The 123,984-nt window shown below is 49.1% G+C and overlaps 6 protein-coding genes across 10 annotated transcripts; 3 read left to right on the top strand and 3 right to left on the bottom strand.

The window, feature by feature from the left end:
• The first annotated feature begins 39,404 nt into the window (after window positions 1-39,404).
• Window positions 39,405-46,872, top strand: NOTO (notochord homeobox). The gene is made up of 3 exons (XM_043470429.1): window positions 39,405-40,000; window positions 43,231-43,445; window positions 45,426-46,872. The coding sequence occupies exons 1-3, from the start codon at window positions 39,583-39,585 to the stop codon at window positions 45,582-45,584; spliced, it is 792 nt and encodes a 263-aa protein (XP_043326364.1). The 5' UTR covers window positions 39,405-39,582; the 3' UTR covers window positions 45,585-46,872.
• Window positions 46,873-47,603: 731 nt separating this feature from the next.
• SMYD5 (SMYD family member 5) lies at window positions 47,604-59,343 on the top strand. Its single transcript, XM_043468181.1, has 13 exons — window positions 47,604-47,725; window positions 51,612-51,720; window positions 52,461-52,600; window positions 53,023-53,144; window positions 53,527-53,596; window positions 54,204-54,308; window positions 55,056-55,118; window positions 55,337-55,407; window positions 55,735-55,841; window positions 56,222-56,278; window positions 57,034-57,128; window positions 57,784-57,854; window positions 57,952-59,343. Exons 1-13 carry the CDS (start codon window positions 47,630-47,632, stop codon window positions 58,103-58,105), a joined length of 1,260 nt encoding a protein of 419 aa, XP_043324116.1. The 5' UTR covers window positions 47,604-47,629; the 3' UTR covers window positions 58,106-59,343.
• Window positions 59,344-59,787: 444 nt separating this feature from the next.
• Window positions 59,788-63,832, bottom strand: PRADC1 (protease associated domain containing 1). Its single transcript, XM_043468182.1, has 5 exons — window positions 63,650-63,832; window positions 61,683-61,783; window positions 61,006-61,115; window positions 60,565-60,732; window positions 59,788-60,339 (listed from the first exon to the last, which is right to left on the bottom strand). Exons 1-5 carry the CDS (start codon window positions 63,714-63,716, stop codon window positions 60,219-60,221), a joined length of 567 nt encoding a protein of 188 aa, XP_043324117.1. The 5' UTR covers window positions 63,717-63,832; the 3' UTR covers window positions 59,788-60,218.
• A 179-nt stretch (window positions 63,833-64,011) lies between these two features.
• On the top strand, window positions 64,012-81,046 carry CCT7 (chaperonin containing TCP1 subunit 7). The gene is made up of 12 exons (XM_043468180.1): window positions 64,012-64,911; window positions 70,503-70,656; window positions 71,280-71,386; window positions 72,500-72,625; window positions 73,415-73,467; window positions 73,820-73,991; window positions 76,522-76,686; window positions 77,423-77,611; window positions 78,338-78,435; window positions 78,993-79,125; window positions 79,601-79,807; window positions 80,688-81,046. Exons 1-12 carry the CDS (start codon window positions 64,906-64,908, stop codon window positions 80,907-80,909), a joined length of 1,632 nt encoding a protein of 543 aa, XP_043324115.1. The 5' UTR covers window positions 64,012-64,905; the 3' UTR covers window positions 80,910-81,046.
• Window positions 81,047-82,377: 1,331 nt separating this feature from the next.
• Window positions 82,378-108,356, bottom strand: FBXO41 (F-box protein 41). 4 transcript variants are annotated; one of them, XM_043468177.1, is made up of 14 exons: window positions 108,088-108,356; window positions 97,532-97,604; window positions 94,622-95,631; window positions 92,977-93,202; window positions 92,421-92,494; window positions 91,802-92,160; window positions 90,862-91,103; window positions 90,512-90,627; window positions 90,237-90,389; window positions 89,962-90,057; window positions 88,324-88,442; window positions 88,009-88,167; window positions 86,638-86,753; window positions 82,378-86,512 (listed from the first exon to the last, which is right to left on the bottom strand). In XM_043468177.1, exons 3-14 carry the CDS (start codon window positions 95,491-95,493, stop codon window positions 86,453-86,455), a joined length of 2,592 nt encoding a protein of 863 aa, XP_043324112.1. In that variant the 5' UTR covers window positions 95,494-95,631; window positions 97,532-97,604; window positions 108,088-108,356; the 3' UTR covers window positions 82,378-86,452. The 4 variants fall into 4 exon arrangements, with proteins under 4 accessions (XP_043324112.1, XP_043324113.1, XP_043324110.1 ...); XM_043468178.1 differs by lacking the exon at window positions 108,088-108,356 and adding an exon at window positions 98,001-98,088; XM_043468175.1 differs by lacking the exon at window positions 97,532-97,604.
• Window positions 108,357-114,981: 6,625 nt separating this feature from the next.
• EGR4 (early growth response 4) lies at window positions 114,982-118,355 on the bottom strand. 2 transcript variants are annotated; one of them, XM_043470428.1, is made up of 2 exons: window positions 117,584-118,355; window positions 114,982-117,183 (listed from the first exon to the last, which is right to left on the bottom strand). In XM_043470428.1, the coding sequence occupies exons 1-2, from the start codon at window positions 117,717-117,719 to the stop codon at window positions 115,868-115,870; spliced, it is 1,452 nt and encodes a 483-aa protein (XP_043326363.1). In that variant the 5' UTR covers window positions 117,720-118,355; the 3' UTR covers window positions 114,982-115,867. The 2 variants fall into 2 exon arrangements, with proteins under 2 accessions (XP_043326363.1, XP_043326362.1); XM_043470427.1 differs by having other exon boundaries at window positions 114,982-117,180.
• Window positions 118,356-123,984: the final 5,629 nt, after the last annotated feature.

Here is a 123,984-nt window from a genome sequence, read left to right as displayed (position 1 = left end):
AGACAAGTAAGGGACCCGAGAAAGACTGGAAACCCCACAAGGAATGTTTCAAACAGAAGGGTGGAGTCAGCAACATGGCTGGCGTCTGAGACATCAAGGAGGGTGAGAGTGAGGGGTCGGTGGTGGCCTTGGAGACGGCCCTTTCACTGGTGTGCTGGGGCCACAGGCCAAACTGCTGCGGGCCAGGCAGGAGCGGAGAAGGGCAGCTCTTTTAAGAGGTCCACCTCTGAGTTATCCTGTAGTCCTGCTCAAACCAGGGCCCAGGAAGCAGGTATAGATGTGCTCCACTTTTTGAAAGCTCACCTCACGCCACTTCAATTTTACAAAAGACTGGCATTAGTAACTGCTTTCAGTAACCCCAAGAAATTAGAAGAGGAGTTTCCCTTTTACGTGAAAATAGCCTTCAGCGTTTATTTTGCAGTGAGCTGTTACGGGGGCAGCTCGCATCTCCAGCAGCAAGAGGGGCGCACCAAGCTCCTTCCGTGGAACTACTCAGCATCAGCCACCACAGCTCTGAACCGTGTCTGTGAGCATCTGTGCTTTATCTCCATTTAATCTGTGCCTCTGTTAGCAAGATGTGTCCTAAGGTATATGCTTCTTCGCTTTACACCACTTCAGCTTATGAAAGGTTTCACAAGAACATTTTACTTTCAAAAAGCGGGGGAAACCTGTACAGGATATGTATTATGATATTGCAATTCAAAAAAAAAATCAGAAATCACCAATACAGAGTTGTTAAGGGAAGTATGGTATATCCAATACTCATAGGAAAAAATGAGATAGAGCTGTATGAATTAAGAGGGTACAATCTTTAAGATCCACTGGGTGAAAAAGGCAACAAAAACAAAATACATATTATCAGATCACTTCTATTTTAAGAAATTATGTTTTCTCTTTTATACACATACACGTGCACACACACACACTCATGTCTTTGGAAGAATACAACAGAGAAAAAGGTAATGGAGGCTTCCTGGGGTGCGAGAGGCCTGGAGGAGATTTGTTCTCTTTATTTTTAAATAACTTACTTGTAACCCAGCAACCCCACTCTGAGGTATTTACTCAAGAGAAATGAAAACTTATGTTCTTATAGAAACCTGTATACCAAAAGAGATATAGCAGCTTTATTCATTCTAGCCCCAAACTAGAAACTCCTCACATGTCTCTTACCTGTCATGAGTAAGCAAACCGTTGCACATCTATACAATGGAATACCACTCAGCCATAAAAGGGAACAAACTGCTAGCACATACAATAACATGACTGATTCTTAAAAGTGCTATGCTGAGTGATGAAGTCAGATATAAAAGGCTACATAGTCTAGCATTCCATTTATGTGACATTTTTGGAAAAGGTAAACTACCAGGAAGAACAAATGAGAGGTTGTAAGGGGCTGGGTGGAGGAGCGGCCGAGGAAAATAAGAGGTAGGAGGAAATTTGGGATAGACTGTTGTGTATCCTGATTTTGGTGGCGGTTACAGGATTCTCTGTAGTGGTCAAAACCCATAAAACTACATGCCAGCAAGAGAAAAGTTAAATGTATTCCAATTTAAATGCTGGGGCTAGTTCTCTGGTCCTTCTTTGTTCCACCCTGTGGTGTTTGTCTCAGGTGAGACAGTTAAAACGAACAAACATGGCCCTTTTAAAGGTGACTTCCAATACTTTTGGATGCTTTCTGAAGATGAAGAAGTTGAAGCCGCTGGCCTCCGGGCCAGTGATGGCTGAGATGGGCCTGGCTTAACCCAGGTTAAGATGGACCTGGTGTGCTGCAAGTCCACGGGGTCGCAAAGAGTCTGACACGACTGAGCGACTGAACTGAACTAACCCAGGTCAGGAAACGGGCTTTAGGGAGCCCAGGGCATTCAGGATGCTTTTTAGCAGGATCAGAGGATTGAGGAGGGGGGTTGACCTGAGGACCAGAGCCCTGGGAGGAGGTGAGCTTGTGCAGGAGTGCTGCACCTGGCGGAGGGGAGGAGCAGAGCGAGGTGGGGGGGGAGGAGGACGGAGGGGAGGAGCAGAGAGCGGTGGGGGGGAGGGGGACGGAGGGGAGGAGCAAGAGCGGTGGGGGGGGAGGGGGAACGGAGGGGGGAGCAGAGAGCGGTGGGGGGGGAGGGGGACGGAGGGGAGGAGCAGAGAGCGGTGGGGGGGAGGGGGACGGAGGGGAGGAGCAGAGAGCGGTGGGGGGGAGGGGGACGGAGGGGAGGAGCAGAGAGCGGTGGGGGGTAGGAGGACGGAGGGGAGCAGCAGAGCGCGGTGGGGAGGGGGAGGACGGAAGGGAGGAGCAGAACGCGGGGTGGGGGGAGGGGGACGGAGGGGAGCAGCAGAGCGCGGTGGGGGGGAGGGGGACGGAAGGGAGCAGCAGAGCGCGGTTTGGGGCTGGGTGGGGGGGGGCGGAGGGGGACGGAGGGGGCACCTTCCCAGGCAACTTGAGGTTGGCTTCCAGGTCTGCGGGGCGTGTCTGCCTCCCGCCCCACTGACTAGGGAAAGGGGCCTGCAGTGATGGCCAAGATAGGCCTGGCTGGGGGAGCGGAGGAGTCAGGGGTCGGCGGCCAGGCCCCCAGGCTGGGTCACAAGGGAGCTGGACTCGTGACTTATCAGCCTCATCAGCGGCTGCCACACTCCACCTCCCCTAACCCCGACCAACCGCTCCGGCCCATTGCCCCGCCCTAGGGAAAGGGTGGAAATAGACTCTGCTTGATTCATTCATGTCTGCGTTTAATTGCCCACGAAAGCACTGCCCGCCCGCGGGCGCATCTCCAGAGCGAGCAATCAGGAGGAAAAGAAGGGTGATAATAGCCCACGCTTGCTGACCGCAGGCACTGTTCTTAGGGCTTATGCCTGTGCCTGCGTGCTTAGTCGCTCAGTGGTCCGACTCTTTGCGACTTCATGGACTGCAGCCTGCCAGGCTCCTCTGTGCATGGAATTTTCCAGGCAACACTACTGGGGTGCGTTGCCCGTTCCTTCTCCAGGGAGCCTTCGGGGACCCAGGGATTGAACCCGCCTCTCCTGCATTGACAGACGGATTCTTTTATCACTGAGCCACCTGCGAAGACCTCTTAGAGCTCACTGTGTAGTAACTCATTTGACCTTTAAAACCCCTTAACCTAACCTATGCCCATTTTACAGATAAGGAAACTGAGACACAAATCGGTTAAGGAATTTGTCCAAGGCCACTTTGGAGCTTGGGGGGGATTTGGTTCCATTCTTAAGACACTCCACAGTGTTTTGAGTTTTTTCGTTTGTTTTCTATGTAGAGGCCTGTCTCTAACGTCTTTGAATACAGGGACTTCTTGGAGGTGGGGGTGAGCGTTCAGTTTAAAGATAAACCTCTGGGCTGGCGCTTAGGTTGGTAGTGAATGCAGCCAGCGCTGCCACCTTGTGGTCATGCCAGCAAAGAACATCCTCCCCCTGTTCCCACCCGGACTTGTTCCTTCCCTCCTGGCTTCCTCTCCTGACTAGCAGGACCCCTTACCACCAAGGCTTTCTTAAGAGGGCCCCGCAGCCCCAACAGTTTAGACAGTGTTTTCCAAAACTGCATTTTGGAACCCATTAATCCTTGAAACCTATTTAGAGGATGACAATCTGTATTTTTAAAGGGAAAAAATTTTTTTAAATAGAAAAATGGTACATGACATGTACTAAGGGCAAACATCTTTTTGTGGAATTTCTGTTTCAGATATAGATAGATAGATAGATAGATATAGATATAGATATATACATGTGTGTACTTGGATCTCCTGGGAACCTATTTCTCACTATGACATCAGGCCAAAATGATTGAAAAATACTGATTTGAGAATCTAGACTTCCTGGGGTTAAGTATCTATTTTCTGGCATGGGGGACCCTCCAGGACTGGAAGATGCTTTGCTGGGGATGCTTAGCAACACTCTGAGTTAATTATTTAATTGGGCGAAACATCCATTAAGGAGGATTCTCACTTTCCAGACAGCCTGTGAGTAAACATGTCGAGAAGAGAAGAGTGAGGTGTTGACGAAAGCTGCCATTCACCCTGGCTCCTCCCCTGGCCCCCACTCCCAGCTGGGGAAAGGGACCCTGCAGCACTCTGCCCAGATGTGTCTGCAGTCTGGACCAGGACAGGCTGATCGGGCAGGTCTCAAAGGCAGACTGTGTCCCTGAGGAGGGAAGATGTGACTTGGAGCCCTCAGCCCCTCTACCAACACGTATGGGGAATAACGTTGAGTCAGGAAAAGTCATTCACACCAAGTAACTCACTACAGAGGAGATTTAATTTGAGAATCCAGCTACAGGAGCACTGGAAGAGATAAAAACGGGGGAAGGTGAGGCAACTCAAAGATTAACTGTTGCAGGAAGCTGCTAGAACCCCGGAGCTGGCCTGTCAGGGGAGGAGGTACTGTTGACTGGAACCTGAGCTGGAGCTGCCAGGGCGGAACTACAACTCCAAGGGGCCAACACCTGGGAGCTGCAGCCATCAGGGGAGGGTGCTGGCGGAAGCTGACCGCACAGAATAGAAGCCAGTGGGAGCAGAGCGGGGATAAGAAAGACTCTGTGCTTTTTCCTCCTCCCACCCTCCAGTCACCCACCAGTGCGTCACGTTAGTTTAACCCAGCAGTAGACCAGTGGACAGAGCAGCTTGGGAAACAGAATTTGCAGGGGTCAGCTCCCTGCGTATGGGGGAGAGCAGAGAAAGGACAGGAGGTGAACGGAAGTGCAAACGGACAGTGACCAACACATGAAGCCCATGCAATGCTGGGTCTGCAGGTGTGAAGGGTGAGATTTTCTTTGAGAGGCAGAGGCCTGTGTAGTGTGCGCTGTGGGTGTGCAGGACAAAGAGAAGGTCTGGTTTGCGCCTGTGCCTGTCAAGCTTCTATATAGAAACAGAATCTCAAGGAGAGATTTAGTGCAGAGAATTAGATGCGTTCCAAATTATTGGAAGAGCCAGAATAGTGAATGCAAGACTTAACACCCAGGAATGATTTCCAGGAGAATTCTAAACTGACCCAAGTAGCACTACAGCCTCTGAGACCATCTCTTGGGCTCATCTTTTGAATGCGTTCAAAACCACTGTAGGTGCAATACAGAGATCAAGAAACCAGAATGAAGCCACCACTGACACTGTCACCACTGTCTTTGCCTCTTGAAATCCAGAAGCTAGAAAACAGACCATGAGAAGCTGCCATAGAAAACAAGCAAAAAAACCCAGAAACAACCAGAGATGGGAAACAGCCTTCCCCTCACATCCACCTTCCAGATGTCATGGATGTAGCTGATTGCTGGAATCCTATTCATTTCTAGAGAACTTTAGCTGCAAGGGAGTCTGGGAGATGCAGGTTTTCGTTTTCCAGCCTCTTCATCAGAAAGGAAGGGGACGTGGGACACTGAGGAAGCCTGTTCTCATTGCCCACCATCTCACTTGGAGTGGGAAACTCAGATGGAGGAAACAGTGCAAGACTGCAGGCTGCATGGTGTGATGGGGACTCCAAATGGTACAGACATTCTGAGAGGGCAGCTCGCCTTATAGCCTCCCAGAGTGGGATATGTATATTCACATATACACAAGGGCCAGCCCCTGCACAGCTCATTCCATCCTCCCACCTACCTCATGCTGCTGCTGCTGCTGCTAAGTCACTTCAGTCGTGTCCAACTCTGTGCGACCGCATAGACGGCAGCCCGCCAGGCTCCCCTGTCCCTGGGATTCTCCAGGCAGGAACACTGGAGTGGGTTGCCATTTCCTTCTCCAATGCATGAAAGTGAAAAGTGAAAGTGAAGTTGCTCAGTCGTGTCCGACTCCTAGCGACCCCATGGACAGCAGCCCACCAGGCTTCTCCATCCATGGGATTTTCCAGGCAAGAGTACTGGAGTGGGGTGCCATTGCCTACCTCATAAGACAGGGCTTAATACTTCCCCATTTACTCACGGGAACTGGATGCTCAGAGAGGTTCAACAGCCTGCCCAAGAGCACACACAGGAAAAGGGCAGAATAGGGCACAGAACTAGGGCTGCTTGACACCAAAGCTCTGGCTAGGTGTGAAGAGGGAGACGGAAATAAAGTAGATAGGGGGGAGATGGAGGGTGCTGAAGGAAGATCCCCCAGGTGAGGAAGCCACGTGAGCAGAGGCGCTGCAGGGTCTGAGCGCGCTGGATGTGGGCAGCAGTGAGCAGTGAGCGGGAGGTCTTGGGGGAAGTGAGCATGCTGAGGGGAAGGGCGGAGAAGGGGTGGGTCCAGGCTCAGGAGGAGACTGCACTCGCAGAGCAGGGAGGGAAGGGGAGCTGCAGGCTCAGCGCTGCTTGGAGAAGGGGCAGGAACTGGGAGGCGGGCACTGGTGAGGAAGGAGTGGGACCAGGCTCACAGGAGGAAGCTCAGTGATCCCTGGAGCATTAAGGCGGCCTTGCCCAGGTGTGAGTGAGCATTCTTTCTGGGCTGGAGAACAGGCACTGCCGAGGGGAAACAGAGCCACGCTGACAGCTGTTCAGTGGCTGGGGGCTCCTACCTTGTCACCTCCACAGCCCGCCCAGGGGTAGTCCTGGCCAACTGGGACCTCCCCAGGGTCTCAGGAACAGCACTCATCTCTTTAACAATGGCCTCATCCATTCCTCCTCCAGAAAGCCTTCTTGTATTACCTCCACCAGGAGCTCCTGGAGCCAGGGCCAGCTCCATGGGCATATGGCCTGTGCAACTGCTCAAGCCCCATGCTCTGAAGAAGAAGGCTCCATGCTTGATTTAGTGCTTCACCATCACCATCTTGAAATTCTCAATAATATTTTAACAAGGGACTCTGCATTCTTTTTTTTTTTTTTTTTGCTTTATTGACTACACCAAAGCCTTTGACTATATGGATCACAAGAAACTGTGGAAAATTCTTCAAGAGATGGGAATACCAGGCCACCTGATCTGCCTCCTGAGAAATCTGTACGCAGGTCAAGAAGCAACAGTCAGAACTGGACATGGAACAACAGACTGGTTCCAAGTCAGGAAAGGAGTATGTCAAGGCTGCATATTGTCACCCTAATTATTTAACTTATATGCAGAGTACATCATGAGAAATGCTGGGTTGGATGAAGTACAAGCTGGAATCAAGATTGCCAGGAGAAATATCAATAACCTCAGATATGCAGATGACACCACCCTCATGGCAGAAAGCAAGGAAGAACTAAAGAGCCTATTGATGAAGCTGAAAGAGGAGAGTGAAAAAGCTGGCTTAAAACTCAACATTCAGAAAACTAAGATCATGGCATCTGGTCCAATCACTTCATGGCAAATAGATGGGAAAACAATGGAAACAGTGAGAGACTTAATTTTGGGGGGCTCCAAAATCACTGCAGATGGTGACTGCAGCCATGAAATTAAAAGACACTTGCTCCTTGGAAGAAAAGCTATGATCAACCTAGTTAGCATATTAAAAAGCAGAGACATTACTTTGCCAACAAAGGTCCACCTAGTCAAAGCTATGGTTTTTCAGTAGTCATGTATGGATGTGAGAGTTGGACTATAAAGAAAGCTGAGCACCAAAGAATTGATGCTTTTGAACTGTGGTGTTGGAGAAGACTCTTGAGAGTCCCTTGGACTCCAAGGAGATCTAACCAGTCTATCCTAAAGGAAATCAGTCCTGGGTGATCATTGGAAGGACTGATGTTGAAGCTGAAACTCCACCTGATGCAAAAAACTGACTCACTAGAAAAGTCCCTGATGCTGGGAAATATTGAAGGCAGGGGGAGAAGGGGATGACAGAGGATGAGATGGTTGGATGGCATCACTGACTCTATGGACATGAGTTTGAGTAAGCTCCGGGAGTTGGTGATGGATAGGGAAGCATGGCATGCTGCAGTCCATGGGGTCACAAAGAGTCAGACATGACTGAGCAACTGAACTGAACTACATCTTTCACTTTGCACTGGGCCCACAAATCATGAAGCTAGTGCTGCCTGGAATGATGAATAATTGACGAAAGGTTTTCCATGATTCCTGGGCATCAGGGTGGGGGCTCCCCATGGATCTTTCAGGAAGGGTGGCTGAAGGCCTTGGAAGGCATTCCTCCTGTTGTTTTGGCTTCCTCCCCCTCACATGCACCCCATATATTTCTTGTAAATGTGTGTGACTCTCCCATATCCTGTATCCAGCCCAGCCCTAAGCTCCGAGAAGCAGGGCCTGTATCAACTGTTCAGTGCACTTGGGCCTTCCTACCCCTACCAGCTCCACAAAGAGCCACGCACACAGTGGGTGCTCCATGGGGCTTGCTGAGCCAGCGTGAAGGCCAGGCCAGGAGGACCGTCTCCAACCGTCCTCTTCTGCCGCCTGGGCAGGCGTGGAGCGGGGAGAGAAGGGAGGGAGACCAAGGGTGTCTCTGTGTGTGTGTGTGCGTGTGTGTGAGACAGAGACAGACGGAGGGAGGGGGCACATAAAACAGAAACAAATAAAGAGTTCAAATGTGAAACGATTAAAAAAATAAATCGAAGAGAGTGAGATAAGGCAGTGGAGCCTCTGCTCCCTAGTTAACATTCATTGGATTGAATAATCAGGCTTCATTATCTCAAATTGTCTGCATATTTGCCCTCAAAATGCTAATTTACAGTTGGCTGGGAGCAGTCTCGACCTATTTTGACTAAAATATTATTTCACTTTATTGAGCATTGTTCTTAGCTGTCGGGCATCTTGGTTCGCAGGGAAAGGAGGGGAAGAAATAGGAGAGAGGAAAACATTTTCTATCAAAGCTCTGCCCCGCTCAAGTCTGATTATGGGTTCCCTGTTTTGCGTAGAAATGGCATTTCTAAGCCTCCAAGTAAAATTAGAGTCTTTATCATTTTCTTTTAGGGGATAGACAGTTTATCATTAATCTCAGCGAAGGAAATAGGAGAAATAATTTTTTTTGTTTTATTGAAGGGGTGAAAAGTCTTGCTCACCACTGCCCCCCCTCCCTCCTCAGTGCTGAGGCAGCCAGCTCCCTCCTCCATACTCCTGACATCCAAAGGTCTGGAATTCTCTGTCTCTTGCCCTTCGCTGTCCTAAAGGCCCCAGTGACCAAAGAAATGGTCGCAAGTTACTCACAAAAGCTCTGGAGTTTGGCTGGGCTTCCCCAGAATCTCAGCCTTGGAAGTCTTTCTTAGAGGCAAATTTGGTTCTATGATTAGAATTAGAAAGACAAAGCCCTCCCTGGAGCTAAAAGTTTGTAACCATCCTTTCAAGCCTTTGTTCACTTGTGAGAACAGTGTTCCAGACAGCGGGCTGTGGGCCCTGGGCTGGGTTTCCACTCCACTAAGCCTCCCTGCGACTGAGGGCAGGAGCTAGTGTGAACTGTCCCTGGGTCAGGCTGTCACCAGGCCAGTTCTGCCTGTGGTCAAAGTCACAGGGAAATGAATCTTAAAGTTGTTTTAGTTCAGTTCCCAGAATCAAACGACAGAAATGAGGACAGAAGTTGGTAGATGGGGGTGGTGAATCCAGTTAGTGGGTCATCTTGGTGATATTACTGTTTGGGAGGCTCCTCTCCTCTAGCAAGCTCCTTTCTGAATGCCTTTTTTTGGTCAGCCCTCCTTCTACCTTTTTATCATCTCTTTCCTGTCATAGCTCTTCCCTAGGAAATGAGTGGCCATTCTGGCCCTCTGGATTGCTGGTGCCTTCTGCCTTGCCTTCCTGTGAAGGTCAGCCCAGGACCTAGGAGACTGTACATCCAGCCAACAGGCCTCCAGCTATCCTGCCCCAAAGCCATCCTCCCCCAGCCAGCCAGGCCTTCCTGCTCCTCCAGAGCCTAAGGAAGCTGTTTTCTTCTCTACGCCAGAGCAAGCGGAAGCCGCAGGTTCCCAGTGTCCAGAGTCATGGCGTGCCTGTGGGCAGGTTGTACACTGCACAAAGGCACTGGCCCGGTGGGCAAGGGCTGAAATACAGCCCCTGCTGCTTTCACTGAGTGTGGAGCTGCCTCTGCCCAGAAGGGTCCCAAGTGGACTAGTGCTCAGAGCTGACTCACTTCTTTGCCCCATCTGCCCTAACCCTCTGAGCTCATCCTTCTCCCAGGGCTCCTCTCCTTCTGAATTGTCCTAAGCATGAATGTGTTGACTGGATCGAGACCCAGACTTGACGTGTCTACTCCTCTCCCCCATCCTGGGTCTGTGTGGAGCTTGGAGCCTTGCCATCTGTACTCATCAGGAGCCAAAGCCCCCAGGCACTGGCTTCTGTCCACTCACTGCAGCCAGCCCCTGTCCCTGCCTGGGTCTCCATGCCTCTGGTCACAGTAAGTGGTTACTGCTGTCCCTCAGCTTCCTGACCTCCTGAGACACCAGACTTCCCAGACCCTCCTTGCATGACTCCCTAGCCAGCCTAGGGACAGCATCCTCTGGCCACGCACAGGGTCACTGGTTGGGGACATCGGACGGCAGTATCACCAAACAACCCATAGACACTCCAGCCATTGTGCACACAGAGCAGACGTCACGCACACACATCCCAGTCAACACCGCAGACGCTCCACCGACACATCCCTCCCCACAGACACCGCTTACCCTCACCCTCGGCAAACACTACACACACACAGACACAAGGCAAGAGGTACTGCAAACACACCCACACCCAGCAGAAACACACACCCAGCTAGCACTGCCCCCTCCAACCTATGCTCATAACCGACAAGAGCCGCGTATACCCTCTGCTAATAGAATACACATACACCCTCACACTTCCCCAGGCACCCACACATTCATACGCAGCAGACACCACACCCGCACACCCCCAACACATACTATATACACACCCACCTGCTCACATGTGTCCTCACATTCGATGGAGTTGGTGGACATACGCCTGGTGTATGAGAAAGCTGAGAAGCCCCCACCAGGCCGCACCTAAATGCGTGAGGTGGAGAGCACTGTGCCTTCATAATTTGCCTGATGAAACTACTAAGCAGGAGGAGGAAATCCCGCTGCGTCTGGGATGCAGGACTCAGGCTTTAGCTCCGTTCTGTCACTGTAGACATGTGACTTGGATCACCCTGTCCACAACCAGAAATAAAGCAATAGGAAGGACTGTCCAAAGTCTTCAGACAGGCATTAGGGCCCTGGGTAATGACCCTACGGCATATACTGAGGGCCACCCTGGCCTGGGTGCTACAGGGCAGATAAGGAATTCCAGGCCAGGCTTGGTCTCTGCCCTCAAGGAGTCAGCAACAAGCTGGAGAGAGAAGCAGGGCTTCGTATCAGAGGATGTAAGAACAAACACACACCAATTGTGCAAATTCACTCTCAGGTGGAGAGCCTGAGGATCAAATGGGGTTCGAGGTAAATCGAGCAACCCCGGGGTGGCCACAGCAACTGGCCATGTCTACAGGGAAGAATTCAGACTTGGGAGTGAGGAAGGAGGGAGAAACAGTCATTTATTCATTTATCAGCTATTTATTTACTCAGCATCTACAGCCTACCTAGTGCTCTGAGGAAGGAGACCCCTGCCTCTGCCACTTCTATCCCAGCCGGGAGGAAGTCAGCACCGACCTAGTGCACAGTGAGGGTGATGTCGGGGGTGTCAGGCTACGAGGGCAGTGCCCGGGCCTACCCTAGGACAGGGGAGGGCTCCTAGGGCGAGAGCGCAGGCCTGGGACTAGGGCAATGCAAGGAGACCCTCCCTCTCAGGAGCAGGCCCGCACCCTAAACCTCCAGGGGGAGTGCCTCCTTAAATCTGTGCCCTCCGTGGTGCCGCCCTTGCCTCGCCCTCATCCCAGTTGTGTTCAAGAACACTAAGGGGACGAGCCTAGGCAGGAGGCTCCAATTTGCCATCAAGTCCTCCGAGCCTGATTTCTCCTCTGTCTGTCTCGGTTTTTATCCTCCGTTTCCCCCACCCCCGCCTGCAATGGCTCTTCTGGGAGGGGGAGGGGTGCACTCTGGGGACCTGAATGGTAGACCGGGAAGAAAGAAAGCTCACCCTAGCTAGGAGCAGAGGCTGGTCCCGGTGAAGCCACCATTTGGGCCTCAGTGGGTTTGTCCCCAAAGGCCCTCAGGGGCTCTTTCTCTTTTCCTGCTCTGATCTCTCTCATTAAGGACCTGCATGATACAAGTAAAGTGAAGTCGCTCAGTCGTGTCCGACTCTTTGTGACCCCATGGACGGTAGCCTACCAGGCTCCTCCGTCCATAGGATTTCCCAGGCAAGAGTACTGGAGTGGGTTGCCACTTCCTTCGCCAGGGGATCTTCCCGACCCAGGGATCGAACCTGGGTCTTCCGCGTTGCAGGCAGACACTTTACCATCTGAGCTGCCAGGGAATCCCGTATAATACAAGAGATCATGTCTATTTCCCAGCTTGGAGCACTTGTAACTCTGCACTCCACATTCAGTGGAGAAAGACTGAATGCGGGTGCAGTGACGCCCAGGCCCCTCTGGCAGACTTCAGGAAGTGGGCCCTTCAAAAAACTGCAGAACCTCTGGGACCTGGAGGGTGGTTTGGGGCACACAGGGGCCTCTCAACGCCCCCCAGCTCCATAGCTGACTCTCACAGTGTCAAGCTGAGTCAGACCCCATCCCTCACCTAAGGCCAGCGCGATATGGGGGTCTCAGCCTGGCAGGCCCTACCAAGGGTGGGGGTGTTCTCTTCCTCCCCCCACGCTCATTTCCCCCTGGCAACCTCGATGCCCTTTCAAGGACGTTCTCCGCCTTCAAGGCCGGATTGACCTCAGCAGGAGCTCTAAGAACAAGAGGTGGGGGACGGGTAGATGGGTCCCGACTGCCTCCTAGGCCCCGGGGAGGAGGTGGGGCGCCCCTCCTGGAGTCCTCGACTGCAGCGCTGATCAATGAGCCGCAGCCGGCGGGCGGGGCCGGACCAAAGGATTAGGGCGGAGAAGGGCAATTACAGCCGAGGGGCCGGCTCCGGCTTTCCTCCACTGCCGGGCTCAAATGCCGCATTTCGGATGCAGCGCCGCGCCGCCCTGTTTGCTCGGGGAGTGGGGGCTCCGGGGCAGGAAGCCAACTCGCAAGAGTATCGGAGATTAGGACCCGCGGCGGCGGGGGCGGGCGCTGGACAAACACGCGGCGGCCGCCTCAATCCGCCGTCGTCTATTCCGCCCGCGGCGACGCAGGGCCGGGACTCGGGGAGGCGCCCACGCGGGCAGCGGAGGCCGCGGCCCCTACCCCGCCCCGGGCTCCGCGCTCCCCGGGGGACGCTCCGCCTGCACGCGCGAGCTGCGGGGGCGGGGCGCAGAGCCGAGCTGCGCCTGGCGGGGAAGCGATGGATTTTTTTTTTTCTTCCTTCAAATATTTATCAGTTTTGCTCCTTAATAAGCTTACACGTGGAAAACCAACTCCCGTAAAAATTGGGTTGGTACCATAGATCATGGTGGAAGAATGAGAAAAAGAAGGAGGGCATGGGTGGCAGAGCAGGCCCTGGGTGGAGTCGGGAGGACTAAGGGAAGAGGGAGGACGAATGGAGGAGAGCCAGGCGCTAGTCCCTCCGACCCTCCTCTCTCCCCGCACCCCTGCCTCCCCATCTGCCTGGTGGGGTGAGGGCAAAGAGCTCCTGGTTGGGGGTGGGAAAGGAAAAAGAGGCAAAGGTTGAAGACCGGGGAGCGGTGGGCCCCTTGCCGGGCGAGCACAGGGAGCGAGCGGCGCTGCGGAAACGCCCGCAGACGCGGGCCCTGCGGCAGAGGACGGCGCCTCCTGTGTCCAGGGGCCCGCGCTGCCCGGCGCCGCCCGCCGCCCTCGGTCTGAGTTCTCCGCTGCTCTAGGAAGCGAGCCTTTGATAAGCCTCCAGGAGCGCCGGAGGACATGTCCAGACTCTTAACCCAGAGCTTCCAGGGACCCAAAGGCCAGAAGAACAGTCTGGGACCCCAGAACAAATTCTAGGAGCTGAAGGATTCACTCCCACACTGGCTTCTGCCACAGCCCCAGCTACAGCTTTTCCTGCCCTTTCACAACTCTCAGGCCGTGCCCCTTCCGGTTCCCTGAGCAGACTGGCCATTCCTACAAACACGCCTTTGCTCAGGTTTCTGGGAGGGTCCAAATCCTGACCACCCACCAAGGCACAGCAAGCATCCAGTCTCTTCCTCCTGGAAGCCTTCTAGGGCTTCTCCAGCTCAGAGCCCCGTCCAATTTAGCATCTGATTCCATCCCAAGACCCCTCTGTGGTGGACCCTGACCTTCTCTCTTCTCTTTCAAAGTCGGGCTGTATGTTCTCTTAGAACTCAGCAGTTTGGCCGTGAATACGATCTGCCCACACCCACCCCCACCTCCAGACAGCTGGAGCTTAAAAAGTTAGTGGGCTGGTCCGGGAGGTACTTGTACCCATGAGGGCCCTTGTCCCTTAGGAGTGACACAGGTTCTCTCCCAGGGAACCCCACCCAGTTCCTCTGACTGGCTCCTCTGCTCCTTCCCCCACCCCACCGAGATCCCTTGGGAGGTTAAGGCCACTTTGTAATCTCCCCTGTTCTTGGAAAACTTATGAAGTCCCTTCTCTGGCTGTTGACACCTCTGAACTAGACAAGCTTCCTTTTCACCCTCTCCTGAAGTCCTTAGTGAGCTGCTGGAACCTCCAGAAATGATAAGTTCAGGCAACTACCAGTTCCAAGATTTGGGAGGTTAAGCCCTCATCTCAAGAGAGGTTGTGGCTAAAACCACCAGGAAGCTGCCCTCACCATGGGTGGACATACTGCGCAGACAGTGCAGCCTGTGGAAGGCAATGCAGCAACATCAGCCATTTCAAATGAACCTCTCTCTCATCCCAGGAGTTACACAAGAATCTCTCCTAAAAAGTGCTTGCAGGGAGCACAGCACCTAGGAGGATGCTTGTGTGAGGGGAAAGAGAAGACCATCTTAAAGCCCATCAGTGGTGGGCTGGCTCAACCGTTTGCATGCTCTGCAACCATTTGTTAAAAATTTGGTGGAGGTATATATACCTACACAGCGACGTGTCCAATAGATATTAAACAAGGAATAAAGCAAGTTTAAAATACTTTGATTCAATGATTTTTTGTAAAAAATTTTCTAATAAATGTTAGTATATGTATGGAACAGAAGTAAACCTGAAAAAATGGTGGTTATTTTGTTAGGAGATTATAGAGAAGCTTTCATTTTCTTAATAATAATTTTGGTATTGTTTAACTTTTATGCAAAATGTATATATTAGCTTCGGAATTCGAAAAGAAAAATAAGTCTATGGATCATCTTGTCAGGACAGAAGGGTCTTGACTGGAAGCACATTTGAGGCTGGCAAGGGTTATGCTCTAGCAGGAAGACGGGTGCCACAACACACCGACATCTCCTAGTGTGGCTGCGTAGGAGGAGGGGGGCTTTCCTCGAAACCTCCCCGCCTGCTCCCGCTCATTGACATTTGGGAATATCCTGCAATTGGCTGTTTTCTTCCAGCCAGTTGTACCAGCGGGTCATGCTTGTCTCTCCCCCGCCGTTAGGAAGCGTTGACTTCACCAGCCGGAAAGCCGTGATCTTAGACGCCGGACACAACGTCCCTCCTGGCCCCTGTAGTGGCCTCGGGGCACAGCGCTGCGTACCACCTCCCGACTCGGGCGTCATTTCCCGGAGTTTCTGAGGGGTCTGTAGACCAAGTTGATCCTAACCCCTAACTAAGCTCCCGGGTAAAAGGCCGCTCCTTCCTTGCTCAGCCTCCTCGCGCGCTCTCGCCAGAGCTGCCGAGACCCGGCGGATGCGAACGCAGCCTGCAGCCCGCGGAGGCGGTGCCCACATCCCACGGTCTGCGCGCGCCCCCTGCTGCCCGCTGCGAGAAATGACACTCTCCATCGGCCTGGCCCTTTGGCCCTTCAGTCGGAGACTGAACCTTCTCCCTGAACCTTTCCTGTGGCGGTGCGTTCCCCAGGCCTTGTTAGGACAGCGCCCAGGCACTTAAAAAGCAAAATGGTGCCTCCGTGAAAGGGCACAGCACCCCCGAGGCTATAATCCCACTTCGGAAAAGGCCTAAGTGACTTTCTGCATCACGTCACGCAGGTAAGATGTAGGAGCAAACCACAACCTATGTTTCCTGACAGCAAGTCCAGACCTCTACGAAGCACTGAGGGAATGGAGGGCGTCAGTTCTCCAGGGCACTGTATGAGGAGCTCTGCGGAGACTGAGAAGACGGGGTCCTGTCTCCCGAAAACCTAGAGCCCCAGAGCAGGAGCAGGCCGGATTCTGTGTCCTCTCAGCTGCCCTCGCGGGCCAGGGGCCAGCTCCGTGAGTGTGTCTGTTCTGTCCTGGGCTGGACCTACCCAGGCGGTGAGCATTGACAGGGGCCTCCCCAGTATCAACCCCAGGTGTGCTCCCAGCAACCAGAAAAGCTCCAGCTCAGGAAAGCTCCAGAAGCACCCTCCCCCGGGGCTGAAGCTGTGAGTTCCCTGGGGAAGAAGAGACAGTGCAAGGTCAGGGCCAGAGAATCCTGAAGGGAAGAGAGGGTGTCCTTCTGCTAGGTACTGGCTGTGTCGCCTGGATCAGTGGCTTGCCCTTTCTGAGCCTTATGTGCCTTATCTGTAAAATAGCATTCATAATTTATCACAGGTTGAGAAGTGGATTCACTGCTACAACTTTGCCATGTCTGGCACACAGAACATGACCCGAAAATGTCTGCTAACGGTGTAATGGAAAAACAAATTGTAGTCTATTTGTTTTTTTTAATACTCTGAAGAAAGTGAAAGTTGCTCAGTCGTGTCCAGGTCTTTGCAACCCCATAGACTGTAGCCTGCCAGGCTCCTTGGAATTCTCCAGGCCATAATACTGGAGTGGGTAGCCGTTTCCTTCTCCAAGGGATCTTCCCAACCCAGGGGTCGAACCCAGGTCTCCTGCATTGCAGGAGGATTCTTTACTGTCTGAGCCACCAGGGCAGCCCGAATACTCTAAACCTGTGAAAATTAATAAACCATAGCTACATATATAAAGCTCACATAGTGCTGAGTGAAAGAGGCAAGCTGAATGACAAGTGTAATGTGATACCACCTATATAAAGTTTAGAAGCATGCAAAACATTTCATTCTATATGCTGCTTATGGGTAAGTAACTATGGAGGAATTGTAAGAGCATGAATGGAAATGACAGCACCAGGTTAGAATAGTAATTAACTCCAGTGAGTGGAACTGGTGAGAAGTATAAAGGGGCTACATATGTGTCCATGGTACACTTTTTTAAAAAGATTTAATTATTTATTTTATTTTTTTGACTGTGGTGGGTCTTCGTTGCTGCATGCAGGCTTTCTCTAGTTGCAGGAAGCAGGGGCTACTCTTCATTTTGGTGCTCAAGCTTCTCATTGCAGTGGCTTCTCTTGTGGAGCACAGGCTATATGCTCGTGGGCTTCAGTAGTTGCAGCCTGTGGCCTGCAGGCTTTAGGGTATGGACTCAGTAGTTGGTTGCTCCACAGCATGTGGGATCTTCCCGAACCAGGAATCAAACTGATGTCCCTTGCATTACAAGGCGGATTCTTAGCCAGTGGACCACCAGGGAAGCCCCACCATGACTTTTACTTTAAAAAAGAAGAAGAAGAAAAAAAAAACTGAAGTAAACAAAGCCAAAGTTGACAACATTGGATGGTGAGTTCTTGGGTATTTATCATATTTTTATCTATAACTTTCTTAGTGTTTGAAACACTTTATTATAATAAAAAAAAAGCAGAAGATAACATTGCTCACCTTTGATAACCTTTTGAGACCCTTTGATAACCCCTGCTTTCAGCAGCCATGTACCGCCACTTGACCAGTTCTCCTCCATCTTTAATCTTATGCAGCCATGTTTTTCTTGTCAAACTGGAACCCAAATGCAGACGACTCCCAACTCCAGCCCAGACACCTTCTCTTACCCAACTTCTTGTCAGATGTCCCACAGCAATGTTTCTCAGACCCTAACCCTCAATATAGCCAGAAGTACCCCCAAAAGGACATGTTGAAAGAAGATACTCGGATATCTTGTGGAAACTTTTGAATGCTGATGATAAATAAAAAGGTCTTCCAAGCTTTTTGACAGCAGAAGGGTTTTCTACAAATGAAAGTCAACCTGACAGCAGACTTTTCATCTGCAATGTGAAATACTAGAAAACAGCTGTCAGAAGCCACGAAACTTCTATCCATAGGGCACTAAAGAGAGAACTTTAAAATAGTTTTGAGTAAAAAGGAACAAGGAAAAAAAACTTTTTTATGTAAAATAAAAACACACATGCAAAACAGCCCTGCATATTTTACACAATAAATATTGACTATAATTGACTATAGTCAATAAATGTTGACTATGTATGGAAATAGTCAATAACAGATAACAAATATATAAGAGAAAAGTTTATTAGGGGAGCAGGAGAACTGGCAAGAGGATGAGGACAAAGAGGAAAAGACAGACAAAAAGAAGAGTAGTCTGGTGTAGACCTCTGATGGGAATGGCCATGAAGAGGCAGGAAACATTACCTCAATCCTCTGCTCTTGAGGTCCAAAATGCAAAAAAATCATTAAAAAAGAAAAGCGTTCCCAAATTCAGCCAATGGATTAAATAATGAGCTCTGTGTGTGTGTGTGTGTGTGTGTGCTCAGTTGTATCCGGCTCTTTGTGACCTCCTGGACTGTAGCCCACCAGGCTCCTCTGTCCATGAGATTTTCCAGGCAAGAATACTGGAGTGGGTTGCCATGCCCTCCTCCAACTCCCCAACACTCACAACGTGTGTGTGCGTGAGCCTCTGCTCCACCCCAGGAACTGTTTCTGTATTACTTGTTTTAGATTTTACTAAATCCAACAAACTGGATGGACTGTATTTGGTGAAGCTAAACCATCAGTTACACTCATTCATGGATTTATTCATGTAGCAAATATTTGTGGGCTGACCATTCTATACCAGGCTCAGTTCTAGACACCAAAGGAAAAATCAGTAAGCAAAGCAAATATGAAAAAATCTCTGCTCTTTAGGGAGCTTACATTATTGTTGAGAGACATAACAAAAATAAATAAATAAGGAAAATATATATTTATTGGAGAGTAATAAGCACTAATGGTTTCCCAGGTTGGTCAGTGGTAAACTGCCAATGCAGGAGATGCAAGAGAAGGCTTGATCCCTGGATCAGGAAGATCCCCTGGAGTAGGAAATGGCAACCCACTCCAGTACTCTTGCCTGGAAAATTCCATGAACAGAGGAGCCTGGTGGGCTACAGTCCATGGGGTTGCAGAGTCAGACACAAATGAGTGACTGAGCAAACACACACACATAAGCACTATGGAGAAAAATTAAGCAGTACGGGGAAATAAGGACCATAGGACAAGGCCAAGAAGGGCAGGCCAGGGAAGGCCTCATTAAGAAGGTAACATTGCAGCAAGGACTAAAAGAAGGTGAGGGATTGAGGCATGCACACGGCTGCAGGACAAACAGGAGGAGGGAATAGCAAGTGCAAAGGCCCTGAGGTAGGAGTGTGTTTGGTCAAGGGAAAGACAGAAGGCCAGTGTGTCTGGAGCAGAGTGAGATGGGGGACAGTAGCAGATGAGGCTAGAGAAATAAGAGGAGTGGAGGACCTTGTCAGCCGGGGAGTCAATGGAGTTGATAGATTCTTTACCGCTAAGCTACCTGGGCTCTGCAAACTATGTAGCTTGTCTGGCTTGTGATCAGATAGTGGCTGGGACTGGACCAATCAGGATAGCGTTACTCACAAATCTAGCATCTTGGCTGGGAGGCTGGGACTCTCATTCTCTCTGCATGATTAGCTTGGGCCTCCTCACATGGAAGCTGGATCCCAAGAGCGGGCACCCAAATGGCAAAGGGGAAACTTCAGAGTCCTGCCTCAGAAGTTACAGTGTCACTTTCTTCATATTCTGCTGACTAAAGCAAGTCACAGGGCTAACCCAGATCAGGAAGAGGGGATGAGGAAACGGGAAGGCCTCTTTGCAACAGAGCATGTGGGGAAGAAGCCATCTTTGAGCACATACCCTACCATTCCACGTTTGCGGCCTCTGGGCCCACAGGATGTGCCTGCTGCCCTGTCCCTACCTCTGCCAAAGCTCCCAGCTGAAGCCAGTTGAATTGGTTTGTCTCAAGTAGGGTGGGGGTCTATTTTGTCCACGTAAACTTCGAGAATGACTAGAGGACTGGCCTTGGCTAGACAGGCTGTGAAGTACATTGATTGCGTAACCAAGTAAGGTGGTAAGAAAAGGGCAGGCCGAGTAAGCTGGGGACATGGCCCTACCCCTTTCCCCTGACAATTGGAATGAGGAGTTCAAAGCATGTGTAGAGTCTCGCCATTCAAGGAATGGTCCCCAGACTAGCCCCACCACGTAGGAGTGCATTAGAAATGCAGAATCTAAGAATGCAGCCCAGACTCACTTTGAGCTGGATCTGCAATTTAACTAGATTCCTGGGTGATGTGTCTGCACACTAAGGTTTGAGAATCTGGTAGACTCTGGAACAGTTTCTCACCTTGGCCCCACAGTGGAATCACTCAGCAAAGTTTTACAAGTGTCAGTGCCCTGGGCACACCCCAGGCCAAGCAGATCAGCATCTTAAGGTGGGAGCCTGGCCTTAGAATACTTTGTTCCTCACTAGGCCCTTCCCCTGCTGAGTGAGGAGGCCAGGCTCCACACCCTTCCTGGCTTAGGACTTCTCACTGGGTGAGCCCCGCATGGCTTCCATCGGGAAAGCCGGGAGCCAGGGCAGTTTCCAGAGGGGTCCAACCCTCCCTCTCCTCATTGGGAGCTTGTAGACACTGGTTTTCCCAGAGCACTCTCTGGACCCTGGGGGAAGTACTCCCACATCCCACGCCTACCCCTACGTTTGAAGTCAGGACCCCAAGGGGCAGCTCTCCATGCAAGTGTGAACAGCAAACAAGTCAGTCTGAACACAAATAAGGTTACTTCCTAACAGGAACCTCAGTTCAGTGCTGAACAAACAGGCAGCCAGAGCCCCCCCACCCCGACCCCTAGACCCCCAGCTGGTGGCAAGACCCAGCCTCTGCTCCTGGCCTGGATGTGAGGTTTCCCGGGACTCCAGTGCTCCTTCCCACCCATTTCTCTCCCCAGTCCTGGACTTGGCCTCCCAGGCCTTAGTAGGCGATGGCAAAGGCTTGGGGACAACCCCAGAAGCCCATGGTGGAAGAGCCTTAAAAAGGTTACAAGGGCACAAGGGAAGGTCTGGGCGTGTGTGAGGGCCTGTGACAAGTCTGCCCTCCTTTCCCTCCCCAACACCCCTCACGTCTGCCTGTGACTCACACACACACCACCACCGCCAAAATGATGACCTCTGTTTCCCTTTCTTCTGGACACAGAAACTGCTTTCTATGTGGTTCTTTCATCTTCTCCCCCTCCAACTCTATCTGCTTACAAGACACTTGGAGAGGTCACACACATAATAACCCAACTCCTCTTGGGTTTTTCCATTTCAACAGCATCCCTGAGTTTCTGGACCTTCAGACCAGGTTTGAACATGATGATGCAGAGACAGGCTCAACTTTTTTAAAAGCCCCAATCCCTTTGTTCGTCTCTTCTAGTGGTGTTGAAAGTTTACTCAGTTATGGGCAGTTGAAACAAGCTGGTCTTTTATTTTATTTTATTTTATTTTATTTATTTATTTTTCAAGCTGGTCTTTTAAAGGCTTTACTCTGTCTCACACACACTCTTCTACTATAACTTCATCCCCCACTCACCCCGAAAGGGAAAAAAATAATCCTTCTGCTTTGAAGGACTGTGAAGCAGAGAGGAGAAATTAATTCAATTAAATTCAGTTTCAGGACTTCTGGTGGTCCAGATGTTAAGAATCTGCCCGTGCAGGGGACACAGGTTAGATCCCTGGTCTGGGAAGATTCCACATACTGTGGAGCAGCTAAGCCTGTGCTCCACAACTACTAAGCCCGCGCTCTGCAGCTCCTGAAGCTCATGAGCCTAGAGCCTGTGCTCCAAGACAGGAGAAACCACCGCAATGAAGACTAGCCCCCGCTCATCGCAACTAGAGAAAGTCTGCACACAGCAACAAAGATCTAGCACAGCCATAAATAAAGTTCAAGAAAAATTAATTTCAGCCATTTAAGTTGACACTTCATTGTGGAATTTAGAGTCAGGTGGACCTGTGTTTGAATTTTTATAGTTCACTAACTGAAACAAATCTTAGCTCTTCAAGATCCAGTTTCCCCATCTGTAAAATGGAAATGACAGAAAAACCATGGAGATGAATAAGATACACACCTTACACAGAGACTCTGGTATACATAGGGGTTTGGTAGAGGGCCATCCCTCTTCCTTATTCCTTTCTTTAGAAGCTGGAGGGATAAAGGAGAAATAGAATTCAATTCAGCAAATATATGTGTACCCATTGTGGTAGGCGTGGCTGGTGGGTAAAATGACAAAGAAGCTGCTGACCGGGTGTGGGTTGTCATGAGGGCATGGTGTACAGTGAGCTGGAAACTGAATTCTGGACCGAGTTTTGCCTTTTGTGCAAATCTCTCCCCAGTTAGCGGGCTGGACTCAATGTCCTTCCTTACAGTACAACAGAGGCCTTTGACTAGCTGGTTGTGAAGATCTCAACAGCTCCGTGGGTAGAAAATATACCAGTTCCCTGAATTAGGGCTGTTTGCCCTGGTACTTACACTTCCTCTCTGATCACTGCTTCTTCCCTCTTCCCTTGCCCATCCCTAAATCTGGGGAGTCCAGATGGGTCCATACTAGCTAGCCCTTCTCTCTTCTCTCAAAGCACTTTCTTTCTGCATAATCTCCCCCTCTTCTTGCCTTGGCAGGCTTTCCTTTCTTTGGAAGTATCCACAGAAGAAAGCCTCCTCCGAGGAGACTTCCCAAATCTTTGAAGCTATAACTAATCTCTGTCCTTCATACTCACATAGAATCTGTGCTTTTAGTTTGACAGTTGCATTACTTAGCTGTGACTCTCCCCTACCATGAGACTGTGAGTTCCCAGTGGGAACAAAGGGTAGTCCTCATTTCTTTGTAGCCCTCATAAACCCAGCACATAAAATAGGTCTCAAGCAAATAGATGTTTGTTGACTTCGGCCTAATTAAAGAGCATAGGATTTCAGAGAAAGTCTTAAAAGCAGCATGCATAAGAAAAAGCTAGGAAACAGTAGGTAACTGCAAAGTGCAATGTGTGTTAGCAATGTGTGCCTCCTCTGTGTGGCTGTGCATTCCTGGGAGAGAGGAACAAACAGTTTGTTTGCTGTTGGCCTGTCAGATGCAAGGGGGTGCAGGAGGGGCAGAGGAGGGGAGAAGCAGGTGTTGGAGGGAGCTGAGGCAGCCGGGCAGGAGCTGTGGGGCTTCCCTCCAGGTAGCCCTCAGACCCTCTCTTCCTGTAGGCTGGGCTGGATTTGAGCCCTTATATGTGTGGACCCTGCATCTCAGCTGCAATGACCTTCATATTCCCTAGTTAGCTCCCTTCTTCTGGGTGGAAAAAGTCCCCATTTGAGAAGATGAAAGAGAAAAAGAGATGGAGAAAGAATCTGCAATACAGAAGGTGGAAAAAGAGAAAAGGGACAAAGATTCTCAAGGGTGCTGGAGAAAAGGGCAGCTAAGGGGCCTCCCAACATAACCTTTTCCAACTTCCTCGGTCCCCAGGGCCCTGGGGTCCTGACTAGGGCTCAGAATATTGGTGTGTACTGCTGGTTTTCTACCTCAATCCAGAGAAAGACTAGTTCTCTACTGCGGTGGTGTGTTCTGCTGCTGTTGCTGTTAGTCACTTCAGTCATGTCCAACTCTTTGCAACCCTGTGGGCTGTAGCCCACCAGGCTCCTCTGTCCATGGGATTCTCCAGGCAAGAATACTAGAGTGGGTTGCCATGCCCTCCTCCAGGGGGATCTTCCCAATCCAGGTGTTGAACCTGAATCTCACATCTCCTACATCAGCAGACAGGTTCTTTGCCAAATAATGGACATTAGCATAACATTTTGTTAAATTTGAATGAACTCTGTACTTTAGTTAGTAATATTGTATCACAGGTTCATTTGCTGTTTCTTTTACAGCATAGTATTTCTTTATATTCTCAGAATTGGATTAGAAGTTTCAAGCTTCATTCAAAAAATTTTTTGAAATCATTAAGATAAAATTTTTAGATTTTAGCAATAATACTAGATGCCAAAATACATGCAATTATATTAAAGTTTTGAATGAATATAAATTAGAAATCTAGCATTCTATTCATACTAAGTCAAACAAGTGGAATCAAAATGTACATTTTTTAGCTAGGCAAAAATTAATGTTTTCTAAAATATATATTATGTTATATAATTATATATATTATACATGTTTTCAAAAATATATATATTATATTATACAGGAGGCAGTGATCAAGACCATTCCCAAGAAAAAGAAATGTAAAAAGGCAAAATGGTTGTCTGAGGAGGATTTAGAAATAGCTGAGAAAATAACAGAAGCTAAAGGCAAAGGAGAAAAGGAAAGATATACCCATTTGAATGCAAAGTTCCAAAAATTGCAAGGAGAGGTAAGAAAGCCTTCCTCAGTGATCAGTGCAAAAAAAATAGAGGAAAACAATAGACTGAGAAAAACTAGAGATCTCTTCAAGAAAATTAGAGACACCAAGGGAACATTTCATGCAAAGATGGGCACAATAAAGGACAGAAATGGTATGGACCTAACAGAAGCAGAAGATATTAAGAAAAGGAGGCAAGAATACACAGAAGAACTATACAAAAAAGATCTTCATGATCCAGATAATCACAATGGTGTGATCACTCACCTAGAAACAAACATCCTGGAATGCAAAGTCAAGTGGGCCTTATGACAGCATCACTATGAACAAAGTTAGTGGAGGTGATAGAATTCCAGCTGAGCTATTTCAAGTCCTAAAAGATGATGTTGTTAAAGTACTGCACTCAGTATGCCAGCAAATTTGGAAAACTCAGCAGAGGCCACAGGACTGGAAAAGGTCAGTTTTCATTCCAATCCCAAAGAAAGGCAAAGCCAAAGAATGTTCAAACTACCACACAATTGCACTCATCTCACATGCTAGCAAAGTAATGCCCAAAATTCTCCAAGCGAGTTTTCAACAATACGTGAACCAAGGACTTCCAGATTTCAAGCTGGATTTAGAAAAGGCAGAGGAACCAGAGATCAAATTGCCAACATCCGTCAGATCATCAAAAAAGCAAGAGAGTTCCAGAAAAACATCTACTTCTGCTTTATTGACTATGCCAAAGCCTTTGACTGTGTGGATCAAAACAAATTGTGGAAAATTCTTCAAAAGATGGGAATACCAGACCACCTGACCTGCCTCCTGAGAAATCTGCATGCAGGTCAAGAAGCAACAGTTGAAACAATAGACTGTCTCCAAATTAGGAAAGGAGTACATCAAGGTTGTATATTGTCACCCTGTTTATTTAACTTATATGCAGAGTACATCATGAGAAATGCTGGGCTAGATGAAGCACAAGCTGGAATCAAGATTGCCAGGAGAAATATCAATAACCTCAGATATGCAAATGATACCACCCTTATGGCAGAAAGTGAAGAATAACCAAAGAGCCTCTTGATGAAAGTGAAATAGGAGAGTGAAAAAGTTGGCTTAAAGCTCAACATTCAGAAAACTAAGATCATGGTATCCAGTCCCATCACTTCATGCCAAATAGATGGGGAAACATTGGAAACAGTGACAGACCTTATTTTCTTGGGCTCCAAAATCACTTCAGGTGGTGACTGCAGCCATGAAATTAAAAGACAGTTGCTCCTTGGAAGAAAAGTTATGACAAACCTAGACAGCATATTAAAAAGCAGAGACATTACTTTGCCGGCAAAGGTCTGTCTACTCAAAACCATGTTTTTTCCAATAGTCATGTATGGATGCGAGAGTTGTGTCTTAAAGAAAGCTGAGTATTGATACTTTTGAACTGTGGTGTTGGAGAAGACTCTTGAGAGTCCCTTGGACTGCAAGGAGATCCAACCAGTCCATCCTAAAGGAGATCAGTCCTGAGTGTTCATCAGAAGGACTGATGCTGAAGCTGAAGCTTCAATACTTTGGCCACCTGATGCGAAAAACTGACTCCTTGGTTAAGACCTTGATGCTGGGAAAGATTGAAGGCAAGAGGAGAAGGGGACGACAGAGGATGAGATGGTTGGATGGCATTATGGACTCGATGGACATGAGTTTGAATAAGCTCTGGGAGTTGGTGATGGACAGGGAAGCCTGGCGTGCTGCAGTCCATGGAATCGCAAAGAGTTGGACATGGCTGAGCGACTGAACTGATCTGATATTATGCACACTATTTTTATATATATGTATACAAAAGTTTTTCTACTATGCTTGATAAAGGCTTGAGAAAGAACAACAACAAAAAAGAGATAGAGAAATTGGAAAACATAAACTAAGTGAAATAGGAGCACTGAATATGAAATAGGAAAAGTGAAACAACCTAGATAAAAGTAGAAGATCGTCTTATAGTCCACTTATTTTTAAACATGGTTGCTCATTAAAAACACATCTGCAGCTTTGGAAAAAGAAAGCAATATCTGGACATTTGTATGTTTCAAAAAAAAAAAAAATTCTTAGATAATTCTGATATGTATCTGAATTTTAAAAAGTGATTATTGGTTCTTCTATTAAATGATAGTTTTAGTGATATAGAATTCTATTATTTTCTATTGACCAATCAAGATAGAATGGTATTAAGTGAATAATAGTTACATAATCACAATAGTAGAAGACATTTATCAGTTTTCACAATCAACAGCCAGACAAAAAATAAAAGATAATTACAATTGCAAGCCATAATGGAAACATGATTAGCCTAACAACATAAAATAATAACATACAATCTAGGGGGTTAAGTAGGGTGATATGGTAAGTGGAAGTGCATACATGTACATGTTTTCATCCACCTAGCCAGTTTATGTCTTTTGGTTGGTGCATTTAATCCATTTACATTTAAGGTAATTATCAATATGTATGATCCTATTATCATTTTAATTGTTTTGGGTTTATTTTGTGTAGGTCTTTTCCTTCTCTTGTTTCCTGCCTAGAGAAGTTCCTTTAGCATTTGTTGTAAAGCTGATTTGGTGGTGCTGAATTCTCTTAACTTTTGCTTGTCTGGAAAACCTTTGATTTCTCTCTGTGAATGAGAGTCTTGGTGGGTAGAGTATTTGCAATTAAGTTCTTCCCTTTCATCACTTTAAACATATCATGCCATTCCCTTCTGGCTTGTAGAGTTTCCGTTGAGAAATGAACTGATAACCTTATAGGAATTCCCTTGTATATTATTTGTCATTTTTTCCTTGTTGTTTTTATTTATTTTTTATTTTTTAAAGTGAGCAGATATTTTTATTTGCTACTAGTCTCCTTGTTGTTTTTAATATTTTATCTTTGTCTTTAATTTTCATCAGTGCGATTGCTCTGTGTCTTGGTGTGCTCCTCCTTGGGTTTATCCTGCCTGGGACTCTACACTTCCTGGACATGGTTGACTATATCTTTTCCATGTTAGGGAAGTTTTCAGCTATTACCTCTTCAAATATTCTCTTAGGTCCTTTCTCGCTCTCTTCTCCTTTTATGATCCCTACGATGCAAATGTTTGTGCATTTAATGTTGTCCTAGAGGTTTCTTAGGCTGTCTTCATTTCTTTTCATTCTTTTTTTCTATATTCTGCTCTGCAACAGTGATTTCCACCATTCTGTCCTCCAGGTCACTTATCTGTTCTTCTGCCTTAGTTATTCTGCTATTGATTCCTTCTAGTGTATTATTCATCTCTGCTTGTTTGTCCTTTAGTTCTTGTATGTCTTTGGTAAACATTTCTTGCTTCTTCTCAATCTTTGCCTCCATTCTTTTTCTGAGACCCTGAATTATCTTCACTGTCATTATCCTGAATCATTTTTCTGGAAGGTTGCCTATCTCTACTTCATTTAGTTGTTTTTCTGGGGTTTTATCTTGTCCCTTCATCTGGGACATAACTTTGCGCTTTTTCATGCTGATTAACTTTCTGTAATGTGGTTTTTGTTTTAGTCACTACAGGACTTGGGGTTTTTTTTGCTTCTTCTGTCTACCCTCTGATGGAGGAGGCTAAGAGGCTTGTATAAGCCTCATAAGCCTCTTCTGTTAAAATTAGGAAGTTGATTGTGAAGGAGTGGGACCATGAAAGTTAGGATGGAGACATGTATTGACAGATTCCAGTGAACCTGGGGACCTTGAGTGCCTAAGTTCTGCTGAACCTCTTTTTTCAGTGGCAATGACCCTTCCACCCCAGTAAGGAATCTTCCTTGCCTGTGGGGCCTGTAATGGCCTTCCCTGAAGTAGTGGTCTTGATTTTTCTCAGGATCTACCTCCACTGCTTAACAGGCTCAATTCCAAACAGACTTTAAAGGGTGAAATACAAAGCATGATCCATGAGAAGGTGTGATAAACACCAAAATAATTGCCTGACTTTGCCGATTTACATCAACAGAAACCTAGGGAAATGTATAGATATGGATCCTTAAGGTGCAGAATCAGGATAGAAGGAATATAAAGTCAGATTAGGCTATATTTATTTACTAATGTAGAGATTTCTGATTCAACATGAGAACTTGAGTGTTTCCAAACATTTGCTCAGTTGGTTGATTGAAATCTGGAAGTTAGAAGGTCAACACTTCTTTGGTATACAGTAGAAGAAAATATTCAAAGATTAAGGAAGATTGGAATGCTACAGTAGATTTATCATATAAGACCTATTTACCTATCACCTAAAAACATGCTCCAGAAAGTCCAGAAAACACTCCTTTCATCAAATCTGTGAAAAACACATTCATAGGAGAGCTCTGATATCCTTGAAGAGCTCTATGGTGGCTATTCTCTGTTGGCCAAAAATGATGGAGGAATTTACAACATTGATCTGGCTCCCCAAATTCAGTAGAGATGATGGAATCTCACATTATCAGGGACCAAGTGATGGTACTTAATTACCAAAGACAAAGCAGGTATAGTTACTGTAGTGGACTCATGAAAAAATGTGGCCATAGTGGGAGGGATGGAGGTCATGTATGGGCTTAGTAATGGATTCTCATTCACCAACACCAGTCTGGCTACAGCCACTGTTGCGTGCCCAACCTGCCGAGAGTAGAAGCCAACACCGAGTTCCCAGTTTGGAAATCAATCAGCCACCTGGTGGCCGGTTGTTTACATAGGAAGGAACAGGGCTTTGTTCTCACTGGAATATTCAGTAACTGTGACATGGATATTCCCTTTCCTGCCCACAATGCTTCTGCCAAAACCACCATCTATGAACATAAAAGATGCCTTACCCACATGTCATGGCATTCCACATAATATTACTTCTGGCCAAAGAATTTCTTTTATAGCAAATGAAGACCAGCAATGGGCTCAGGCTCATGGAATCCACTAGTCTTGTCATGTTCCCCATCAGTCTAAAGTGACTTGGTCTGAGAGTACAGTAGAATAGTTTTTTGAAGACTCAGTTATGGTGCCAGCTGGGTGGCAACACCTTGAGGGCTTGGGTAATGCCCTTCAGGATGCAGGGTATGCTCTAAATGAGCAACTGATATATGGTGTTCTTTCTCCAAAAGCAAGGATTCATGGGTCAGGAAGCTGAACATAGAGATGAGATAACACACAGAATTTCTCTAGTAGAATTATTGTTTTCTGTCTCTGAAACTTTGGGCTCTGCTATTTAGAGTATTAGTTCCCGAAAGAGAAATATTTTCTCAGGAGACACAGAAGTGGTTCTACTGAACTGTAAATTGAGACTGGCCCTGGCTACTTTGGGCTCCTCTTGCCAGTGAATCAACAGGCAAAGAAGGTTATTGTATTGCCTGGGGTGGTTGATCCTGACAATTAAGGGTGGGGGATGGGGAGCATCTTAAAATCCATAGCAAAACTTAAAACCCATAGCAAAACTACTACAAACTAATACAAGAAGGAGTGCTATTGACACATACCGGAAACAAAGGTCACCCCATCAGGCAGGGAATATTAAATGGGGAGTAGAAGAGTATTTATAAATACCAGCTAAAACAACACAACCTGTTGCAGGAATAAGGACAAAATTTTTCTTCTTATTTCAATGTAAATATTTTTGTGTTTTAACCAAAATTTTCCTTCCCTTCCAATTCCTCTACTGTATAAATAAATTTTTAACATTTATTGTTACAGGATGTAATGGGTAGTGTGACTTAGCTAGAAGAGAAGTTAATATCACCAAACTACGAAAACTATGAACCTGTAGACTTTACATCCTCTTTTGTCAGGGGAGAGTTAGAAATGAACATTTTCCATATGGATACCCAATTGATATGACATATTTTCATTGTACAGAAATAGGTATATCAAGTTAAGCAGAAACACAGTTTTGCTGTCATTTGCTTTCAACCTTTATTTGAAAGTTAAGTCTGGTGAAAACAAGTATTTATGGATGCCAAGTTGACAAAGGCTGGACAATGATGGCTTTGTACTTGGTCACCTTAGCTAAGCTGGAATCATACTTCCCAGAATTTCCTTTCCTCTATGGTTCTAAGCTAGGATTGGCCACAGGAGAAATTTCCACGAAAGGTAGAAGTGAAGTAGCTAAGTTTATACTTGGAAGGTAGCAGTATGGTCAGGTGTTATTACAACTCAGGTATAGTGCTGTGGACCTGTTGGTTCGCTTTACTGGTGTAAGGCAGGCGCTGAGCCTGCAGGTTTTAGGTCTCATTGGATCTCCTTCTTCAGCCTCTTCAACTCCTGGGCTAAGTACAATTTTAGCTCTGAGATGAAAGACACCAGATTCAGCTATCGATCTCTTACATCACGAAGTTGGAGGCTTCAAGGTAGTGAAAGAAGTGAGTTTCAGTTTCTTTTTGTGAGTTTCAGATCTTCCTCGAAGGTTCCAGTTATTCCATTCCTCTCCACTTCATGTCCACTTTTCATTCCTCACTGCCTACCCTATTGAAGTCTCAGTACCAGATGCAGAAGCAATATCTGTCCGTGAACTGTTTAACTAGTTCCTATAGTTATATACAATCAAATTTTCATAATAAATGCTTTATTCCACATCATCCTTAGTGGATTAGATTTTCTAATCAAATCCTGTTAGCTCTGTGGGTTGTAAATATCTTCTCTCATTTTGTGATTTGTCTTTTTATCTTTGTTTATGGTGTCTTTTATTGTACAGAGTTCTACATTTGAATGTTTTAAAAATTTATTGTCTTTCTTGTATTTAAGGAATTACTCCTTATCCTGAGGTCATAAAACGATGCCTTTTTAAAAAATGAAATCTCCCTTTTTCTTTTTCCATAACAAAGGTCCATATTATCAAAGCTATGTTTTTTCCAGTAGTCATGTATGGATGTGAGAGTTGGACTATAAAGAAGGCTGAGCACCGAAGAATAGATGCTTTTGAACTGTGGTGTTGGAGAAGACTGTTGAGAGTCCCTTGGACTGCAAGGAGATCAAACCAGTCAATCCTAAAATAAATCAATCCTGAATATTCATTGGAAGGACTGATGTTGAAGCTGAAGCTCCAATACTTTGGCCACTTGATGCAAAAAAATGACTCATTAGAAAAGACCTTGATGCTGGGAAAGATTGAAGGCAGGAGGAGAAGGGGACAACAGAGGATGAGATGGTTGGATGGCATCACCGACTCAACAGACATGAGTTTGAGCAAGCTCTGGGAGATGTTGAAGGACAGGGAAACCTAGCATGCTGCCATCCATGGGGTTGCAAGGAGTAGGACATGACTGAGCAACTGAACAACAACAAAAATGATGAACAGACACTACAACATTGGATATACATGTCTTATTCTTGACTTTAATTAGGGCTGCTTTTGAAGTCTCATTTTTAAATATAATTCTTGCTGTAGGTTTTTAATGACCATCCTTTACCTTTAGTTCAGTAAAGTGTATAATTTTTAAATGAATGAGTGTTGAATTTTATAAAATTTTTTTCTGTGTCTATTAAGATCATTATATTTTTTTCAATCTAGTTTTGTAGAATACTACTTTGGTATCTACCTTTTCACCCTGAAGTTTACTAAAAATGTCATTTTTTAAATGATTGTAGAATGTTTTTAAATATTCTTCTGTATCTATTTAAAGTATCACATTTTTTTTCTTTATTTTATAAATATGGTGTATACCTTAATAGACTTTATGATGTTTTCTTACACTCCCAGGACAAACCTTACTTGATCATGATTATTATTTTATATAAACTGCCAAATTTGATTTGCCAACATTTTATTTAACAATTCAGCACCTTAGGATCATAAGAATAATTGGTTTAAAATTTTTTGTTTCACAGTATATTATTTTCTGGTTTGGACATCAAGGTTATGCTAGCCTCAAAAATGATTTGGGTAGTTTGCCCTTTTTTCAACTGTGAAACAGTATAAAACCAGGATTTCTTAAACTATTGGGACTGGATTTGGGAGGTTGAAAGGAAAAATGATTTGTAAAATTTTGATTACCAATTGAACAGTTAGTGGCATATTGTTTTCTATTTTTTCCAAAGTCAATTTTAACAATTTATGTATTTCTGGAAAATGATCTGTTTTATATAAGGTTTCAAATGTATTGACAATTCATGATAATCCCTAACAATAAGATGATCTCTGTTTCTAGCTTTGTTCTGCCATCATTTCCAATAATTCTCATTTTGTCTTTTCTCTTTTTACTCTTGATCAATTTTGATAGTGTTTTGTTTATTCTATTTTCTTTTTCAAAGAACCCTTTTGGATTTTATTGGTTTTCTCAACTGTACCATTGTTTTATATGCTGCTGCTGCTAAGTCCGACTCTGTGCGACCCCACAGACGGCAGCCTACCAGGCTCCCCTGTCCCTGGGATTCTCCAGGCAAGAACACTGGACTGGGTTGCCATTTCCTTCTCCAGTGCATGACAGTGAAGTTGCTCAGTCGTGTCAGACTCTTAGAGACCCCATGGACTGCAGCCTACCAGGCTCCTCCATCCATTGGATTTTCCAGGCAAGAGTACTGGAGTGGGGTGTCATTGCCTACTCTATCTGGTCACTACATGTTCTGTGAATTGGCATTTAGATCTAAAGACTTGATCAGATTCATGTTTGATGTTTTTTTGACAAGAAAACTTCATACATAAAGTTGCATACCTTCACCAGTAGGCACATAATTTCTAGTTGTTTTTCTGATTGTGATGTTAGAGGCCACTGATGATTCTTGCCATTATGATTAATGCTAATTTCTGTCCCACCACTTTAGTTGTCTAAAAAAATTTTTTTTTCTAGTAAATTCTTCAGACAGATTCTGGTAACAATATTCTCTCTCTTTCTCTTTTTAGCTCTTCACAAAAACATCTTAAGAAGTTAGGAAAGCTATCCTGGCCTTTTCTCCTGTTCTGGAATAAACACTCATCTCACTTAAACATAGGCTAAGGGTTCTGTCTTTTTGTTGCAATGTGACTGCTTCTCTATTTGGACTTTTTTCTGCTATCTTTTTTTTGTATCTTCTGTTTATCATTCTTTTTAAAATTTCTGTTTCCTACCTTCTAGAGAACTGATAAAATTTTTCATATACATCCTGCCCCCTTTTAAAAAACCCTTTACTGGTTTGGAAGATATGCATTGCATTTCTATTCTTTTAGTCTTTCCCTTAAGTAGTTAATATACATTCTTAACTATTATTTTTGTCTACTAATATGTAAAATTAGTCAGTATCTTACATTTTTCTCCTGAACATGACAATGACATTAAGAGGCCCATTGCATAATGCATTCAATCTTATTTTGCTGTGTGAAGCTTTAGCTTTTTTAATTAAAACAGATTCTTTTTAACAATAAACAGTTGCTAATTAATCAACTTCTATATTTTTCTTATACCTGCACCTCTTGGGTTTTTTTCATTGCTAAACTACTCTTTTAATAGGTTTCGTAAGGAATGGCCTTTGGGTTGCAAACTTTCTTGGCTTCTGTGTGTCTGAAATGTTTTCATTTTTGCCTCTCTCTTGAATGATAGTTTCAATGGATATAAATTTTATGTAGACAGTTAACATCTCTCAGTACTTTAAAGAGACTACTTCATTGTTTTTTTCCCATTTCTTAAAAAATTGTGATAAAATGTGCAAAGAATTAACCATCTTAACCAACTGGAAGCGTGCATTTAGTAGTATTAAGCACATTTACATTGTTCTATAACCATCACAACCATCCATCCCCATAATTCTTTTCATCTTGTATACTGAAACTCTATACCCACTAAATAGTAATTTCCTGTAGTCCCCTCCACCTAGTCCCTAGCAACCACCATTGTATTATCTGTCTTTATGATTTTGACTACTCTACCTTATGTAAGTGGAATCATACAGTATCTGTTTTATTGTGATAGGCTTACTTCACTTAGCACGATGTCCTCAAATTTCATCCATATTGCCCAATTTCCTTTCACTGAAGAGATATGGCCACAATGGTGGAGTAGGAAGACCCTGAGCTCACTTCCTGTCACCAGCACACAAAATTTACAACTACTTACAGAGCAACTATCTATGAGGACAACCTGAAGACCAGCAGAAAAGATTTTTCTACAACTAAAGATATAAAATCTGGAGAAGGAAATGGCAACCCATTCCAGTATTCTTGCCTGGAGAATCCCATGGACAGAGGAGCCTGGCAGGCTACAGTCCATGGGGTCGCAAGAGTCGGACACGACTTAGAGACTAAACCACCACCACCAAAGATATAAAGGAGGACCCACAAGACAGGTAGGAGGGGCAGAGACCTGGTATGGTCAAGACCCCCATCCCTGGATAGGAAATGCCAAAACAGAAGGACAATCACAATTGTAGAGGTTCTTCCCAAGAAGTGAGGGGTCTGAGCCCAACATTGAGGCCTCCAGGCTGGGGGTTCTGTACAAGAAGATGAGCCCCAGAACATCTGGCTTTGAAGGCTTGCATATGAGAGAGCCAGGAACAGTAGAAAACAGAGACTCTGTTCTTGGAGGGCACACCAAAATATTATGTAGTCTGAGATCCAACACAGTGGCAATAATTTGTATGAGCTTGGGTCAGACCTACTTTCTGATCCTGGGAAAACCTCCCAGAGAAGCAGGAAGCAACTGGTAGTCCCTTAGGGGCAGCCATTTGGGGGAGTTCATTCTACCAGGACACTGGGGCTACAAAGCACAATTTTGGAATCTCCCTCTAGTTTATAATGCTAGGAGCTTATCCACCCACCAGCAGGTCAGAACCAGTCCCAAGACCCCCAGGGCTGAGCAGCCAGACATTCGCGGACCCAGCCCTGCCTGACAAATGGCTCAGCACCAGCCTTCCCAGCCCCCACAGCCAGGCACCCCAGGACCTGGTTCCACCTACCAGTGGGCAGCAGCCACCACACAAGGTAGGACCTGAGGCCGTGAAGCCTGCTTAGGAGGCACCCTGACAGAGGGGAGAGTATTGCTGGGCCCCATAGGATGTCACCTGCATAAGATCACTTCTCCAAGATCAGGAAATGTAACCAACCTATCTAACACATGAAATAAACATGGAGAAGTAGTAAAATGAGGAGATAGAAGAATATGTTGCAAACAAAGAAGCCACACAAAACTCCAGAAGAACAACTAAGTGAAGTCTACTTATCTCCAGATAAGCAATCTACCCAATAAAGAGTTCAAGATACTGATCATAAAAGATGCTCAAAAAACTGAGGAAAAGAGTAGATGAACCTTGGGAAGCTTAATAAGGCATCAGAAATTTATAAAGAAGGATGGAAGAGATTTGAAGATAATTACTGAAGTGAAATTGTTATAGGTCATCAAGCTAAGAATTTTGAGTTGGGGGGATAATTCTGAATTATCTGGATGGATCCAGTGTAATCACAAGGGTCCTTATAAGAAGAAAGCAAGGGCTTCCCTAGTAAAGAATCCACCTGCCAATGCAGGAGTCACAGGTTCCATTCCTGGTCCAGGAAGGTCCTACATGCGGTGGGGCAACTAAGGCCACATGCCACAACTAATGAGCCTGTGCTCTAGAGCCCACAAGCCGCAACTACTGAAGGCCGCGTGCCCTAGAGCCCATAATCTGCAATGAGAGAAGCCACTGCAATGAGAAGTCTGTGCACCGCAACTAGAGGGTAACTGCCACTCTCCACAACTAGAGAAAAGCCCGCGCAGCAACGAAGATCCAGCACAGCCAGAAAAAAAAAGAAAGCAAGCAAGAATGTCAGAAAAAGGGAAGAAGATGTAAAGATGTTATGCTCCTGCACTTGAAGGAGAAAGAGGCTAGCTAAGAACAAAGACATACTACCAGCCTCTAGAAGCTTGAGAAAAGCAAGAGAACAGATTAAATAAGAAATAGATTCTTCCCTTGGAGATTCCAGAGGGGAGACAACCCTGTCAACATCTTGAATTAGTCCTAAGAGATCCAGTTTTTACTTTTGACCACTAGAACTATAATATAATAAATCTATGCTGCTTTATACCAAAAAAAAAAAAAAAAGAAGAAGAAGAAGAAGGAATCAACAGTAGATTAAATGATACAGAGAAACACTGAATTAGAAGACAGAGTAATGGAAATCACCCAAGTTGAACAGAAAACAATTTTTTTAATGAGGACAGTTTAAGAGACTTCTGGAACAATATCAAACATGCTAACATTCACATTCCAGATGCCCAGAAAGAGAAGAGAGAGAAAACAGGGGCAAAGAACTTACTCAAAGAATTGATAAGTGAAAACTTCTCTAACCTGGGAAAGAAACACATGCAGGTCCAAAAATCACAGAGTTCCAAATAAGATGAACCCGAAGAAGTCCACACCAAGACATGCTGAAATTAAAATAGCAAAAATGAAGGATACTTAATTATATTTAGACATAAATATAATTTAGACATAAATATAATTAGCTATAAATATAAAGATATTTAAAAGCAGCAAGAGAAAAGCATTAGTTACATACAAGGGAACTCACTTATGACTCACACAAAAGGAAAGAAATTCAAATATAACACTAAAGATAGTCATCAAATCAAAAGGCATGAGAGCAAAAGAAAAAGGAACAACAACAAAAAAAAACTACAAAACAACCAGAAAACACTTAAAATGTCAATAAGGGCATACCCATCAGTAATCACAAAAGAATATCTTCATGGCTTCATATAGGCAAAAAGGTTTCTCTTGAAGGACACAAAAGCAGATTGTTAAGCTTTATTACAATTAGTTATCTTGTTCATCAAAAGAAAATATTAAAAGAATGAGAAGGCAGGCCACAGAGTGGAAGAAGATATTAATATTTGCATCTATATATATTGTAATAAAAGTCTTGATCTCAAAATATCTATATCTATAACTACTCTTACAAATTAATAAGAAAAAGATAGTAGCCCAGTGGAAACATACGGAAACCACTGGGACCGGGGCTTCACACAAAAGGGGATATCCAAATGGGTGATATCCAAAAGCTCAGCCTAAAGAGTTTTCAGGGAAATAAATGTAAATTAAAATACATTTTTCTAAAGGTCACATAGATAGGGGATTTGAACCTAGGCAGTCTGTTAACCTCTCTTGCTCTATTTACTCATATGTTAACTAGGGATATTAATATCTATATACTCATGAACTTACAGTTTGAAGAGAAATAAATCAAACAATAGAAAACAGATAACAATGTACTGAAATACAGTGAATTTTGTATGGAAAACCCAGACCTAAAGACATAGTAACCACACTTTTTACCTAAAAATCAGTACAGACTTAACAAAGATTTCATACATCTTCTATTTTACAAGTTTTTTCTTGTTCTTTGTCAACTCCGCCTGATTCCAGGGTGCATGCTGTTTTTGTAAATAGCTTCTCTCCTCCCCACAATAGCTATCATGTAGCTAAAAACTCAAACTCATTCAACTCTTGTAAGAAGCTCATTAGGTAAGTATTATTTTCTCACTTAAGAGATCATTCCCATTTTATAAGAAAATGAGGCTTAGAGTGAATAGACCACTTATCTGAAGTTACAGTTTGGTGACGAAGTTGGGATTTGAGGCCAGGTTTGTCCAACTCCAAAATCCACATTTTCCATCATCTTGCTCCACTGTTCCCCAGCCACCTAAGTCGCTATCATTGTAGGCCCAAAAAAAGCAGTGTCTATATCCCTCCTCATAAGGCCCACTTTTGGTACTTTAGCACTGCAGTCTGGGTGGTCCTGGGGGTAGACATTGTCAACTCAGACTCTACCTCTTGGAGGAAAAGCTCCTCAAAAAGAAACACATTGAGGGGGACTTCCCTGAAGGTCCAGTGGCTCAGACTGGAGCTCGAATGCCGGAAACAGGAGTTCCATCCCTTGTCAGGTAACTAGACCCAGTGCAGCGAAATTTTTTTTTTTTTTTTTTAAAAAGAAAGAAACACGTTGAGAAATGAAATAGTATATGTAAGATTTGAAAGTTATGGGGTCCAGAACTTTCCCACTCCTGGTGGATCTGACCTCACCGGAAGAGAGAGTCCTTCCCACCCAGGCCCCTTCCCTGGGGCTCTGATTGCTGTACCCTCATTTCTGACCCTGCCTTCTCTGGCCACAACACAGTAGACCTAGACCTGGGGTCAGATGGGACACCTGTTCTTCGTTTTTCCCCACAATCTCATGTTGCAGACTGCCTGGGGTGGGGGTGGGCTGGGGGTGTTGTTCAGGAGGCAGGGCCAGTATTTGCTGAAGTGGGAAGTGGGGAGGGACAGGAACCCAGCAAGGTTTCCTCCAGCCCTTATTTAGCAGAGCAGACGGTATTTTGGTGTCCCCAAAGAGCTGACGCCTATGGACAATGCCACTGAACTGCACCTCGACCCGCTAGAGTGGTTTCGATGTTACGCATTGATTTGAGGAGGCATAATACTACAGGAGCCTAGAAGGCAGGAATTCCTTCCAGTGCCGCAATCACTGCATAGTGCTCACTAGCCAATCCTAAATGGGTTATGTGCATTAACTCTTATGTGACTATGAGGTACCTACTATTACCATCTATTTTACAGACGAAGACATTGAAACAGTAACTTGCAACTTGCCCAAGGACATCAGTAAATACCGATTATCCAACTCTGAAAGGGAGATGCAAATACCTGCCTTACACCTTATATAAGGCAGGTTTTGTAGGACACCAACTCCCATGCATTTGCAATAAATTTGTATTTATTACCCTTCCGTTTTTTTGGATACCGGAAAGATTTTTCCAGTGGGGCTTAAGTAATGCCTGAGTGCAGAAAGTCCCTGGAAATACACAAAAGAAATTGACAATTACAGCGGTGTCTCCAGGCAGGAAAAGGTGGGAAATTTATTTTTCAGTGTTTAAACAAGATATTTCCATTTTTAATTTTTTAAATTTTTTTATTTAAGGGCTTGCACAGTCATAGGTGAATGTGGCCAGGGCTTTCGAAGACAGTGAACGGATGAGCCAAAACCTAAAGTCGCGGCACTGCAGGGTGGCTCGCCTGGGATCACCAGCAAGCTACAGGGAGTTCAGGGTCCTTTTCCCGACTGCACAGGATGGGGATATTTTTTAGGAGGAAGGAGGAAGGGCGCTAAGGTGCCCGGGGCTTTGGAACGTCGGGGGTCCTGCCCGCGGGAGGCGGCGCTCACCGGGGCGATGGGAAGGGAAGGCCCGGCCAGCCCGGCTCCGCCCTGTCCAATTTAAGAGCCGCGGGAGACAGCTGTGACCGTTCCTGGCCGACAAGGCTCGCTCCCTTATTTAAAGCAGGTGTCCTCCCGCGCCTCCCGCGCTGCCCACACAGCCCAGAGGCCCCAGCTCCCCTCCTTGGGCCCTTCCGAGCAAAGGCCGCGCCATGCCCAGCCCCGGGCCGCGGGGCTGCCGGCCGCTCCCTCTTTCGGGCTCCGGGGTCCAGCCCCTGCGCACCAGCCGCTCTCCCGGGCCCGCGTCCCCAGCGCTGCCGCGCGGCTCTGCAAATCCAAGCCCACCCCGCGCGCCCGGACGCCTCGAGTCCTCCTTTTCCGTTGAGGCCATCCTGGCCAGACCTGACCCCTGCGCGCCCACCGCCTCCCCGCTGCCAGTCTCCGCTGGCGCCCACGGGGACCTCTGGAACGTGCCCGCCAGGCCTCCCGCCCAGGCTCTGCCCGGCGCGTGCCCACCGACGTGGCTGCCCGCCGGCCTGAGCGCGGGGCTGCACCAGCTGTGCCCCCAGCCCTCTGCGCTGCGGCCCCTCGCCTCCCACTTCTGCGGCCTCCAGGGTCTCAGCGTCACAGGTAGGAGGGAGCGGACGGCCGCCACGGTGGGCACAGGATAGAGGAGAAGTCCCCGAGTTTGAGAGCCACCCGTGGTTGGAGTGGATGTCAAGTGTATGACCCTTGCCCCTGCAGGTGATACCGGGCGGAGAGAGGGACCCAGACCGGGTGGGAGACCATCTGGCCCGCCGCTGAGGTGGGAAAAGGTGTGTGTGGGGGGCGGGGGTACGTGTGCAGAGAGGAAGGTGAGGGCAGGCCCGAGAGGGGCTCGGACAACCAGGATCAGCGCAGGGCTGCAGGCAGCCCGGCCCCCCCTGGACTAGGGAGTGGGGGAGGCCCTTGCTCCCGGCCGCACCTGCTTTGCACAGCGCTTGGTGGAGCAGGCATTTCCCCAGCGCGGCCAACTCGGCGGAGAAGCAGCTGCTACTGGTACCCTTCAGCGAGAGCGAGGAGCTGTTGGGTGTTAGCCGACCGGGTTACAGCCTCCACTGCTCACCTCTGTGTGAGCTTAGCTTCCGCACTTTACTCCTCTGAGCCGGGTTCCTTCAGCTCTTAGAATGGTTCCTTGGGGCTCTGGGCCCTGGAGCCCAGTCACTTAAATCCGCATGAGACTTTAACCATTGGGGTAATTTTCTCCTCTAGCATGAACATCCACCTACATGAGGTTTTGCCATTTTTGGCTATCTGGTTCATGCATCCCCATGGCTCCCATGAGGGAAAGCAGGAGCAAATTTAGTGCAAGCCTTACCAACCCAAACCAAGATCCTGGTAAGACAGTCTTTCTTGGGTTCCCCCCACCCTGTGTCTCCTCACCTCCCTCCAGCTGGACATTCCTCCCACCCAAGTGGGAGAGAAACTCTGGTCTCCCAAGCACTATCCAAATTCTTGCCACATAATGAGAGCCACCTCTGGTGGCTCAGATGGCAAAGAATCTGATTGTGAGATGCCAGTTTGATCCCTGAATTGGGAAAATTCCCTGGAGAAGGGCATGGCAACACACTGCAGTATTCTTGCCTGGAGAATTCCATGGACAGAGGAGCCTGGTGGGTTACAGACCATAGGGTTGCAAAGAGCTGGACATGACTGAGGGATTAACACTTTCACTTTCATGAGAGCCATAGCCCTCACTCAAAGCTATCTTTTTCTAATGTCCCCAAACACCTGAGGTCTGAATTGTAACTTTCTACTCTGTATTACTGTAATCAATATATATATATATATATATTGATTTGGCTGTGCTGGGTCTTAGTTGAGGCATGTGGGATATTTTAGTTTCAGCATGGAATCTAGTTCCTTGACCAGAGATTGAACCCAGGCCCCCTGCACTGGGAACACCAAGTCTTAGCTACTGGACCACCAGGGAAGTACCTCTCTGGTTTTTGCATGGGTATTACATCTACACAGATCAAACTTCAAAATGTTAACTACAAAGTTATCGTATGGAGAAGAGTTTACCATTCCTTTCCCCTAGCCACCTGGTTCTCCCCACCCCACAGGCAGCCAGATACCAGTTTCTTTATTCTTCCAGTGTATTTTATACAGTTTGACACTTAGACACGTGTGTGTGTGTGTGTGTGTTTTAGACACTTAGTCGTGTCTGACTCTTTGTGACCCCATGGACTGTAGCCTGCCAGGCTCCTCTGTCCATGGAATTCTCCAGGCAAGAATACTGGAGTGGGTTGTCATGCCCTCCTCCAGGGGATCTTCCCTACCCAGGGATTGAACCTGAGTCTCTGCATTGCAGGCAGATTCTTTACTGGCTGGGCTCACACACATATGTAGTTGTGAAAATACATGCATATATACACACACACACACACATATGTATTCTTCTAACTCCCGCCCCCATACTAGACACACTGTTCTGCACCTTACTCTTTTTACTTGACCATGTATCAGAGATTTTTCCTTATAAGTCCACACAGAGCTTCTGTAGGCCACAGAATGGTCCATTGCAAGAATATACCATATTTTAAATCTGGCTCCATTGATGATTTCTTATATTTTGCTATTAATGCTTATGTAAGCCAGTTGGGCCCAGTGGCAGGGGCCTTAGGCAGCCAGACCTCACTCCCTTCACTGGGGCAGTTTTGTTTGCTAGCCCTGGAGCCCCTCCCCAAGGTTAGTGGGAGCTGAGGAGTCTTAGCACTGCATTGCCAGAACTCTGTCTGGAACACTTCCCTCCAAGCTAGCCCAGTGGCTTACTTCCTCACTCCTCTGGAGTTATGAGTCAGGTACTGCCCCTGGTAGACCAATCTGCATGTCCGCTGGCCCACAGCTCTATGAGCTGAATAGTACCCTTACGTGCGTTAGAAAAGGGCACCTCCTAACTTCATGCAAACACAACACCTTGTCAGGGAGGGAGAACAGGCTTGCAAAGAGCAGGCAGAATTCCAGACTCCACTTACCCTCTCAGCTGGGTACCTGTGTGCAGGATACAAGCTGTACATAGAGGCCCTATTCAAGCGTCACCTTAGTGAGGTGGCTATCCTTTCTAAAGATATTAATACAAACTCTTCCACCTATCCCCCCCCCCAACACACACACTTACCCTGTCCCTCCCTGCTTTATTCTTCTTACTAGCGCTAATCATTTTCTGACATACTCAATATTTTACTTATTTGCCTTCTTTTTTTTTTTTTTGCTGTTAGGGATTCTCTGTTTTGTCCTGGAACCATGCCTGAATCATAGCACACATTCAAAAAGTTGAATGAACAGAAAAGATGAACCTTCACTTTTTGTTCAAAAGGGGGTCCCTTCTCTGCTCATCTCATAGGGTTTTCCTGAAGTAGCCAAGGAAAGGAGAGATGGAGGTTTGGCAGCTCCTTTTAGGGCCAGAGAATATGCCCCTAACTTGAATAATGGAGGCCAAAGTGACCTCACAACACTGTCCCGTCTTTTAAAAAAAAAATTTTTTTTTAATTTTGTATTGGGGTACAGCCAGTTAACAGTGTTGTGATAGTTTCAGGCGAACAGCGAAGGGATTCAGCTGTACATAAACATGTATATCCATTCTCCCCCAAACTCCCCTCCCATCCAGGCTGCCACATAACATTCAGCAGAGTTCCATGTCCTTCTTTTTCATTTGTTTTATTTCTGCGCAGTCTCCTCCCACCCTGCCTTCTTGCTGTGTTGTTACCTGGCCAAGGGTAAGACAGGCCAGTGAAGCTGTGAGTTTGTTCTCTCTCCTGATGAGAGATGAGAGGGTAGGGGGTTACAGCTAACCTTTCCTCCTGCTAATTGCTCTGCAGGCTTGGAGCTAGTTCACTGCCTAGGCCTCTGGGATCCCCAAGACTGGGCCCATGCTCAGGACCTTCAGGACACTGAGAGATCCCAAAAGAGGATTCGAACCATGTTTAACTTGGAGCAGCTGGAAGAACTGGAGAAAGTGTTTGCAAAACAGCACAATATAGTGGGGAAGAAGAGAGCCCAGCTGGCAGCCCAGCTCAACCTCACAGAGAACCAGGTGAGAGCAGGGACTCCTGTGGGGCTCGGGCTGCACCCAGGGACAGGTCTACTCTCTCAGAAAACCCTGAGTCAGGGCTGGGAGGAATTTATGGGCCTCTTTCTCTGTGCCAGGCTGATAGGGCATACGGGCCCTAACCACTGGCACACTCCCTTCTCTATATGATGAGAAAAATAGTCCTATTTGAACTCATATTATGGAAACAACACTTGGTGTTAATCTAGAACTTTATAATATAATGTTTCCATGCTAAACAGGAAACTGACAGTGAAATTAAGTTGGTATTCAAGAGACTAAATATTAAAAATAATAAACATTCTCTTGACTCTATGTTCCCCTCTGGCTACTGAATTATCTCTGCTCTTTGCACAGGCAAATTTCTCAAGAACTGGCTATGTTCTCTCCATGTCCTCACCTCCCATCTACTCCTTAATTCACTGCAGTGTGAATTCTTTCATTCTGCCATTTCACTGAAACTTCTCATCAAGGTCTCTAATGACCTCCATGCTGCCAAAGGCACCATATGCTTTCTTCCCTCATCTTACCCCACCACTCAGTACAATCAACCACTCCTTCTGTTTTGAAACCCACAGTTCTCTTGGCTTCCAGACACCACATTCTCTTGGTTTTTCTCCCAGCTCTCTAGTCCCTTCTTCTCGGTTCCCTTTGTAGGGAACTCTTCTCTTTGTGGCCTCAAATTTTCCTCCCTAGATGATTTAATCTATCCCCATGGGTTTTAAATACCATTTTTAAGCCAGTGTCTCCCTAATTTGTATCTTCAGCCCACCCCTCTTTTCTGACTTGTGCATCTAACCACCTTCCTGGGGCCTCCACTTGGGTGTCTTGCGGGTAGCCATTTCAGACTTAACAAGTCAAAACCTCAATTCTTGATTCCACCCCCCCCCCCCAATCTCTCCCTTTCCCCACACATGGCATCATTGTCCTCCCAGCTGCTCAAATACTCAGTCATCTTAGATTCCTTTTTCTCTCCCAGTTCCAGTCCATCAGCCAGGCTTTTCACCTCTACCTCCGAAATACAACTGGAATCACTTCATTTTTCTCCACTGCCCCCAGTTTCAAATGGGACTGTTCTTCTCATGATACAGGGAAGGGAGTATCCAGCCCCAGCTATTGCTGGATCACTGCAATAGTCTCCCCAGCTATCTCCTCAAATCTGCTTATATCCATTCTTCACCCGCTGCCAGATGTGCAGTGTACTTGATGTAAATAGGACTATGTCACATCCCACTAAAAAACTTGAAAGTAACACTTCTAATCCATGGCCTTCACAGTTTTGGGTGATCTGGTCCCCACTGACCTCTTCCACTTCCTCCTCCTTTGCTTTCCCCTTTCTCAGATGTGTCTGCCATGCTTTCCTCCTTTCTGATCCTCAGACACTCCAAAGTTGATTCCCCTGCCCTGGCTTGCTTTTCTCTGTCCCCAGCAGGCAAGCCTCTCATCCTCTGAGCCTCAGCTTAAGTGCAGGTTCTTCAGGGAGGCTCAAACTCCTATTTGTACCCTCATTTGTGTTTATATATTTGTTTCCATGTTTGTTTTTAGTCTCCCTCCACTAGACTGTGAGCTCCATGAGGGCGGAGCTAGTACTTCACCATTATCACCATCACCTGGGAAGGGCCAGCACTGCCTCAGACATGGATGTTTAAAGTGAAGCCAGTACACAAGTGCTCAATCGTGTCCGACTCGTTGCAATCCCATGGACTGTAGCCTGCCAGGCTCCTCTGTTCATGGGATTTTTTTCGGGCAAGAATACTAGAGTGGGTTGCCATTTCCTTCTCCAGAGTTCAGATCAGGAGCTCAGTAAATACTTGGGTGAATGAGTGGTACTGGAATTAGAGGGAAGGGTATGCTTCCCTTAGAATGAAAAGTAAATTTTCAGAGAGGAGTGGGCACTGTGGGAATGGGGGATGCGGTGGGAACTGTTAGTCACATTCTGATCTCTTCTCACTGCCTCAATTATAGGTGAGAGTCTGGTTCCAAAACCGAAGGGTCAAATATCAGAAGCAGCAAAGGCTGAAACTGCCAGCTGCATCTGCCATGGCTGCCTCCTCAGACGAGCCCTCCAGCAGCTCGGACACCAGCATCCAGAGAGAAGACGCCGAGTCAGGAGTGGACAGCTGAGGACTGCAACAAAGGCTCAGTCCAGGCTGGGCTAGTTCTTCCTGGAAGCACCCATTGAACCTCGTTGTTTCATTTCTTAATGAAGAGCTTCTCAGGTCAAAGGGCACCAGGAAAATCTGAACTGTAAAGCAGGAGCCCTTTTTTCTGTATCGACCCCTGGGGGTTGTAATAATGCAAATGGTCACAGGTACAGACTTTGGCCTTCAGCTAGGTCCTTGGCCAAGTTACTGAATTTCTGAGGTTTTTTCCCCCCACCTGTAGAATGGGTTATGTAGAAAACTTTGACCTCCCAGGGCTGAGATGATGTCTGTAAAACACTTAAGAGTGTGCCAGGCTCAGCACTAAGAATGCAGTAACTGCTAAGGCTTATGGGTCCCCTTCACCTGTGGGAGTAACACCTCAGCCCCGGCCTCTCCAGAGATTAATCTTTGCCTGACCTGGCTATAGAGGAGAGGGCCTCCTTGAATCAGTATCTGGGCATTGAAGACTCTTCCCCATTGGAAATGGTGGGATTGAGAGCAAAGAAGGACAGGTAGACCATTTAGCCCACTTACTCTCACAGAATTTCCTGAAGTTTTTTAGTTTTGTCTGAACTGTTAACCACTTACAGAAGGAACTCAGGCCCAGCTGCCTCCTTGGAGCAGACATGCTACCCTGAACACCATCTTTTCCCCTCTAGCTACTCGACTTGACCCTCTAGCCATCTTTATATTGAGTAGAGAGATTTAACTGTGCCTTTGCCAAAACTGGCATTTTGTCATAAACTCTGCTGTATTACTTCCCCAAACCCTTCACAGCCAGTTCTCATGGCTTCCATTCCTTCCCGGGAACCACTCAGTTTCTCTCCAATAAGTGTATGTTATAGCCTCCCCTTGTGAAGTCTGCCACCAACATTTCCAAAGCTAATTTCTCTAGCACTTCACATTTCCTGGCTGGCCTCTGTTGAGGGTATCCCCTTAGAATACAGGATGACTTCTGGGTGTCAAGATGAGCTGGTGGAAGGAGGTGTGCCCTGACACCTGGTGGTGAGAGGGGGCAAGGTCTACGCTGCTCTTCAGAGTTCTTAAGGGAGGGAGGAAAGTTAGGGAGCAGGAGTCCTCAGAAAACCATCTGTCCCTGAGGCAGTGGACCATCGTTTCGAGGATACCAGGCTGCAGCTGGAGGGAGGGGGGAGGCCAGGGTCCAGCTTCAAGAACCTTCTGTTCCTGTCCTCCAGGAAATCCTTCCTAATGCTGAATCCAGTCAACTCTATTAAAGGAACCGAGCTGCATGTGCCTCTTCCAGGAAACGTTGGCTCCCGTTTTTAAAAAATCACCAGTCAGCAGATGCCTATTCAGCAGATACCCAGCTCTATCCAATTGCTAAATGTCACCATGAGACCACAGCAGATATAGACATAGGTCTTATGTCAAGTAGCACAGGATCCACTGGAGGAGGAGGGAACAAAATGAGAGACGGGGGTCAGTCCTGAGCAAGAGACTAGATCCCTCTCCTATAGTCAGGAGAATCTGCATATGCAGACTCACTTCTGTATACAGCTTCATGGTCCTGAGACCCTCCAGCACCCTCCAGGCGACAAGACCCCTATGCCTCTGAAGCGTCTGAGGAAGACACACTTCCAGCTTGATCTTTCGTAGGACTGTCTGCCCCATGCCAGAGTGCCTGGGGAAATAGGAAATCTTGCGCTGGACTTTGTAGGATGGCTAAGAGTGGTCAGCTAGCTCTTCCCTTTAGGCTGAGTCCAAAGAGCGACAGATAAGACAGGCCACTGGGAGGTAGAGACAACAGACACAAACTCGAATTCAGACACAGATACACACATCAAAACGACACACGCACACTCTGGTACTGGCCACGAAAATAGAGGCAAAACTGCACAGATGTAAAAGCACAAAGGCAGGCCCAGCCACACCCAGTCAACTAACCATTCGACCTACACAAAAGCTCGTGCGCAAACCCGCTTGGCCTCACGGACACGCACGCTGGGGGCGGGGCCTCCCGGGTCGAGGCTGGGTCAAGGGTCAGAAGGCGGAGGTACGCCCAAGATGGCGGCCTCCATGGGCGACGTGTTCTCTTTCTGCGTGGGTGTGGCGGGCCCGGCCCGGGTCGCAGTGGAAGTCCGCTTCGTGAGCAGCGCCAAGGTGAGGCCGCGGCGAACCGTGCCGAGGTCCCCCACCCTGCCCGGCCTTGGAGACAGCCCCGCGGGACCCCATGCCTGCAGCTTAGAGGCTCCTCTGCCGCTCGGACACTGCTGTCCGGCCCCGGCTGGCGCGGCCCGGGGTCTCCGTGTTGGTCCCCGCGTGCAGGCTTTCAGGGCGATCACGCGGTGGGCTGGGGCCCACGGAGTCTTCGTGCGCACCCCCTCCTCCCATGGAACCGGGCCTTTCTACCAGCTGGGCTGGGGAGCGCCAGGCCGGGGGATATTGCTGCTGGATCCTGGGAGCTGTTGGGCGGGACGTGAAGGGAGCTGCGGTACTAAAAAGCGTGGGCCATCAAGAAACTTTCTGAGTGAGATTTGGGTGGGGGGGTTGAGGAGAGAGGCCAGGACACTTCACAAAGGGTCTTGGAGTGCTAAGGAATTTGAACCGAAGCCCGTGGTAACACTGAAGGGTTTAAATCAAAAGGATGACATTTTGTGTTTTACTGTCGTGTTTTAAAGTTCAGTGTAGAAAAAATTCGAAAGTGCATGTAAGGAAAGGAAAAGTAAAACACTCATAATCTTGTATTTGTGCAAACATGTGCATATTAAAGTTACATTTTTAGGCTGCTTTCTGATGCAGCAGTATATATTTCAATATCAGTAATCCTACTTTTAGGTATTTATTTTTAAGAGTTGAGTAATAGTCTTTCATGGGAGGACCACTGTTCACTCAACAACCGTTCATTTCTGGATCCTTACATTGTATCTTGTTTTCCATCCCTGAGGTCAAAGATGGTGAATCTCAGTGTCTGTGCACATATCCTTTTATTCTCACCAGCACCAAGTATTTTCTTTCTTGGTTATCTTTATTAGTTGATATGTGCAAAATGATACTGCTTTGTTCTCATTTGTGTTTCTTTACTAATGAGGTTGAATAATTTATCATTTGTAGTAGTAGTGTGTATCCTTGCTCCTTGCCCTGGATGTCAGCCTTCTAGTCATCTGGCTCCTGCTCTCAGCAGCATGATATTCACACAGTTCCCCAACCTAACCTTCCATTGTCCTCTTTCCACTCCAGAGGCATCTGGAGCATTCCTCTCTTAAGGTGGTAAATCAGCTCCGCTGTGTCCTTGGGCTCCTCACTGCCCACAACTCCATCTCCACCCCAAGGCCTGCAGTGCTCTCATTGGCTCACAGTTCGATGGTGTTTCAGTTCCATCACTCCTAGCAAGCAGAGATATTCACCTTTACTTTCACTTTGCTCGCGTCTCTGAACCCCTCCTTTTTTTTTTCTTTTTTTAAGTTCTTCCCTCTTACATCACTTCAGCCACTCTCCTTGCCCAGTTGTCCAGTTCTAGCCTTCCATCCAAACCCCAGCTCTGGAAGAAGGAGCTGGCTTCCCTCTCTATGCCCGCAGCTTATGTGCTGCTGCAGAAAAATCATGTACCCAGACTTGGTGAGAAGATGGCTTATCCTTTTTGCATCTGTATTCATCAAGTGGGATTGGTTTGTGATCTTTCTTTTTCCTTTATGGTATCTTCCTCAGGTTACCACATCAGAGTTATACTTGGCTTTTTGTTTTGTAAAATAGAGAAACTTCCCATTATAGCATAAGAGTTACTTACTTGGTTCGAGAGAGCTGATTTATGAAACCACATAGACTGGGGGCCTCGTGTGGGGTTGGTTTTTGACCACTTTGCCTCTATGGATATTGGCAAGAATGATTTTCAAACTTTTGTCAATTGCTATGCCAGGGTTATGACCAGTCAGAACAGAAAACTAATCAAATATGGTAAATGTCAGCCAAGATGCTGTCCTGGTGCACATGAGGAAGGTGCTGGTGTTGCTTGTTAGTCTGTCTTGGCTTCCTTCCTGTTGAATTCACTTTTGGCAATTGATATTTTTCTAGAAACTAATAAAGAATTTATTTACTAGAGTCTTAAATTTTTATTGTACAATCTTTAAAAAAAAAAAAAGCTTACTTTTCAAATTGCAAATAACTTTGCATAGTTTGTACCCTTTACATTCAGGTTCAGGTTCATTTCTCTCCAGACTTATTGGTAACATGAATTAGAGCTATTTTTTTTCTTGAAACACTTCATATGTTTTGGGGATGAGTAGTTTCATAGAGGAACAGCTCTGATTCTTCCCTTTGCATTGATTACTAAATATTTCCTCCATTTGGTCCTCCAGAAAGAGGGAGAAAGAGATCAGTGCTTATCCAATATCAAGATTGATGACTGTCAGAAGTAATGTGGGTCCCTGTTCATAATATCTTTGCGTCCCACAGAGGAAGGCCAGGTTTTCATTTTGCGAGGTTGGGTTCCCGGGGGTTACTCAGCATGGAGGTGGGCTGCTAGAAAGACACCCAGGCTGCATCCATGGCTTTGTCAACGGTTTTGTTCCAGCTGTCCCAGGTAGAGCTCCCAGAGTTATTCCCAGGGTTGAGATTTGTGGCTCATGGGCCTGTCCAGGTCTACACATCCTGCTGCTCTCATTCGGGGAGGTGCTCCTGCCTAGCCAAAGCGCCAGTGTTCGAAGGAAACGGGGAGCTACCCAGGAGGCCACGTGACAGGACATGTCACTGCTGGCTCAGTTATTTTCTTTCTCTCCCTTTTTGTGACAGTTCACTGGCACTACTGGGGCAGTTGGCAGGGGCACCAGTCCTCTAAGTGTGGAGTGGGCAAAAATGCCCAGCTGGGCCCCTGGGTTCTAAAACTGTCTCCTGAGTCCTTTTGCACATTTGAAGTGAAGTCAGGTCACTCAGTCGTGTCCAACTCTTTGCGACTCCATGGACTGTGGCCTGCCATGCTCCTCCGTCCATGGGATTTTCCAGGCAAGAGTGCTGGAGTGGGTTGCCATTTCCTTCTCCAGAGGATCTTCCCAACCCAAGGATCAAACCCGGGTCTCCCACATTGTAAGCAGACACTTCACTGTCTGAGCCACCGGGGAAGCACATTTGAGAGATGACAATTCAACAGTTGTTTTCTCATCTTTCATCCCATACGTGGTGTCTGCAGTGCCTTAGACCAGGACTTCTCATTAACGTGCATGTGAATCACCTGGGCATCTTGTTAAAGTGCAGGTTCTGATGTGGCAGGTCTGGGGTGGGGCCTGAGATTGTGTGTTTCTGCCATCTCCCAGGCGATCCCCATGCTGCCAATCCATCACCTCATTTTGAGTAGTATGGCGTGCATGGGGTTCCTTCACCTGTGCTATATCATTACATCCTGGAAACTACCTGGTAGCTATTAATACTCGCTTTTCACATGGTAAACAGATGGAAAAAGGCAGTTGGCTCAACGTTTCACAGCAAGCTAGGCTTAGGACTGGTGCTAGGATTAGTCATTCCTTTCAGTATACCGCCTGAGAACTTGTTGGGCACCAGGTACTGTGCTAGGTACTGTGAGTACCGAGCTGACCAGGGAAGTAGGACACATTCTCCTGCAAACTAGGCCTCCCCCTCCCACAGTGTAGGATTTCTCTGCAACCCTGAGGAGCAGCATCATGACCAGGATCCTGGAGGGGCATGTGGGTGACTCAGAAGGCAGCCCTGTACCACTTCCTAGTACTGGAAGCTCCAGCCTGCTATGAACCTCTGGCCATGCTAAAAATGCTCCTCTGTGTAGTCCAACATGGTTGACATGGTGGCTGTCTTCCCATCCCAGGCCCTCTGCCCTGGACAGGCTGGAAGAAGTGCTACTGAATGTAGGGCAGAACTGCATTTCCGGAGGAGGTGATTATGAAGGGGGCTGACAGCGCTCCATGACTGACCCTCCTGAGGCAGAGGCCTCTGCCGAGAGGGAAGCACGTGGAGGTGAGGAGCCCTTGAAGCTCTGTCCTCTGTCTCTTCTTATGGCCATCCTATTCCTTCTCTGCCCTTTTAGGGAAAGGGGCTATTTGCCACACAGCTGATCCGGAAGGGGGAGACCATATTCGTAGAACGGCCCTTGGTAGCTGCGCAGTTTCTCTGGAATGCACTTTATCGCTACCGAGGTGAGCTCATCTCGCCCACTCTGAGGGCTGCTGGGCCCAGCAGCCTTGGGGCCTGGAGGAGAACATGTGTATCCCTGACAGTCTCTGGGACTCCCGGTGTCGGGAGGGAAAGCGCATCTTCTCTTGGAGAACTGTGCCTGAGAACCATGCCTCTGTCTAATCTCAGGCTGTCTGGGTCTGTGATCCTGTAGCAAAGAAGCTCTTCCAAAGGGTACCCTGGAGGAGGCCTGTCACTCAGGTCGAACTCAGCGTCATCATGAAGGGCTCTGTGCCAAAGTGGAGCCCCCTACCAAGAAGAGACCACATGCCCCCTGTTCAAAAAAGGCTGCATTAGGGGTCAGAAACAAACAGGATGCTCTTAGCTTTGCCAGCCACTTGCTTTTTTCACCCTTTCCTTGGGCTAGAGAAAAATCTGTGAAAGGAGGGTCAGTCAGCTCCAGAATGTGGGGAAAGCCCAGTCTGGGGGGAGGGGTGGAGAGCCCCATAGACTAAGTCCCATGGAGAAGCAGAGAGAGTCTGCTAGGAGGGGTGGGGACTCCAGAGAGGGAAGAAGGTATCTATATTTGAATGCATGTGAAATTGATTCATTCATTCCATTCTTTAACATAGTCATTCATTTACTCACCCCTTAAAACATCTGCTGTGAGCCAGGTGCTGTCCTAGCCCTGTGGCTGTTGCTGTGAAAGGACAAATGCAGCCCCTGCTCTGAGACACATGTCATGTCTGGCTCTCTCCCCCAGCCTGTGACCACTGTCTTCGGGCACTGGAGAAGGCAGAGGAAAACGCGCAGAGACTGACTGGGAAGCCAGGCCAGGTTCTGCCGCACCCCGAGCTGTGCACTGTGCGCAAAGACCTGCACCAGAACTGCCCCCACTGCCGGGTAAGCAGCCCTGGGCGGAGCTGAAGTCCCCTCTGGGGAGACAGGCCCTTCAGAGCCCCAGTGGCGGGAAAGACATTGAAAAGGCTGGGTCACTATTCCAGTTTCGTCCACCCTGTTCCAGTCCCACTGTCCAGAAAGCAGGCTTGTTGGGAGCTTGCCCTCTTCCTCGGAGCCTGGCAGGGCCCCTCCCTGTCCCTGAGAAGCAGTCTCTTCTTCCCAGGTTTTAAAGCCTGGGGCAGGGGCCCCCTCACATGCCCGCGGAGCACTGAGTGCCTCCTCGTCTCATGATACCGTAACACCGCTGACTGCTGCTCGGGGGCCGTTTGTGGGAGGAGTGAAGTTAGAGGTGGTGAGGCCACGCAGGTGCCTGTGCCTCACCCCAGGCCGAATCCTCGGGTGCTGACCTCCACCTCCCCCGCCAGGTGACGTACTGCAGTGCAGAATGTCGACTGGCCGCAGCTGAGCAATACCATCAGATCCTGTGCCCAGGCCCCTCCCAGGATGACCCCGCGCATCCTCTCAATAAGCTGCAGGAGGCCTGGAGGTAGGTGGCATTTCCTCTCTTCTCTCCTTTATCCTTCCCTCCTTGCCTGTCTTCCCCACACTCAGCAGATGTAGCCATCTTTCTTAAGTTACCACTCTCTGGATTTTTCCTCCATTCTTAGGGCTAAACAGAGGTCATTTCACCTCTGCCTTAAATCTGAGCTGCCAGTCCCACCATCCTCAGCATTTTACACACTCCCAGAAAGAGCCCCATTAAGCCCATAGAGATATAAAGTCCTGCCTATGTCCTTGCCAATAGCTTTCCTTCTTCAGTTATGAATGGGATTGGTAGGAAGGATTCTCTGTAGCAGTCAGACCAGGCTTCCCTGAATTCAGCTACTGGGAAGGGAATTTCTAGGCCAAACCTTTTTCTTTCTCCCTAGGAGTGTTCACTACCCCCCTGAGACTGCAAGCATCATGTTGATGGCCCGGATGGTGGCCACAGTGAAACAGGTGAGCCCACCTGATCTTCAGAAGGAAGCCAACTCTGGCCTCATTCAACCTTTGGTCTCAGTTTCCTTCTCACTTTAAGACTCTGGCTTGGATACAGAGTTCCTTCTGGGCCTCTCAAAGAAGAGCTGCTTGTTGTATAAACCTTAGGAGTAGCTAACCATAAATCTGGCGGGGGGAGGGAGGCTTATCTTGCCTGTGGTCTTTGATCTATGAGATGACTTCCTGTGCAGCAGCAGTTCATGCATTAGATTTATAAGCATCACCTTTTCAGGATTTTATCTCTTTAGGCAAAGCAAGAGAAGCTACTCTGACCCCTTTTTTAATATTGTCGCTCCTCAGCCTCATTCTCTTTTCCCAAGTGTCATGAATTGGCTAGCTTGGCAGCAGGTGGGGAGATGGTTGGGTGTGGGCAGGGTTGGGAGGAAAAGTCTACCTAGAAGCTAATGTGTGATGGTGTTTCTCTGAGGGCCGGGGCTTTGGAATGACAGCCTACTCTTCCCACAAGGGCGGGAGTGACAGTAAAGAAGAGTGTGTCCATGAGTCCATCTGTGCACCTGTATGCATGGGCATTATGAACCTGACTTTGAAGTATATTTGTTCACTACAGGCTAAGGATAAAGATCGTTGGATCAGGCTCTTCTCCCAGTTCTGTAATAAAACTGCTAATGAGGAGGAGGAAATTGTCCATAAACTCCTAGGGGACAAATTCAAGGTTGGTCTCCCCCCATGACCCTCCCACCCCTGCCAATAGCCTGGGCTGTCTATGGCTACCTGGAGGAAGCTTCACACTTGCTCCCTTCCCAGTCACAGGAAGAAGTTCGCACCTGGGTCCAAAACTCTATTCAGAGACTTGTATTTGTCTGCTGTTTAATTTCATAGCCTAATGTGGACTTAAAATTGGAAAGGGGGATGATGACCAAGGATGGAGGGGCTGGATGCCCTGATATGGGAGGCAGGACCCCATGATCAGATAGCAATGGGCAAATCAAGTGTAATGAAAAATGGAGGGTTGGGGGCAGTCTGCAGGTTAGGAAGCGGGGTGAAACAGACTTCTGTTGCCCATGTACTGAGCACTCGCTCCAGATCAAAGAGTTACACATTCTCCCCGAGGAGAGCAGACTTCTGTGCAGGAGCTGCCTGAAGGTGGCGGCAGGTGTGGGGCAGGCCTTCCTGCACTGAATCGGGGAAAGGAGGGGAGCGTCAAGCTGCTCTGGAGGGTGGTGCTGGTATAAGTGCTAGAAAATAGGAATTTGGGGTTTGCTATCCTTGGGTTGGAAGAGGCCAGCAGACTGCCAAGGCTCTTTGGAGATCAGGACTCCATGGCTTCCCTTTGCCCCCAGGGAAAGCCCAGTCTTTAGAGCTCACCCTTTTCCTTCCCTTACATGGTCTTCTGGGCCCTGCCTGGGTGCTAAGGGGAAACCCCAGGGCTGCAAGTCTCTCCCTGCCTTCCCTAAACCAGGGTCAGCTGGAGCTACTGCGGAGACTCTTCACAGAGGCGCTTTATGAAGAAGCACTCAGCCAGGTGAGTGCGGGAAGGCAGGAGCAGTGGCCTCCCAGTCACTCCAGCTCTCCGGGAGCAACCAGGGCAGCGTCTCCGCCTGGGACAGCTAAGTGAGAGCAGACCTGGTCTTGCAGAGTTGGGATGGGACTGACTTGCAGCAAACCTCCTCAACAGAGAGTTGTATCAGGAAGAAGAGCAGGTGGCTGCCCACTGAGTGCCCTTCTTCTTTCTCCCCACAGTGGTTCACTCCAGATGGATTCCGGTCTCTCTTTGCTCTTGTTGGGACCAATGGCCAAGGAATTGGGACCAGGTTAGGAGAGAATGTTCCAGAGCTCTTGGACTTGTCCCTCAGGGCTGGGGTGGGAGATTGAGAAAAGGAGCCGAGCTCCTTTCAAGACTAGGGCGGGGCAGGGTGTGACTCTGGCCAGAATGCTGGACTAAACTCAGGGGTGAGGGTCAGACAGACCGAGTCTTTCTTGGGAACACTTAGTCTGTTGGGATAGGACACACCTACCCACCCCGACCCCCACCCCCACCCCGTCTTGGGAGAAGGAAATGGACTTAACTTGCTTGGAGGTGGAGAGCCCTGTGACCTGGGTCTTTCTCCTCTCCAACCACGGCTGCCTGGGACCCCCAGCTCCCTGAGCCAGTGGGTCCATGCCTGTGATGCTCTGGAGCTGAAGCCTCAGGACCGTGAGCAGCTGGATGCCTTCATTGACCAGCTGTACAAGGACATCGAGGCAGGTTGGTGAGATGGAGCCTTGGCCTCACCCGACTTTGGAAGCCCCCATCAGTCGGTCGATGGACACAGTCTTCCCCCAGGGAGCTCTGGGTTCACAGTTGGGGAAGGTAATCCCTGTGTGAAGCTTCATGCCTGTCTGCAGGGCATACCTGAGAAATGGCCCTGCGGTCCATGCAGAGGCCTCACGCGGGGGTGGGGAGGGCCGGATCGTAAGTTGGTATCACGTATAGAAAAGCAAGCTTGTGCTCCAGAGAAGCATTGTCAAGCAAATGGCAGTGACTGGGTGGCAAGACAGTGGAGCCATGCCTGTCCTTAGAAGCCTAGTTTCCCTGTCTTACCTATGAAATGGATGTAATACCATCTGCACACTACTGTCTTACAGCAACCGGCGAGTTTCTTAACTGTGAAGGATCTGGCCTCTTTATGCTGCAGAGCTGCTGTGAGTCCCGGCATTGAGAAGGCGCAGCCTCACGCTGCAGTTCACCTCTCTTGATCCCTTCTGGGCTGGTAGAGTTGAGTCTGGGAGTGGGATTAGGGCTGAGCTTGAGGGTTTCCCCTTTGTCTTCCATATCACTTTTTCATTCATTTATTGGACTGCTCCTGCTTTCCAATGCGCTAGGCCCGGTGCTCAGGCAGGGCACAGAGCTCTGATTCTTCCAGAGGGAACCCTGGGTGTCCTAAGAACCCAGGAGGAGCTCAGGCTGGAAGGCAGTCTCATCAGCACCTGATGGAGGGACAGAGCCAATTCGGGCTGTTGTCTTCCAGATCCTGGCCTCCCACCCCCTGCTCTCCTCACCGCAAACCTTTCCTCCCAGGCTCTGGGGACACTACCTTTTCCAAACTAGGCTCCCAGCTGTTACCAGTAACAGATAGGCCTGGGTTAAGTTTCAGGCACGGGCATCCCTTTCATGGCCCTGTCCCTCCCTTGGTGAGACACTGGGAACAGCTGAGGATCAGGGGGACCAGTGAGGAGACGAGCAGGGCCAGGCATGGCAGGTGGCGCAGGGCAGTGATGTGGGAGTGCATCTGGGCCTGTGGTCTTCAGGAGCGCTGGACACGGAGACAGGACACCGGGGCCCCAGTACCTGCACAGCCCTAGCAGGGATCAGAGAACAAGGAAAGACAGGGCCTGCACAGTTAAGGCTGTTATTTTTCTTAGTCAACAATCCTCATTATCTGCCTCTCATGACCCAGGCAACCACAGCTGTGTCCCCAATGCAGAGACCTCGTTCCCAGAAAACAACTTCCTTTTGCATGTCACCGCCCTGGAGGATATTAAGCCAGGAGAGGTGAGGGGGCAAGTAGCTGTGGGGGTGGGTGGGCAGGAGGCCTGGCAAGTTCTCCCCAGGAATCAGGAGCAGCAGTGGCTCCAGCCCCAGGTTGAGGCTGTTGGTTTGAATCCCCACACGCTGCAGGACCTTAGGCTTGCCTGTGAGTGTGCTCTGACCCCACCTCACTTGAAAAAATAACTCCAGAAAGCCTCAGCAGTGTTTAAGAGAGCACTGTGTGCCTGAGTTCTTGTCTCCAGCTACTTTTTGATCAAGGAATCTGCAGCTTCTAAGGAAACAGGAAATGGCCCTTTGTGGCTCGGACTGTGGGTTGCTAGTGTGATTTGGGGTCCTGGCTCTTAGAGCAGTACACAGAGTCTGCTTGAAACTTCTTTCAGGGCAAGTAGCTTCACAGCAAGATAACCTCTGCCCCAGCCACAGACAGACCTTGGCCATGGCCTGAGGCCCAGCCATAGCCCCCAGTTCAGACTGTTAAAGCCTCATAGTGCCCTCCCTGCTCTGAGCACAAGGGGGTGGATTGGGGCGGCCTGCCCTTTTGCTGAAGGGCAGCTCAGGCTCCTGAGGACGAGGCGATGGTTGGACACAGGGCAGAGGCTGGGGAGGCCCGAATCCCACCCGTTAGGAAGACCATCAGCCCGCCTCTCGTGCCCCTTAGGAGATCTGCATCAGCTACTTAGACTGCTGTCAGCGGGAGCGGAGCCGCCACAGCCGCCACAAGATCCTCAGGTGCCAGGGGGCTGCGGTGGGCAGCGGGGCCCTGGGTCCTCCATTCCGGTGGCTGCCTGACTATGCCCTCACCGTCATCCCCCCTTGCCCTCTGCAGGGAGAACTATCTGTTCGTCTGTTCCTGCCCTAAATGTCTGGCAGAGGCCGATGAGCCCAACATGACCTCTGAGGAGGAGGAGGAGGAGGAGGAAGAGGAGGAGGAAGGCGAGCCGGAAGATGCTGAGCTGGGGGATGAGATGACTGATGTGTGATGTCACCCTGCTCGGAAGCGCTCCTACCCCAGACCCTGCAGAAGAGGGGGCCTTGCCCCAGAGCAGAGACTTGGAAGGAACACCCCACTCCTGTTGCCTGCTTCCCCCCCATTTCAGCACTCTTTCTGCCAGAGGGTAAGACAGGCTGGACCCTAGGCCCTCTCCCCACTGCCGGACCTCACGCCCTGGACGCTGCTGCTGAGTGGCTCCGGCTCTGCGCTGTCACTGAGCCTCTCAGAACTGGCTTCCCCCTGAGGTTCGGATGTAAGTGGCTGGAACCAAGGTCAGGACCCAACAGTGTTTCTTCCCCATGGCCCCACTTATTCATCTGCTTGAGGCTTCAGCCCTCTCAACTCAATATGGGGGGAGGGGGACAGTAACAGTGGCAACCCGAGAACAGCCTGGCTCCATTGAAGAAGAGAGGGGCCAAGATGCCCTTACCGTCTTCCCTGCCTCCCACTGTTGTAGCCTGACCACTGGCATAGCTGGGAAGCCCGGAGTGGGGCCCACTGCACCTTCTCTTAGGCTCTCTGTGGGGAACAGTGAACCATGGGGATTCCCCCCTCCCCACCCCACTGTTAGACATCAGGGAAGTAGAGATTAACCCCTCCCCCAGAATCTCTGTACTTGTGCCTTGCCTCTAGGCCCTGGTACAGTGGCTAGCCTCACAGGGTATGGAAGAGGTCTCTGCCTCCCTTGCGAAGGGTATGGGGGGATCACCACCCCTCCTCTTACCCACCTCCATTTAGGACTCCAGCAGCATGGCTGAGACCTGGGGGGTGAAAGGCCTCTGCTCCCTAATTGGGGATGTTCTAGAGTCTTCTAGAACTTTCATCAGTGAGGGGCTCTCCTGGTCGTAATCTCCATCTTTAGGATCTCCACAGAGGAACACAAGTCTTCCAGAAACCTAGAAGAGCTGGGCTGGATACTCAAGATTAGCCCTGACTGTCCTCCTCCTCCCCAGATTAGCACTACCCCTTGCTCTTGGGTTGGAAGCTGTGGAAATTGTAACCTGTCACCCGCAATTCTTTTCTGCCCACCTTCCCTGAGGGGCCTGCCGCATGCCCCTGCTGAGGGATCCCAGGGAGGCCAGGTGCCGCCCCACGGGCCCTTTCCTGGATCGTGAGCAGGTGGAATCTGTCTGACTAGCCTGTTGGGTTCTTAATCCTTCAGAGCAGCCAGCACCCCCTCCTCCCCACCTGCCCAGTGTTCTCAATAAAACATGAATGGTGACAGGCCTTTACAGGAATGCTTTGTGGAGGATGGCTTGATAAGCTGCCTCAAGCAGGCAACAGTCACGTGGATGGTGCCAGCATGCACAGAATAGAGCAGGTGACGGCAGGAGACGGGAGCTCCAGCTCCCTAGTTTGGATTCATCCCTCGTCTCGTCTGTATCTGCTGTGCAAATGTTTCTCAGGTCTAAGAGCAGGGCTCCTCTGAGGTCCAGTGTGGATCCCCAGGACCAGGCTTCAGAATGAGGAGGCTTTTCCTCGGGGGCTGAACCACCACTTCCTCAGTTCTTGAGCAGGAGGCTGTTGGGATCCAGGATTAGCAGTCTGAGCACTGGTCCTGAAGGACTCTGGGCAAGCCTTGTACCCTCTCTCGGCCTCAGTTTCCTCCCTTCAGAACAAGAGCCTGGGACCAAGTGCCCCCACCCCAGTGAGCTTTACTCTAGGACACAGTTGCAACCCTGATGAGAGGCTTTATTGCTAAAAAGTCACTGAGGGTTTATTAAGTCCTCAAACACCAGCTCCTTATACCATTCCAGCAATTGCCGTGAAAGACTGGGTGGGGAGGCTGGAGCCAGGTGGGGTGTGACAGGTCTCAGATGGCTCTCAAACCACCTGCTGTTGGTCCCTTTAGTTTCAGACCCTAGCCCACCAGCCCCGGGGCCTGGCTCTTGCCTCTTCCCATAGCATGAGATACCTTAGGAGCCCAGGGGAGGAAAGGCCAGTGGTGTGGCTTCCTTTAGCTGAGCCAAGGCCCAAGCCCTTTTCCTCTACCTAGCTCCACCAGTTCCCAAATGCTATCCCCAAATTCTGAACAGCAGAATTCCTGGATTTTCCCTTCCCAGCCCAGAGTTGCTTATGGCTGCAATGTGGGACCAACTCTTCTACCAGAAGGTCCAGGGCGGTTGCAGCAGCTCAAAGGTGGGGATGCTGGTGACATTGACTGGGATGGAAATGATGGCCCAAGGCAGCCCATGCTGTTCCAGGGAGCGGCGGATCATGTAGCTGGGAGGGCATGAAGAGAGGTGGTGATGGTCACTTTCTTGGCACCCCATCATGCCCCACTGTCCCCATTACTCTGGGAGTTCCAGAGCCTGAGGACTTTTTTGGCCCTCCAACCAGGGCACCCCAAGATGAGGCTTATGGGTAGGGACTAGTAATTGCCCTTGACCTCCCCGAGTTGTGGTACCCAGCTTGATGCTAATACAGCCAGAGACAAGGACCCCTCACCCATCTCGGCCGAGCAGGAAGAGGGCGGGGATGTCAGCTGTGCGCTGGGTACTGTCCTGGATCATCTCCACGTAGAAGCTGTCATTGTCAACCGCGTTGTCAGAGATAATCACTGCCCGCCCGCCGTGCTCCTGCACCACCCGGGTCTTGGAGAGGAAGGAGCAGCCCCTGGAAGAGGTGATGATGAGACCAAAGAAAAGGCAGGGTCCTAGCTATCCCCGCCCCAGACCACCAACCCGGGAGGGTGAAAGAGGGACTGACCGTGGAGGACTGTGTTTTTAACAGAGGCTCACAAGTAAATGGCCAAAGGCTTGGATAATTTTAAGACATTTCTTAAAGACTCTTAAAAAGATGAATTATTTAAAAACAGTTATTTCAAAGTATCACCACCAACACTGATCTCAGACCCTCCCCTGGCGCCTGTGCCTGTCTGCGCCTTACCCCCTCTCCACCAGCGCGATCTGGTCCTGGATGAAGAAACCGTTGCTGAGTTCCCCGCAGGCCTCTGAAGGTTCCGCAGGGACAAGGTGAATCTGCTCATACCTTGTGTGCTGAAAGATTTAAATAGGTGAAAGTGTGGGGAGGGGTTAGGACCGAGCTGATCATTCCATCATGTCAGCTCCTCAAAAATTTGAAGGAAATGTGTGATTTCTGTGTGCTGGATGCTTGAGCACTTTGACTCAATTCTCACAGTTGTCTGGTTGTCCTATCCCACCCTCCCTTTTTGTCTTTTTTTTTTTTTTTTTTATCAAATCCTTATTTTATTTATTTATGTTTTCCACCCTCCCTGTCACAGACACAGGGAAGTTGCTATGGACCCAGAGTCACACATTAATAGTTCAGTAGTGGAGCTAGCAGAGCCATTGGCTTTTTTTTTTAACTACTTCATGTCCCTAAGAAGACAGTTTTTCCCTCTGTGATGCCCAGGTCTGTATTATACCGAGGAACAGCCAGAAGCCCTTCCTTCCTGGCTCTGTAGCCCCTGAAAGACAGAGCTGGATTCTGTCCCCTTCTCTGTCCCAGCACTCAGGTATTGATTGAATTGATGAAGGTCACCTCAACTTAGTAGGGGGAATGTGGAGACAGCATCAGAGATGAGGGGGCCTCCCTGAACTTACAAAGATACCACCAAAGTCCTTGGCAGGCGTGGCTGTAAAGATGTATCGAATGTCCCCAGGACTCAGCACTTGAAAGTACAAATAATCATGGATGCGTAAGCCTGAAAGGTAAAAGGTACAGGTGAGAAGCCTCCAGGGGAAAAGCTGGTTCAGGTTCAGATCATGGACCGTATGCCTTCAACTAGGCTGGCTGTGGTCTGGGCCCAGAGACCCAGCTTCCGCCAACTGTGTCCTTGAAGTAGGTAGGATAGATGGTCTTTGCCCTGGGGAGGATAGAACTGATGCAGACAGAGTTAGTGACCCCAGAGATTTACAGCTGTTGCTGCTTACACAGGTGAGCCAGGGAGACAGAGTTCCAGTGTTACCTCTCTGAGGGTTAATTCATCTTTGCTCTGAGGCAGACTTGAGAGTTTCAAGGTGGTAGATGTGGTAGCTGTTGTAAAAAAAAAAAAAAATCTGGTTCCACTGCCATTTCCCCCTCGTCCAGTCACTACCATTTCTTGTCCTAGCTGATGCAGCTTTTTAACTGGTCTATCTTAGCCTCCATTCTTGCTCCCTAAGGTCCATTCCCCTTAAAACTGCCAGGAATTTCCTTAAAATGTCTTAAAGCAGATATGATCATGTCACCACTGCCAGAGCTTCAATACCCTTCAAGGACTTTCTTTTGCACTTAAAACCTAAACTCTAGTCTGCAAGGCCCTGCTTGATCTGGCCATTGGCTACCCCAACCTCGTCTCTTCCCTTCCTATGTTCTAACTATACTGGCCTCCAGTTTCTTCACATCTCCAGGTCTTCTCGCAAGTTCCCTCACCATACCACACCTCTGTCTCTTTATAGGGCTCACTCCTATTCATCCATCAGATTACTTTCTCAGAGAAACCTGCCTTGTGACTGCCCTCCCTTTATGCCCCTTCAAAAATGTACTTTGTCTCCAATGACACTTTTAACATAATTTGGAATTATTTTTGTTTGTTGTCTATCTCCTGCACTAGAACAAGGACTTAAGTTTGTAATTTCATTCAATACTGTATCCACATTATCTAACATAGTGGCTAGACTATAATTGGTGCTCTAAAAGGTTGTTGAGTGAATGAACAACTATTTCCAGCAGGGAATTGCCAGAACAACTAGATTTTTCTGGGATGTGGATCTCTTTAGTACCAAAGTGTAATGTTTTACCTGAACTGAAGTCGCTGGTTTCCTTAGCCCAGAGAGATTGACTAATGTGAAAGGGTGGAAGCTTCTGCCACAAGTCACTACTGTGTGTCAGGGCTGGGATCGACTGTGGCTTTAGCTGTCCTTTTCTACGTCCTAATCAGCCACCAGGTAGAGGTCCACTGGTTTGCTACTGGGCTACACATACAGCCTTTTGTCCTGGGAGTGGAGGCTTCCCGTCAAATAGAAATAACACTCCCAGGAGGCCTTCCTGGGTTAGCACTAAAATTCCCCTCTTCCCTACACATCTTTGTCTAGCCTTTGTATTCTCTGATCTGGTAAATTAAGTGTAGATATACACATGTGCTCACGTATGTATATGGGAGTATGTTTATGTTCTCGTGTAGGTGCAAACAGGTTTGGTGTGTACGTATGTGCTGAGTGCGTGTCAAGCCTACGTATAGGCATGTGTGGTCCCATTTATGTATGTGAGTGCTCACATAATTCCAGCTTGTAGTACCCCTAGGTGTTCCTTGTTCTTCGCCCCCCTCAGCCACCTAAGTCGGCGCTAGTGGGGGTAGGGGGAACCTTCCTTTGACGTGGGTAGCTGGGGACTCACAGCCCAGCCTCAGGCCGCCCCCAGTTAATCTCCCTGGGGACCACTACCCACCCACTCCAGGTGCCAGTGTCTGGACCTGCCTTGCTCCGAACTCGCGGGGTCCCCAAGGTGACCCGGGGCCCCTGGCCCAGGACGCGCTCAAGCTGGTCCGCCAGCCCCGCCCTGAAGCGTAGCCCCGCCCGTTGCTGCTCACCGTGGGCCGCGACGCACGCGGGGAGCCAGAGCACGAGACACCACCAGCCCGCGGCGCCGGGGACCATCTCCAGGGCCCGGCCGGGCGCCGCGCTTCTTCCAGCCACCCCGCCGCGCGTACCTAGCCGGACTTCGGCCTGACAGCTGCTCTGGCCTCCCGCCCCCGGACCCGCTCACGCCGTCGGTTGGCTGACCGGAATGAGGCCTAGGACTTATTGGCTCTGAGACCTGCTTATGTAGCCACATTTTCCGCCCCTACGCCCTAGCCCACTTCCTATTGGTCGAGAGAAGTGAGGCCGAGGGCTGATTGGTCTAAACTCTTAACTGCCGGCCCCCGCCCCAGCATTTCTCATTTTGGGTTAGACTCTGCAGGACCTCTCTGGCAGAGAGCCGGCCGGGGAGGCCGCGGGAACTGAGAATGGAAGACCCGCAGGACTCGCCTCAGCCCCGAAAAGTCTTGGCTAGTCAGCTCGTGCGTTCTCGGCCGAATCCTCACCGCGGCCGCATCGCAAGGCAACGATTTATCTTCTAGCTGTGCTTTCCTTTTTCCCATCCTCTCCTTGGGAAGGCATTCGCCTAGCGCCCAGGTGGTGTCGGGCGACCCCTGCTCTGCTCACCGTCTGCCTAGTTCCACTGGCGTTTGCGCGCTGGTAGTCAGTAGGCTCTGGGGATGTGGCCTGATGTACCCGACCCTCGAGGAAGCTCTGACAGTGCCAAACCAGAAAACGAGCATTCGGGCCAGGTGCCCACGTGTGATTTTGTACCTAACCTCTCAGCCTCAGTTCCCTCATCTGTAAAGTGGGCGTGATCGTGGTACTACCAAAACGATAGTGTTCAACAACGAGCTCACTCACGTCAAATGCTTAGTTAAAGCCTCTCAGTAAGCAGTCAATAAATATATGCGTTTATTGCATCCCTTGGTCTTGGGAGATAGGGGGAATGGAATTAGAGTTAGTGGCTGACGCGGCCAAGCAAGGATTCTACATGCTCAAAAATAACGGCACCATGGAAAACCGGCGAACCTTCCTTTACCAACGATTCTCTTAGCTCTCGCCGAGGCCCAGCCTCTGACCCTTCTAGCCACGCCGACTCTGTGGTAGCGAACCATAGAGTGGCGGAAGTGGCCCACCCCTTCCTCTCCCGGTCCAACGGCTTTGTGAAGCTTCTGGGGATTTCTCTGGCGCGGAGCATTGTGGGGTTGCTGGGCGTCCCGGGCGCGGAGAAGAGGAGTAGCCGGCTACTGGATAAGCTTACAAGATGATGGTGAGTCGCATCTCGGTCATCCGGCCCCATCCGCTGCCATCTGGTCGGTAGCTGGCGCTGCCTGGCCTAGGCCAGTCTCGTAGAACCTTCTCCTGCTTATTGATTCGGTTCTCGCCCCGACCCTCTGTCTGTGAGGGACCCCGGCCCGCTACCGCCTGTTGGGCCCGGCCCGGAGCAGCTGCTCTCAGCGACGGTTTTGTGGGGCTCAAGAGGAGGCTCCGGTCGGGCCGGCTGGGGACTACAAATCCCAGGGTGCTTCGGGGCCTTGAACCTGCGTCGGTCACACGGTTTTCGGAGCCCCCCATAATCATGACCTGGGGCAAATGACTGCGGGTTGAGCGTGCATACGTGTCTGTCCAGGGCCAGACTTGGAAGCTTTGGCTGTCTTGAAAAATGCGTGTGTGAAGGAGGGTGCTTCCTCGAACCGGCAGAGGCAGCATGGGGACGGAGCCCAAGGTCTCAGCTCTGGTCTCTCATTGCCCCGCTCCCTGCCCCCTTGCTGCTGCATAATTGAAAACAGATCCTTCTGCCCGTACTCCGCTCGTCATCCCTTCATTCATTAACTAAACGCATTTTGTTGTTCAGTCGCTCAGTCCTGTCTGACTTTTTGCGACCCCATGGACTGCAGCACGCCAGGCTTCCCTGTCCATCACCAACTCCCGGACTTGCTCAAACTCATGTCCACCGGGTCGATGATGCCATCCAAGCATCTCATCCTCTGTCGTCCCCTTCTCCTCCTGCCCTCAATCTTTCCCAGAATCACAGTCTTATCCAATGAGGCAGTTCATCGCATCAGGTGGCCAAAATATTGGAGCTTCAGCTCCAGCATCAGTCCTTCCAATGAATATTCAGGGCTCATTTCCTTTAGGATTGAGTGATTTGATCTCCTTGCAGTCCAAGGGACTCTCAAGAGTCTTCACCAGCACCACAGTTCGAAAACACCAATTCTCCAGCACTCTGCCGCCTTTATGGTCCAACTCTCAGATCTGTACATGACTACTGGAAAAACCATAGCTTTGACTATACAGACCTTTGTCGGCGAAGTGATGTCTGTGCTTTTTAATATGCTGTCTAGATTTGTCATAGCTTTTCTTCCAAGGAACAAGGGTCTTTTAATTTCATGCCTGCAGCCACCATCCGCAGTGATTTTGGAGCCCAAGAGAATAAAGTCTGTCACCGTTTCCACTGTTTCCCCATCTATTTGCCATTAAGTGATGGGACTGGATGCCATGATCTTCGTTTTTTGAATGTTAAGTTTTAAGCCAGCTTTTTCACTCTCCTCTTGCACCTTCATCAAGAGCCTTTTTAGTTGCTTTCTGCCATTAGGGTGGTGTCATCTGCATATCTGAGGTTATTGCTATTTCTCCCACTAATCATGATTCCAGCTTGAGCTTCAGCCAGGCATTTTGCATGATGTACTCTGGATATAAGTTAAATAAGCAAGGTGACAGTATACAGCCGTGACATGCTCCTTTCCCAGTTTGAATTAGTTGGTTGTTCCATGTCTGATTCTTAACTGTTGCTTCTTGACCTCATACAGGTTTCTCACGAGGCAGTTAAGGTGGTCTAGTATACTCATCTCTTTAACATTTTTCCACAGTTTGTTGTGATCCACACAGTCAAAGGCATTAGCATAGTCAGTGAATCAGAAATAGATGTTTTTCTGGAATTCCCTTGTTCTGTGATCCAGCAGATGTTGGCAATTTGATCTCTGGTTTCTCTGCCTTTTCAAAATCCAACTTGTACGTTTGGAAGTTCTTGGTTCATGTACTGTTGAAGCCTAGCTTGAAGGATTTTGAGCATTAGTACCTTGCTAGCATGTGAAATGAGCACTACTGGGTGGTAGTTTGAATTTTTAGTACCTACTGAATGTACTAGGCCCCTAGTACAGCTTCTGAGGTGCAACTCTCAACCAGGAGAATGGGCAGGGCACTGGGGATGATGCATCAGAGGTGAGAAGACCCAGCCTCTGACCCTATCTGCTCTTCCAGATGTGACATTAAATGGCTTTTTTAGTTGTCCACCTAATTCTCTTGTCTCCTTTTCTTTAGAGAAGCAGGTGAATCCTGGAGGCCGTCTGTAGCCCTCCTCCCCTCTCCCCTTCTGTGGCATCCCTTTCTCCAACTCAGAGTTACGGGTACCTTCCATGGGTCCCAAACGACCTCGGTGGTGTCCCCTGAGCTGATGTTGAACAGGGCCAGCTTTTAAGTGTTTGAGGTGAAACCCTGACCTGTGCTCCCTGGGCACTTGGCAGTTCACTTGTTCATTTTTCTCTGTCCAACTCAGTTCTCTGTTCTTTTCCTGCTTCCTCAGCTTCTGCCTGACCTAGTCATATGTCAAACTGACAGCTGTCAGATGTTCATGCTACCAAAGGCCCTGAGAATCCTGCTTGTACCTGAAAGAGTAGGGACCTGGTGTTAATCTGGATACCCTCTCTGCCTTTCATGCACCCAGTACTGCCTTTTTCAGTCTGGCTTCAGTGTTGCCTATCCCCTGAAGTCATCTTCGCCTCCTGCAGTGGCAGCATAGTGGAACACTTGAGAGGAAGGGCTCTGGAGCCACCCTGAATGCCTGTGTTTGATAGCTTAATAGATGTGTGACTTTGAGTGTGGTATTATATTTCCGGCCCCTAAAATTCTTCTAACTTGTGATAAAACCCTTCACCCACCGAGAGGCCCCAGACCACCACCTCGGCTTTTTCCTGAGCTGACACCTGCTCTGTTTCCTTGCTTATTGACTTTTGGTAGCTCTCCTTTTTGTGTGTGAAACTTAAGTCACCAAGAACTCTTCTTGCTGTTATTTGGTACCTGGTATTGAATTGGTACCTGATACTCTGGAAGTCTTCTGTGATTGAAAAAGAGGTAAGAGGGTTCCTCAAAAAGCTCAGTCCTATGACTTTGGTACAACCAAAGGTTGTACAGAAGGTATTGATATGTTCTTGCCTTTGTGTTCAGCACTGCATGCCTTAGCGTATGAATACCTGTTGTTTCATAGAGCATCAAGCTAAATAATGCTTATTAAAAGTTGTTAAGTAGAATGAAGGCCATTAAGCTGAAATTAGCAAGCCTTTCATGATAGATACCCTTGGCAGATTGTTGGATTCTGCTGTTGTTTCTTCACTTGAGTAACAGTGCGGTTGGAAAGTCACTTAAGGACACGAGCTGGCTTGCCCACGGAGAACTGACAGAAGAGGCACCATCCTGACTGACCTGCTTGTCTCGTCCAGCCCCGCCACCTTCCCTCCCCCGGGATCTCTGTACAGCCTGCCGTTTCTGTAGGGCCCATAAAGCACAGGAGCTTGGGACAACGTGGTCAGCTGCTTCCAAGCCCTTCTTGCTCATACTTAGGAAGTCTCGGTGAATTTAGTGTCACCATGCTGCCGATGCTTTTCCAAAAATAAGAACAGATTGCCACCTTACTTCATGATGTGTATAAAGCACTTTCAAGGGTATTTGGCCCTTGAATAACTCTGGGGGTTAGGGGACTACACTTTGCTAAGTCAAAAGTTTGCATATGATTTAGTCAGCCCTCCATGTCTGGATTTCTCTGTATCTGAGGATTCAACCAACCTCAGACAGTGTAGTATTACAGTATTTACTGCTGAAAAAATTTCAGGCATAAGTGGACTCACACAGTTCAAACCATGCTGTTCAAGGTTCAACTGATAATGTAATTGGAATTTTCAGCACCAGAAGCTTCTGTATATTGCTTTATATGTGGCCAAATCTAGGCACTCTACACATTGAAATTAGTGTAGTCCTTATCTTTGTGAAGCTTGTACTTTAAGATGGATGGCAATATAAACATTATGCTTGAGAAAGAGCAGAGAGAGTTATGGGATCCCCTGTTCCCAGTGCCCACGTTAACTACTGTTGAGAAGAACGGCAGCTCTGAGGAATTGCTGGCCTAGTGGTAAGAAAGTGGTTTTGGTAGAACGTGGCAGTGTGGCTCCTGTAGGTGGGGTATAATTTGGAGTTAGAAGTGAGAAAAAGTTTATAAAAACATTGGATAAGTTAGACTTGGTGGGGGTGAAAGACTCTGTTGAATGGACTAGGAAGGGATTAAGACTCAAGTTGGTTTTTGATTGGTAGTGTAAATCTCTGTTGGGGCAGGGTTGGACCAGAGATGACTTGAGGCTGCCCTGAGGAATGATTTAGCAGGTCTGGGAGAAGGGGGTCCCTTTGGGGGACCCATTTTTCCTTGCAAGAGACCTGAAGGAATTCTGAGAGTACAGAGAAGCCACTGAGTAATGTATGATATGTTTGTTAGGAAAAGTTGAAACAAAACAAAATACCCAAGTTTGAAAACTTTCTTTACTACCACTTTCTTACTTATTCGAGTTTGTTGTGCATCTTTCTCGCCTATTTTTATGCAGTTGCTCATTATATCTTGCCTCTTATCATTTTTTTTTGTTGTTTTCTTCCCCCAGTGTAAATTGGACTATGCCGTTACTCTGCTAAAAGCTTTTCCAGGGCTTCCCTTCTTTGTAGGAATAAAATCTATAAACTCCTTACCATAGTCTGCAAATGAGTAGTGATTTGATTCCTGTCTGCTTCTTCAACTTCATTCCAGTCTTTTGCTTACTCACTACCCTCCAGCTACAGTGACCAAAGAAGTCAAATTTTTAAAGAAATTGTTCAGTTAATGTGGAGTCAGCCTCATGAGTTGTTTGACTTACTAGTTTGTGAATTCCTGGCTCTTTTTGTTGGACTGAGACAGCCTGATGCTTTTCTATGTCTACCCTGCTCGAACACCTGAAATATCCCCAGGGGTGGACTTGGGCAGTGACTGTCAAACTTTATATTGCAATCCACAGTAAGAAATTTCAAAGCATAGGGTTGCAGAGGGTCAGACCCAGCTTTGGGACTAAATAACAGCATAGGCTAATTGCACACACATAACTAACATAACAAAAGTTTTGAAACAGTGTTTACACTTATCTGTTTTACATACATAAAATCAGTCATAAGAGAACAGTGGCTGTTGTGGAGAACAATGCAAAATAGAGAAGAACTTGTTTAGGGTATCTGGTTGGAGATTGGTCACAAAAGCTTTATGGAACCAGCATGAGAGATGGAAAGACTGAGGTACAGATGAGACAGGACAGGTGTGCCGTTTGTCTATCTGCCTGGCCATTTCCCACTCCAGCTGGCATCGTTGGTGACACTGCCTGCCTCGGCGTCTCTGGGACAACGTCTGAAGCTCTTGGCGTCTCTCTTTGCATCAGTGCCCCTTCTGCTTCTCTGCGATTAAGCTCTCATGCAGTTAATTGGATGTTTTCTGGAGGGTGAGCGCTGAGCATGGCCTGCTTCCTCCTGTGCCGTGGCCTGATTCCTCAACCCAGGAAATAGGGTCAGAAGTTGAAAGGGCTATGCTTTTTCAACTGGGCACTGAAGAATACATTATTTGATTTGTTCTTTTTGACCAAATCAGTGCTTCTCAAACCATTTTCTGGTACACCTGCAGAGTATGCCATTTCTGGGGGTAGGGCTGTTAAAGGAATAGATGTAGTGGATGGACATTGGGCGAATGTGGTTTAAAGGGGCCTCCAGATTTTTTTTTTTTTAAGTGAATTGCTCTTTCTTCTCTAGCCCACACCAGTTATCCTGTTGAAAGAGGGGACTGATAGCTCCCAAGGCATCCCCCAGCTTGTAAGTAACATCAGTGCCTGCCAGGTGATTGCTGAGGCTGTCAGAACTACCCTGGGCCCCCGTGGTATGGACAAGCTCATTGTGGATGGCCGAGGTAAGTACAGAGTTTCTCAGACCAGTGTGGAGAAGAGGAGGGTCCTCTAAAGTGTTTGGGGCCAGCAGAGATTGGCAACAGAAATTCCTCTGCTTTTAAGATCTCTGAAGGATTGCTTACTATGAAGCTGCTTCTTTTCCTACATTGTTCTGAATGCTGAGCCTCTTGGGAATATATGGGAGAAGCCAGGTTTAGGAATCTTGCCTTATAGAGAGATTTGGCCTAGAAACATGAAATAGAACCTTCCTAAGTTGCCTGTGGTCACTCCTGTTGTATCATGTTGCTGAGACAAATTCCGCATTTTGTTTTAGTGTATTAATTTACAAGTGAAATACGAGGGTATCAACTGTTAAGAATATCTAAATGATTATTCATTCTTATTTTTTAAAATGTTTTCTACATCCAGTAGAGGTTTACTATTCAAGGAAAATGAAGAGTTCATGGTTTTTGGAAAAATGTGATTTTAGGTGGCCCTTTGTGCCCAGAGCTAAATCTATGAAAAGATCAGTTCATTCCCACCACGAGACCCTCTGTCCTGTCCCAATAAAGTGTATATGTCCAGCTCGAAGTCAGAATTTAAGAAAAGATCTTTACATTTTTACTTTGTGTTTGTCCCTTTAAAGGCAAAGCAACAATTTCTAATGATGGGGCCACAATTCTGAAACTCCTTGATGTTGTCCATCCTGCAGCGAAGACTTTAGTGGACATTGCAAAATCCCAAGATGCTGAGGTAGGAAAATCAAGTCCAAGTCTGTTCTACTGTGTGTGGCTCAGATCTCAGGACCAGGCCTGTGTGCTATCATTCATATGAGTTGCTCAGTAAATAATTTAACCTCTCATCTGTTGGTTGCCTTATAAGATGGAGTTGGAGATTGTTTCCAGTTCACTTTTTTCTTTCTTAAAAAAAAAAAATTTATAGTAGTAAAACACACATAGCATAAAATTTGCCATTTTATGTTCCTGTCAGTGACATTAACTTGTCTTTGCCTTTTTAAAAATCATTTCTGACACTGGAGTCTTGATAATAAATATTGAGAGAGACAAGCTTGCATTTCAGAGTGTTACAGATAACATCCCAAAGTCATATTAAAAGGTCTATTAGGACCCTGTAACCTGGAAAACAGTATGGCAATTTTCAACAAAGGAATACGTTTCTCTCTAGGAAATTGACAGCTTAAACCCTTTGCCACAGTAACTTTTTTTCTCCTTAAAATCTCTTACATTCCAGAGAAACATAAATGAGATAAAAGTGAATTTCTTCTATATCAGAGGTTAACCAGTTTTCTAAAAAAACTCTTTTGTCAAAGAAAAGGGGAAGCAGAGGGGGAAAAAAGCTCTTATTCTTTTTCTCCTTTATTAAAAATAAAGTTTAGATCCCATTATTGAAAATTGCCATTAAGAAAAACAGGCTCGTAATCTGCTTATTCCAAATAGTGTTTAAAATACAAAAGACTTTGATCCTTAGAGGTTTGTTTTGTGAACCCTTGTAGAATTTGTTCCCATTTATCTCATACCTTTTGCTACCATTATTTGTTATTTGTGACATATTAGCATTGTAATATTATAAGCATGTATACTGTGTTACTGATCATAGTACCTTGTCCATAGTAAATAAGTTCTTGGTTAATTTGTGTATATGATTTCATATTCTGGGGAAATTTGTCCAGATCAACCCTCTTTGGAGAATGGGCCTGGCTGGGGAATTAGTTTTGTGACCATTTGATGGGATGAATATCTACCGAGCAACACCCCAGTTTAAATGGATAGATTGCCTAGAAAACAGAGTTAGGGAGTTTTATTCCTGAACATGAGTGGATGTGAGTTTCCTATCATCCTGTTCCAGGTCGGTGATGGCACCACCTCAGTGACCCTGCTGGCTGCAGAATTTCTGAAACAGGTGAAACCCTACGTGGAGGAAGGTTTGCACCCGCAGATCATCATCCGAGCTTTCCGCACCGCCACACAGCTGGTATGGGAGTGCTAGTGAACCTGGGCCGTTTGTGCACCATTTTTGTTTCTCTTAGGGTACAGTCTATATTGGGTTGTAGAGGGTCTGGGGACATTTCTTGAATATTTTCTGAATTCTACTCCATAGAAATCTCAGTTCTATCATTCAGTAGCTACTGACTAGGTGTATTACTTAGTCTTTTTAAGCTTCAAGTTTCCTGACAGACTATGATGTAGACAAATCACAGGCTATCAGTAAGTGAGAGCTGTTTTGTTTTTATCGAGTATTTCATAGCACATCTTGAGACATTGCTTTTATTGACCTTTGACTTTCATTCTTTAACTTGAGGTAAGTCAGTTCCTCTTCCCCTTACTTTCTTTACTGTCTCTGTTTCGGGGTGGTGACATTAAAATGAAATTATATGTGAAAGGTAAGTATGAAAGGATATCTTTTGAAAAAGATGGCTTTGAAAAGAGACAATGTTTAATATACAAATATGTGTATCATATATTACATAACATAGTTCATATATAAAGTACTAAAAGTTGTCACGAGTGCTATTCTATGCCTACTGTCTATCACTGGTGCTGTTGTATGCCTGCTCTACATTTCTAATTTTGGGCCTTTTTCTAAACTAGAGATTTATATTTTTCTGGGCAGCTATAAGACTTAGAAATGTTATTTCAGCTGTTGAGGGGAAATACTTAAGATTTGGGAGTAAACAGATTAGGGACTAGCAAGAGAGATTGGGATCCACTTTTCCAGTTTGTTTTTAACGTGAGAGACTCACCCAGTTTCTGTTCTTGGCAGGCAGTTAACAAGATCAAAGAGATCGCGGTGACTGTGAAGAAGGAAGATAAAGTGTAAGTTTGCAGTGAACTTTGTCAGAACCTTGACTTCCCATGGCCAGATTGGATGCAGAAGTGTGCTGGAATACCTTGCATGGACTGGGCCTGTTTGGCTCTTGCTAAACCCCTTGCTGTGCCCCAATCCATGTCGTACAACAGAGGCTATAGACTGTAGTTTAAAAGCTGTCACTCATGAGGTCTTTGACTGCAATCACCATCTGTCACTGGTAATCTGCCCTAAAGATTCAGAAGACAAAGTGTTGAGGGCTGAATTTAGAGGCTAGGATAGAAACCATCTCCACATTGCAATACAGTCTAATAAGAGGGGCTTTCAAGGCCTGATGCAGGTCCCACCCTTGTGTCCCAGGGAGCAGAGGAAGCTGCTTGAGAAATGTGCCATGACTGCTCTGAGCTCCAAGCTGATCTCCCAGCAGAAAGCCTTCTTCGCTAAGATGGTGGTGGACGCAGTGATGATGCTTGATGATTTGCTGCAGCTTAAAATGATTGGAATCAAGAAGGTGCAAGGTGGAGCCCTAGAGGTAAGCCTGCTGAGGCCTCCGTAGGAGGCTCTTGCTTTTACATTGACCCTTTAGGCAGCTTGGTGTAGGAGGACAGCACATATTAGAGGAATAGAGAGAACTCACTTGGGCTGGAAGCCAGATTGAAGCTGTGTTCCTCATACTGTGGCTATAAGCTGTCTCCTGTAGGTGCATTTTGTAACCTTCACAGACTTGTATTACTTGTCAGCAGAATGGAAGGATGAACTGGCTGATTTTCAGAATCTCAGTGTTAATGTCGGAGGGGACAGGGCTAGCTCTGATAAATTGTCTAAAACCCGCTCAATAAATATAAGTACTTTTCAGTCCATTCTTCTCCAAGTGGTACAGGCAGGCTCTCCCTTCTTTTATTCATTTATCTTGAACAGATAATACAGAAGTCAAACTATAGAAAGTCCTAAAGGAGAAAAGAAATGTCTCCTACACCACTCCTGCCCCAGAAACCACTATTAACTGTGTGTGTGTTCTTCCAGACTGTGCGTCTATAAGTTATTGTTTTCTGAAACGAATGCTCGCTTGTAATACATAGTGTCCTGCAACTGGCTTTTGTTTATTTAACAACATATTTTTTTCACTTATTTAAATTAAAATAGTGACTAGTGTCTACTGTATTTGCACAACACAATTGCATTTTCATTCTGTTCATCTCCCTCCTCTTCTGTCATGGCACATGAGTGGAATGAGATTCCCTTTATGTAATAAAGCTGTAAAGAATCTGAAAGTCATCTGAGCCATTCCCATGCCTTCGGCCCCCAAATGATCGTGTTTCAGCCCATTCTCTACGACATGGCTTGCTGACATTGTCTTTACACACTGCTTTAATCTCAGTGTTCCATCTTCTGTTCCAGAAACCCTTGAGATAAAATTGGCATTCACTAAACTAGGGATCAGAACTGTAATTTTTAACTGGTGAGAAAGCCAGGGGCTCCAAGCCACATATACGTTCAGTCTGTCTTTTACTGGCCCTTTGTCCTGGTAATGCACCCTTCCTCCAATCTTGCATTCTTTTTTTTTGCTGCAGGGTGAGGTTCCTCAATTTACACTCTGTGTATAAAGCCGTTTGGGGTTCTACATTGCCCATAAGATAAGAGTCAGGCCTTAGCGGAGCCTTTAAGATTCTCCTAAACTTGTCCCTGCCCTCTCTTTTCTCCCCCCTACCCTCCTATTTTGTATTCCAGCAACTGCTAATGGCTTTTCATCCCCTGATTGCACCATACTGCCTCTGCCTGTTGGGAACATCTCTTTCGTTTTCTGTTTGACTAATTTCAGCGCATCCATCTTGATTCAGCTCAGGCATCACCCCCTTTAGGAGGCTATGGATTTGAATGATGTAGGAATCTGTTCCCTGATAGGCTACTGTACTATGAATTATAGACTAAAATTGTAGATTAGTACTATCAGAAAACACATAGATCATCGAACAGAATACAGTTTTTAAAATTGTTATTTTGTCGACATTTAGTTGATTTACAGTGTTAATTTCTCCTGTTCAGCAAAGTGATTGTTATGCATACCTAGTTCTTTTTCATACTCCTTTCAATTATGATTTATCACTGAATATTGACTATAGTTGCTTGTGCTGTATAGTAGGACCTTGTTTACTCATTCTGTGTAATAGTTTGCATGGTAACCCCAAACTCCTAACCCATTTCTCCTCCAACCCTCCACCCTCATGGCAACCACAAGTCTGTTCACTTTGTCTGTGAGTGTTTCTGTTTCATAGATAGGTTCATTTGTGTTGTATTTTAGATTCTACATGTAAATTATATCATAACGCTATCTGTCTTTTTCTTTCTGACTTCACTTCCTGAATACACCCTTCTTTATGGAGTGGGAGGAAATGACTAGGTGATTCAATAAGAGATCTCAGGTTGAGCCTGCCTTCTCATAGTGTTACAGTCACTCCCACCTGCCATGTGCTTTCTGTTAGGCCCTTATGTTAAATCTACCACACAGCGAGCTCCGTTTTAGAATGAGTGGTGTAGTAGTTCATATTGTGAGGGATCGAGATGGGAGAAGCCACAGTGATCACTTGAGAACTGCAGGAAATTTCTGACTGTTAGGACTTCTTGTTTTCATTTCCTAAAGAGGGGAAGCATCTAGGCTACAGCACACAGGTATGTGTGCGCTCACGTGCAGAACAGGTAGGAGGGATATGTGTACGTATGTGCAGTGAAGATTGGGAGCTGTAGAGTTGGAACCTCCGACAGTGCATCCCTTGGCACGTGTGCTTTGGAGGTCATTCTTAAAGGAGAGCCCAGACAGGCCTTTCCCGTGCTTAGTCTCTGCAAGCTAAGTGGTTTTCCTTATCCTGAAGGGACAACCAAAATAAGTATTCATGTTTTTCCTAGCATTTAGGATGATGGAAAAACTTTGTTACAATACTGGAATTAAAACCATAATTAACCCTTTCAGTTTCACAGAAATGGACATGCATTAGTCCAGCACACCACTAATTGATTTTATTTCATACCAGTACTGAACTGTTGAACTGTCTGATTTTTTTAAACAGGAATCCCAGCTTGTTGCTGGTGTTGCATTTAAGAAGACTTTCTCTTATGCTGGGTTTGAAATGCAACCCAAAAAGTACCATAATCCAATGATTGCCCTTTTAAATGTTGAGCTCGAGCTGAAAGCTGAGAAAGATAATGCGGAAATCAGAGTCCACACAGTTGAGGTAGGTCCTCCCAGCCGGCAGCGGCATGAACACGGGCAGCATTTTGGGCCAGAGCCGTGGGCCTCCGTGGTCGTCTTGGGCTAGCTCTGTTTCTCAGGCGCCTCGTGGGCTCCTTTCTCCTCCTGTGCCCCGAAGTGTTGGTGTGTAAATACTGGGCCCACTCTTCTCACTCTGCCCTCTCTGACCTGGCCCTGAGGAGGTTTGGATAGGGCAAACCTGCTGAAATACTATCCTGTGGCCCTGGGGAAGGGCCTTGCGGGAGCCTTTCAGCTATAAAATGAGCCGTGTATTTTGATTCCTCTTATTTGGGCAGATGTGCGCTCTGCCCTTCTAGACTGTGTCCCGTGCTACTGGGACCGCTCTGCTCCCAACATTGGTATCACCAAGTCTGTCTCTCTGGAGGTAGCATTGTCACCCAGCTGTAAGCAACTGTTCTTGGAAAATGCATCCCCAACACAGAATGGCCTTTGAAGGAAAGGTCTTGTCATTGGGAACTCTATGGGTGCAGTGCCTCAAAGGAGCTAGAACTTAGCTGGCCAAACTGCCTCACATCTTAGCAAATACCAGCTCTGGAGTAGCTCCCAGTGCTCAGATTACTTTCTGCTTTTGTGTTTGAAAGTTTTAGATGGTTCCTAAGTTACCTTATAGGGTCCTTGTTTATTTGAACTGAGGGGAGTCTCTTCTGTTTACCCTCTGTTAATTCCCTAATAAATCAATGTTTTCTGGGTCTCTTCAGGATTATCAGGCAATTGTTGATGCTGAGTGGAACATTCTTTATGACAAGTTAGAGAAGATCCATCATTCCGGAGCCAAAGTCGTCTTGTCCAAACTCCCCATCGGGGATGTGGCCACCCAGTACTTTGCTGACAGGGACATGTTCTGTGCTGGTCGCGTGCCAGAGGAGGACCTGAAGAGGACAATGATGGTAACCAAACTGTCACAGGCTGCTTTTAGGTCTTTCTGGCCCCAGAGGGGTTTTCACTTACCCCTAGTGTACTGGAGTGGTATATGAACCTGGACTTGTCTTCTTAACTCTTTTTGCCGTGAACACTTCAGTTCCAGTGTGTGCATGCTTACTATATAAGAGTTAATCTAACCAAACAAGTCAGGAAAGTGGATTTGTGAGGGAACCTAGCAGTAGTGCTATGATTAGCTGGCTAAGCTCCAGTCTTGATGCTGCAGGCCAGGTTTCCTCTTTTTGCCGCACCTCGCACCTGTGGAATCTTAGTTCCCCTACCAGGGACAGAATCTGCACCCCTGCCCTGGAAGCATGGAGTCTTAACCACTGGACTGCTAGGGAAGTCCCTCCTCCCTTTCTTCTTAAGCATCTTGCCAAGGTGCTTTAAGTTTTAAAGCACTGATCATGACTTCAGTTACTGGGCTCAAAGCACCCTAGTTTAGGGAAGAGTGTATTGGGTAAAGCATCTCTTTTTAACTGGGCTTGTTTGCCCTTCATGTTTCTTCATTCTGTTTTGTTTTCTCCTCTTCCAGAGGGAGCCTTGAGGTCAAGGGTGAGAGTGGGTCATCCAGTGTATCTGGGGCATCGTGGCAGTCTAACATGGGAATTGGCTTTAAAACTAAGTAGCAGGATGCTTGCTTCCCACCTCATGTGATTTGTCACTGCTAGATGATCTTGTCTTGCGTTCCTCAGGCTTGTGGAGGCTCCATCCAGACCAGTGTGAATGCGCTGTCATCAGATGTTCTGGGCCACTGCCAGGTCTTTGAAGAGACTCAGATTGGAGGCGAGAGGTGAGTGGTGGGTCTCGGTTCCCTGTTCGCTTAGCCTACAAGACTTGCCGGATGGCCTTCTGCCATCTGTGGTTTGTGGTGTATATATAACAGGTCTCCCAGGTGGCGCTAGAGGTAAAGAGCCTACCTGCCATTGCAGGAAATGAAGAAAAGCCAGTTCGGTCCTTGGGTGGGGAGAATGCCCTGGAGGAAGAAATGGCAACCCACTCCAGTATTCTTGCGTGGAGAATTCCACGGACAGAGGAGCCTGGCTGGCTACAGTAACGTGTGCTACTCTCTTCTGAGGTCTTAATCTCTTGGGGTGTATCAGTGCTCAGTTATATAAAGTGTTTCAGGAAGAAGGTCAAATCGGGTCTACAGTCTGACTCCACAATCTTTTATGCCCCTGTGGCACAGCCCTAGACCTTCCCAAGAACACGCCTTTAAGGGTGGACTTGGAGAATTTCAGTGAGGGACAGAAGAGCGGCTGTTGAATGTTGAGAGGACTTGGTGAGGTCCGAACACTGTGGGTTGTTAGCAGAAAGGAGTTCACAAATACAATTTGATCCTGGGTGTAGGTACAATTTCTTCACTGGCTGCCCCAAGGCCAAGACATGTACTATCATCCTCCGTGGTGGTGCGGAGCAATTTATGGAGGAGACAGAGCGGTCCCTGCACGACGCCATCATGATTGTCAGGAGGGCCATCAAGGTACTGGACTGGGGGCTTCCAGCCTGCACAACCCACTCTGCCTCTTGAGCTGATGCGACCCTGGATTTGCGTGGTGATCCCTTTCCTATATATCCTGTCCTTCCATGTGGTCCCTGATTGTCTCATGGATCATAAACATCCTCAGTCTCTCAAAATAAGTCATGCTACCTTAACTAAGACTTGTTCTTGTGAGCAACTGTGGAGCTGATGGAGTCAGCCATTGCAGGGATTGTGCCAGTGCCCTCAAGGTGTAGGTGACCTTGAAGATGGTCAGAAACCACATGGTTCACCAGATTGAAGTGGGGATGTGCTAGACGTGGTCCATGTCCAGGCTTCCTGGGGCTTGGACTGGGGGCGGGGATGAGCCTACAACTCTGTAGGCTAGAGGGCCTGTTGACTGAGTGGCCCAATTAGGCCATGGCTGGAGCTTAGACAGAGGGCTCCTTGAATTTAGAGGTGAGTTTGGTCTTTGCAGAATGATTCAGTGGTGGCTGGCGGTGGTGCCATCGAGATGGAGCTCTCCAAGTACCTACGAGATTACTCAAGAACCATTCCAGGAAAGCAGCAGCTACTGATCGGGGCCTATGCCAAGGCCTTGGAAATTATCCCACGCCAGCTCTGTGACAATGCTGGCTTTGATGCCACAAACATCCTCAACAAGCTACGGGCTCGGCACGCCCAGGTGGGTTGTTCCTTTCCTTTGAGTCCAGGGACTGGGTGGATGGGCTGGATTCTTAGCGTGTGCTGTGCTTCCTCAGGCTCTGCGTGGTCAGCCCAGCGGATGGTGCTGAAACCAAACCCAGCACCAACTGCCTGCCTCCTCTGAGGGCAGAAGGAGCGACATGGTGTCAGGACTAGTTGTTCCGGGGTTTCTTCAGTGCCTCTTGCAAGAGTCTGATCACTCCTTTTGGTGCGCTGAGGGAACAAAGTGACACGGTAGCCTCCTGCCTGGAGGCATGCACTACCTACCGTGTGTAGTGGGTTCCTCGTGTGTTCCTCCAGCACTTGAGGGCCCTGCTGACAGGAGTCCAGCCATGGCTGTCCTGCCTCCTTGTAGAGCATGCGTCTCTTGAGAATTTAGTTTGCTCCTCTGCTGTTCAGCAAGTACTCATTTAGAGATGTTTGCTAAATGCTCAGTATGGTGACAGCAGCACCCAGTGAGTGACCTTGCTTCTGACTTGTGTTAGAACTTTAAGCAAGTCACTTTCTCTTGTGTGTCAGTTTCCTTATCTGTAAAATGGGGGCTGAAAGTCATCCTCTTGAAAAACATGGTTTGACATACAGTCCTCAGATGACCTGAGGGTGAGAATAGGGCCTTCCTAAAACCCAGCAGCTTGCCTGGGAGAGGCCCTGGTCAGCACTTCTCTCAGGTCTGGAGGGGTGGTGGAGGGCAGGGATGGGAAGAGGCTTCCAGGTTCCTGTTGGAATGCCATTTTCCTTAGGGAGATGCCAGTGGGTTCAGAGAGCCTGAGGATGCCTCACAATCTAAGTCATTGAGAGGATGTGCAGGAAGAAATCTGAGAGCAGTTCATATCATTTTCCCTCTTTTTCTACTTTTTCAGGGTGGCATGTGGTACGGGGTGGACATCAACAATGAAGACATTGCTGACAATTTTGAGGCCTTTGTGTGGGAGCCAGCAATGGTGCGGATCAATGCCCTGACTGCGGCCTCCGAGGCTGCGTGCCTTATCGTGTCTGTAGATGAAACCATCAAGAACCCTCGCTCGACAGTGGATGCTCCCCCAGCTGCTGGCCGGGGCCGAGGTCGTGGCCGCCTTCACTGAGAGGTTTCTCAGCCCTCACGCGAGTGGCCGGCAGGCTGTGCTTACTCTGTCTTGGTCAAATATTACAAGGAAGGGGTAGTATTTGGCCCACTCTGTTCTCACTGGAGGTTATTTAATAAAACTTCAAAGACTTAGAATCCATTTTGCACATTATTTGGGTGCAGGAATTTTACTCATAAATGTCTTGACTGTGGCTCAGAATTGTAGCTTTACATGTACTCATCCAGCAGGTAGAAAAGAGAACTCGGCCAGGGGAGGCGCTCCACTTGAGTGGCTCATGTCTGGAAGTTTTGCTTTAGTTGCTTTCTCAGTCTTAGAAGCAGCTGGAAGATATGGAGTTGCTTCCTTCTTTTTTCCTTTTTTCTGACGTCATCTTACTTAGCCCTGGCCTTGCCCGGCACTGCTCCTAGGGTTTCTCTGGGTTTCTGTTAAATGCATTACATTATCTTGTCTATCTCTTTTACTTCTGTATTCTTTTGGCTCAGTCCCTTAATCTCTCTTATTTAAGATCTTGAGGTTAGGGACTCTTAAAGGAATGTTTCTAAACTCTTGTGACTTCTTAGAAGGCGTCCATTGAGGAGGTGACTGAAGGAGCCACCTGGTCTGAGTTCAGCCACTAATGGTCCTCGGGGGTCCCTTCTGCTTTCTTCTCACCAGTGAAAGTTGAAAATGGCCGGCACAGATAAAATCAGCATTCTAACTGCCTCCTCATTTATGCCAGTCCTGAGAGTTGGCTTGCAGTTAACTAATTAATAGGAAGCTTCTGCTCCCTGAATCTGAGTTTCAACCACTTGGAGTTTGATGAACTCAAAAGTAGAATGAGGTGGTGGCAGGTCCACACATTGGAGTTTGGCATCCCTTCTTCAAGTAAATTTTTTCTAGTTGTCCCACCTGTATGATAATGATAATCGCTGACTCAGAGTTGTGGGGATGTGTTCAGCTACTTGTTTGATGTTAGAGCCACACAGTTTTAAGCCTAAGCACCTGTTCTTTTTTCTGATTTTAAGACCTGAGGAATCAAATCAGTGGGGGCAACCCCATTTTGTAAAATGGGATGTTGAGCCAGACCATGATGGGAAACTTGGTCTCCATCAGGCCAAATTGGATTGGCTGGCCGGAGCCCTCTGGTGACCAAGCCAGTGAGGGGATGAGCAGGTGTGTGCTGTTCCTGCTGTTCGTGCTGGGCTTGCCCTCAAAGATGGCTTCTCCTGGCTGAGGGTCGGAAATGACCTCAAGGCTCTTTACCTGCAGATGCTGAAAGCTCTGGCGGGGGCAGTGACCCACATGGCCTTCCTCCAGTGATGTCTACTGTCTTGAGACAGGTCTTCATAATACTTCAGTTGGCCTCACTGATGCCATTCAGATCATCCACCTCCTTGCTAACTCAGTGCATTTCAGCTACAGGAAGGTTTGGTGACAGATTGGCAAATGTGGCCACCTACCATTTACTTTCCTGAGGCAGATATTATTCCAGTTTCACCATCTTTTATTGGATACAAAGCCACAAATTCAGATGCCCATTGGAGTCCTTTTAAATACATACGCTCGGGTACATTCGGCAAAGGGCATCTATGGGCGATGTGGAGCAAAGTGCTGGGATGGTGGTGCCTGGGTGGGGCAGAAAAGTGGGGCCAGGGGAGGCCCTCTGGGGGCTGGAGGTACAGGCACCACTTCAGAAACAAAACCAAAAGTTGCTGTGCACCCCTCTGCCTGATGTGTTTGGGGTGAGGAAAGCTCCCCTCTCAGCTCAGGCCCACTGCACCTGGCTGTTCAGGGGGGGCATGGCATGGGGGCCAGCTGTGGAGGTCCCCGCCAGCAGGGTTACGCAAGCCAGGCCTACTGGCGCCAGCCACAGGGCGAGCCTGACCCTGAGCGCTAGGCCCTGGCCAGGGCAGAGCTGAGGCCTGGGCCCCTGCCAGCAGCGGCAGGCGAGACTTGGACTCGCAGCGGGGAAGCCTGCCTGATTGTCGGGGCAGTCTTGGGACTGGCCAGGGTCCCAAGGGGTTGGGGTCAGACTAGGAGCTGGTTGCCTTAGTTGGCCCTGCTATTCTGATCTTCATCCAATCCTAACTAAACCTTATCCTCAGGCAAGGCTGCAGATGAACAAACACACTTGTCCAGGAATAAATACACACACACACATACACACGTTACACAGCAGTATATACAGAAATGGGGCCTGGGAAAAGGCTGGGTGAGAGAGCAGAGCCACCAGGAGTAGGGAGAAGTGCCAGGCCCCTGGGGGAGGGCAGTTCCACTCCTCAGGGACTGATGGGCTGGGACAGATCCTAAAGCATGAGTTAACTCCTCCGGGTGCTTGGGCCCTATACCCGATCCCCAGCTTGTTTTCACCCCAAGCCCACCAGGAATTGGGTCTTTGGCACCAATAGTCACTCTGGAAAGATCGGCTTAGCGCCCAAGAGGACTAGGCATGGGTGGCTCCCCACCCACAGCCCAGAGGACTAGAGACCAGGAGCAGGGGGACATGCAGAACCCAGAGACAAAGCATGGAGTCAAGGCCTCTCAGCAGCAGGACTTGGGAAGGAGGCCGCCTTCCCTCCCCCGGCCCCACCCCAGCAACTGAAGGACTGGCTCAAACTCCACTCTGCCTTGGTCCCGAGGTGGTCTGGCCAGTAAAAGCCATGGTTCCGGGCGGCCCGCTTTCTCTCCCTCAGGGATCCAGATACATCATCTCCTTTGTTCCCTGCCAGTGCTGTGGGGAGGCAGCCTGAATAAAGCATGATGTACTCAAGACAAACACCGCAAGTCTACCAGGTGCTGGGCTGGCAGGGAGGTGGTAAGGACACCGAGTGGCCATCACCCATGGGGCCTCTACACCGGCTGGGTCCACTGGAGCAGGGCCTGCCTTGGTTTGGTCTCCCAGATAGTCCTGTTTTGCATCTCATCAGCTGTGAGATATGAAAGAGGGCTCCCCTTTGGGTGAGTGAAAGATGAGGTGCCCCCCACTAAGGGCTCATCCCCCTGAGGAGAGGCAAAACTACCACCAAGCTGGTGAGGACAGGTGGAAGCCCACACACCCAGCAGTCTCAGGGCAGACATCCAGGCTAGGGCACACAAGCCTATCAGTCCTGGGTGTGCAGTGGGACACGCTGTGACCCATCTGGGCAGGGGCTTGGACCTATGAACTGTGCATCCACCCACACTCAGCTGGAAAACAAAGGATGGGGGACTCGGTGGGTTTCTGGAAACAGCCAGCTCGTGGAGAGGAAAAACTTCCCACCAACAGGTGAGGGGGGTCCTGTTCACCCTGCTGCCCCCAGTGCTGGTGACGCTTAGCGCGGCTGATCAGAAGGAACTTAACAATCACCAGGCCTTTCAGCACCATCTTTCTCACTCGAGCTCGCTGCCCATGCACCCTCACCTTGCCCAGAACTAATGGCAGCCATTCCACTGGGCATCTTCCCAGGGAGGTTGCCCAAAGCCTTGTATTCAGGGATGGAGGCTTCCTGGGACAGAAAAAGTCCCTCAGTAGGACAGGCTCAGGCCAAGCAAGGCATCCCTTTGTGCTTTGTCCAGGAGACAGAGGGAGGGCAGTACCTTTGGTCCTGGGGTCACAGGCAGCAGGGGCTATGAAGGGTGCCGCTGGTAAAGCAGAACAGACACAGCCAGGGCAGCCAGGCCAAGGGGACCTCCACCTCCCTTCCGGCCCCAGAACAGAGGAAAGTTGTGCTTCTCCTTCATGACTCCTGGGGACAGAACTGGGAGGTTAGAGCCAACAGAACCAGTTGCTCTGGGGTGGGGATGCCACACAGCCAAGGCTTCGTGCAGGGCTAGATGGAGATACTGACATGCCACCCTTGGTATTTGGAGTCTTCAAGGTGTAGGGCCAGAACAAGTCACGGGAAGAAAATCAACAACAAAAAGAGCAAGACACAGCTGTGTGGGGAGCCAGGAGAGCTGGATACGCTTCTGAGCCTGTGAGGGTCCCAGCTCTGGAGGCCTTGTTGCAGGGAAACCCAGAGTGGGTCTTGATGTCCTGATGCCAGGTTGCGGCAGAAAAGTTGGGTTCCCGGAAAGGACTGGGAAACTAGAGGAGCCCAGCCCCAGCCAGAACCAGTGCCCTAATGTTTAGGGCTGAAAGCCTATCTTATAGCAAGAGAGAAGGAAACCCTAAGATGGATCCAGATTACTGTTTGAAAGAACTTTCCAAATGGAGGTTGGCAGGACCCATGGCCTTTGTGCCACTGTGGGAGGGCTAAGAGGAGGAACTTGGGAGACCTGAGTCTTTAGAGCCATAGTGCCAGGACCTGACCCTTTGGAAACCGTGCAAGGGTCAGTGAGAGCCCCCATTTGCACTCTAAGCCAGTGATCCTGGTTCAGGTCCCAGCACTGCCCCAGGCAGAAGACCCCCCAACACAGCCCTCAGCCCATGGGTCAGTGGAGACTGAAGAGGGGGGACAAGTCCAATGTTGGGGCTCCTCCTTCTGGGCCCCAAAGTTGTGGCTCCCCACCAAGGCCACATCTTCCAGCAAGGTAACCGGACAAGGAAGCAAACTAAACCACCCCCTTACAGCCTCCTCCAGGGCCCAGCAGACGGCAGCCAAGTGATTCCCTCTCACATAACCTTGGGGACCCAAAGGCCATCAGATTCCTGTCCAAGCACCCAGATTAGAAGTATACTCCTTGAGGACGGGCACCGCTTCCCACTGCTGACAGCATTTCCCAGAGCTGGGACCTGGCCCCTCCAGAGGCTCGGGGTCGGTGGAAGGTACAGAAACAGGTACCTGGTAGCTCAGAATTTAGTTCTGGTGTCACGGGATATGTGGTGGCTGGGAGGAGTCTTGTCTTCTCTACAGCGGTAAAAACTCGAAGTGTTCTTGCCCTGGCAATATCCATCCTTGGGAGGCATGGCCTGGATGTCTTGGGGAGAAGTTCTGGATAGATGTCTTGCCCTTCCAAGCCCACGCCACTACCTCACTGAACCCCCCTACTTCCCACTTTCAGCTGACCACATCCCCATGACCCCTAGGGTTATCCCTGGAGAATATGGACCCAGAGCCCTGGCAGGCTGCCTGAAGGGGATGCCCCGCAGAGAGCTGGGACTGGGCAGGGGGAAGAGAAGGGCCTCTTGGCCAAGTCTGAGCTCTGTTGGAGCAACCCCTCTGGTCTGGGGCCTGACAGAGGCTCCCGACCAGGAGGCTGGGCCTCACAAAGGCGAGGCCTGCCCCAACAGCCTGAGCAGCCAAGGAGCCCCTGGTGGTTATTGCAGATCCTCAGGGCGGTGACACCAAGTGCTGGCGGAGATTCAGCTCTTCGCTGGCCGTGCCTAGAGGGCTGCTCCAGATGGGGTGGGTGGGAGTCGGGGGCCAGCCGTCCAAGCCCCTGCCCTGGAGAGGCAGCGCTCAGGGTCAGGCTTGCGTTCCACCGTCCCAGCAGGAGGACAGGAGACTGACAACCCCTCTCCCAGAAACCAGGGATAACACCACGCCTCCAAAAGTCTAGTCCAGATCAGGGTCCTTCTGGAGGTCCAAAGAGCGTGGCTGGTGTGGGGCTGGCAGGGACCCTGCCGCCCCCAACCCGGGTTAGCAGCCTTCCACCTTGATGTGCAGGATCTTAGAGAAGCCGGGCCTCCGCCGTAGGGCCTGCGGACCAAACCTGAGTAAGTTCCCCTTGGGGCAGGCAGGCGGAGCCCTCCCTTCAAACACCCAGGTCACCAGTCCCAGCCGCGGGGTGCCCTGGGGGTTCTTGATCAGAGCCAGCTGCTCACCTGGAGCTTTGTTACCATGTCCTCAAACAGCTTCTGGGCCTCAGGACTGCTGGGCTCTTTGAAATAATCGGCAATCCCAATCTGAACCACAATGGACTTGAGGTTCCGGCAGATGCCTAGGAAAAGGTGAGTAAGGTGGGGCCCACGTCTGACCTGGGCGAGAGGGCTGTCTTCTCTCCTCTTACCAATTAATGAAATCAGAACACTCTGAGAGACAACCGTGTGCTAGGCGCTGGGAGCAGATCCATGCTGCCCCGGGCTACCCTGGGCAAGGAGACAAAGAGGGTGAGGTCCCAGAGCACAGGTTATGGTGGACTCTGGGAGGACGAGTGGATGATAGCCAGCTGTGAAGGGGTTCCAGCGACTTCGCTGGCAGAGGGGACCGTTGTGCTACCGTCTGGGCATGCGGAGATGAACTACAGGGGCAGAGTAGCTGAGGCACAGCTGCTGGGTCTCGGCCAGCCAGAGCACCGGAGGAGCAGAGGCGGGGAGCAGAGGGCTTAAGGGATTGGATGTTGCCATGAAGTCAGGGGAGGAGGAGCAAGAAGGTCAGGAGGCTGAGAGGATTCTAGAGGTTAAGATTTTGGAGGCCAAGCAGTTAGTTCTGACGGTCAGCCCGGGGCAGGGCCATGAGATTGAAGGGGAGGGAAGAAGAGGATCCTGGCGATGATAAGAAAGTCAAGGAACCTGCAGTGCTCAGGATATGGGGTCCTGCCAGGGGCCAAATGGTCCCCCATGAGGGACTCACTTGGGTGTGTGCAGCTCAAGCTGGGCACCTGCATCCTTAATAAAGGTGGAGGAATCACAGGGAGGGAGTGGGGGCTAGAGGGAGGTAGGGGCCAGCAGAGGCGTGCTGAAGGCTTCACCCTGAGAATTGTCCTGGGGGGCTCACACACATTATCTCATTAATCTTCCCGCCCATTCAGCTTAGCATTCAGCTTTAAAGATGGGGATACAGACTCAAGAGAAGTACAGTAACTTGCCCAAAGTCACACAGCTAATAAGCGGTAAAGACAGAATGGACACGTAGGTCAGTAAGTTCCAGAACCCATCTGTTCAGCCCTGGCCCTCGGCTGGAGGCTCACGTGGGGGCAGATGGCAGATGACGCTGAACAGCCCATATCTCGGAGCACAGGGCAACACAGGCCCATTTGGCTGAACTGAACCATTCGGGTCAGATGCTGGCAGGCCTTCAATGCCACCCTGGCCTCAGAAGGCACTGGTGGCAAAGCCAGGGCTAGAACCCCAGTCAACCTGACCCCAGTGTTGGTGTTTGCTGACCAGGAGCAAGAGGGAGTTGGCTATGCTACTTGCTGACAAGACATGGTAAGAGGCAACAGTGGTACCCCACCTATGTTCCCCATCACTCACTGTTGAAATGCAGCAGGGCCTTGGGGGTTACGGGGGTGGCTGTGAGCACCAGCATCTCCAGGCCCTTCAGGCCTTCCCGGCAGACCTCAGCCGCCACCTCCTGGGTGATCTCCGACACATGGTCCAACTCCAGCACCTGCAGCCGCATGCAGTTTCTTGCTAGGAAGAGGGAAGGAGAGGGGAGGGCCTGCTGACAAACACCCAGGTCACTTCCTGCCACCACCCACACCATAGGCCAAGCCCTGCTATGATTTCACTGTTGCACCCATGCCTGCTTCCCATCACCCCCTACGCCAGCCCCACGGAGAGACTCACCGAGCGATGCCAGGCCCTGCACCCCACAGCCGGCGCCCCCGACCCCCAGAGCCCGGAGGTGGGGCCAACAGCGACCGATCATCTGTAGGCAGCGGTTACTGAATCGCATGGGCTGCTGGCTGGAGAATGGAGTGGAGGGAGGGTCGTCAGGGAGCCCCTGGCTGCATGCCATCCTAAGTCCGCTCCTCGGTCAGGACCCGCCCCACAGGGCGAGGGCCCCACCAACCACCCAACTGTTCAAGTCAGAAACCTGGGATCTTCCCTGACTCCTCCTCCTTCACTTCCTGCCAAGACCTGCAGATTCTGATTCCTCAACAACTCTCCAACCCACACTCAGACCACAATCAGCATTCATCTGATCATGTAGCTCGTCTCCCTGCCAGTTCACCCAGTGGCTGCACTCACTCCCACATTCTCTCAGTCGGTCATTCAACAAAATGCTTCTCAAGTCCTGCCATGACCAAGAACAACAGCTGGGCCAGAATTCACCTGCAGTGCGGGAGACCTGGGTTCGATCCCTGGGTTGGGGAGATCCCCTGGAGAAGGGAACGGCTACCCACTCCAGTATTCTGGCCTGGACAATTCCATGGACTATACAGTCCGTCCATGGGGTCACAAAGAGTCAGACATGACTGAGTGCCTTTCACTCACTCACTGGGGACACAGTGGTGACATATAGACATGGACCCTGCCTCCAAGAGGTATGCAGTGTAGGGGAAGACAAAGGATGCTACCAGTCTGATGTAATCCCATTTGTTAAGATCTATAATCCCCCAATGGCTTCCCAGTGCTTTCTAGATAAATGCAAAAATCTAAATCTCTTAGGCAAGACCTGACCTTGGCCCAGCCTTCCTTTCCACATTCACTGCTTGTTGGGCCCTGCCCACCACTCACAGCAAACCTACTTCATCACTTAACAATCCCCAGCGGCTGCCATGTGCTCTGTACCAGGGACACAGAAATGGACATTCACACCCTCTGCCCCAAGAAACATGAGTCTGGTGTAGACTGACACATAGAGAAATTATTGTAAAATTGACTAGATAGGGGCTAGGACAAGGTGCAAGAGGAATGGAGACAGGGGAGCAGTGACAAATTCTGAGTGTCAGTGATGGGATACTGGGGACCCCGGAGGCAGTGTCATGAAGAGAGTCTTGCAGGGCACACACAGGGAGTGAAAAAGCCTGGCAGTTTGAGAATTCCAAGTAGAGCGATGAATGATCTCACACCCTGGACTCTCTGAAAACCAGCTCTCTTGTGGATTATACACTGACCTCCCTAACTGCCTTTCTCGTGTCAAACAAAGCTGGCTATTTCAGGCCAGCGTTTCTGAACACTCGCTGTGGGCTCTGCAGCCTTTAGGCACACATCTCATCTGAGCCAGCTACAGGCTTAACGAGATCCACAGATACTTGATACCACTTTCACTCTGCAGTTGAGAAACTAAGGCATGACTGGGTAGCCCAAAGTCACACTGCCCGCAAGCCAGGCCATGACCCCACGTCTGATTCTGAAGCCTAAAGACAGACTGATGAATGTGAATCTGTCACCCCAAACAGCACATGGAATGGGCCCAGGTCTGCTGGGTCCTCAGCCCCACTCACCACCCTGCCCATCCCCATCACTGCCTCTGCTCACCAGGGGTGAAGTGGCGCCACCTGGAGGGAGACGATCTCTCTGCAGCCTGCGCCCAGGGCCCAGATGACCTCATGGCCCACTGGGTCTGTGGCGCTTCTGTTGAAAAGACAAAAGCTGGGGCCACCCACTCTGGAGGCCTCTGCTCCTTTCCTTTGGGCTGCAGAGCTCTTGGGTCCCTTTGCCCCAGAGCCCTGCGGGGAGGGGGAAAAGGTATGCGTATGCAGAGCCCAGGGATCCCTCGGGCCAAGGCCTCGCTTCCAGCAGTGGGGACCCACCTGTAGGTGACGGCCTGCAGGGCACGGCAGTAGCAGCTAGCCAGCCACAGCGAACGGTCAGTGAGGATGTTGGGGCAGTGGGAGATGCGCAGGATCAACAGATTTCCCCCCGCTGCCTTCAGCAGAGACTCCAGGCCTGCCTCCAAGCAGCCCCTGGGGATGGCCAAGAAGTCAGGGCACTGTCTGCAGCCAGGTCCTCCTCCGGGAAGCACCCTGACATCACTCTGGGTCTGCAGTCCAGGAGCGGTCCCCCCAGCCCCACCCCATGGCCTCACCGGGTACTCCGGGCATACTCCTCTTTGCTCTCCTTCTTGCCCCGCTGCCGGGGCTTCAGGTTCTGCAGTGTCAGCGAGTGGGCTTGGGTGCACCACTGAGCCAGCATTGCCAGGAACTGCAGGGAGAGAGGAGATATCTGGGTATAATGGGATGTGAGTCTGGTTGGTGGGAGATGGACCAGCCCCAGGATGGGAGGCCTCAGGAGAACATTTCGGGGAGCCAGGTTGAAGCTGGGGTGTGGTAAGGGTTACCACCTTACCAGCCCTTGCAGGGCTAGACTTTGCCAGGGAAAAGATGGGGTCACAGCAAGGGTGACTGGGAGAGCAGGATGGCAGAGAGGGACAGGCACCTTGGAACAGACGCGGGCATTCTCGAGCAGCACCCGGGTCCAGACGGCGGGGTGGCGGGCCACGAAGCGCCAGTCCCGGCAGACCTCGGCAGCGTGTAGCAGAGTGCGTGTGTCCAGATAGGTGAAGATGCAGAACAGGGCTGCTCGCATCTTGAGGATCTCCGGGCTGATGACCTCATTGGAGCGGGAGGGGCTGCCCCTCTCAGCTCGCCGACCCCGCCCACTGCCTCCCTCCGGGCGGGCTGCACAATACCACAGGGTCAGAGGTCAGTGGGGGGGTTATATAGGCGGGGAGCTGGGGTAGGGCAGGAACTGCAGGAGGAATGCGCTTGACAGAACCATGCTGGGGGACCAGAAACTGGCAAGGAGGGACAAAGGGTCTCTGCTTCCCCCTCCTCTGCCTTATCCCCCTCCCTAATTTTGCAAATTAGAAAAAGGTGGCCCTTCCTCAAGTGAACTTTCTTTTTGAGGTCATATATCATCACACAGTCCAAAGTCATCCCCTAGAGGAGGCAACTGAGTCAAGACTGGAGGAAGGAAAGGGTTTGGATAGAAACCGTGCATCTGTGAACAGAATGCAGGTGAGAAGTTGCCCAAAGCAGTCACCAGGCACAGCCATGCTCCCTGACCTGAACTTTCAGCCCTGGACCCACCCACATACGCATGTGGCCTTGTATGGATATGGGAGAGGGCTTGCCCCATTGACTCCTGGCTTCACTTTGAACTCTCAACTCCTCTCCTACGAATGTCACGGGAACGGATCCCCGTGTCCCAGCAGCTCCTGCCCTAAGCCTGCAGGACCCTGTACATGTGGGAAGTCTGGAGCAAGGGGAGAGGCGGTGCAGGAGCCCAGGAGATTTACTGCCTCCCCTGTGTCCCCTGAGAGCAGTCAGCACCACGGAAAACCCGGCCTCTCAGAACCCACCCCCTCAGGACTCACCAGAGAGCCGGCAGCTGCTCACCGGCCCAGCCATGGCAGGCCCAGGGCGGGGGACATCCGAGGGGCCCTCAGCCTCTGACTCGGTGGTTCGGGAGCCCACGTCGGAGACGTCACCTTCCTCCCCTTCCGTGCTGTGTCGACGGGGTCTGCGTTGCCAGTTCTGGATGGCCTGGCGCCGCAGTCCAGAGCTGCGAGGGGGCTGGGCCCGCTCCGAGCCGCCGTTGGCAGCCTGGACCCGCGTGCCCAAGCCCCCGGGGCCGCTGTCCTCGGGGGCCCCCTCTTCTGGCCGGGGCAGCTCCAGACTGTCACTGTCATAGCAACCTGAGCTCTGAGATGCAGCTGGGATGCGACTGGAGGCCCTGGGGTGGGGGGTGGACCAGACTGTGAGGAGCAAGGGGTCCTAGGCCTGCCCAAAAGCTCCAGGCCACCTACCACTGGCCAATGGCAATCCACCCACCCTACTGTCCAAGAGTCCCCTCTGAGTGTGGAAAGGCAGACAGAGGTGACCCAAGGAGGATGAGGGGAGGAGGAGAAGCCAAGCCCCAGAAGGGCCAGCAGACCAGTGGATCTTTCTAGGCGAGGGTGGGCTGTGCGGGGACGGGCCAGGCCCGTGGCTTACCCTGTGCTGGGAGAGGAGCCATGCCGGGACACTGCATACGTGCTAGGCATGGCCGGGCCTGCGTGGTGTTCTCGCTGTGCGCCCCCAGAGAGGGAAGGAAAGGCAGGAGGCAGAGGGGGCCAGAGGATGAGAAGCAGTGGGAGAAACAGGGTACAAGATGGAGATCAGAGATGGGGGAGAAGAGAGAGAAAAAGAAAAACAGTTGGGAGAGATGGACAAGCAGACAGACAGACAGCCCAGAGAAGCTGGCTCACCAGCCCCCTCCCGGTGCCCACCACGCACCCCAGACCCCGGCTTGTGGCTCCTGGGCTCTCATTTGCAGAGACGGGCAGAGGTGAGCCCCTGCCTGAGGCCTGGGGTTGCTGGGGGGTATCTCACTACAGCCTCAGGGAGGGGCTCCCCTATTCCCGGACCCCTACTTCAGGCCTGCAGTCTGCTCATGGGGAAGAGCCAAAGAAGGAAGCACGGAGTATCAGAGGGGGATTCAGGCATGCATGAGGCAAGGTGGTAGGGGTCAGATGTGCAGGCAAAGGAGGGAAGGCAGGTGGGCACTCACCGTCCTGCCTGGGGCCCGAGTGCTGGGCCCAGCACCAGCTCCCCCACCTCCGCGGCCCAGGCTGGCACTGGGCGTGCTGCCACAGCTGCTGCTGATGACTTGCAGCTGCCGCTCGGCCCGGTCGGCCCGCTCAAGGAGCTCCTCGATGAACTGCTGCAGCCGCAGCTTGGCACTGGCCTCCCGTGCCGCCGTCTCCTTCAGGAACTGGTCGATCTGCACCACCTCCCTGGGCCCAGAGCAGTCTCTTACCCCAGTGCCCTGTCCTGGCTGCCCACCCACCCACTGGAGGAGACCCTGAAGAGTAGGAAGAGACGAGGGCAAAGCTGGCAACAGTGTCTGCTCATGGTCACATAGGTACATGCAGAACACACCCAGGAACACTGCCCACACAACAGCGCATAGAGAAATGCATACGTTCACACCCCACCAACCCAGACCCAAGCACATAAACAGACACCCCTGCTCCCCAGAGAAGTGCTCACAGGCATGTTCAGTCACACACAGCCACCTCCTCCCTCCAGAAGCCCAATCAGGGGCACACACAGTCCACACAGCCCAGTAGCCAGCCCCACACACTCATGTACACAAATTCATATAGCGTTCATCCACAGGCACGCACAGGCTGAGGCACAGTCCTACCAACACATTCAAACACACACACATACACATTTTCAGAAATGTTCTCAGATGCAGAAAAGCACACTTATAGTTGCACAACCTCCAGGAGCTGCACAGACACACAACATACTTAAAAGAGACATGTGAGTATTTACTCTCACATGTTCATAGTCATTCATGCATCCATTCAACATGTATGGGCACCTTCTAGGCACCAGGCACCGTTCTAGGTGTTGGGGCTACAGCAGTGAACAAAGCAGAAAAAAATCCCTGCCCCCATGGGGCTTATCACCATGGGGACAGATGACATCTATGTACTTCATAAGTCTACATTTCAAGACCAGAGGAATGAGGATAAGCCCAGCAAAGGCTGAGAGGAAGCCAATAGAAAGAGATGGAAATTCCAGGAGCACACTCTAAGCACACCTTGGGTTAGAAGCCAAGTTAAAAGATATGTTTCAAGGATCAGCTGTGTCAAATGGCTGCCAAGGGGCCAAGTAAGATGATGACTTGGTCTTTGTAACATGAAGGTCATTGATGACACGGAGGATAATGATGGAGGTGGACACCTGATCAGATGGGGTTCAAGTGGGGAAAGAAATCGAAGACAAGTAGAAACAATATTTTCAAGTTTTTCTCTGAGGAGAGAAAAGAATGATACAATAGATAGGAAAAAACCTGAGAAGAGCAAAGGGAAAATAGAGAATTGAGCCTTGTCTTTGGGTTGGCAGAAGAGTCTGGTGTCACAATCAGGAAACAGCCTTGTGAAGGAGGAGAGAGAAGGAAAAGAAAGACTCACACACACGAACGCGGCCACACTGTCATGGTCTCGGAGTCCTGAACACACACCTTCACGCCACTCTTGGCCCCACGCGCACCACCATTACATGCCAGTGGCCACAGGGCCCGTGTAATTCGGCCGCACACACAGCCACACTCACGATGGTGGCGGGACCACAGTGACGCCATCACCGACCCTGGTCCTTTCGCGGACACACCCACCCAGGGGGCCCCTTGGGCCACTCACTGCTGCTTGCGGCTCAGCTCCTGCTCTTTGTGCACCAGGTCCTGCTTGAGCGAGGCCAGCAGCTCCACACTCACGTCCACCTGGCGCGAGAGCTCGGAGGCGCGCTCCTCCAGCTCCTCCTTCTCCCGCCCCAGCCGCGCGCTCTCCTGCCGCGCAGTCTCCAGCTCCGCCGCCTTTCGCTCCAGCTCGGCCTGCAGCCGGCCCACCTGGCCCGCGATCTTCTGCTCCACCTCCTCGCTCAGCCGCTCCAGCCGTCGGTCCACCTCCAGCTTCTCCAGCGCCCGGATCTTGAGGCGCGCCAGGCCCTCTTCGTAAGCCACGTCGGCGGGCGAGGGAGACGCGGGCGAGGCGGACGCAGGCCCGGGGCAGGGGCCGGGCCCGGGCCCGGGCGGTGGTGTCGAGCACGCCGAGGAGGCCACGGACTTGCGGGCGAACAGCTCCCCCAGCGGGATCTCGATCTCGCGGAGCGCGTAGCGCGCGGCGGGCACGAGGCCCGGCTCCGCCAGCTCCTCGCAAGGCAGGCCGGCCGGCACCAGGTCGCCGGGAAAGTGAGCGAGGGGCGCGTGGTGGTGATGGTGGTGCAGCAGGTGTGGCGCCGCGGGCGACGGCCCGACCGCCTGCTCCTTGCCCTGAAAGGACGTGCTCTCGAAGACCTCGCGCCGGGCGCCCGGCACGGCCAGCAGGGCGGCGGGCTCGGGCGCCAGCGGGAAGGCCGCCGCGGCGCCGTCGCAGATGCTGTTGGTCTTGGAGAGAATGTAGAGCGTCTCGTACGTGTGGCTGTACTCCAGGTGCGCGCGCAGCGACGACAGGCTCCGGAAGCGCTTGTGCTCCCCGCAGCGCGGGCAGCGGTAGGGCAGGTCCAGCGAGGCCATGGCCCCGCTGCCCCCGTGGCGCCCGGGCTCCACCGCGGCCGCCCTGGAGGTCAGCCCGGCGCGCTCATGGGGGGACGCGGGCGAGCCCCCCTGAGGAGTCAGGCAGGCTCAGGGCGCTGGCAGCCAGGGGCAAGGAGGCTAGAAGAGAGGGGAGCAAGCCTTAGGAGGGTGGTAGCCCTATCCACCTCCAACCCGTATCCCCCACCCTTGACGAAACTGACTTCCCCAGAAAACACGTGCCCACAAGAGAGGGGCAAGGGGAGACCAATGGCCAGACCTGCCAGAGGAGACTGGCCTGCTCCAGTATCTGCGTGAGGACTGTGCATGTGTGAGAGTGAGAAAGAATGAGAATTCTCTAAGGGGAGGGCGGGGGGGAGGCAGTAGTTTTATTTAAAATGGGAACAACCTGGACATAACCGAAGTGCCCATCACTAGTAGAATGGATAAATCGTGCTATATTCATAATGGGATAAAAGAAAGGGAAAGTGCGGTCGCTCAGTCGTGTCCGACTCTTTGCGACCCCATGGACTGTAGCCTACCAGTCTCCTCCGTCCATGGGATTCTCCAGGCAAGAATACTGGAGTGGGTTGCCATTTCCTTCTCCATCATAATGAGATGTTACCCAGCAATAAGAAGGAACTGTTGGTACATGGAACATGGATGAATCCATTTAATATCATGCTGCATGACAGAAGGCAGACTAGAGTGCATACTGTTGGATTCCATACACATGGAGAACAGACTAAACGGATCAGGACAGAAGTCAGAATAGAGGTTACCTCTGGGGCCCATCTGGACTAGAAAGGGGCAGGAGGTAAGTTTATGTGATGCTGAAAATGTTCTTTATCTTGTTATAAGTGGTGGCTCTACAGGTATATACATAAAGTTACACAGTTTATACATACGTACACTTAAGTTTAGTGTACTATATGTACCAGCTGTATGTATGTTATATCTCAAAAAAAAAATGCTTATTTCCATGTCTTGCAACCACACTCATCAAACCAGCTGGACTACTGGTACCATGCTGCAGTGACCAAGATATCACCTCACTTGACACTGATGATATCAATGTGTATATGTCACTGCTTCTGTCCCACTGTCTCTCATCCCTGCTCTGCCCTTTCCTCCAAGGGCCATGATATTTGTCTTCAGGTTCCTTCTGGCACAAGTCACCACCCTTCCTGGCATTCCACTCCTGGGCACCCTCAGCTCCTGCTGTCGATCCTGCCTCGTCTCTGGCTTCCAATCACCCTTCCCCTGCCTCGTGGGCTCTCTACCCTGTAACTGGCCTTCAGTCACCTCGGCTGTCACTGTGCCGTTTCAAGTCACAGGCCATCTGCTAATCAGACAATGTAGTTGTCATCAAAGGTCTTCACCTACTTGGTCCCTTGGATGATACCACTGACCGCTCCATGTGGGCAGGCTGCCGTGAAGCTGTCCTGTTTGGGTTCTCTAACCTTTTCTTCTAGCTGTCTTCCTAATCGTCCTGTCTTCTGATGGGAGGTATGCCTTCATGCCCTCTTTGCCTCTATCTAGTTCACTCCCACAGTCTGGTTCACTCATATCTTTAAGCCTTACTGTCAGCTCCACCTCGCCATCCTGACCTACTCTTAAGTTCCATTTGCCTTCTGGCTTTACACCTGGGTGTATGGATGGATGCCTGTTCTCTATGCCAGCCCAGCACCCAGTCCTCCTCCTGGCAACAGCGCCCTGCCTGGACATTGGGGAACCATCCTTTCTTTCCCACTTTCTCAGCCCATGTGGTCTGAGTGGGAGCCGGTGGTGTCAGAGTGTGATATTGGCCTGGCCAATCAGAGTCCTGAGATGGGCACAGATCACCTAACTTGAGTCAATGAGTCATTTCTCCAGGACTTCTCTGGCATTACTGGGGAAAGCATCCTCTTTGGGCTCAGCTTTCTAAGTGCAGGGGCAGGCCAAGCTGTGAGGGCCATCTTTGTCTCCTTTGGGAGGAACCTGGCAATGAAGCCAATACAGAAAGGTAGGACTGAGCCGGAGAAAGAGCGATTCCTCACACAGTTTGAGGTCCTGGTCTGTTCAGTTAGGTGAGCCAGTCAATTTCCTTTTCTGCTTTAGCCAGTCTGTGTTACCTGTACCAGGAAAAAGTCCAAACTCAGAAATTAGATTCAGAAATCAAATTTTTTTGAAAGAAGGAATTAGCTGAACTAAACAGGATAGTACCGCTTCGCCTGTCTGCTACACAGCAGCAAAGCAGCCGACTAAACTCTCCCACTGCCTCTAGAGGTGAGCTAGAACTTTAGGGGACCTGTAGAAAAATGTCCAACAAGAAAGAGATACTTTGGCTGGAAGGGGCTCATCTGAAAGCAGAAAGGAAGAAAATGCTGCTATGCCCAGAGAGGCCCTTTCTGCCTGAGGCCAGTAATTCAATAGGGCTGAGAGTCAGATAATTAAGAGCCAGTTCTTGCTGCTAGCTAAAGTCAGCTCAAGCAAAGACAGACAGGCTGGAAACACAGAGGGAGACAAACCTGGAGCCTCACAGGCTCTTGACTCCTCAGGCCCTCTTGAACTCCTCCCAGCTCAACAGAGGCCACCGTGGCTTCCATTACAAGCAGGCTTCCAGGGGGCTGCAGCTTGAGGAAGAAGGGGCAGAGAGCTCTGCCTCTCACCACAGACTAGGAGTTTCATTGTCCTGCGGCAGAGCCCTACTAGAACCACAGAACCATGGTCTCCTGGGACAGGCAGAGCACCAAGATCTGTTGCTAAGAGACAACTCCTCCTCCTCCCCCAACACCATCACCAGGGACTTGATTCAAGAATTATAACTTTCAATGAGGTCTCTGGTTTGGTTAACAGCTCTGGGGATGGCTGAATGCAGACTGACGGAGAGCTTTCTAATGATTAAAGGGATTGTATTGCCAGGAAAGCCCCACAAACCTGGAAAACAAAGGCCAAGGATTACTCAACCCCTGAAGTTTTCCCGCCCCCAAATTTGTACCAATGGGAGGTGACCCCTCAAAGCCCCTTGTGCACATGGCCACAAAGCATGAAGGATAACGCAGGCTCTCAAGACAGCAGAACCAGAGCGGCTGCTAGGTGGGCCAGGGCACCTTGTCCACACTGACTGGTCAAGCTTGTGGTCCGGGCTATGGACCTGTGACCCCGCAGTGTTCTCCCTCACCTCCCCACTTCAACAGGAAGGGTTTTGCTCTTTCATCTATCCGACTTTTCCTCCATTGTTATAGTTTGGCCATAAATGGAAAGACCAGGAGGGGCTAGCTCAATACCATAAGAGACAAGACTTGCATTGGGGCTGGACATAGTAAGTGGGGGGGAACTTGGAGCGTCTCCTTCCAGAGATGGGACAAGTGTGTTTTGAGTTTTGTGAGGGCTAATTGCAGTATGATAAAACAGGAAAATTTTAAATTATATGAGAAGGGGGATCTGTTTAGATCTTGGACAGAGGTGGAAGGGAATGGACATTTGTTGGTGTTGCTGCTCAACTCCAGTCCCCCCTTGGTAGGTACACACCTCAGTTTTCCCTTGGAGAACTATTCCCCCTCTGAGTCAGTGTTGTTTGGCTGACCTCACCGCCAGGCTCCATGAGCTTTTTCAGGGGAGCTCATATGACCTTGGCCTTTTCATCAGTCACAGCTGTCACTTGGTCCTGGGCACGTTTCCTAGGCCAGGCCAATACAGCCCTTCCAGGATCTGTGCAAAACTGGCAGGATGTGAGGCTGGAGCTGCCGGTGGCCCTTTCTGCCCTCTCTTTGGGCCAGGTAAAGAAAAAGACTCCTTATGACTCCCCTGAGCCACAGAGCCAGATGTGCCGAAAACTTTAACCCAGGACTTGTCAATTGCGTGAGGCAGCAAAGATTTTTTTGTAGATCAAATAATCTGAATTGGTTGCCAGGAATGAGGCTCTAGAATAACACAATGACCCACAGTGTCAAAAGACAAACCTTGGACTTCCCCTGACACACTCCCCAGCATCCTTTTTTCTTTCCCTCAACAGTGCCACTCGCAGCCCTGGCCATCTCAATTCTGCTCCCTGTTAACCATCAGGACTGGCTGATTTTTCCTTTGAATGCTCTCAACACAACTGTTCTCTTCTGCTTCATGCTCCCCCCACCCCTGGAAGTGCCCGAAGTCCAGTCTTCGGTCTCACAGCTCTCTAGCATCCTATATGAGGTACCACCAGATGCCTCTGATATGAGATAACTCCTGTTCATGATCTTTCAATGGTGCCCATCGTCTGTCAACTGCAGCCAAATTCCACAGCTTCATGCTTTGGCTTTGATGTAGTCTTGCCAATTTGAAAAATGGCCTGGCTGTTTCACTTGCATTTTTTGGGTTACTAATGGCTGGACATTTTTTCCACAATTTATCAGTCATTTATATCTCTTTGGTGACTTGACTGGGTACTACTTTGCTCATTTTTGTACTGAAGGTTCATCTTTGCTTATTGATTTGTAAAGGCTTTTTATAATATTGATCTTTTGTCATTTATAAACTGCAAATATTTTTTTCTTGTGTTGATTGGCTTTTACTTTTGTTTATAATCTTTATTGACATGCTAAAGCTTTAAAGTTTGCATCAGTAAAATCTTTAGGATTTCTCATTTTGTTGTCATTCTTAGGAAGTCCAACCCTACCTAAGGATTATATAAATAGTTATATTATGTTTCCTTTTAGTAATTTGTGGTCTCCCTTTTTTTTTCAGTCACTCAGTCATGTCCGACTCTTTGCAACCCCATGGACTGTAGCCTGCCATCCTCCTCCATCCATGGAATTCTCCAGGCAAGAATCTTTTGTGGATAGCCATTCCCTTCTCCAGGGGATCTTCCTGACCCAGGAATCAAAGCCAGGTCTCCTGCATTGCAGGCAGATTCTTTACCATCTGAGCCACCAGGGAAGCCCCTGGTCTTTTTTTTAAGTTCAGAACATTTTTAAAATTAAGGGCTTTGAACAAACAACAATAATATTATAAACACAATGACTGGTAGCATACAAATACTTCAGGGTCTGTGGTTTCCTTTCATACAAAGGCGTTTTCATCCATCTAGAAATTTTTGATATGCATAGTGAGACAGGGATTAAAAAACTTTTTGTTATGGACATTTTCACACATATCCCAAAATAAAGAGAATATGATGATAACTCTTATGTACTCATCATCTAGCTTCAGAAATTATCAGCTCATGGCCAGTTTTGTTCATCTGTACACTGTTCTCTGACTTCACACCTCCTCCACCTCCACCACTGGATAATTTTGAGCAAGTCCAAGTTATTGTATTATTTCATCTAAAAGTACCTTAGTATGTATAAGACAACTTAACATTTGTTTTAAAAACTAAATATTAGTCACTTATTATCACAATATTATCGTCTTTTTATGTCTATTAAAACTCAAAAAAGTAGCCTTGAGAGGTAATCCAAAAGATTACCAACTGAAAAGACCAACAAAGTAAATATTCCTCTGGCAAATCTATTCACAGAGAAAGCAAAAGGAAATAAGTGCTGTGGCAAAAAGAAGGATATAACCACTGACACAGAGAAGATTTTTTAAAGTTACTGAAATGCTACCAGGTACAACTCCTGGCCCAAATTTATGAAAATCTGGATTAACTGACTGCTTTTCTAGGAAAATATAAATGATCAAAATTGACTCAGGAAGAAATTTTAAAAACCTGACTAGACTAATGGTTATAGGTAAAACTGCAGAAGTTGGCAAAGTGATGAGGGATATATTATAAGGAGAATGTGGTTCACACACACACACAGCTGCTCAGGAACAGGGTTATTCTTCAAGCACATTCAGTCCAGTGTCTGAGCACCCGTGTTTGCCTGTCTGTCCCAGCTAAGTTCCTTCCTGTGGGGGAATCTCGCCTACACAGCACCTTGCTAGCCAGGCTTCTTGAAGATCAGGGGAAGGTGTAATCCTGGGGGCACAGGTCTGAGTGTGGAGATGCAAGCTAGAGGAAGAATGGGGTCTCTGAAATCCAGGGTCTTCACCTGAGGCCCGCCCACCCCACAGTTTCCCTCCGTCTCCTGGAGCTGAGAAATGACTAAAAATCATTCTTAGGAATATTTCTGCCTAGATTTACCCACCTCCTCAGCATAAGCATGAAGCTTTGCCTGAACACAAGCAAGATGATGGAGGGAGGAGGGGAGAAAAGAGCAAAACAGAAATGTGGTCCATTCAAATTCCATCACAATCCTATATTGTGATCACCTGGACAGAACCATTAGAGAATTTCCTTAGTATTCTTGCCTGGAGAATCCCAGGGACGGATGAGCCTGGTAGGCTACAGTTCACAGGGTCGCGAAGAGCCAGACACGACTGAGTGACTTCACTTCACTTCACTTTGGGCTTCCCTGGTGGCTCAGAGGTTAAAGCGTCTGCCTCCAATGCGGGAGAGCTGGGTTCGATCCTTGGGTCGGGAAGATCCCCTGGAGAAGGAAATGGTAACCCACTCCAGTATTCTTGCCTGGAGAATCCCATGGATGGAGGAGCCTGGTAGGCTACCGTCCACGGGGTCCCAAAGAGTGGGACACGACTAAGTCACTTCACTTCACTTCACTTTGTATTCTTGTCTCCCCAAACCAGCAACCTCTGCAGACCTAAGACTTGCCTCCTTTTTCAGCCTGGCCCTGTCTCTTCACCATCCTTAGGACCTGTTATCTCCTTCCCTCATCTCAAATGTCTATCTCAAGTCTACTTTTAAGCCCAGCCCAAGGTTCTCTTTGAGTAGAAGACTCAATCAGAGGTATTAGCTTTTAAAAAATTTTTTAAATGGCTTTCCAGTATGTGAGTTTCATCTCCTCAAATAAGACCAACCATCTCAAAATGTGTGTCTTCTTTGGCTCTTGTCTACTGTCACATTTTCACATGTTGACTCTGCCAGAAACACTGATAATCTTGCATTGTCATGGCTTCCACTACCACGTGGTCACTGAGAGTTCCTGCAGTGAACAGTATTATTTTTATCTGCTTAGCAAGTCTTCTTCATCTTCTGTTAATAGCAACATCTCATCTTTCTTTTCGATGAGTTTCCCCTTCCTACTCCATGTTGGGGTTCTGACAGGGCTGCCAACCCTAGTAAGGTGGTCCCAGGCCTGACCAATCATAGTACCTGATCTTGTTCATAATGATTCCTCAGGCTGAGCCCACTGAACCCTTCTCTGGGAATTTATATGAAAGACTAAAGAGACCTCCTTTAGTCTTATATGAAAGACTAAAGTCTTTCTGGGATCACATGCTAAGGATGATGAAGCTGTCTGTGGCCTTGTGCAACTTCCACCCATCACAAGGAGAAAACTCATGTATGGTGGGGAAAAAAATGTGGCAACACTCAGAGGGAAGTCGAGTCAAGAGTTAGAGAGAGTCCTCACCCATTTTTGAGAACCTGTGTACAGTTATGCCCAAGACCCACTCATCCCTCTTTTTTCCAGTTATATGCATTAGTACATATCCTTTTTTGCTTAAAATAATTTGGGTTGGGTTAGATTTCTGTCACTTGCAATCAAAAGTCTTAATACTCATATAAATCTGTATTTCTAACCTAGAATCTCTCCTAAACACCATTCCAACATGAATTTATTCAACATCCATTTACTGAGTACCTACCATGAACCATACCAGGTGCTACTCTGGGGATGTTGAGGACACACAAACCTACAAAATCCAATCCTTGCCTTCAAGCAGCCTGTGATCTGGGACAGACTAAAGCATTGGATGGTGCAGTCATGAGATAAAGGCTATGTAGGAGACCGGCATAGAAGAAGTAGAAGGTCCTCTACACTAAGCTTGAGGAACTTGGGGGTTGGGGAACCCCTGGGAGGAAAATGTAAGCTCCATAAGAGTAGAGACATTATCTTTCTCGATCACTGCTATTTTCCCAGCACTGAACAACAGTGCCCACTAGTGCTCCGGAAATGTTTATGGAATAAAGGGAAGGCATGCGTGCACGCTCAGTTGCGTCCAACTCTGCGATCCCATGGACTGTAGCCTCCTAGTCTCTCTTCTGTCTGTGGGATTTTCCAGGCAAGAATACTGGAGTGGGTGGCCATTTCCTCCTCCAGAGGATCCTCCCGACCCAGGGATTGAAGCTGTGTCTCCAGCATCTTCTCTACTGTCAGGCAGATTCTTTACCGCTGGGCCAGCTGGGAAGCCCAAAGGGAAGGCGAAGACTTAATTAGATGTAGTTGAAAGAATGGCCTACAGGGGGCCAGGGTCAGGAAGAAGGCTGTAGGAACACAACATAGAAACCATTAGCCAAGGCAGCAGGGGTGTAGATTGGGAGAAGGCTGGATCTGGGAGCAATTTAGAAGGCTTGATGACAGAATGACTGTGGTGGGTATGAAAGGCGGGAGTCAAGGGTCAGGCTCAGGTTTGGGGTTTGAGGATGTACGTAGATGGGGATGAGGTTCAGTAAAGAGGGGAAATGAGTGAGGGCAGGTTTGCGGGGTAGAGTGAGTTTGGTTATAGATTTCATGAGTTTGTGGTTCCAGTGGGCCTTAGAAATATCTGATACATAGTTTTCAATATAGAGCTGAAAATATAGTTTTGGCAATTGAAGCTTAAAAACCAAAGTGGATGAACAGGACCAGGGAGAGGGTACAGAGAGAGGAGAGCAGAGAGGAAAAGGTGGATCCTGAGAGAGGCAGAGGACGGAGAAGAGCCAAGAAGTTCCTAAGAACCAACAGCAGAAATGGGAATTCTGGCAGGGAACCTTAGCGAGGAGGGGATGTCATGGATGGAAGGAGTATAGAAAACTGGAAACAACAGGAGTTGACCACTCAGGTCAGAGCAGAGGTGGGAAAGGTCCACTGGTGACTTCAGAGAGGGCCACTTGGATGAGCCTGGCTGCTGTGAATTGAGGAGGGGGTGAGGTGAGGATGTGAGTAGACAGTGAGTGGATGCAGAAAGCCCAGCTGTGAAGGGGAGGAGGCTGCATGGGAGAATGACAGACTGTACAAAAGACAAAAAACACCTGAACATATTTAAATGCTTCTTAGAGATAACCTAATTTTAATCTATACCATCACTTCCGCTAGCCTGGAGTTATCCATGCCTCAGACCTGTAATTTATAGCAATTCTTTTATTTTTTTTTAAACTGCTTCTAAGAAGCAGCAGAAAGCAGAGAGGACGAAATGGATGATATTTTAGTGTAGGCAGCTGAGTGCTTAATATGGCTAATAGTGAACTCACACCACAGTACTCACCCTGAAACCTGCTTCTTCCTCCTGTTTCCCATCTTGACCAACATGCTCATTGTCTACTCAGCACCCTGTGTGCAACCCCAATGCCTCCTTGAATTCTCAAGAGTCCCCCTCAGATCTCGTCAGTTGCTGACCTTTGTCAATACTATCTTCTAAATATTTGCCTCTATTTGTTGCTCTTCCTTCAGCCAAGGCCCCAGATCTCCTATCCCCCTCTGTCTGGATGCTGATACCATTTCTAACTGGAGTCTCTAACTCCTCCAGCTTTGAATTCTCATGGTTTCTCAAGAAGAGATGCAGTCATGTCATTCTTCTTCTAATAAAGACATCTCTGAAGGCAGGCCATCTTCTGAGAGGTACAGTCTACCCTGCCTGGCCGGCCCTCAGAGCCGGCTGGAATCTGACCACCACTCAGCTTGCCAGCCCCAGTTGATGCCCAGTGAGCCCTGCGGGGCTTAGCTTCACTGAGAAGCGCCATGTGACATTATATGCTTGTCTCTTGGCTCCTGCTGGTCCCTCTTTCTGGGACCCCCTCCACGAACTGGTGAATTCTGCAGGCTCAGCTCAGATGCTACTCTTTCCATGAAGCCTTCCACCCACTCCTCCAGTTCAAGTCACGTCATAACATGAATCGCTGCTCACCATAGCTCTTCACACATGGTAAACAGGTGTGAACACCTGGTAACATCACATACTGGATGGTCATGGACTTGTTCACACAGCTGATCCTATTCTTCACATACATTTGGAGGGCAGGGGCAATACAACTGACTCATCCTCACACCTTCCACAAACAGAGCAGACATGAGTATATTCTTGGAGGAATCACAATGAATAATGGAGGATGAACAGATTGATTTACATAACCAAAGTGATTTCCACCACTCTTCATCATGGAATGGGTGAATCTGGTTACAATTTAAATCAACCCAGGAATCCGCTTGTGTAACATATTCTTCCCTGGCTCTGCAAGTCACCGCTGGGAGGTCAGACCTTGATGTGTCTTCTCGACACCGTGGCTCTAGCAGAGCTCCAAGGTTTAGGACTTGTCTGCTTCATTCTATTTTATCCACCCAACAAAAAGATGTCAAGTAGAAGGCCCATGCCAGGCACTGAGGACACAAGACAAGATGACTAAGACAGTAACGCTGTCAAAGTGCTTGCAGTCTAACAATCAAAACAGTGAACATTTACCTACTAATTATTCTGGTGAGATAACATGGTTCTCATTTAGTGCTCAAGACAGTCCTGCCAAGAACATAGCATCATCATTTTAAGATGAGGAAATTGAGGCTCAGAACATCCAGACCATGTGTCCAAGACTAGTAAGTGACTGTTACAAACTGCTGCTTTGGTGGCACCCAATGAGCCATGCCTCCCAGCATCCTTGCCCTCACGTGGTCCTCTCCCACACTGACTCAGCTAGGCTATGTGACTTTGGCTGGTGGGACGTTAATCAAGCCTGATGCAAGCAAGGTTTGATAAGCAGTTGCTTAGAGTTTATCCTCTTGGAATAACTTCCCCTGGGGACCCAGCTGTCATGTAGAAAACTTGGGCTTGACTACTGGGTGATTAGATGCCGTGTGTAGAGAGGCACTGTAGGATGAAAGGCCACCTTTCCAGCCAGTCTCTCAACTGTATGCACCTGAGAAGAGCCAGGTGAACCCATAGTCACAGCCGGCCCACAGACCATAATAAATCATAAATCAGTATTATTTTAAGCCCCTGTATACCGGGGAGGTTTGTTACACACCAGAGAATAACTGAAACAGTGACAAGCTAGGAATTGAACCCAGCACTGTTTGACTGACTTCAAAACCACGCTCTTAGTTTCAATACTGTGTTCCTTCTGGTTGGGAGTGGCATGTCATACCAATACTATAATATTTATAGGTTGGCCCATAGTAGCACTCAATATGTTTATGTCGAATGAATGAAAAAGGGTGTGGTGGGCTACCAGAGAGATAGGAAAGTCCACAGAATTCAAAGGCAAGATGGCGGTTACCTTTCCACAGCCATGATCCCCTTTCCCACTACAATTATTCCAAGAACAAATAGCCCCTAAATCTAGAAATATGTGGATATCGCCAAACTCCCTCTGTTTGTCTCTTTCTCTGTTAAATTCAAATCAGGTAAAATTGAGAATTTCAAAGAGTTTGGTTTTGATGGTCATCCCCCTTTGCCCCCAACTCTCCACCAAGCCCCTGGCATCTTTTCTTCCTCCTATGTTGCTTTCTAGACCCAAAAGCTCTTTCTCCCTCTTTCCATATAAAATCCACATGCAGGAAAGCAGAGAAGGTGGAAATTACAGAAATGAGGAAGGAAGACTTGGATATTAGTAGATGGCATTACAGGCCAAAGACATGATACCCCAAGCTCAGTGCTTCCAGGAGCCATCTGCCAGCAGGTGGAGGAGGGGGAGGTAACTGGAGGTGTCCCTGTGGCTGGAGAATAAAGGACTGCCCCCTGAATCCCCCAAGAACACAGAGGCTCTGGCTGTCTCCACCTGGGGCTGTGGCCCAACATCTGTCCCTCTCAGAGTAGTCACTGTCACCTGGAAAAGACCCACGGGGGTCACTGCATCCAGTCCTCTGCTTCTTGGTAGCTCTGACACTGCCTTTTCCGTTCTAAGCTCCCCCTCACTCTCAGGCTCCTGCAAGCATGCACACACCTCCCAAGGTCACACACACATGGCTCCAGCACGGGGATCCCATACCCAGAAAACCACCTGGGTCCCCCACTGCAGACTCAACTAAGGAGAGAGCAGGCCCCACTCCTGGTCACAGGCAGAGGGTGGCGAGCGCTTACGGGCACCGTGGCACACACTGACATGCAAGCAATGCAGTGGGGCACACATATCCAGATCTCTGTGGGCACAGTCACCGGCAGAAGCACCAGGATGTGAGGAAACATGCGTGCACACGCATGCACACCTCGAGACCATCACACGTGCACACAAACCCTCCCACCCTCAGACACCCGCACAGGTGCCCAGCCAGGCCTCAACACCAACCCCCTCCCCCACCCCTTTGCAGAAGCAGGTGGAAAGGGCTGGGGTTTGAGGGCGCTCTTTCTCCTCCCTCCCTCGGGTCCCTGCTCTCCAAGGTCCAGAGTCCCAGTGGGGTTTGGAGCCCGCCCCGCCCCCCAACCTGGCTTGAGGAACGAATGGCGAGAGGGGGGATGGGAAGCCTGGTCTCGAATCGTTCTGATTTTAAGTCTTTATATTAACCCCTTCTTTGCCTCTGGCCTGTTCCAATCCCCCGCGGTCCGGGAGCCTCCCGGGCCTCCAGAGGGCTGTGGGGGAGAAGCAAGGGGAGGAGGCAGCGACTGGGGTCCTCCCTGCCTTCTCTCTAGGAGCGGTCCCGCAGCGCGCCCGCGACTCGCCCTTACCTCCTCCACCCCGCGACGAGGCCAGGCCCCGCGGCCCTCGGCTGGGGGTGCAGAGGCAGCCCCCGCGTGCCCGGGCCAGATGCAGGGCCGCCTCGGGGCCTCGGATCTCGCTCCCCTCCGCAGCCTCGGGTGGCCGCCGCGGCTGGCGCCCCCGCCTCCCTATCGGGGCGGGGGCGGCCAAGCCTCCCAGCCAGTCGCAGCGGGAGGGGCACACAAACAGGGTGGGGGAAGGATGGAGGAGGGAGGAGGGGGCGCGCGGCCGGAGGAAAGGAAAGGAAGGGGTAGGGAGGCGGCGAGGAGGTGGGGCAGAGCCGGCCCCTCCTCCGGGGCGGGCTCTCCTGCGAGCTGGGGAGCGGCAGATGCCGCCAGAAGCGGCTGCGCCGGGACCCCACGTTTTCCGCGGAAGGTGGCTTCGGTGGGGGAGGGGTCCGCGGCGCCGCCCTGGGGGTGCTAGGGCCTCTCCGGCCGAGCTCCTCCTGGGTCCCTGTCTTCCCTGGTCGCGGCACCGCCCAGTGCACTCCCCCTGCCCCAGACACCTCGGTTGTGACTTCTGCTGCCCACCTTTAATTCGAACCTCTCCGCCCTAACCCTACCAGTCCGGTTTGGGCCTGCTCCCACCCGGGGCAAACCCTGGGGTGCGGAATTCTATGGGTCTGGAAGAGGGCCGGCGCGCTGCGCTACTAAGATCTGCGCCACCGGCCCTATGCAGCCGCCAGGGATGCGCGCCTGGGGTGTGCACTCAGCGACTTCGGGTCACAGCCTTCGAGGAGACTGTCTGGCCCATCCCCTCTGGGCATCCCCAGCGACCCAGAGGAACTAGGAGTTCTTCTCCTAGGAGTCTGGCCCACCCAAATGCTGGCCAGACTCCACCAGGTCCCGGGACCCAATCTTGCCCTTGAGGGTGCCGTCTAGGAGCACATGTCCCCCGTCACAAATCCTAGTCGGGACCTGGAGGGGGAAGAAAGGGACAGGAGACCGCTGGTTCCTTCCCACCCACTCCCATCTCAAACTTGGTTAGGGGAGAAGTCTGGCTCTACGGAACTTGAGCACCTAGAGGGCCCACCCTTGACTTGAGGCCCATCCAGCTGATGAAGCAGGAACAATCTGACTGTCCAAGCTTGGAAGAAGTTTATAGAACTGCAGTGGGTAAAATCGGATAGGGTGTTTGGGCTACTAAGCCCAGGGATGAGATGAACTGAGCTTTGGATGAGAAAAAGAAGAAGGCATTTCAGACTAGGGGTAGTGCTTGCACACAGGCAAAGAAACTGGCTTGGGCAAGGTTGAGGGCCAAGACCATGAGAGGGTTATCTGGCAGCAGCAGAACAGAAATCCCCACAGCCCCAGGATTCTCCAGTAAATGACGCTGATGGGGACTCTCCTTCACCCCATCCTATTCCTGCTAAGGCAGGGTCATTGGGCATTTAGTATCTGGAAGGATAGTTTGTGGGCTTTCCTGATGGCCCAGTGGCAAAGAATCTGTCGGTAATGCAGTAGATGCAGGTTCAGTCTCTGGGTGAGGAAGGTCCCCTGGAGAAGGAAGTGACAACCCATTCCAGTATTTTTATATACTGGAATACAGGAAACCCATTCTTATATAATCTGAATACTGGAAACCAGATTTCCAATGTTCTGGGAAATCCCATGGACAGAGGAGCCTGGCAGGCTATAGTCCATGGGGTCACAAAGAGTTGGACACCAAAGAACCAACTAAACAGCAACAGGATAATTTGTAGAGCTGTCAGGTAGCTTCTCAAGAAAGGCAAATTTAACAAGGACCCAGGCCAGTCAGTTCAAACTCCCCTCCTCCTCCACATCTTCTTTTCCTTCCCCTAGCTCCTGAATTTCTTTCCTCCTTGAGAAAGTCTTCTTAGATTGAGCAAATAAGAAATCGCTTCTCTTAAGACTTGTTATAACAGCTATTAACCAAATGCTGCATGCTCGGTCGCTTCAGTCGTGTCTGACTCTTTGTGACCCTAAGGACTGTGGCCTGCCAGGCGCCTCTGTCCATGGGATTCTCCAAGCAAGAATACTGGAGTGGGTTGCCATGTCCTCCTCCAGGGGATCTTCCCAACCCAATAATTGAATGTGAGTCTCCTGCATTTCCTGCTTTGCAGGTGGGTTCTTTACCACTGAGCTACCAGGGAAGCCCACCCAAATGCTGGGCATTACACATCATTTTTGTATATATTACTCAAATGTCAGACCTATTGAGTAGGTATTATTATTGTACCCACTTTACAGATTGGGAAGCTAGAGTTCAGAGCTCAAAAAAGGGAATAGTCAAGATCTGAATTCAAGTCACTAAGTTCTAAGGTCTGTGCTTGAATATAGTGCCCCCCTGACACCCCTTGGCTGTATTAAGCCCATTGAGCCTTCTGCTGCCAAAATGAAGATTCTCTAAATTCACCTGCTTTTGTAGACTGCCAAAAATATTCCTGTATTTTTTTGTTCTAGTGATGTTTGTTCTCACCCTGTGCTTCCTCTGAATCTGTAATACCAATTTAGGGCATGCATGTGTATGTACATGTGTTTTTGCCAATGTGTATATACATGCATATGCATACAAGTGTATATCTGTGCATATGCACATGTATGCATGTGTGTTAGTGAGTGCATGAATGTGTGAATGTATGCATGTGTACATGGGGGGGTGTTTGTACATATGAATGTGTATATGAGTAAATGCACGTGTGTATGTAAGTAGGCATACATGTACTTGTATAAGTGTGTATTCAGGTGTGCATGTACACACACGTGCATATGTATATGTGCATGTGTGCCCAGGCTACATTTTATGGACAACAGTTCCTGCTTGGTTGTTATGGGAACCACAGTTCTAAAAATGTTACACTGAATCCCACTCCATGTGGGCCAGAAAAACCAAAAGGGAGAGAGAGAGCTGAATAACAACAGACACATCTGGGGACCCAAAGCTGAGGCAGAGAATCATGGGCTCGGAAGAACTGGACAGGCACAAACCAGCCAGAAGTATGTCCTACTCATGGGGCCCCTGGGCTTGGCTCAGGGCCTCAGTCTTGCTTCTTCCCATCCCCCTCCTGATCCTTCCCAGTTTCATGCTCTCCAACCACTTTCCTTCCTTCCTCGGCCCCTTCTCTTTTCCTCTTCTCCTTTTAGGCCTTTAGGCCTTTTTGGTTTTGGCCAATCAATCAGCACAATAATCAGGCACTTAAGGTGTACTGGGCAGAAGGCCTAGTGATACAGTGGCCACACGTGTGAATCAGACAAGGTCTCTGCGCTTGAAGAAGCTTAGTAGTTGGAGGATTTGGTGGGAGGATTCACGTGGGTGGAGGGGAGATGACGGAAGAGGATGGACAATAAGTTTGGATCAGATATGGAGGGCTTTAACTGCAGTGTATTTTTTGTAGGAAGGTGCAAGCTGTGGTCAGTTTGAAATAAAACACTATGAAAAACAGTTTAGGGAAATTACAGTGCTGCGCGGTGTGAAATGGAAGGAGAGAGAATGGGGGCAGAGGGACCACAGAAGTGGTTTGGTATAGTACAAGCTTGTTTCAAACAAGGCCAGAGGTTGGGGTGAAGAGGGAGGAAACAGCACTCTCAGTTGCTTTGTCAAACTCTCCCCCATGTCCCACATCATCAAGATGCTTACTACTCTTCCCTGTCTTTCCAAGACGAGAGCCAGGATTTGAGTGAGGATTTGTTACTGATGTGTATGTGTGTCAAATTCTTCAGGTGCACTGGAAAGGAAAAAAATTGGTAACCACAGGCCCAACACATCGTAGGCACTCAGTAATAGTTGTGAAACAAATGGATATATGGAAACGCACTGGTCTTAGACCTGGAAAGCCCAGATGTAAGGTCCACTTCAGTCTCTCATTGTCTGTGTGCTCTTAAGAAAATCCCCAAACTTCTCGGACCTCAATTTCCTACTCTGTACAATGAGGGGTCAGTCAGGATGTTTTTGTAAGATCCTTCCAATTATTATGTGATTGTCATAGCCAAGGTGTTTGTATATGTGGAGGGGGTGGCATGGACTAAGGTGTTGGCAATAGGCACAAAGAGGATAAATGGGGGAAATATTATAATAGAGGAATCTGTATCTTCTGGCTTTAGTTTTCAGCACTATTGTGGAATAAACCAAAGTCCCTCCTGCTAAAGAATGCATGGACTGAGTCACAAAACATAAAAGACATCTGAAATGCTCAACTGACCTTGTAAGAAAGGGAAGAACATCTACTTGGACCACAACAAGGGAGCTAAGAGCAACAGATGAGAGCACAAGATGTGCTGTGGAGGTATGGAGAAGGAAGACCTTCCCATATTGCTTGTCTGTCCTGACCTGAGCCCTGGGTGGAGAAGGGGAGTTGCCTCTGAGAAGCTGTAACTACTTGAGTTAGGTTTGAACTCACAACACCTGCACAATATAAGAATCCTAAGCCAAGAAATTAACATAAAGATTGGCCTTCATCAGTTGATATTCCTGGAATGCCTGGCAGAAGCAAGCACAAAACTGCTCAGGAGAAACATACCCTCAACCCAGGCTACCGAATACTACTGACCAGGTAAATCCCCACTTAAGATGATCTCACAAGCTAAAAATTATAGTACATAAAAGCAAGCAATGTACCATGAATTAAGAGTGTGTAAGACCCTTTTGAACTTCAGTTAAGATCCAGGAAGTCTGAGTTGACAGCCTGGATGTGGGGGAGAGAGGGGTAGAAAATGAATCCCACAGTTATTTAGGTGATTTTGAGAACCATACAAATGGTGGTCTCCATTAGCATAAACTGGGTATACAAAAGGATGATTTGGTTTTAGACAGATTGTGTTTGAAATGGTGGTGAGCATCCCCATATAACATCCCCATATGGAGATGTTCATTATTCAGAGTCATGGGCTTCAGCTGGAGTAGAGATGAGGGCTGGCTGGCTTAGAAGTCCTCTGTGTAGCGGTGATAGCTGAAAGCCTAGGAATTAATGTGCTCTCCAAGGAGAGTGTTGAAATGGGGAATGAGGGTCTCAGAACTAAGTTTGGGAAAACACCCATGTTTTTGAGGACTAAATTAAAAATAGGAGCGAATAAGGAAAATGAGCTATTTGTCCCCGATTATGTTTGGGTCCTGGTTTGGGACAATTTTCTGAGTGTTTCATTTAATTCTTTCTATCTCTGGCCTAACATTCTTTTCCCTCAAAATCCCTACGGGAAGTTCCAGTAAACGGAGCAGTTTCTTTTGGGAATAAATAGCAGGGCCTTCTTAGCTGGGAGTTCTAGAACCCAGGCTGGGCCCTGGTACGAGCACCACTACTAAGCCACTTCTTTGGGGTGCATTTTTCTTATCAGTGATTTTAAGCCTAGGTGGGTGTGAGGACAAGGTGGGACACAATAGAGCTGACAGTACTTGATGGAATGCTGCTGAAGGGGGCGGGGATGGGGTGGTTAGACACCACTCACTTTCTGCCCTTCTTACTTGTTCAGGTTGTGTGGTTTGAAACCAGTTGCTTGAAATCTGGGTCTTTATGCTCTTTCTTACCCTACTCTGCATGGGAAGTATAGTCAGGTGGTCTATGCCTAAAAAGTGAAAGGTGTGGTCACTTAAATAGTAAGATAATGAGAGTCATCATCATCTTATGTCTCCATGGATCTACCACTTCCCTATCACAGTGTCTGGTGCTCCACCATTTGAGGCTCACTGCAGGGTTAAACATTGCTCCGTACAGGCTGCTCTGTGAAAGTGCTGACTCTCCTAGAACTGTTAGTTGCTCAGTCGTGTCCAACTCTGTCGAACCCACCAGGCTCCTCTGTCCATGGAATTCTCCAGGCAAGAATACTGGAGTGGGTAGCCATTCCTTCCTCCAGGGGATCTTCCTGACCCAGGGTTGAACCTTGGGTCTCCTGTATTGCAGGTAGATTCTTTACTGTCTAAGCCAGGGAAACCCCTCCTAGAGGAGGGAGCAGTGAATCCTTTACCACAGACTGGTTTGTTAGATACAAGGTACTCAACCACATGAAAGTACTTAGCACTTTGGGAGAAAAATGGGTAGAATTCACTGACTTGACAATTTTGTCTCTCGTCAACCGGAGTGGGAGGGGGTGGGTGGGGGGTGAGCACATCTGTGAAGGAATGAAGTGGCCAAAGGATTAAAAGCTGGGTTGATCTGGCACCTCAGGGCTGTAGGACTCTCTTAATTCAGGAATAGCTCAGCTGAGAAAAGAATGAAGTGCTCAAGACAGGTTCTATCCTTTCCTTAGCAGAGAGGAGCTATCGGGGAGGAGAGATGGGGGTGCACAGAAGGCTTTTAATACTCCAGCATCTACCCAAGATGGCCAGGAAAAGTAAAAGCTTTTGAGTTGGGAACTTAGGGAGTAAAGGGAGGGCCAAAATTCACCCATTACCCACTTTCCCCATCACAGGATCATACTTTCCTCACCATCCTCCTAGTTCCACTCCCCGCTTCTGCCCGCCTCTTTCCCCCAAAGCCATAGATGTTCACCAGGAAGGAGAGTTACAGAAAAGGGGCTGTGGTCACTGCATGACTAGGTGGTAAATGGACTGCTGTGGGAAAAGCAACTAATGTGACTGTGGGCCTCTGACAAACATCCTCTCCTTACTGGGCTTGGCTCTTCTCATCAGTGGTCTAGTTGAATGCTGAGTCCCTTCTGGCCCTGACAGCATGTCATTCTTATACAGATGCAAACGCACTGGCTGTGATAACCAATACTCTGGGCGTTCACAAACAGCACTGAAATACTGCAGTCTTTTACTGCTGTAGCTACTGCCTGGAGCTCCCTCTAGTTGCCAAATCTATTTCACCTCTTGCTAAGATGCCTTTCCAAACAGTGATTTTAAGCTGAGGCGCCGCCATGCTGGAGCTGGGAAAAAAGCATTGGCTTTGGAACCAGACAGATCTGAGTTTGACCCTGTCTGGGTTACCCAGCAAGTTACATTCTTTGCTTCCTTATGCTGCACTCAAGATTGCCAGGACTAAGGAGGATAATATACGCACAATGTTTAATGCCTAAGCCTCTCCACGACTCTCAAGTTCCAGAAACACCTTGAACCGTTAGGTCAGCTGTGATTAAATTCATTCGTTAATGCAGTACATATTTATTGAACGCCTATCACATGCCATAGTGCCTTATAGTAGGTGTGTAATGACTCCATGAGCATGACATCTCCTTTCTTTTCTGGCACATATCCTCATGGGGCGGGGGGGCGGTGGTCGGGGGGGGGGCGGTGGTCAGGAGCTTGGATGGCAGATTCAATAAGCTTTTAGCACAATAATTTTAATTGCAAAAATAAACAGTTCTGTCAACTGCTTGAGAGTAGCGTCTGCTTTACAAAAATTAACAACAAAAAGGAAATAACCCCAAAGCAAAACGTTACAACAAATGGCCGCTGAAAACGACATTGCTGTACAAAATTCTGCGCGAGACCAGCTCGGCGCTACCCCAGCCTGTCTCTGGGGGGTCTTGGAGGGGGCGTGGGGCGTGCGCCAGTTACAAAGAGTGTTTTAAGTTCCAAGTAAGTGCCTGCTCAGTGGGGTGGCCCAAGAGAACTTCCCTCCAAAGCGCTGCTGACTCAAAAGACAGCGGCTAGACCACGGGAGCTGTCCGTGGAGCTGGTGCTGAACAGGGTGTGTGCGGCGGGCGCTTCAAGGGAACTAGAAGCCGGACCAGAGGCCCGCCCTAGGGCGTGCCGAAAAAAAGTGGGCAGAGGACTGGGGAGGAGGGCGGAGGGTGGGGGCAGGTTTTCTCTTGCGTGCCAGATTGCGGCGCCCCAATCTACAAACCCATTTCACCCTCACAGGGCTGCGAAGGAGAGGCCCAACGAATAAAAGCCAAGGCCCTTGAGCCGCTCCTCGGCGCGCGCCTTCTGCTTGAGGTGCACCTTGCTGTGCCGTTTCTTCTCATCGCTGCGCGCGAAGCGGCGGCCGCACACGTCGCAGGCAAAGGGCTTCTCGCCCGTGTGCGTGCGCACGTGTGTGGTAAGGTGGTCGCTGCGGCTGAAGTTGCGGAGGCAGATGCGGCACTGGAAGGGCTTGTGGCCAGTGTGGATGCGCAGGTGGCGGTTGAGCTCGTCGGAGCGCGCGAAACTGCGCACACAGCTCTCCACCGGGCAAGCAAACGCCTTTGCATGCGGCCGAGGGCAGAAGCAGCGTGCGCTGCACTTGCCGCCCCGGCGGCCCTTGCGCCGCGCCTTGGCTGGGGGGAATGGGGCCGGCGGCGGTCCAGAAGGTTCAGGCACAGCACTGCTCGCGGGGATGTCCGCCACCAGAGGTTTCGGGAAGTCCGCCGCGGCGCTGCGAAGGCCCAGCGGGGAAAGCTCAGGCTGCGTACCATCTAGAAACTCTCCGCCTTCGCCGCTACTCCCTCCCTCCCCGCTAGGAGGGGTCAGGAGCCCCGGGAGGCTCTCGGCTCCTTCTCCTAAGTCACCCGGGGCCAGCGGGAAAGCATCGTAGGTCGCCATGGTGTAGAGTCTGCTGGCAGGGCCACTCGGCAGCTCCGCAGGGCAGCTGATGGACAGCAGGTCTTCAATCTTGGCCCCCATCGAGGGGAAACGGGCCTCCGGGGCGGCCTGGTAGCCTCCCTGTGACCCACAGCTCCCTGGAGCCCCGGCTGAGAGCAGCTCCCATGGAGAGTACGGACCTTTGAAGGCCGAGGCAGTGTCCAGCGCAGGGGAAGCCGGAGGAGCCCGGAGGCCTGGCTTGACGTCGGGTGGGGAGAGATGAGTCTCATACAGGCACTGTGAGGGAGCGCCCGCCGAGGGCGAGGCCTCCCAGAACGCCTCTGGGAAAGCGGCAGCGCCCAGATCAGGGGAGAAAAGGTCTGGTGGACCTGGCAGCAAGGCGTCGGAGCCTGCGGAAAAAGAGGCGTCCAGAGGAGACCGGGATGCTGCCGCCTCAGAGCCGGAGAAAGGTGTCAGGCCTAGGATGCCCGACATGAGGTTGAAGAGTGCTTCTGGATCGTGCGGGTGTTCGGGTACTGCCTGGATGAAGAAGCTACCACTGTAGCCGAGGCCAGGGGGAGGCGTGGGCGCAGGCCCCTCCAGGAGGCAGGAGTCGGTTAAGTACTCCCCGGCGCCACAGCTGCTCAAGGCCCAGCTCAAGAAATCACCTGCTGAGGAGGGAGCAGGAATCAGCTCCGCGCACATCAAAGCCGGAGCCTCGGACAGCCCGCAGACCCTACCCAAGAAGCCCTCGGTGCTCGCTGACACACGCAAAGTGTCTTTTGCACATTCCGAATCAGCAGGAGCCGGCATACGCCCCAAGACATACATACAAACATGCACACACAAAACACACGTGCAAAAGCAAAAGGACGCCTGGATACACGCACAGGTTCCTGCGGAGGCGCTGGTGGCCCGGTGTGGGTGGGACTGGGGGTGCGCACCACAAGACCCCGAATCTCCTTCCGCCCCTACCCCTACCGCTCGAGCGTCCCCATCCCTGCCTGTTCTCAGGCACCTTGCGTCCCCGCGGTGCGCCGCCGTCTGAGCACCCCTGGCCTCGCTCCTTACCTCCCGGATAGCCGGCGACTGCGGATGGGTCCCTGGCGGGCAGCCGGGTCAGGTCGGTACTGGGTTCAGAGCAGCAGCCCTCGGTAGACTTTACTAGGAGCGCGTCGGGGCCGGAAAACTCGCTAAGGTGGAGCATGGCTCGGCTGCGGCGGCGGCGGGGCTCCCGGGGCCTCGCCCGCTGGGCTTGGGGGCGCGCGGATGGCGGAGAGCCGACAGTCAGGGCGCCGGCACCTCACAGACCTAGAAGCTCGGACTCCTGGCTCTCACCTCTGGGAAAGGCTTGGGAAGGGGTGGCTGAGGCGCCCTCGCGCTGGGAGGTGGCAGTTCCTCGGCTCTCCAAAGCGCAACCGGGCTCCCCCAACCCGCGGCCCCCCCACTTATATAGCAGCGGCGGCGCTGGCTCAGGGCTTCCGACTCCCCGGGCCACTGCCATTTCGGGAGGCCCCGGCCCTGCCGCCGTGACGTAAATGCCCAAACATGGACACAGGATGTGTGCCGGGGACTCCCGAAAAGGAAAACTCGGGCTGTGACGTCGTTGCCTCAGCCGTCGCCGGGCCCGCGCCGCTGCGTGCGCGCGCACTCCCCAAGCGTGGAGCCCCGTGCGCGCCGGGACCGCGGGTACCCCTGGCTGGGACGCTGCGCCGCGTGGCTCCGGACGTCTAGAAAGTGCTCTTCTCTCCTGGAGGCAGACGACGAAAGACGGCTAAAAAACCGCGTGGACTTAGGGATTCCATAATTTGGGTTCGAAGCCTCTTTCTATCAACTACTAGCTGTGTCGTTACATCTCCCCAAACGTCGTTTCCTCACCTGTGAAATGGAGATACACATGTCCACTTCATAAATTTGCTATGAAGAGTTATTGGATTAGAGCATATGAAATTCTAGGCACAGGGGCACTCAATAAACCGTAGAGATAATTGCCGTAATTCAGTATTTGCTCACGTCTATGTGTTTTTCATTTTCTTAATAGTTTTGTTGTTTTTGGTTAGTTTGTGCTAAGAAAAATAACATTTAAATTTAAAAGAGTCATGTCTTGAGAGAAAACGTCAATTAGCACAAAATTGTATATTCAAGATTGAAAAGTAAAGATCTCTCTTTACCCACCAATTTTTTTTCAGAAAAAATTATGCATATGCAAGCATACACACTGTCTTGCAGTAGCATTTTCCCCAACTTGTAACAGCTGAGAGATTGACTCATGTCCTAACATAAAAGAACTTGATCCTTCTTTTGTAAGGCTGCATAGTACTCCACAGCAAGGGCCATCAATTTGTCCCTTATCCATTAACATATAGAAAGTTTCCAGTCCTTTGCTTGCCATCGTTGTTGTAGTCTTTGAGTGTATAAGTGTGAATATATCTGTGGGATAAATTGCAATGAGTATAATTCTAGATCTAGTTCAGTTCAGTCACTCAATCGTGCCTGACTCTTTGCAAACCCATGAATCACAGCACGCCAGGCCTCCCTGTCCATCACCAACTCCTGGAGTCTACCCAAACCCATGTCCATCGAGTCAGTGATGCCATCCAGCCATCTCGTCCTCTGTTGTCCCCTTCTCCTCCTGCCCCCAATCCTTCCCAGCATTAGGGTCTTTTCCAATGAGTCAACTCTTCGCATGAGGTGGCCAAAGTGTTGGAGTTTCAGCTTCAACATCAGTCCTTCCAATGAACACCCAGGACTGATCTTTAGGATGGACTGGTTGGATCTTCTTGCAGTCCAAGGGACTCTCAAGAGTCTTCTCCAACACCACAGTTCAAAAGCATCAATTCTTTGGCGCTCAGCTTTCTTCACCATCCAACTCTCACATCCATACATGACCACTGGGAAAACCATAGCCTTGACTAAATGGACCTTTGTTGGCAAAGTAATGTCTCTGCTTTTAAATATGCTATTCACGTTGGTCATATCTTTCCTTCCAAGGAGTAAGTGTCTTTTAATTTCATGGCTGTAATCACCATCTGCTAATAAGAGTATGTAAAATTTTGATACAACTGGCAGTAGTCCTCCAGAGAAGTAGGGCCAATTCCTGGTCCCTCTTCCCTCACCTACAAGGTTTGAGATGCCTTTATAGTAGTCTTTTTTTTTTTTTTTTTTCTGCCTTGGTATAAATGACTGTTACTCTAGGGATATTGTTCCCAGGAGCACACAGAGAATTTATAGGCTATACATGCCTGGAATCAGTTCCTGGAATAACTGGGCTTCTTCTGCAAAACTTAAAAAAATATATTTCCAAGTGTTAAGGAGGCTGTGGCTCTTGGCTACAGAAGGCTAGTCAACTCCAGCAAAGAAGCCTGCCTGCCCTCCTGATCCCATCTCTCTTCTTCTATAGTTTTCACTTTGTTTTATTTTCTCATCTTTTAAAAATTTTCATTTTATTTTGTGTTATAGTTCACTTAGCTCCTTTCTGGACCAAATTAGGAAAGTAAGTAAATTAAGTATGTTTTTCTTTACAAAGAGCATCAATTCTTGAGACTCTGGGTGCCAGATGGTATGGAGGGCAGGTTGGGATCCCGTCTTCCTTAGGAATGGAAACGGAGTCATTTAGGGGTGATGGGCTATAGCATGACTGGCAGTATATCTCCAAGCCCCCCTTGCCCAGCCTCCTTTTTCAAGGGAGACTGCCAGGAATGCCCAAAACCCTCCAAATGCTCATGTGTTTACCCTATGTTCATTATGCAAACATTCATTCATTTAACTTCTCAATGTTTGTTCATTCAGTATTCATTCCTTAAGTGCCTACTATGGATCAGAAGGTAGATTTTGGTTTTTATTCTACAAGGACTGTGAGATATATCTCCATCCCCATTCCACAACAGTGCTAAAGTGTGTTCACAGAATATGGCATCATATAATCACCCAAAAAACACATGCTGACACGCTTGCATTCATTTTCTTGTGCCTGGAATTCACGTACGTCCAGAATGACCTAACAAATGCCATAGACATAGGTCGTGTTAGCAGCACATGTGTTTCCATGTAGGAAATGCAGAAACTCAGCACTTGTCTGTACGGATTAGGCACACAGGCCACCATTTCTTTTATACTCTATTTCAGACCCTGATTTGAATCCTAATCCAAATGCATTGCCAAAGCCAGGTGAGCCCGTACCAGACACACAGGGCACACATGTCTCCAGTCCTTGCTGGCATCTTGCTGCCTGGGAGGGAGGAGGAGTGGGGAAGTTTGACTAGGCCGGTGGCCAAGGCTCCCCAGGTTGCCCCGTCGGGCCAGATTGGCCAGCCCCAGGTTCTCCGTCCCTCTGCTGTTCTTCCCTCTGCCATAGCATTCCTGCTCCCTCTTAGTCATGGATAATTCCCCTACTCCTTTGGCAAGTTCCCAGGCCATTGCTGCTCTTTGCCAAGGGCCGTTGGGCTAAGTCTGTGTTAAGACAAAGGTCCAACTTCCTTGTGTTAGAGGCCAGGCCTGGAGGCAGAGCTGGGAAGGCAGAGTGATTAGGAGAGGAGACAGGGGACACAGCTTGTGTTCTGGGTGTGGGCTGGCCCGCATTCCCACCCCTGCGTCCTCACGTTCGGTGCATGCACATCCCCATACTCTCACACATGGGACCTCTGCAGGGCAGTTGCATCTACATTTGGCTCTTTGAGGAGGAGGAGGGAATATAAAGGAGGAATGAGCATTTTGTAGCCCTTCACAACTCAGCCCATCTTACTCCCAAATTTTAAGAGCTTGAAAATAGATCATAAGGAATTCCCTGGTGGTCTAATGGTTAGCATTTGGCACTTTCACTTTTGGCTGGGGTTCAGTCCCTGAACAAAAGCTCTATGGAATAATGAATTGAAGACCCACTTCAGAGGAGGAAACACACTTAAAAATGTTAAACAACTCCCTCAAGGCCACACTTCTATTCCGTCGTGGGACTGACAGTCAAGCCCAGACTAGCCTACTCTGTCAGATAATTTAGGAAAAGATCATTCATTTTACAAAAAGATTAAAATAGCTGTATGTGGCAAATCTTCCTCTAGCTTTTCAAATGTACAAACTCCATTTGGCTAGTATCCATCCGTGCAAGAATTCTCTGGAGTGACTGCCATTAGGAACACGGTGGGTCATCTCAGATACATGCTGAGGAGGACAGCATGCAAGGCTCTTGGGAGCCAGTGTGAAAGGTGGTGGTGGTGATGATGTATCTGTGACTGTGGGCAAAGCGAGAGGAAATTTCTGGCTTTCGTGGGAAAAGGTGATGGAAGGAGAGTTTGCTTTCTAGACAAGCATTGAATAGACAATTACTGAACGAATTAATGAATGAACAAATTCATTCATCAAATGTTCATTGAATACAGCCCTGTGCCAGGCGCTGCCCGGGCCCTTCAGATGCGGATGCCGATGTCTCGGGGGTGAGATTGGAAGCTCTGGATCCAGGGAGGGTGGAGGGAGAGGGATCAGAGAAGTAAGCCTCCCTTTTCTCTCTTCTGGGAAGGGCCCAGACCCTGCCATCATTCTGGTAATGCTACTGTCTCCTCCCCCACTCCCCACCTTGATCTTTCTGCTCTAAATATCATTGTGTTCAAATAATAGTGTATATTTTAAAAGACTCCAAGAAGACAGCTGCCTCAGAGTATTAATCATGAAGAGGCCAGCGCTCAGTCTCCATGGCGACTCCTGGCACAGAATGCCGAGGAGCAGCTCCACGTCCCACTTCCTGGAGCCATGGAGATGCAGGCACACAGCGTTTCTCTTCTTCTCTTCTCTCCTCTAGCCCCTCTCCCTTTCCTTTCTTCTTCTCTCCTATCTCCCCTTCCACTGCCTCTCATTATTCTCTCTAGAGAGTTTATTTAAAAGCAGGGGCAGAGGCAAGATCCAGATACCCAACTAACACAGAGTAAGGCCATTGATGCTGCAGTAGAGATGAAGTTTGTTTCCAGTTGCAATTTCTGCAGTGCATAGCACGCCTCCCCAAGACCCTGCAGTGCCCCTATGCTTCACTGGCCACTAGGCCAGAAGGAGTCCAGTAACTGTCCCTGAGGCAAGTGACCCACCATCAGGGTCCTTCTTTGTACCCCTCCTCTTCCCTGACCATGTTCAGTTGTTGGTTTATGGTTTGGATTCTCAATATTACTGGGTGTTTTTTTTTTCTTTTATGACCACAAAAGTAACATAGGCTCATTGGAAAAAGACAAACATTAAAATTTATAATGTGAAAAATGGTACATACAATTCTATACCCAGATATATAAAATTAAAAAGTTTCAGGTTGATTCCTTTAGGTTTTCTTCATGCATATTCACTTCTCGTCCATCTATTCAGCTGTAGCATTGTTGTACTTGTCATTATTTATACCAATGGTATTGTACTATACATACTCTTGTATGACATTGTACATTGAACAGTTTTTCTTTTTCCCTAATTATGGTACAGACTAACTTAAAGTCTTATAGGTTATAACCATATATATGTATATATATATAAATATATCCTTATATTTCTATAACCTTGTAACCTATAGCAATTAATAATTGCTCCAGAGTATTCCATCACGTCAATATATCTAATTTTTTAACTCAATAGTTTTCTTTTTTCACTATTGTAAAGAATCTGGCAATGCACAGCCCTTTATGCGTACTTGGTGTACTGATGGGGTAATAGCAATACAATATGCTAGGCGACATTTGTGTACCACTTACTATGGGCACTATTAACTGGGTAATGAGAGCTTTACATGTACTCGCAAGTACATGTAAATCTTCACGATGACTTGTTAAGTACTATTAACTATTTCTGCTTCATAAATGGGGAAATCGCAGCATGAGGAGGTTAAGAAACGTACTCAAGTTTACAAGGTTAAGACTAACCTACAGTATAATCATAGACTAGATTCCAAAAAGTAGAATTCCTAGGTCAAAGGTAGAATATTTAAAATTACAGTGTATGTTGTCAAACTTTCCTCTAAAATGAGTGTTCCAATTTGGGGCCAGAGAGCAGCATATGAGAGCCAACCAGTACGCATTTCTGGAAAAGGTATTCCCGTGATATTTTAATTTACATTGTAAAATTATTAGTAAGGACAAGAAACTTATCATAGGACCTTATTATTTCCTCTTCTGTGATCTAGGGACCTAATACCTCATCCAGAGACTTCTGAGTGGGAGCCTTTCTTGTGCTCCTTACATTCCTGCAGTGGACACTGGAGAGGAGGCTGTTCTTGCATGAATTGGTGTAGTGTCTAGGGGATTTTGTTCTTGCATGAACTGGTGTGGGGTCTAGGGGATTTTTAACTCTCCTTATTTTTTTTTTCTAGTTTGAGTCATGGTGGAGGTAGAGAAAAGAACAAGGTGGCTGGAAACCACTCAGGAAAAACTTCTTAGATTCTCCCAAAGCAGCTTCTAAACTTCTCTCACAGGAGAGAGGGAGGTTATTCTTTCTTTTATCTTCCATTCTACACT

Source organism: Cervus canadensis, chromosome 5, assembly GCF_019320065.1.
Source record: "Cervus canadensis isolate Bull #8, Minnesota chromosome 5, ASM1932006v1, whole genome shotgun sequence".
Lineage (NCBI taxonomy): Eukaryota > Metazoa > Chordata > Mammalia > Artiodactyla > Cervidae > Cervus > Cervus canadensis.
Note: the sequence above shows the minus strand (reverse complement) of the source record. Positions and strands in the feature narration are given on the sequence as shown.

Excerpts from the sequence above, each read along its gene's own strand:
- NOTO (XM_043470429.1), top strand. The coding sequence starts at position 39,583 with ATGCCCAGCCCCGGGCCGCGGGGCTGCCGGCCGCTCCCTCTTTCGGGC. Across the intron at positions 40,001-43,230 it reads CCAGGGTCTCAGCGTCACAG|GCTTGGAGCTAGTTCACTGC; the intron begins GTAGGAGGGAGC and ends ATTGCTCTGCAG. Across the intron at positions 43,446-45,425 it reads TCAACCTCACAGAGAACCAG|GTGAGAGTCTGGTTCCAAAA; the intron begins GTGAGAGCAGGG and ends CCTCAATTATAG.
- SMYD5 (XM_043468181.1), top strand. The coding sequence starts at position 47,630 with ATGGCGGCCTCCATGGGCGACGTGTTCTCTTTCTGCGTGGGTGTGGCG. Across the intron at positions 53,597-54,203 it reads TGGTGGCCACAGTGAAACAG|GCTAAGGATAAAGATCGTTG; the intron begins GTGAGCCCACCT and ends TGTTCACTACAG. Across the intron at positions 56,279-57,033 it reads CTTTATGCTGCAGAGCTGCT|GCAACCACAGCTGTGTCCCC; the intron begins GTGAGTCCCGGC and ends CTCATGACCCAG.
- PRADC1 (XM_043468182.1), bottom strand. The coding sequence starts at position 63,716 with ATGGTCCCCGGCGCCGCGGGCTGGTGGTGTCTCGTGCTCTGGCTCCCC. Across the intron at positions 61,116-61,682 it reads AGGACTTTGGTGGTATCTTT|CACACAAGGTATGAGCAGAT; the intron begins GTAAGTTCAGGG and ends TAAATCTTTCAG. Across the intron at positions 60,340-60,564 it reads TTCCTGCTCGGCCGAGATGG|CTACATGATCCGCCGCTCCC; the intron begins GTGAGGGGTCCT and ends ATGCCCTCCCAG.
- CCT7 (XM_043468180.1), top strand. Across the intron at positions 72,626-73,414 it reads TCCGCACCGCCACACAGCTG|GCAGTTAACAAGATCAAAGA; the intron begins GTATGGGAGTGC and ends TGTTCTTGGCAG. Across the intron at positions 79,808-80,687 it reads TACGGGCTCGGCACGCCCAG|GGTGGCATGTGGTACGGGGT; the intron begins GTGGGTTGTTCC and ends CTACTTTTTCAG.
- FBXO41 (XM_043468177.1), bottom strand. The coding sequence starts at position 95,493 with ATGGCCTCGCTGGACCTGCCCTACCGCTGCCCGCGCTGCGGGGAGCAC. Across the intron at positions 86,754-88,008 it reads GGCCCTGCTGCATTTCAACA|GCATCTGCCGGAACCTCAAG; the intron begins GTGAGTGATGGG and ends ACCTTTTCCTAG. Across the intron at positions 86,513-86,637 it reads ACATGGTAACAAAGCTCCAG|GCCCTACGGCGGAGGCCCGG; the intron begins GTGAGCAGCTGG and ends TTTGGTCCGCAG.
- EGR4 (XM_043470428.1), bottom strand. The coding sequence starts at position 117,719 with ATGCTCCACCTTAGCGAGTTTTCCGGCCCCGACGCGCTCCTAGTAAAG. Across the intron at positions 117,184-117,583 it reads AGTCGCCGGCTATCCGGGAG|CAGGTGATTTCTTGAGCTGG; the intron begins GTAAGGAGCGAG and ends CTCCCTCCTCAG.